Source organism: Cygnus atratus, chromosome 13 (genome assembly GCF_013377495.2).
Source record: "Cygnus atratus isolate AKBS03 ecotype Queensland, Australia chromosome 13, CAtr_DNAZoo_HiC_assembly, whole genome shotgun sequence".
NCBI classification, from domain to species: Eukaryota; Metazoa; Chordata; class Aves; order Anseriformes; family Anatidae; genus Cygnus; species Cygnus atratus.
Window position 1 is genome coordinate 7,830,959 of NC_066374.1, and position 144,179 is coordinate 7,975,137.

Here is a 144,179-nt window from a genome sequence, read left to right on the forward strand (position 1 = left end):
AAATAACTGGTAGCCTTCTTGGCGAAACTGAATTCTCAGATTTTAGCTCTAGGAATCTAAGCTTTTAAAATCTCACAATGCCTAAGCTAATCCAGTCATCACTTTTACAATAATTATAGAGGAAACGTTGTGACTATTAGCACCAATAAAGAGAAAAACTTCAAAAGATCTTCTTTAGCACTGCATCTGAGAGATAAAGTGCTTTGCTTTAATATACAGTTAAAACGTCAAGGAAATCTTAAGTATGGAAGAGTTTAATTAAATACCAGCTCAACGTATTTTGGCAATGTAAAATTCACTGCTGGCATACTATTTAGCAGAATCATTTTTACAGCAAAACATTTTTTGTCTATTTATAAAAAGCCTGAGGTTGATTAAGAGATGCCACATTGCAAATGTCCATAAACTTTGTTCCTGTAGGCCGATATCTATTATAAAGTGTATTTACTGTAACAAAAAGGAGATGTTGACATACCCTGCACTGCTCAGTAAACTTGCAAGAATGGATACAACACATCTGCCTTTCCAGTTGAAGTTGCGAAAGTGCTAAGCAGCTCACTTTACTCATGAACTAAATGCTACGCACATGAATGCAGAGGAACAGAAAAGCGACATCTTATATTAAGAACAAATGTGCAGCCTACTCACATACAGCAGAACCCACAATCGGCATACAGAACCAACTCAGGAACAGGGCGTAATTCCCATCAGCAGAACTTGGAGCACGAGTTAAAAAGCAGAGCTGCAGCATTTAAGCACCTTAAGGAGAAGAGCCAGATTCTCAGGAAACACAGTGAAGAAAAGAAACAAAGGAAAATTTTCAGCGCGCACCATTTCTGGGCCTTCCAAGGAGCCAACTGAAAAATTTTTCAAAGAGTTGGGTGTTATAATAACCATCTCTCTCTAATACTAATATTTTGTGTGAATATAAAAAAGATGGGAATGCACGTTTTATATGATAACACAGATATATTATTCACTTCACAGAAAAAAATGCTAGCGGCAACTTAAAAAACAGAAAGCCAACCGGCTTTATTTCAAGCAAACCAATTAAGCTCTTATTATTTAAAAAACCTTTGTTTGACAAAGTCATTACAAGTTAAGGTCTTTGAAAGAGTTTGGATAGGCAGGATCCATTTTCTGAACGTAGAGCTTAAAAACACGGGAGTGTGCATATGTTTAACATCACATACACATGTTTTTATAAAGGACACTGCTTTGCATTTTGTGTGTACACTTCAAAAGAAAACACTTAACAAAATGTGGAGCTATACAGACTATACAATTTACACAGGTGGGTGTCATTTCAACCCCAAATATTACCATTTGCTAGAAAACACTTTTACTTTGTACAAGACCTTGACATGATTAAGTTTACTCCTCACTCAGGAGGCTGAAACTGAACAATAAACTAAGCTGTCAAAAGACTTTATTTCAACTTGTACAAAAGGCATTAAAAAACCTAAAATACATGCTTTACCAAATATATTACATCATACAAGTCAGCGTGGTGTTTTTGACAAACCTAGCTTCATTTCATCCACTTTTAATGGCATATTTAGTTGAAATGCAAAACTGACTACACTGGAAAACATTACTTAAAACTGGAAAACAGTACTTTAAAATCAATTTCCAAGTGTATCAATTACCTTAACACAATTGCTCTAGCCAAAAACAAAAACAAAACCTGTGTGAAATAAGCAGCTCCCATTCAGAAAAATGTTCTCAGTGTTCTGTGTAAGCATCACGTGTCATTTCATCCGATTCTCCCAGCTAGACATGGTACCCTCGGCAGCATGAGAGGCATTTTTCTGTCTGCTTGGCAGATGGATTCCTTTTTAGGATGGTTAAATTGTTAGTTGCTCAAAACCAAGTTTAATTTCACAATTGGTGATTTAGCTAGAGATGTCAAAACACGTGGGAACTGCCAACAAGAAAATACATCACATCTATTGAAGCTCTTTTTGGCCTCATCTTGATAATATCAGACACAGTAAGGCATGTAGATCATAGCAATTACAAGTCACTCACGATCCTTGTGTGATAGGAAAAACATTTCACCCTCCTCTCTGTATTACCTGACATAAGCTGCGTAACAAAAGCTGTGTGAAGCATCACACAGAAGTGTGTACCGGTGTTGCTGAGTGGGAAGGAGATGAACCTCTATCAGAGGAGGAAGAAATGGATCGCGTAGCAGCTTCCCGCTGCAGATCTTCAACCTTCTTCTGAAGCTCAGACCGGATGGCAAGGAGTTCTTTGAGATTCTGATGGATTGGAACCTGCAGGTGAAGAAAGAAAAGGTTTACTTTGACTCTAATGCATTCTCTTCTCAAGTAATGCTTCCACTGCTTTCTGCAGTAAGACAACGAATCCAACAGCTATGAATTTCAGTGTATCGGTATTTAGTGAGAGTTTCCGTAGTCATTTGAAATGGAGCATTTCAAACTGTCCCTTTCTAACAACACAGCTGGCAGAAGGCCAATTCAAAAGACTGTTTGCAAACCAAGCTGTTGGGATAGCACACACTCCAATAAATGTCCTTCCCTGAGAACTATTTCCTCTGCCTGCTGGGACAGAACTTGTTATGCAAAGAGAGCAGAGTTCACAAAGCTGGCTGCATATGGAACATCTTGTTACTCATCCAGCCAGGCACCTTTCCAAGAATCTGACCCCTTCCAGCACAGCAGTGAGAAAAGTGCACCAGGCAAGTGAGTCAAACTGCATCTCCTGGAGCCACACTGATAAACCTTTTGTAGAAGTGTCTCATACAGGTTTCTGTCTCTGTTGCCGACAGTGGCACGAAAAACACCTGAGACTTTGGCCAAGGGTCTGCATCAGAGTTCTAGGCACACTTCACATTCTCCTGGAACACTCAAATATATCATGGACAAAGGAAGACCCAAGTTATGTTGCTTTTGCAGCTGGGTCTGTTTTCTCAGACAAGCAGAGAGAGACCTCCCCTTCCTCCACATGCCACAGAAAGCCCAGAAAAGTTTGGCTGTCAATTGCTTTTAATTTATTTCATTCTCTATAAACGTTGAATTGCTTACAGCTTTTGGAAAGCACAAGATGGGAAAAGAATTAATATTTGGGCTGTCAAGACAATCACAGGGAAATGCAGCACTGGGAAACCCAGAGATTGCTAGACATAATAAGGAAATTATACCCTAGGCTTCTGGAATGCCAGGCTCCAGGGAACTGTGTTCACCCAGGATCACTTCCTACTGCTCACAAGTATTTGTGGGGCTGGGATGCACACCTGAGCATGAAATTCTCACGTGGTGCTAGGTGAAGATGATCTCAAAAACCAGAAAGGGTTTCTCTTCTTGCTGTCAACACACAACTGAAGCACAATTTAAGATTTTGTCAATCCTGACTTTTAAAAGAAATTTCAAAAAAAAAAACCTCATGCACTTGATTTTGACATTTTCAAAATCTAACACTTGTGTTTCTGAAATAGGAAAAACACATTTCATTTCTAACTGAATTGTAATTTGAGAGGATAAAATAGTACCAAACAGACTGTTTAAAGGCAAGTGAAACATATTTTTCACTGAATTATTTTTTTCTTGTTTTGTGGCTTAGCCCACAAACCAAAACTTCGGCATATTCACAAAGTGCTGCTACCGGTACCTTGGGAGTCATCAATTCATCCAGCATGCCATCTAGAGCAATTTTTAAAGCATAACTTTTGGAGTCTTCAGCAGAGGAAACAGTGCACACCACCAAGCAAGCTCCCAGGCCCTGGAGTCCTGCCTTCGCTGTGGAATGAATCCTTCCTCCTTGCAATCTTCTCCCACATCCATTGCACAGATACTTTAGAAAGCGAGGCCACAAGTCTGAAGAGAGCAGCCTCCTCCACTAACCAATACAAAGCACATCTACAGAAAGCCAATCTCTTTTTCTGAGGTGGTCGTTAAGTGTTTGAAGTTTCTCAAGATACCGGATGACACACTCCGGGAAATTCAAATTTCAGTGGAGCCCAAGACTTTCAGGACTTAGCACTCTCCCCCCTATTTTTTTTTTCTTTCCTTCAAGCGCAAGATCCCTTCTTCCTCCATTCCCACGTCAAGAGTTCTGCTTTATGAAGACGTTTTTCTGAAACACTCGGGTCGGTAACAGAATGATTTACCATTGCTATCATTAGTCACGCCAGCCCTGGGTCACGGCAGATCTGTACACCTGAGTTCTGCACAGCTTAATCATGATTTGGCTTACCAGGCCAATTTCTCCTAGACACCTTTCACACTGGTGTTTGCTGGAGTGTTCCACTGTGCTCTAACTCCCATCTGGTTTTTGGGGAACCCACTACAAATCCTTTCAGGCTACGCAGCACAAACGCCACTGCAGGACTTGGCACGTTGCGTAAAGCACTTAGGGGAGACGGGCTGCACTTCCCCATCCTTCTTCTGCACTCCCCCCAATCCCAATTCATGAATCCACATGTTCAAACTTGGATGTAAATGCTGTTCTCCCCATGCTTCCATCTCGAAGATCAGGAACACCTTAAAATAAATGCTCTAAATAAGAATAATGGCATTTTAAAAGGCAGTGCATATTCAAGTCATGGAAAAAACTCTTTAACACGAAGGCTGAAAAGTTATGCACTCCAAAAATTAGAAAGTGTCAGAATGAAGATTACTTCTCCACACTTAATTCAGCCTTCCTGTACATCTGTATAAAACTGTTGGTTAAATAAACATTAAAACATTAGTTTCTCCCCTGTATTCCTGATTTATTCAGTGCACAGTTTGATGCTACTCAATTAGTGAGCAGTTTTTCAGTATTTAGTTTTCTTTGCAGCATCTGACCCCATCCTTTATTTATCCCTCTGAAATAAAAATGCTCAGTTTTCCTCACGGACTTTTCTGTACTTTCATCTCATGTCGAGAAACCAATTTATTTCTCCAGCACCCCAGTGAGGCAGGGAAGCATTAACACTGCACTTTCACAGCCAAGGATATGGAATGAGCACCTCCTAATCTGGATCCCTTGGATCTCAGGCTGGTTTAACAGAATTCAGGAATTCAGCCATTCAGCCTCCCGGGTATCAAGCAGGACACCCAGTAAATGCCCCCTTCAACTGCTTCCAAACAGTGCACGTGAGGTTTTGATTCCACACACAACAGCATCCTTCACGATCCTGTCTAGATCACCTCAAAGAAAGACATCCAGAAAATGAGCAAGGTGGGCTCTGCACAACATAACGGATCGTTACGACTTCAGAATATATAGCCACTGTATCAAGAGACAAGCTGAGTGCTGTCACTCCCCAGCTTTCAAGTGCTTAACTCTGCAGCTCCAATTAGACTCTTAATACAGGCTGGGTGAGACTTAGTAAATGAACTATTTTCTCAGATTATATTCCAGGAGCAGAACAGAAAGCATCATGCTAAACATTATCCACTCCTCGTTCCTATTCCCTGCTAGTCACAATTCTCATCAGCTGTATCAAATCCATCTCCCCCTTTCTAACTCCATTTCCTCTCAGTGCTTGAGAATTTACTGAGATTGTCCCAACCTCCAAATCGGATTAATTTTTTTCCGGGATATGACCAGGCACGACTCTGAAAGATAATTTCTCTTCCTAAGATCTCACGTTTGCTCTAGAGATACAATATTTACAGAAAAACAGCCCTTCACCCCAACAAAAACCTAAAACACCAGTATTTTCATAGGGGAAAACGTTTTTGTCAGATGTATTCTCCTAAGAAACTAAGCCTTTTTGGATAAAGTTTTACAAAACAATTTGGTCAGACACACATACTTGGTGGCTCAGTACAAACCATTAAAGTCTGGCAAAGCTGTAAGCAAGACAGAGTGTGGTCTGCAAAAAAAAAAGTCATCTTTTACACTTTGGCCATCGTTTAATAAGTGCACCTTAGATGCAAATGCTGCAAAACAGGTCTCCATAAATATCATTGTGCCATTTCAAATGGTAGTGTAAACACACATCGTTTTCTAACATCTTTACCAGGAAAAGATTAGTTGTTGCTTTGCATTTAACACAGCATCACGTGCACGCATACAGTACCGCGTGGATGCACAACAGTATAAAATAACATTTCGTACAGTAAACTTCAGATACATATTTTAATGCCCTGTAATAACGTGTCAAATTCACTCTAGAGAATACTTTCACTCTAGAAAATACTTTCAGAGTATTTTCAAACAGCTGACAATAATGTACTCATTAGCGATAAAGGTCTGTGTTAGAATGACATACACTTTGGGTAAGAAAAAGGCGATACAGGCAGCTGAACGATATAAAGAACATTATAGAAGTTGTTTTTATGAAAGAACTGAAAAGCCACGTGGCATGAGGAGCTGCGTTTTCTCCCAGATATCTTAAATTCTGCTGCTGTAATTTCCTTTCCTTGAGCAAAACAGCAAATTCAAATGTGAAAGAATGAAAACATAGATAATGGTGCTAGAGAGAAAAAAAAGGTGGGGGAACAAAGCCTCAATCTCAAGTCCCATGTATGTTTTTTATAAATGAAACTGTTAGGAGAATCAAACAGAACTGCTATCACGCAGCTTCCTGCTATCTTGGAGGGAGAAAGAAGAGTAAGAAGATGAAGCATCTTCAAATGCATTCCATCACAAGACCCATGAAAATAATAATAAAGTTTACTTCTTTTCCACATTTCCTGAAGACTTACTCCCCGGCAGACCTGGTGCTGCCAGTGTTTCCTCATGCCATCTTTTGCACTGACATTCTGACAGCTAACTATCTACAGTTCTGCCACTTCACACCATTCTATTTCAGTGCGATTCCTCTCTCCAATAAAGCTTTCTTCAGAAGGGAATGGGTCCTGCAATCTTGACAATAATACCTGTAATGGCTTGCTCTGAATGAAGTTCTCCTTTACTTTGCCACTGTGTAGGATAAAAGGAAGTGAAAGGGTGGCAGATTGTGCAAGGAACGAGAAGCCTGGAGAAGATCGTTTATTAGGAGATCTTGTTATCACCTTCAGCCTAGAAATGTACACTTACGCAGCACTAGTTGTGCCTCCACGACAAGCTTTTATTACAGCCTTGTTAGGAAATCGTCTAATTGATTTGACTGAGATGAATTTGTTGGGAGCCTGGCAGCAGATGCACTGCTTCCTCTCTCATCATGCCTCTCAAATTAGGGATGGGAGCTCAAAAGCTGTCTCCGGACCCACCACTCGTTTTTTGCTGCTTTACTCCGTGGCATTGATGCTAGGTTTGAGAAAGGCGTGCATCCCTCCCTTTGTAACAGCAGCTTCCCAGCCCATCACCTTAGTAATGCTGCTAGGCAACACCAGGCCATGAGAGCCAGTTCCCAATCATTTCTCTGCTGTACTCCAGGTGAAAGAAAAGAGCTACTTCTGCCACACGAGAGGAGCCTCCACAGATGAAAGCTAACCCAACAGGGCATTTACATCTTTGGTGGGCTGTAACTGGAAAATCGACCGGGCCACTTCTCATCAGGTCTTCAGGATGTTTTGCCCGTGTTAGTTAAGCTACTACCTCAAAGTGCTGAAAATCGATCCGCCTCCTTTCTGTTATTCATCAAAATATTCTGGTAAAAAGTAAAGCAGAAATCGCAAGATCAATGTAGTAGGTTTTAACAGATTGTGATGCATTAACCTCATCAGGAAAATCTCTCATTTGACTATTTATAAAAGATAAAATCAGCTTTCCCTAATGACATAAAACTTACTAAAAAAAACATAAGTTGATAAAACAAAACCAAAACTGACATTTATATCTGATACAGCTAGAAATACAATCCCAGCAGGGATAACAGAAAGGAGCTGACCAACAGCACTAACTAGTGGGGATAAGGGCCTGGATCCTTGCTCCAGACCTGCAACACCTCAAGAAGACTTTATGGTGTTGATTGTTTTTTAATTTTTTATAATTACTACTGTAATATTGACTCAGGAGCTAAAACAAATATGACTGACTGTATGTTGTTCTCCTCCCCAACTCAGAAGCAACTTAAAGTAAAAAATAAAATCAACTTATCAAGATTTTATTTAGCCGATTTCTGAGATTTCCCTTGCTTTTACACAATTCACATTTTTGCCCATTTCAGCATTCCTAAAGTTTCCAGTCTAACTTTTCTATATCAAGCCCTGATTAAGCACAGAACCTGCTTCTGCTCCTCACGTAAGCTCTTCACTTATACCTAGCTTCTACTCTTGCACTTCTTCCCTTCCCTATATACGCCTATATTGCCAGTTGCCCTCTCTCCCCTCTCTTTGGCATGAGCGCTCTCTTTTCCTGGTGAGATTGGACATGATCCTCCCACTCCTAGTGATACTATATTTGACACCCTCTACCCAAGCCAATAAAAAAGAACAAAACACTGTAAAATTGAGTTAGCCAAGTGGAGTTCTTCACTCAGAAAGAACTGATTGAAGGTTCCCACCAATATATCTTATATTGCAGTATTATCCAGTTAAAATGGGGGGATTTTTATTTTCCTGCTTAGCTAGATTTATACCCTGTTTCATTCAAAAACAGGTACTTACCTCTCCTACATCCTAAAGACAGGGCACCAACTGCCTATAATAAGCTGAAAAGTACTTAGAACACTACTAAACAAACATCCTTTATTGCTTAAAATACCACTGATATGAAACCATTTTTAACTGAATTATGCACATGCACATCAAAAGCAGAACCTGGTGTAGCATAACTCTCAGAAAAAGCCACTTCACAGTTATAATAAATTGTTCCTGCCAGGGGAAGACTTAAGGAAAGAGAAATTATTTCTTGTTTGTTTGTTTTTATAATTATACTTACACAGAAGCTACAATTCCAATATACATACTACAACACATATAAAATCCATCTAGACATAAGACAGCTTCATTTCCAAAAAATTTCAAACCTTCCTTTTCTTAGAATTACTACAGTTCACTTTCAGTATTGATTTTCAGGCTTTCATTCCCAAGTAATCCTTCAGGATCCTGAAGTGCTTGTGGATAGCAAAATTTGTCAACACAAGGATAGTTATAAAAGAAATTATAATAGCTACTCACTTATAGTACCGCCAAGTCTTAATTGGATGGATATCTACTGTGTATTACTGTACTAGCTCAAGGACAGCCATTCACATGAAAATTGTTCAACAGTGAATGCATTTTGTCTTGTTCAGTAAGTATACGTTATCTGTTTTAGCAACAGGGAAGAAAGGCTGCAAAGAAAAATGGTGATTTTAAATTCATCGCTTGACTTAAGACTGTCAGTTTTGCCAAAAACCTACTCTGTGCATTGCAAAAACAACAGTATCTTTCACTCAAGCTTTTTGTTCTTCTTCACGAAGATCTGAAAGTCTGACAGGCTTGCTTTTAAAACCTAGTTAACAGTATACCCATAGAAAAAGTCAATCTCAAATGATGAAAACAGCAGTTCTCTATAATAATCAATACTTTCACACTTATTGTAAAGGTATGCTCCTGGGAAAGCAACCAAAACCTCCAGGCCTTCTGGAAAAGCAATACCTAGCAAAGAGAAATTATGAATCCTACCATGTGGGAACTGGAACACAGATTTTGCAAACAACTGTATAGATTTACAGGCTCAGGAAACTCTACGTGGTACAGACTAATGCCATTACTTGTTAAAACCTACAGTCCATTTAGCTTTTGACATCTGATAGATTAGAACAATGTTTTGAGGGCTTGCTCTTCCGAATATGATAGAAACAGCCAAAAATTAATATTACTTGTACAGTATTAGTTTCTCCTTTTCTGTGCACGTTCTGACATAGTGCTCATTACAGGGTAACAACCTTTTCTTTTCCCTCAAATAACTACAGATTTGCTCACAACACGGGATAAGTACATAGTCTGCATTTTATTCCGTATCAATCGAATACAGAGCGATTTATCTGCTGATGTATGTTACCAAGGGAAGTTACTTGCCTTGTCTCACAAGAAAGTCTGCAGTGAATGCAGGATGAAATCTAGCTATCCAGGGCAATACTCAAGTACCTAACCCACAAGGTTCCTTCTTCTGACGTCTCCTGCCTCATTCTTTCACACAAAAAGGATGGACTCAAAACCACGGATCGTGGAGCAGCAATGCCAAGCATTTCCAGAGCCATATGACAGCCTTTTCCTGCCACAAAATGATGTTAAATCAAATGTGAAAACCTTAAAAATATTACAACCAATGTCAACATCACAGAAGAAAATGCTGGGCAACTTGACTGAAGGCAGGTATAATGGTTATGGACACCCCACGTGCCAGACAGCAAGTTATACCCAGTATGTGGCAACACAAAGCATCTCAGTAATTATATTTTCCATTTTAATCTCAGCTGTTTTTCCAGTACCATTTAGCATCTTATTTGTCCTTTTAAATGAGCAATTTTTTTTGTTTAATGACACTGAAGTTTAGCTGAGATCTGATCACTTAACTGTTCAATGCATCACATTCTTCTGCAATTTCTACACAGCATAAAAAAAGGCAGCAATCATGGTAACCTATTTATATGCTTTCCAGATAATTTCTGCATGCACTGTACAAACAGCTATTTATGCCTGCTTTTTGTTTTCCTTTTTTTTTAAGCCAGCGATTAACCTGTGAACAGACTATCCCTGGCTGCTCGTGGAATCTCTGAAGACTGCCTGTAGCAGACAACCCTATCCCACTAGGTGAACTGAATTCATTTGTTGTAGACAGTGCTAATCTTAAGTCCTGGATGAAAGTCTTCACACACACAGAAAGAATGAATTTGAAAAGTCCTAAGGATTCCTACAATACTCTCTCCAGCATAGAGGCCGAATTTCCAGAGCAGAGCTTGGAGAAAAAATTGCAGGTATAGGGAAAACAAACAAACAAACAAAAAGTTTAAGCCCTGTACTCCAAGGGTAGCCATAAAAACAACTACACATACCCTAATGGATGATGCAAATTTATCAACTAAAATACATTCTGGTCCTTCCGTCGCACAGAGCAAGCCACAGCTTGAATTGAAAGGACCAGGATTTTTACTCATGCTCTGCATATATGAATTGTAAAGTGTGTACTAGTTTGAAAATACTGCCCCTGCAGAAGCCATTTGGAAACATCATTCGTTGTGTTCCCCCCACCCTCCAGAGCTGCCCAGGCAGAAAACTAACTGACATCTTGCAGCCAGAACTTCTCAGACCACTGCAAAGAAGAGGTCTGAGTGGCTACATAGGAAAGGGAAGACAAATAAATGGCATCATCTGAAAAAAAAATCAAGAGCATCACACTATCTTATCTATTTCAGGCTAGTAGATTCATCTGTAAATACAGCAGCAGCTACCCACAGAGCACACACCTCTGTATAGAAGAATGAAGGAGCTTATCTTCCACATGTCACATATAAATACACTTTTTTTTCCAACCCCAGGAAAGGGCAAATCTGAAAAAAATCCCTGTACCCAGTCAATGAATTTAAATATGATAGGACTAAAATCTGATTTTCTTGGGACAAGACGTCAATAATGATGTAACACCTCCAAACTGAAACCAAGGAACGTTTTATTTCACTTAAGACTTAGAATGACCTTGTTGAAGCACAGTTTAGCAAAAAGGGAATCTGCAAGAGATATCCACATTTAACCTACGGTTTTCCTCACTGTTACTTATCAAGACACTTGCTCTTTGAACCCTCAGGAAGGAGGCTGCATGTCACCTATTTGCACAGGATCCATTGCAATGTGGCTGTAATCCTAACACGGGGCTCTTGATACAAATAAATGCCATCAAAAATCCCGATTCAGCCTTCCATAAAACACACAAATGATGTACCATTGTATGTAATCTTTTCTTTACGGAGCCTCCAACAGAGGCGGAGAGCAAAGCTTGCCACCAAGTATAACTTGGTGGCCAAACAGTTCTTGTATTTTCTCATTATGCCATCTGTTCCCCACCAGTCATTTCGTTTGGACAGGGACTGACTTTCAGGTATGTTTACACCGTCTGCCCACTTTCAGACCTATAGATCCCAATTAAATACAAGCGATAACCTGACATTGCTGCAGGTCAATTATACGAAAGTGTGCATAAACCATACAAATGTTTTCCAGCAAATAGGCTAAGGGAAGATGACGTTCTTAAAAAGCAGTTGACAATTTTACTTCAAAACCATGAAGATTAAATACACCTTATTTCAAGTTTTAACATGTGCTAGAAACAGATACCTAACATTTATAGGACTACAGCAACCAAAACAGAACAAGTGAGGGAAACATTTCAGAGAGAAAGCAAGCAATCGACACTTCTCCTGTATCTTAAAAGGTATTTTTCAGATGCCTGGATTTCTACCAGTGTTCTGTCCTTGAAACTTACTTAGGAACACATCTTTTAAAACAGCCTGTGACTTGTGGGTGTCTAATAAATTTGGAACTCACATCTCATGCTAACTGCCAGAAGATGAAAGCAGCTTTCAAACAGTCACTCAACGCAGGTAATTTATCATAATACGCTTGGGGATACCTTGAAATGTTACCTTAATAAAGAGACAGCATAGCACCCTCAGATATATTATGGTTACGAAACAAGCTGATTGTTCTTTCTTCAGAATTCACAGAGCATACAGAGCATTCGTTTGATGAGATTCAGAGATTTATCTGAATAGCAGACATTACTTATACGAACAAATACGGGATGAATCAAGGAGCATGTATAGGGACCGTTTAATCTTTAGCATGCCAACTTGAAAACAGAAAGGTCAATTGAAAACAAGTACTGTAAGACAGTAAGCACCTACAAATGAGTTGGTGTGTAGTTCAAGTCCTTCACAAACCACTGCTGTATTTTAAATCATTGTTGGTAAATGGCAAAACATGATTAAAGATAAAGTTATACCAAACTCTATGAGAAGGTTAAGGCAATAAAAGTATTAAAAAGTGCTATAAAATATTATAGAAGTGTTATAAAAGTAATCTTCTGATAACAAAGATTGTTAATGTCACCTTTCACAAGTCAGTAAAGTGATACTGTAACACTATTCTACTGGTGTCTTTAATGAACATTAAACATTTTACCAAGTTTTAACATATCCCATACCTTGTTTTAGAAAATTACCCTTTTCCCCATCAGCAACAGACAAAGAGTACTTTGAAATGAAATACTGCATTCGACCTTATGAAAAACAGTAATTTTATTTTTCTCTGTACCTTTCACTACAACATAAAAGTCATGTGAAAGCTCATACCTGAGGCCTCATTCTTGGGTTCCATCTGACATAGTAGTTGACCCACAGTTCCAAATGGTTCAGACTGGCAACAGGATACAGGACATGGTTCTCATAGTTTACGTAGAAAGGATTTGTGAATTCATCTAACTGACTGTTTATATAGGACCACAGCGATACAGTCTTCGTGCTTAGCTCCTGAATTAAAAAAAATAGATTATATAGATTGCAAAAATATAGATAGATTATAAAAATATAGATAGATATGCAAAAAAATATATAGACTGTATAGACTGCAAAATCTTAAAACGTGAGGTTAATATCTATATATCAATAACTTTATGAAAATTACCTTATCTACTGCAAAACGGCACTCTGAAAACACTTCCAGTAGCTGATCATTAAATAGCCTTAAAACTTTGTCAAAACTTTTAATTCTTGTTCTCTTCCAAGGCTAACTTAGAAAGGAGATTCATGCATATTATTTTCAAAGACACCAAGGTCTAGCTGAGCAAAAGAAAGCTACAGTGGTCATAATTTACAGCAATGTATACAGCTCCTTAAACCTATGGTTACACACTGACCAATTCAAAAAGATTTAAAATTAAATTAGCCTTGAAAAGAAAATCTGTGAAGAGAACATGCAGTTTGAAAGATCCAAAACAGCATTTGTGGAAAATAATTATTCTGTTCTCCTACTAGCACTATTTGCTCCTATCTATTGATATTATACTTTAAGATGCCTATTTTAGCTTTACTTGCAGTTCAGAAAGTTGTATTTTCTAAATGTAATCAGCATAAACAGTCAGATCAAAGTTTCTAAATCTGAACTTAAATCAGATTCATCTTGCAATTTTACACTCCTTCAGTGTTGTAAAGCATGTGTTTCTACTACCGCTGTGTCTTAAATTGCATTTCTTTATTGAGAACTGCATATGACTACTCATTTATGAAAAAAAGCTGTTTGGAAACCCTGTATTTGCTGAGAATGTGTTATTCAGCTCCATCTTGTGGTATTTGCATGCAACTTTTTCCCTACAGAAGCAGTGAGACAAACTAGAAAAATAACAAAGCTGAATCTGCCAAGGAATAGTTACTTCATGTTTGTGTTAGAGCAAGTATTATAAACAACAAAGCCCAAAGTAAGCAAAAGTATACTAACAAACTTTTTTGGTTTTTAATCATTTTTTCCAAACTCGAAGTATTTCATGGAGCCCTAGCTTCATTCATTTAGGCGTTTTAAATTTCCCTGGTCTTCAACCACAGGGTCAATCAAATTATGTCCTAAAGTGACCTGCAAAGTCACGCACGGGAGTTGCTCTGGAAATAGCTGAAGAAATGTTAGTATCACTTGATAATGTTTACTTAAAATCGTGTATGTTGGCCAGAATTATCTGAAAGTTAATTTTCTAAAACCCACAAAACCCACAACAGATGATAACTGAAGAAAAATGAGTGGCACCTCAGAGGCAGAGCATTCAGTACGTATTTCTCGTACCATGAAATTTAATGTTCATGTTGTATTTGAAGACTATATGGCAAATTTATCAAAAAATACAGCTTAAGTGTTTTTAGGTCATGTATCTTAAGCATTTTCATGTAAAAATCAACAAATTAAGAATGCGAATTACAGAAGTTATTTACCTCTTTTAATCTCTCTTTTTCACAGTTACATAAGAAAGTCCCAAAGAGACAACTATAAAGATGATCCAGAATGGTGATCAAAAATAACTCATTGAATTCAAAGGCTGCAGGAAACTGAAATTAAAATAAATAGTTAAATTACTTTAAACTACATTTTAAGCAATGTAGTGAGGAAGAAACTCACATGTAAGAAATAACCAAAAGATTCAGAAGAGATTTTTTTTTTCTCATTTAGTGATTATTTTCAGGAAAACTCAGCAATCTCTGTAACTCCCACTGCAATAAAACATTTCACCTACATACTTCTTTATAATACTTCTACATACTTCTATATATATATATATACACTCCTCGGAGACGAACCTTACATTCATTGTGCAAGTACACTAGTATACAAGCGTAAAAATGTTAGCTAATGTGAAACTGGTGACAGAAAGAAATTCGTTATAAGGAGCCCTATCTAACAATATTTGGTTCTAACACACCCCAAACTGTCTTCAACATAAGCTTTATTTCTTTTCTTACAGAACAAGAAATCATTTTGAAAGAAAAAACAAACAAAAAAACAACAGATATTTAAGAGCTTAATTTCCTATTCTAACATGCAGTGAATTGGATAATAAATACAACTGCACATAAAATACACCTAACATATTTAAAACCTTTCTTTCACTTTTCACCCAAATAAGTTATTTTTCTCAATTTCACCCCTTGAGTTTACCATCAGCTATGTACAATAATCCTTTAATCCTTTTTCTTGCTCCATTAGAAAGTAAATCCTGTATATAAGAACTGTTATTTCACTGATCGCTGTTAGCTATTTTATTCACAAATAGAGGTTACCTGACATTCTAGAAAAAAAATGGAAAATTTGAAAACAGAACAAATATTTAAGATGTATCTTAAATCTGTAGTGCTTCAAAAGTCATAAAGGAAGGAATTAATACAAAGAGTATGGGCTGCTACCTATTCAGGTGGAAAAGTCCTTCTTAATCATATTCTATGGTAGGACTACATATGACAACTGCTTTGTGTGGCAAAATAACTTTGTGTTCAGTGTGACAGGGCCTCAAACACAGATATGGGATGATAAAACATTTTTAGAAGACTAAATGAAAATTTTAAAAGTAGCATTTCTGTAATTTACCTGTGTTTTTAGAAGACGTTATTAGGACAAACGACAGTAATTTTTTTCATTCCCACTGAATGAGTAAGTGTTTGCAGGAGTCTAAAAATGCAGTGTTGTAGATTCATAATGAAGAATTTCATTCCATATGCAGAACTCTCCAGTCAATGTTTCAGATGTGAAGCAGAGAACTGGGTTCTGGCTTGTGCCACTGAAGAACACTGAACACCTTGGCACGAGTGATTCAAGAGCTAATTTAAACACAAAAATGACAAAAGAAGACAAGTATACCTAGGAGGAATAACCCAGCAGTTGGGACTGTGGATGAACTAGCTGATCCAGGAATTCCTCCTCAATGTCATCTGTGATTTATGAAGGGCAAATATTCAAGCATGTTGAAAGTAAGTTGAATAACACGCAATGATTGTGCTTGTATTAAAACCAGAAAGATCTAAGTTTTAAGCAATGCTTTTTTAAAAGAAGGCTGATTTAAGTCAAACATTGCAAAAACATTCTCCATCCAAGGCTTCTCAAGCCAACTTTCCAACTATACCAACTTTCAACTGAAAATTTTGCGTAAGGAAACTATTGACATCATGGCTCACAGAAAGAATGGAACCTTCCTGCTGACCCTGCTATGGATTAGGCACCGTTCAATGGGGTGCAGGGCTCACACTGGGGCTTCCCTCACAAATCAACAGTTTGTTTTCAATCACCTAGCCATTTGTTTTCATAAAACACAGAGAAACTTGATATTATCAAATTCTTTTTTTCAGTCATGCCCCAAAGTTATCACTAGCAGCACTCCCTTCTCTTAGGAAATCATGCCAGAACTTAATTACAATACAACTATCTTAACAATGTATCTATGATTAAAACAAACAAACAAACATGAATCTGATAAGCAGGTCTGCCAGAGCTAGTCAGGAGAAAATTCGGTACCTCACAGATCTCAGTCTCCTGCATCCAGTTCAAAGTGGCAATCAGATACATAAAACAAAAATAATTTGCAAAGGATCAAAATGATATTTGGAAATAACTTTGAGGACAAAGCCTCTCGTAAAGGGACTCTCTTTAACTGAAAGCACTTAATGAGCCTTGTCACATTAGGGTTCTGTCTTGTGATGGGTCCATACTAATCAGATGGATGCCGACACGGCTGCTATTCCGATCCAGTGAAGCATATTCAAAATTCCATACATCAGTGGTTGCACTGTAACTAATTTATTAATAAGTGATAGCACTTTATTGAAACTCTGCCTTTGAATACAAGAGTTGTACTGTTGGAACTGATGTATCAAGACTGTAAAGCTTCTATTACTGCTGCTGAAAAATCACTGACCTAAAAATTCTTTGCTCTGTAGTTCCAAGCCCATTAGCGTCTGTTTGAAGATTCAGGTGGAAAAATTCCCCAAATGAAAATTTACTTCTTGTCAAATCCACTAATTGCGAGAGAACACATGGGTCATTAAAAACTCCCACTTGATGCTTCTGGAGTTGCATTTTTTGTTGTTGATGTCGGTTTTTTTCTTTTTCAAGGAGGTACTTAAAAGAAGAATTCTCTTGTTTAAGAAGTCTGATGATGCCAAGTGGCATCTGATTCAGAGGCATGCAAAATAAACTTGCTTTTTCATTTTATAATCAATAAACTCATTGTGTACTATAGTAACATTTAAAGTTGAAACACTCTGCTGAATAGTCCTTATGACTGTGGAATTGGACTGAATTACGTTAACTGAGCAGGATATCATAACAAAGTACATTACAGAAATTAATCCAGAATGCATCTCTGGCAACTGCTGACATCTGGTAATAAACACAATGCAGCTTTTTACCAACATACCTTCCTCCTCTGTGGGTACTGTGCAATAGAGGTAGAAAGATAATGCTTGAACTACAATACTACATTCAAATTTTGCAGTTTTGTATAATTTTAACAGGGCTTTAGTATTTCATCAGATCACATGTGGCCATTCCAATTTGACATCTGCTGCTCAAAATCATCAGAATTTATACACAGAGAAGGGAAATCACTTCATCATGTTTTTTATTAAATCTGATAGCATTGTACTTCTCTCAAGTTCTCTATTACTGTATTTGTTTGTCATCAAGACTGTAAAAAAAATGGGGAAATATAAGGCTGTCAAAGATTAAGTTTCATTGTCTGAAGCTATCCAGATGTCTGCATCTTAGATGGCAGTTAGAAATTCTCTTGCTATATTAAGTTGACTGTTTTAAGAATGTAATTCTCAGAACACAAAAGTAAATTTGCTTGCTTTGAGCCTATGCCCAAGCACGAGCCCTTACACACGCACCCTCCCAGTCATTAACGCTTGTTTGAGCTTTGGAACATTTGTCATATGTTTGCCATGGATCCTAAAGCACGAAACTAGCACTGTTTTATGAGCAAGTGATCTGCACAAGGATAAAATAGAATCCTGGTTTTCCTACATCTATGTCAAAGTAATCACAATCTTCAAATGTAATCTCTAGGTGTTGAAGTCAACTAAAAAATAAAAATAAGTGGTCAAGAACTCTCCAGGAATGATGTTTTCAATTTTTCGTGCTGTAACATTAATGATTTTTCAATGCCACTGCTGTTCATGAATTTCACAATGGTTTCTGGATCCAGGTTTTGAACAGATGTGGTACTGGCTAAATATTCCATAGCTCCCCCCCATTTATTTATTTATTTATTTTAACAAGAGGGAACTAAACTGTTTATAGCAAGAAATTGGAGGCAGCAAGGGAGATCACAAAAATAGAAGAGGCTGCTCTTAATTAAGGATCTCCCCAGAGGACTTTTGTTCCTACCAGGTGTTTAGAACTCTCTCTTTGCTATTGTTATTAGCTTTCCTCGGAGAGAGGGGCAGAATTTTTCATTATTTTTTTTTCCAGCCATAATAAACAGCACATTAATGCTGAAATGCAGATACATGGAAAGAGAAAGTCTTCAAGCAACTCTGGACAAGGGCCCAGTATTACAGCAGGGAGCTTTTGTAACGCACATATGACAACTGTTTTGAATATAAGTTTTGGAAACTGTGATGCAAGGTTTTTAAGAACCGCGCTCAGAACAAGAAGACTGAGGTAAGAGATCTGGGAATGCTAGCTTTACATGGAACCAGACCTTTATCTTCCTCTCCTCAAAACAAATCACGTAATATACAGACTTCAGTACTTCAGATTTTACTGTAACAACCAGCACAGATCAATGTTAGGCTTCAAGGAGAGTGAAGAAGAGAGAGAGAGAGAAAGAAAGAAAGAAGTCCAGCACTTCTAATTTACTTGGAACTCTCCATGTGGACAATAAGTTTCAGCAACACCGTTAAAGAGTCCCAATATAAAAGCACAGAGAAATCTGAAGTTTATATTCATGTAGGTACAAACGCTGTCCAAACATTTCTTGAGCTCCAGCAGCTCGGTGCTGTGACTGCCCCCTGGGGAGCCTGTCCCAGTGCCTGACCACCTCTGGGTGCAGAACCTTTCCCTCACACCCAGGCTGACCCTCCCCTGTCCCAGCTCCACGCCGTTCCCTCGGGTCCTGTCGCTGTCCCCAGAGAGCAGAGCTCAGCGCCTGCCCCTCCGCTCCCCTCGTGAAGGAGCTGCAGGCCGCCATGAGGCCTTCCCTCGGACTGCTCTGCTCTGGGCTGAACAAACCAAGGGATCTCAGCCACTCCTCATACGTCTTCCCCTCTAGGCCCTTCACCATCTTAGCTGCCCTCCTTTGGACACTCTCCAATAGTTTTATGTCCTTCTTACATTGTGGTGCCCAAAACTGCATACAGTGCTTGAGGTGAGGCCGCACCAGCGCAGAGAAGAGCAGGACAATCCTTTCCCTTGACCAGCTAGCAGTGCCATGCCTGATGCACCCCAGGATACGGTTGGCCCTCCTGGCTGCCAGTGCATGCTGTGACTCACGTTCAACTTGCCATCGACCAAAATCCCCAGACCCCTTTCTGCAGGGTGCTCTCCAGCCTCTTGTCCCCCAGTCTGTACATATAGCCACGGTTGCCCCTTCCCAGGTGCAGAATCTGGCACTTGCTCTTGTTAAACTGATCTGAGATTCGGCTCACTTTGAGCAAAAGGTTCCCCCGAAGTATGCGTAGTACACAACCACAGCAAAACCAACTTCAGGAATACATAGTATTGTGCTGTCAAGCAATGTATTCTCCTACAGCAATTACATTTCCAAGATAAAGACCGAGACCTCATAGAAATGTACTAAGCATCTTACCTGCTTTGTCATTTGCCAAACACAGTCAATGAACTGAAGGAAAATGGGAGATCTGTCTGCATCGGCATGATCATCACCTCCATGTCCTACTCTCTGAAAGTCAGAATAAGGTTTTCATTTCAGTCTAGTGTATTTACAGCGTCACCCCAACACTTCAATGCTGATATTTTCCAAAGATGAACAAGACAAGCAAATTTTCCATAAAGCTAACATGTATTTTTCAACTACTAAAAATGCATATTCACTCCTAATATTCACTTATGGACATGCCTTCGCTGTTCAGAAGACCTATAAAGGCACTCAGTCAGCAAACCTCTCCCAGTTGTTTTCCCATCTTCCACTACACAGACGTTTATTTCTATCAGTAGGTCAAACTGGTAGGTATTTACTACGACTGTACTGAAACAATGATTCTTCCATATCCACCTGTCCTAAATACACATCATTTCTCCTAAACCAACCTCAAGTCAGAGCCCACAAAAATTTCATAATAATTTATGCCCTAATTCCCTGCCGGCCCACGTGTTAAATAAATACTGCAATGTTAAGTCACAGCAATGTTTGCAGTGATCTTACCTTCTGGACACCTTAAACGTTTTACCTGTTTTTCCATTCTTAAGATTGTTAAAGATGAAGCAATGTGTTACAATCTCTCTTCCTCATAACAGTCATATGATTTTTTTATTCATTAAGGTAAAGGCATTTCATTATTTATTTTATACTAGACATATCTTTCATACATCACACAAAGATTTCCCATTCAAAAAGAATAGCTCACAATTCTCCTTTACATAGTTTGACACACTCACACCATTAAAGGAAGGATACCAGATATAATAACAAAAAAGTAAACTAATGTGAGAAAACACACTATTCAAAATGAAAGAAGGTGACAAACTACACAAATTATTTCACCTTACCATTGCAAATCGGTGTCCAAAACTTATCCATTCTTTCTCTATAAGGATTTCAAACCCCTTGATAGTTCTGTAATAGCTGTCCAGCATAAGCATAGCTAGTGCAGTAAGCTGTGCAGTTCGATCCCAACCATCGCTGCAATGTACCACCACGGATGTTTTACCAGACTCAATTTTATCTGCAATTCTTACTGCTCCAGCAAGAAGCATCTTAAAAACAAACAAACAAACAAGCATATTAAATACTCTCAAAACTCTGCAAAAAAAAGTTGTCATTTTATACTCTCACAGTTAACATATTTAAAATGTTCAGATTAATTACACAATCATCCGGACAACATTGCTTTAAATCAGAGATTTCCAAATGGTGGTATGCATGTACCTAGAGGTACAAAGCCAGTTCTAAACCACGTGCACGCTGCTGCTACCAGGCCTCAATTATTAGCACAGAGCAAGAGAAGCTGGGAATCCCTTCTCTAAATTAAATCTGAAATTCTGTGTCATGATGAAAATAGATGCAAATACTGGAACGTACTTCAAAGGCTGAAGGTTCAGTGTTTTCAATGTTCGTCATCACAGCAAACACTCTTTCTACCTCAGCTTTCAGTTCTCAACTACTGAGTTTAGAGAAAGGGACAAACCACCCAGCTAATCTAAACCAAAACACAACCCAAACAAAAACAAATTACTGGCTAGGAGCCTGTGCTGATTTGCTGGTGTATGAAGTATACACAGTATTCAACCCGCGAGCAGGCCATTAATAACTTGGGTTCAGAGGCACGCTGGGGAGCAAACGGAGAGATGGCACAGAACTGAGACCACTTGTGTGAACTTGTTATTTGTCTCCCCCACAAAGAACCCTCTCTTAGTTTTCTTTGGTTGCTCTCTAGATTTATTAAAAAATTTGAATAATCTCTCCCCTGTGAAGATCTGTCTCAAACACAACCTATGATAGCACTGTAAAACGTGGGGGGAAAAAACACACAAATTTCTCCTGTGGTCCTGTTCTAGTATCTCTACATTCCAACATTAGAAAACAGTAACTTGCAAAATACTCGCATTCATCCCTTCCCAGGCATGTAAAAACATCTTCTGGGAAGAAGGAATGCCTACATCCACGGGAGAAGTGCACAAGACCAGTCTTTGAAGCCATTCCAAAACCATGCTTTAGAGATAATTTTCACTGATTGTATCTTACAGTACAACTGAAGGATGCCAGGATAGAAATATCAGGAAGCACTACAGAAGCTTGTGTGAGAGAATAAACCTCGTGGTCTTGAATTAGTTAACTGCCAATTACTTCAGTTATGAAGATCTACTGCACTGAAATATTAAAACAGTTTGGTCTTCGATAAAACCAGAAAAATGATCTGTATAATATACAGGTATGAAATAGTTTGCTTTATTGTCCTAAAGAGAATACGGGTGCCTCTGAGGAAGTACAGCTGAAAAAAAAAGGCTAGAACGCATACAGGCAATAAGCAGAGAATGGGAGACGGAAAACAGAGTTACTATTAATATCTGTGGAGCAAACAAAGCATTTTATTCTACTTTGGACAAAAGTCTTAAGAAAAAAAGAACTGCTTCCTCCACAAAAGATCATTATTTTTTATAGATGCTTCAAAATTTAACAGCCATCACAATATTTCAGTTAGGGCTACTAATGAATAATTGGTTTTTAGTTGGGTTAGAAAATGAGAATTGGTTTAAAAATAATTGACAACACAGGTTCTGCCCTAAAAGACAGAAAAAGTATCCTGGAGGACATGAGGAAATAGCCTCGCTGTACAAAACATAGCAAGTGACTTGACCCGTGTTGTTACTACTGTCTTCACACACACAGTGTTCCTCATGCCTCCCCAGATACTCCCAGACCACCACACTCAATGTGTTTTTTTGGGGGCACAGTGCCAGGGAATTGAATTTCTGGTAATGGATCATATCAAACTGGGAGGCGATCCCACTGTTCTGAGCCAGGAAAACAGAAGAGGCATTAGAGTAAAGCTGTGGATTTGTTAATTGCTGTTTTGAGTCAAATGAAATAGGAAAGGAAGGCAAGCAGTTATTGGATAAAAGTACAAGGAGATGCTATCAACGTTGTTAACACGGTAATGCCAGCTTTTAAGAAATCAGGCTGCAGTTTGTGCTGCCCACACTATAACATGAAGGGTTATAAAAGGGAGAGGTTCAGGAAGAATGTTACACGTATTTCAGATCTTCTAAGTAACTTTAATTAAGTTATATATATACATATATATATTATATATATATAATATATATATATATAATATATAATATATATATATAACTGCTATGCTAATGTCACCTGTGAAACAATGGTATTAAGGTCCACTTTTGTAATTGTGTAAAACCAGAAACCCCACTGAAATCAATGTCAATGAAAGGTGAACATTGGCCTAAAAACCTCCACTTTTAAAACTAGACGATTGTATTTAATGTCAGGCTGATTAAAAAAAAAATGAAAAAACGTTTCCAGATACTTGGATTCTCAAAGCTGCTTGAAACAGTTCAACTTCAAGCGAACAAGAAAATTATACTGTTCCCAAAAGATCATTAAATTTGCTTAATTTTTAATTTAAGCATTTGCTCCCTCTACTGGTTCTCCTGCAGCAGTTAGCAAGCTCGAGTTATTAAAAGAGTATAACTAATGAACAATCCAAAACATGTTTTGCATGAGTGACATGTGAGGCAATTGCTAATAAAACAAATTCCACTCCACCCCTATTCATCATAAACAGAGGAGAGAATGTGATAATGAAATAATCTATTCTAAAAGCATTTCAGAGGTTAATCAGACTGTAAAACTACGATAGTGATTTATTTTAATATTATGTTAACTAATAGAGCAGATTATAGCCCAGTGCAGCACAGACTATAAACAGCCCATGAAGGCGGAGGTATTCAACACATGAATACCAACATCGCATTGAAGGAGAGAAGGATGAGAAAAGACTGAAGGATCTACAGTGAAGTCCTTTCGGCAGTTGTTCAAATATAATCTGAAGTTCCCAGGGCAGTTTTCCAACGAGAATGGATAACCCTGGGCTGCTCACAAACATTCTCTCTCAAGAAAATAAAATGTTGTCCAACACCAGTGCTATCAGTGATTAACTCATTACCTACCAACATGTAGAACTGGTAACACAAATTTACAATGGAATGGATATATACTTAACTTAAAATGCCATGTTCTAAGTGATTCTAAGTGACCATTTAAAAACAAAGCATTTTTTACAAGATTAGCCTGATCATAGACACGTGCTTAAATCCAGACATTATTTTAGTAACGTTTTCAAAAAATTGAAAGTAAGTAACATGGTTTAAGAAACAATTGTTAAACATCAAAAGTATTTTACCCTTATATATTCCAGCCAATGCGTTGAGTCCACATTTGATAACCACCGAGTCTCATCGATAGTAGGATAAACTATTTCTTTAAGTTTACGCAAGGATTCTCTCATTACATGTATATTATGAATTTCGAGAAAGACCAGCTCTGCATTTGGGTAGGCACTTTCACTTTCATATCCTCCACCTTTTGCCTGTCATTCAAAAGGCAAAAACAGACAAAGAAAAGAACATGTACAGTACTTCAGTATAAGGTTGGAAGAGTTATCTCAGTCCAGTTTCAGGATTTTTTGAGAAAGGATTATTTTAGCACTCGAAAAAAACAAAACTAAAAATATGCTTTTAGAGAGAAGCACTAGGAGAGGGTTTTTTTTTTCTTAGATTAAAGAAATCCTATTGCAATAGGCTACATTTGATAACACATCCAAACAGTTTCTCCTTTTTACCACCTAGGTCCTACTTAGAAACATTAGGTCTTCTGTGGGTGTTATGGCATTATTTCTCAGGTCTATCTTCATGCTGCCTTCAACTCCTTCCAGCCTTTCCAAAATGCTCCAAGCAACTTACCTTCATTCCCATGCTCTATTTACAGATTTTTTTTTAATAAGAATCATTTTTCACATCAAGTTCTCCTTATCTTCATCTCTTGCTCAGTCTTCAGCCCTGAAATAAAGACAGAACTACCACTGCTACTTAAGATATCAACCTACCTTGTTTGTATCTGCAACACTATTCTGCCTGGCATCAAAGATGATAAGTTTATGTGACTGAGCGTTGGCATCCATTATTGTCTGTAAGTATTTTTCATCTTCTTTACAGTGCTTATCATTTGGGCCAACCAATGGTTGACTGCACCGTGTTATTGTTGCTTGGCTCTCAGGATGAATCCAGGATAACACCTGGAATAAAGCAAAAATGATTTTAGCTTACTATACTAATACAAAAGCAAGAGGCCAGAGAGCAATTAGACAATCACTGCCTACATGGCATCATTTTCTGACAAATCAGCAAACGCAAATCTAAGGACAAGCTGATGCAAAACCATATTGATAGCACACCAGCATCACTCATCCTAAATGTGGAGAAGAAAGGGAGAGGGAGGCATCGGTCTCTTCTCCCTGGTAACCAAGGATGGGACACACAGGAATGGCACAAGGGGAGGTTCAGACTGGACATCAGGAAAATCTTCTTTACCATGAGAGTGGTCAAACACTGGAACAGGCTTCCTAGAGAGGTGGCTGATGTCCCATGTTTGTCAAGTGCTCAAGAGGCATTTGGATAATGTGCTCTAACTTTTGGTTAGCCCTGAAGTGGTCAGGCAGTTGGACTCGATGATCTCTGTCCCTTCCAACTATTCTATTCTATATCTGATCAGCTTGAAATACAAAGGAATTCTAAACAACTTTTACTTCTAATAAAAACTAAGCTTGCCACTGTAACTTATTAATTAGGAAAAAAAATAACAACAGAGGAAGAAAAACTGTTTCCATCTAGAAATTTATGGACCTGTATGCTACTTTGGCTAAGCAGATCTACAGCATGAACGCTGTCACCATTTAACACATTATAGGGGTTCTTACGCTACCTGCAAAATTTATCTATTCTCAAAAAACCCACTATGGCTGTAACAGATTCCACACCAAATCAGAACGCAAGTTAATATGCGAATTAGCATCAGACATCACTGTGTTAATTTCAAACAAAAATTTATTACACAGCACAATAACCAAGCATTTAGACTCACATTTGAGTTGGTTTCTTCAGTTCTAAACCCATCAAGCCTAATTCTTCTTTCTTTGCCTCCTTGTCAGGAAGGAAGTGGGCCCATTGTTGTTAAACAAAAAAAGCCCAGAAGAACTCTGATCATTTCTTATAAGCTAAAAATACATAGAGAACTTTTACCTCCTTGTAAAAGTTTCACTTACTGGAACTCTGCCTTTGGCTCTAAACGCTGCCACTTTTGAGAGGTCATCATCCTTTACACTGGTTGGCACAACAAGAACAGCAGGATATGTATCACAAAGCTCATAGGTGCTGTTAATTTTGGATATTTTCCAACTCTCGTTGGGCAAGCCCTGTAAGAAAGCAAATAATTCTTGTATTTTTCAGGTTAGACTCTACACACCTGGGTTTGGTGATGAAAATTTTGGTATGATACATATATATATATATATTTTTTTTTTTAATTAAGTGTGCCCACATTTTTGTCTTCAACAAGTTACAAACTTTAGGTCTTCAGATTGTACTGTAAACCAAAACACCAAAAGACTTTCCTATTATCTTAAAAACCTCTTCAAATGGTTATTTTGCATACACAGACTGTACACTCAGGTAAAAATAGATCATAAAATAATAATTTTGCAACTGGGATACTAGATTTACAATGACAAACTAATGTTACTCTTCTGTTTAATGATGTGTATTCAAGAACAAATTTTTATAGAGCCTACGTTTTCCAAAAACAGCACTTAGAAAAGGTGGATTTAGGAAACTACATTAACATAGACCAATTTGCTGAAGTATTTGGCACATGTTGTGTCCATCAATTTCAGCAGGTACTCAACACTCTCCCAGTCAGGCCACTTGCGCTGTATTACCTAAACATGAGATCTAGACAGTGTCTGCATGTAGCCAGAGATTAAAACTTTTGAGTTTTTTGTTGCTGTTGTTGAAATGACTTTGGGGAAGGTGAAGAAACAAACAAGTAACAAAACAAGATATATAACTTACCTGCCTCTTATATTCTGCCATTGGATCATATACTTTCCATCCATTAACAGCAAACTTTTCTTTATAGTTGAATGCAAAAAGAGGCTAAAGACAACAAAGCAAAGGCTTACATTACTATCTGATGGGCTGTAAGCACGATAAGCTCCAAAACACAGACCCCCTGTAATATTTCAGATGTAACATTTCTAAAACTCTTTAACAGCAGACATACAACTTTGAGTCAAGAATGGACAACACCATGCTAAAAAGTAAATAAAAGACAATTTTTTCTTTCAAGTAGATGCTATGTAATTAACAAAATCAAGAAAAGAAACAGTTAAAGTTACTTGCCTGTGATCATAGAACAGATCAAAGGCAAGGCCAGGATGAGAAAACTGGTATCCTACCTTCCAACCAGTTCCTTATCCACACAAGCACACAAAACAGCATTTCGCAGATAATTAACAATATGACTAGTTGTACCTATGTTTCATACAGAACTTCTAGACTGAATTATCTGCTGCAGAAAATTAGAGTGTCTATACATATATTTATTCTTAATCAACAACATTAGGCAAATCTGCATCTCAAGGGTTACGTACAAATTCACTAATTTCACTGATAGCAGGACTCAGCATAATGTTTTGTGATGCAAAAAAGGAAACAGGATCAGAGCAGCTTGCCTGCTCTGTAACAGATTTTATTTATCAATATTTTAATGTTTGTTATACCGCACTTGTATTTCCCCACCTACAGTTTCAAAGAATAGGACAGACCCAGACAGCCTTCTCTACGTCTTAAGACCTACCAGTCCATTAGACACAGGAAATGCACGTGTTACAAGGTTTTCAAAAATCTCCAATCTGTTCTGCTCTTCCTGTTTATAGGCAAGCCGCAAATTTCTCATATCCTGTCAAAAATAAGTCACACTATTTTACCCCAGGGTAAATTTAAAAAAGTAATAGCAGTTATAAGAAATGTGACTGATGGAAAGCATATACGTAACACTAAGTCACTAACATCACTGGACCCATGTCAGAACAAAGTTCTGTATCTGTTCGTATCAGATGACTGCAGTTGTCTTTAGTGTTGCTGGATACCACAACAGTAACCATTTTTTCTTTGAATTCACTCTTGGGACAAAAGGCAGAAGCGTTGAAGATTACACAGTATCACAAGAGGAATTGAAATGTATTCTCTAAATGAAGCAAGGTTCAAATACAGGGAAGCGAGCAGACAGAGAAACAGCACATGTGCATGCAGATTCCTCTTACAGAAAAGTGAAATGAAAATCCTTAATATGAATAAATCTGTACCATGTCATACCTTGCAAACTATTTCTATACCACATGAGTTGTCTCCATGGCTCTGTACTCCAATTTTTTCAACTCTACTTATCACTCCAAGAGGAACATCAACTAGAAAAGGTGGATCCTGAAATTTGTGAATAAAACAAATGAATTTTGTTACATCCAGAGGAACACAACCTCTTATTATTCATGTGTGTTTCATTAGGGTCAACTACAATTCCTGTTTAATAGACTGCTGTGGAACATCATGCTTCACTTACAGCAAATTTGTCACTTTCTGAAATCTACTTCAGCAATATTTCTACCCGAAAAAAATAATGCAGATAGATAGTGAAGGCTTACCCTTTCGACACTTTTGATATACATTCTGAAGTCCGTCACTGTCAGTGTACCACTGACTGCTCCCATAAATGGACAGATATACATAACATCTTTAGCTGGAAAACAGAACAATTAAAGCTTTATTTTACCATTACAGACATTTGTTCATAAAAATCTACTTCCATTAAAAATAGTAAGATTTTTTACGTTCCATAACACATTACGATTCTGATACTTGAATTGGAGGAAAGAGGAAAATCTGCTCTACAAATGCTGTCAGGACCGAAAGAGTTGGCTTTATCTCAATAATGAAAATAATCTGATTCTGGGATGCTGTTCAGCACCTACTGAGCAGCTAGGGCTGTGCTGAGAGAGCATGCCCTGCTCTTAGGGCAGACAGGTAACAAGAAGTCTGGCACCCTGCTGGTATTCTTAGCTGCAGGCAGCTCTGGTCGCTGCTCAGAGGTTTAAAGCACCCACACTCACCTCAGAAACAGAGCATGCAAATGGTAATTACTGAAGAGTATGCAACTGACCTCAGAGTCAGTCAGTGACATGCTCATAACTTCATCCATGCTTTTATTTGAAAGAACACACATTCTTTTCTAGGCAAGAACTGTACTGCTAAAACAGAGCTTGCCATCATGGGCCAAAGTGAAATAAATCAACCTAAGAACTGGAAATGAAGTTTTATATAACTTCATGTTCTTTGTTATCACAATTTAGAGCTTTTGAATCTATGAGGCGTCCTCAGCAGCCCCAAGCAGAAATACAACCCATCCATCCACATGGAGCAAACTAACTCCTGACATAAAATGATTTATCTATACGGAGCAATCATCCTCTTGAACTGATTACTCTTTCAGGTCTACATTTGGATGTACAAGACAAAGAAAAGAAACCCCCATCAAATCTGCATATCCAAAATAGCATTACATTAAAACAACAGAACTCAAAAGGAAGTAATTGCCTATTTTTAAATAAACATACTAGTGAATTAATAGTATTCAATGTAGTACTCAGTAGAACGCTTACCAATAACTTTGATGGATTCTCCAGGAAAAAGCGGAGCCTCTTCCATCTGCGCTAGTTTGTTTCCATCCCGCAGTGCCTGGCAGAAACCCAAACCCATGAGTAAATCTCACTTTCCCTCTGTACTACATTGATACATTTCGATGCAAAGTGCTTTTACTACAAGATTACTGGAATGCAAGAAGTGTATCTTTTTTATAAGGCACGACTGTATTAAAAACACAGAACGTGGTATTATAAATATTGGACATACGTATTAGTAATGTATTAGTAACAAAGCTTTTATGCAACAGTTTCACATGCTAGCTACAGATAGCGTACAAAAACACGAACAATACCAGCCCAAATTTGTAATTAATAATTTGTTAGTCGTTTGCTAAAAGCAGGTATTATTTTGCCTTTTTTTTTTAATGTGCTTGAGAACATTTTAAAGCTGATATTAAACTGTTTTCTATTCTTAATGGTGAACATTTAGTATTTGAATATTTTCATCTGAGAGATTTTTATGGCAGAAGCTTTATTTGTTTAGCAATTCCACTTCTGCTTTTTAGTAGCAGGCAGAAACACCCCACCAGGTTCTATTTGAATCAATACCCTACTGAGAGTGCCACAGTTATGGAAGAGGTCCACTGTAGGAATTTTGAATCCAGAAGGTCAGATTAAGAACAAAGTAATAATGAAATACAGAAGAAAAAAAGCAGTGATTTTAAAACAAGGGCTACTTTCTTAAGTTTTCATTTAGGTAAGGGGCTTGATTCTTGAATGAGACAAGATTAATCCTTTGTGTCCTTTGTTGGCAACTGAGATTTACTAAAGATTTTAATTAAGAATACAAAGGTTTGTGGGACTTTTAAGGACCACATGAGAAAAATACCTCAACGTGTCAACGTGATGAGACATTAAGGTTTCAATTTTGTACATCCTGAAGAGAGAATTAATATAATGGTCTGCTTTATAGTAAACAAATAGCCTTCCCTTGTGTTACAGCTCTGATCAACACACAAATAATTGGTAGGATCTGCCTGCCTCAAAAATAAAATGCAAGCCCTCATTAGGTAACTTCTAAAAACATTTAAATTGGTCTTTGGTTTTGTATTTTCTTGGCTAGTACCAGACCTTTATATCAGCACCCGATGACAAAAGATGACGACATGCAGAGAATCAGCCAACGCTTACAGACTCAGATGGGTGGGTCTGCTCTGCCCCATGGGGCCTGAAGTGCAGCATTACAGCTGTGCTACACGACATCAGATGGAAACCCTACCTAGCACAGACCCAGTTAACACACTAAATGCTTTCTATGGGCTCTCTGAAATGAGAAATATGAGGTTTCTATGGACTGTACTAGCATACAGTACTGTGCTACACAGTTAAGGAAGGGAAGAGGAGTAAAACTTGCCACCTGGTCAGCTTCTGCTTCAGAATGATAGCCATTGTGTCCATCCTGAATCTCCTGCATAGCATGAGGCAGCAGAAGGGTAAGAGAGAAGTAACGAGAAAAAACATGCAGACAACAGGTGAAAGGACAGAATCTTTTCTTTTTTGCTTTCCCCCTTTTTTTATTTCTTTCCTTAAAGAGACAGCATATACTTTAACTCCACCTTTGCCCTCCAAAGGCTGGCAAACTCCTGGCACAAACTACTTTCCACAAAAAGATGCCAAGCTCTTGGGGCTACCCATTTAATGTTACTTTCACAACATAAAATTAAAAATTACTCCCTTTTGCACAAAGAGTCCATGCTGGTACACAGGAACAAAAAGTATGTACTGCCTTTTTAAGACAAGCAACTCCATAGCGAAGAAGATGAATTCAAGGTATGCCACATGCTTATAAATAGAAGAAATCGAGTACAGCTTGCAATGGTAGCATTAGAGGAAAAGTCATGCAATCTTTCAAGGAAAAAATAGCTCAATGTCAAATAGAAGTATTTAGACAATTTGAACAATGCCATACTCGGTAAACCATGTTTGAATTGAACTTTCAGTTTTATGGTTTCACACATTTTTCCAGCAACTTCTTTGTTGCTGCTTGTCAGTAACTTTAGAGAACTTAAAATTATTCCTCGTGGCAAAATATGAATATTACTCACATTTTTACATTTCTTTTTGCAATAACATTGGCAGCAAATCCTGAATATTTATTAAATCTTTTTAATAAACATTATGTCCCTATGCACTCCAAGTAGAAGCAAAAATGTCGTTGGGTCAAATGAAGTAATTGTTTTAATACATTCAGACAAAATTATTCTTTCATCTTCTTTCTGTATCAACTAGAGAGAAGTTGTATTCATGACATCCCAGTAGTCCCCATCCCCATACAAAGAACTTCTCACTTGATAGGCTGTAAAGCCAGACTCAAGTCAAATTTCCAATTGTTTGCTAAAGTCAATTTTTCTTTTTACAGTATTTTTACAGAACCCCCCCCAAAAGAAAGACGGATTTCAGATAGCTTCAGATAATTTGGACTCTACATGTGCTTAAAAAGTTTTAATTAATAAAAGTATATTTCAAATTATAAAGGACTACTAATATTTAGGTCTTGATAAAATTCTGTTAAAATGAAATTGCTTAAGTTCCAAACATAAAAATGTTGTTTCTGAAATTACAGTAGATATCATGATCCCTGAGAGAAAACAAGAAGGACCAGCAAAAACACCAAAATATTTTAAATAAATGAAAGAAAGAGAAGCACAGAAGATCATTTAAAGATCAAAGCCTTTACAAAGAGCTATGAAAAACTGAAGGAAAACAATCAATTTCTGTTACTCATCCCATGCCAAATATTTCAAGAGCCTTATATTCCAAACAAAAAAAAAGATCAACTTGGATGTGTATGACTGGCCTAAACACATCATTTTCAAATATGTAAACAACAGATGAGAAAAAGAAATCATTCAGACTTCATCTCTTGCTGTGCGACTGAACAAGAGCTCTTTGTGTGAATAAAAGCGTTAGACACATTTCATGAACAATCTCAGAACACTGTCCAGATCGTTTCTCACTCCATAAATGTTTCTAAGAGAGAGGGACAAGAAAACAAGGCATGCCTTTTTTTTTTTTTTTTTTTTCTCATCTCCAATAAGGAATGGGCAAGACCTGGTCTCAAAATTATCATTAAGAAGCTAAAAAGATGTAGGTCATTGCACTAGCGTCCGACTTCAAACCTAACTTCCAGTTCTTCTATGGGGCTGTAGCAATTAAGGTAAAACATGTACAAAGGCAAGCATGAATCTGAACCTTATTTAAAGAGGATAGAGAAAGACATAACGCTTTTAACCATTAATATTCTTCAGCACAGATAACACATTAGAGTTGCTAATACAGTGCTCTGTAGTCCGAAGCATGTAAGCCTCAGTTGCAAGCATCCATTTTGTCAAAATTAATGTGATAAAACGGAAGTTAGTATTGCACATTCGTAACATCATTTAAATATACTGCTCTCTTACACATTGGCTTTTATTGCTCACAAAAACATAGTAACATATATAAAGCATTTCTATGGCAAAGAAGCTGTTGCATTGCGTAGCAAAACGGTCTGACTGGTTCATAAAAAACATTAATGAAGTAAAGAAGAACGCTTGACACACCAAGATCTCACACAGCACAAAAGACAAACAGGTAGGAGGCCGTCTTACTGCTAGCCAAGGGGAATCTTACCCGTATGTCAGGCCTCCTGAACACCTGTTAGTTAAAATACAAAATGTTATCCAACAAAACAGAGTTTTGATTGTCAAAGATACTGTATTTTACTTCATCAGATTTCCAGAAGAACTCTACTTCCAAGCATATTAATTACAGGTGGATTTTGAAAAAACAAAAACCCAAAAAACCCTATGTGGATCTAGTAGCTACCATTTGCAAAACTGCTTTGCTCTGAAAACAATCTAGCCACTGCATTTTAGTGATGAAACAAACGCCAAACTCCTTTGAAAAATGTATTCCTAATCACCCTTTTATCCAGTTACAACGTGCTGTTGTGAGAAGAAAAGAGCCTGGTAAACCTTTTGGGTGGAAGACGATAAGCCTGCAATAATGGCTATGAAACATACCGTCCAAATTTAATTTTAGATTAAAATGGCAAAACAAAGACACCCAGCTCTTCTCAACTTATTTCTGAGCGTATTTACACTCAGCTACTGCAATCGAGGTGATTCTCGTTTATATGAACCCCTCCCTCAGGGCCTCTCTCCAGGCAGAGCATGCATACACAGCACCCTCTGGTTTTGACGGTTCCTTTACAGCCCCTCCTTTGGTTCTGTCTGATTTGTCTGCTCCTCCCACCCCAAATTACATTTTGGTAAACTGATTTTCTGGAATGAGTAACACAGAAGCCACCAGTAGATACAAGAATCTGTATATTTACTCCTGTGCAAACATATCAATTGAAACGTTTAAAAAATGAAAGAAAAAATAAACCCAAGAGTTCCCGATAAATCCAGCAGAAAGCGGGAGAACAGCCTGACCAGTTCCAGCAGCAGATGAACCATCCAGCCCTATCTGAAGTTTCTAAGTTGTAAGATACTCTAAATGCAGGATGTGAGGCAGTCAAAGGTAACAGAGACTCAAGGAATGGAGCAGTGTGCAGCAAAAGGGAAAGATGCCTGAAAGGAAACTGAGTTATAAACAGGCATCATCTTTTTACATTGGAACTCCATGGCAATAATGAAGTTTGACTTCTATACCAGGAACTTGCATATATATGAAACAAAATACAGATTAATTTTAAAGAATTTGAATCACCACTATAAATTCGTTGGAACACTTGATAATGCCAATAAGCTGGACACTAATGTTTTTGGTGTAATAATGATGAAAATAAAAATCCTTCCATTGTTGTAAGACACCACAAAAACCGAACGCTTTGGTTTGGCACATGAAAAACGTGCTAGAAGGTGCTACATACATCTGGACAGATTACTCAAATCACAGGCAAAATCAAGCAGAGTCTCAATGTTATATAAAGTCATATGCAAATCAGAACTGTTCAGCATAATTAACTATCCTTACTCAGGAAGAAAATAAGTGTTCAATAAGTGAAACCCCTGAAGGTCTAATATCTGGGCAGTAAAGTTTCTAAATAAACTTTTTATATTTTCCTTAGTTTTAGCCGGTGCATGTTTTTCTTCACTTACACACAAACCAACTTCAACCATGTCTTTCCAAAATATTAAGCTTGTGTTCGTTTCTGAACGCTGCACGTGCAGCACTGAATTGTCATTCTGGAACTACGCAAACCCAGCGTGTTTGTGGTCTTGACTAAGCAACTGGCAGCACCGCTCTACTTGTGCAGAAGCTAAGTGCAAAGGAAACCCTTTCCTAGACAGCACTCCACAGGACACTACTGGTCCTGAATTTAAATAAAGAAATTCTAGGTTAAAAAAGATTACATGATGTTATTCACAAATATGGGAGTTCAAATCACAATCATGTGATGGCAAATACAATTTTTACACAACAGTTGTGAATACTACAAGGCTTATTTTTTTTTTTTCTAAGAAACAGAGAACGAAGCAGAGTTAAACACTTTTAATTAGGCCTCGAAAGACTTATTCCTCTTAAGTAATATCCAAGATGACTTTGGAATAGAGAACAAGGTTACTAAGAATAAAATAGCTCTCTTTACTCCAGAGAATTGTCATCCAACTCAGAGACAAACTGAGCAGCAAGCTTACACACTTGGATTTTACTAAAATGAAGTCCTTGATCTACAGGGCAAATACAACATCGACAGCTGTAATGCAAGGTTTCCCACAACGTTTTATCAAAGATGTTAGCCTTGACCTCAAGTAAGCATTTGCAATTCAGCTGCCATAGTAGGGAAGAGCTGCCCTTTTTTATGAGGATAAGCTGCTGACTGTGCCAACGATGTGAAACTCTGTGAGGTGAATTTTTAAACAGACTATGATCAAAAACATTTTGTGGATTCATCTTCAGGCTTGGGGTGAATCTGACCTGCAGTCACAGAAGCTAAAATACGCTGTTTCTGGACAACAGACTTTAATCACAGAGCTTATTAGTAAATAATTTAAAATCTAGTTAAGTACAAGAAAGGTAAAATATTCATTTGGCCATTTTGCATAAAGAATGTAAAATTCTTTCAAATCCAGGAAGAAAAAGGATCTGAGAGGACTCTGAGATCTAGACAGCAACAGCCTGGCTTTCTTAAGGGGACTTGACACATGGGTGACTTGTAAATTTATCAGACGATGAAAACTGCATATGCTCTACTCTTGATGGTTCGCTCAACTCTTGATAGTTCACTTGGCTGTCGGCGTACTGCAAACAGCAAATGAGCACAAAATAGGGGATGAAAAGCATAATGAAACCTAGGTAAAGCACACCGTGCAATCGCTACTTTAATGACAAAAATGTTGCTGGGAGCGAACAAAACAAGTGATTTTGCTTTGTTTGACATTAATTTCTGTCTGGTGAAACCCCATGAAAAATGATAATCATTTATGTTCTTTGCACAGTAACAATGACATATGCTTTTATTTTTTTGGTGAAATCTGAAGAGCTCAATTTTGTACTACAAATGACACTAGAAGCAATTTCAACCTGTAATTATTAATCTACTTTACCAGGGTTTTTTTGATGTAGTAATCAAAAGGAAAGACAACTCACTTTTGGCTTTTTATTTAAAACATTGACTTTTGATTTTCCTATAGACTTCAATGGCACTACTCACAGAACAGACTCAAAAGATGCCAGTGCATAATGAGGTGTCTCTAGTTCTGACACATTCGGTGACCACTTAAGTACTTACCACCTGATAATCAAGGTAGTAAGGACCTTCCTGATCATTCACTTTTATCTCAACCAAACCAATGCATCCCTCAAGTCACTTACCCTGTAGTCTCTGGACACGCCTTCTGGAGGGACAGACCCAGAAATCTGACTAGAAATCGTTGCAGCTATCAGCTGTTTGCACCATTCAACATGTGATCCAGTAGGGCTACAAGAACAGAAGATTTGAAATTATTCAGCAATAATTCAAAATGTATACTGAAGACAGCATAGCCACTGAGCACATATACAAAAGAAGGCCATAAATTATCATTAAAATTACAAAAATCTTTTTTTGTTGTTGTTGAGAACAGAACGCAATTATTTCATTAAGCTAATCAGGGAAAAGAATTTCACTGGATCTTATCAGAGATGTAGCGCTGTCAATAGCTCAAAAGTGTGCTTAGGGACACGGGTGCTTACAAAAACGTTGGTTTCATTATCCAGTGTAATTTTTTCAACATTCACACATATTTTTCTTAACACCATCCATGCAACGGATTTAATCAATTGACAGGAAACACCTTATACTTACCGTATTGTTATTTCCTGATTATTCAGTAAATCCTCCTTAAAATTACGTTCCTCTACGCTAGTATTTAAAAACATGTACTACTGACATTTTGTACTGACTATTGTATTCTATATTGTATTCTATACTAATATTAAAAATAGAAAATACACGTTTTCTAAAGAGTAGCTTCTATTTAGCTACTTATTTTTTTTTTCTAATCATAAAATAATCTCTGAATAAAGTTCACGACTGGCCTTCCCATGCCACAGCAATGAATTCTGCAGCATGGGCTGTTTAGAAGAACCCTGAAGACAACGAATCTGAACAGCAGAACTGCACTACATCAGAGATAATGCATTTTGAGAGCCGTTGCCTGAGCTAGCATAGCTTACAAGTTACACAGCATTGACAGTGAAGAGCAATTACGAGTTTGTCGCCAGCCCCTGTGAAGTGCACCAGATCTGCTTCAAAACGTGCCATTATCTGATGAGAAGCTGGGAACGCCAGCGGCACGCAGGCTCAGCTCATGCACTAGATAATTGCTGTTCCTTCAAACAGTTTAGCTAGGCGCTTGTACAGATTTAACGCTTATTCGGAAGCCAAACGTAAACAGAACATTTCAATTCATTTTTAAAATTCATTCACAAATTAGCTTGGGATTTTGTGAGTATCCCGTGACAAAGAAGTGAATAACTACATACACATAGCCAGCACAGAACAGGTACAATCAGGACGTTAAGAGGGTGGGATAACGGCAGATGATGACAAATTACTACTTAACTAGAGGTCTTTCTTCATGTTAACTGTGCTACTACAGGTAGGGGCATGCAGCCAACACAGAGGTTTCTCAGGCATGAAGTTAAGAACTTTGCTGACAAACTTTGGCAGCTTTCGCCCCACCCGCAGAACTCTACACAGTACCAGGCCACAAAACGCTACTTCGCAAGTAAGACATCTATGATATTCCCGCTTGAACATGGAATATACTCTAACCCTTGTGTTAGGGCACTTAGAGAAACTTTCACTTAAGTTTTGCAAAACAGGGGATGAGCTAGAAATCTACAGTAATTCTTTCCTGAGCTCATTTATTTCACCTACCCTCACGTCTCTTGATTTCCAGTATATCTCTTTAGGGTTAGCCTAAGTTTGTTTCCAAATAGCTAATTAAGAAAAGGATTTATTTCCCTTCGGCTTATCTTCCCGGGAATCACTAGATCAACAAACTTAATGCCAGGAGGAAAACAAACGTGCGTGCACGCACACCTCCGAGGCCCAGCACACCAGGACATATCGGTGTATATCGCAGGACGCAGATCACAGGCAGCAGTGTCTGACCACTGCCTGTGAAACGGGAAGCACACCAGTGTGTCTTGTTCCATCTGAGGTCACGCACACCAGCTTAGACTGCTGCAACCGCACCGACAAATAAATTATGTGATATAGCATCAGTATAACTTTCTCAGGGTCCAACAAGATCAGGAGAAGAAAAAAAAAAAAAGATGAAAACTGAGGTATGAAAGCACAATAGGAAGGAATAGAAAGACGTGAATTTAGCGATAGATAATGGGCCTCTGATTTCCACCTTTGCTAAAAAGATGTAAAACTCCAGGTTTCTCCTAACAGGAAAGCGAGTAAACGTGGAGCCTGGCACCAATTCCTAAGTCCAGTGTTGTTTCTCTTTCCTTCACGTAGGTGAAATTTCAGCTTGTTTAAGGATTTTAGGTTAGTAAGCCTGTCTCCAAGTGCAAACCTGTAAAGCAGGGAACTCCTCTGCCAGCCGCCACAGAGGGGGACTTGGCAAACCCCTGCGTAGGGAGCCCCCCAGCACCCGCCCCCCGCCTCCCAGGGAACCGGGGGCGCCCAAGTACCCGCCTCTTGCACTTAAACACCAACACAGAACGAAAAGCGAGAGCAGCCTCCTCCGCCTCCGCACGGACGAGAAGTTACGTAGTTCCCCCCAAAAACCCCAAATCCTGCAGGCCTGCCGGTAATGGCGAGCAGCTCGCAACCGCAGGCAGGAAACTTCGCCGCCGCCGCCCGGGGAGGGAAATCTGCCGGATTGCAGCGCCGGGCCGGGCCGAGCCTCCCGGCTGCCGAGGCCGAGCCTCGGGGAGCGGCCCCGTCCCCCCCCCGGTCCCCTCTCACCTGTCCAGCGTCTCGGTGCTGGCCTGCCGCGACCCGGCCCCCGCCGCCGCCGCCACCCCCGGCCGCCCGGCGCGGCCCCTCACGACGCCGCCGCCCTCCCCCGGCGGCCCGGCCGCCGCCGCCCGCTCCATGGCGCCCGGCCCGGCCCTGCCGCCTCAGCCCGGCCCCGCTCGGGCCCCGGCGGCGGCCGAGAGCTGTCAGCGGGCGGCGGGGCTTACCCACAGGCCTCCGCGGCGCCGGGAGGGCGGGCAGCGGCCCCGTGCGGCGGGGGAAGGATGGCGGCTGCGGGCCTGAGGGAGAGGGGGAGCCCCGGCTGCCTTCCCCCCCACCCCGGCAATTAAACGTCTGCTTGAGGCGGGTGGTTTCAAAGTGACAGCTTTATTGGTTTTTCCTTCACACGCGTACATGGCTCGCAAGCCCCCTCTGCGCCCCGAAGGGTTATAAAGCAGCGCCCAGCAGCAGGGCGACAGCGCCCAGCTGAGGATGTTAGGCGAGGAGAACACCTCAGAGGCCTGGCTGGGCATAGACACCTGCCTTCTGCTGTGTGACACAATGCTAGACCGAAATGAGACAAAACAGAACAAAAAGAGAGCTGAAGGCAGAGTTTAAACATACATCGAAAGGAGGTAGTATGCAAATCGTTTCTAGGGTATACCCATAACAGTGACACTGGGCGGGATAAGGCAAACAGCAAAGAAAGAAGGCGTTCAACAACAGCTTCCTATGTAATGGGAGCCCGGTACAAAAACTGGGTTAACCTCTCATGTCCATGGAAGAATGGATACAAAAATAAAAATGAAAAAGCCACCACTAAAATACAGCTCTAAGACTGATATTTCACACCGGCTATCAGGTGTTTATAGCTGTTAATTTTACATCTCAGCCCTGCATTTTTCCCTCTCCTGAAAAAGGCACTCAGTGCCTAATTCTTATTCACCACCTCCAAAACTTTCTGTATTTTGTTCCTGGCTACCACAGCTACAGTAACTTGTTAACTTCAGTTATTTCTGAAGCTGCTATGCAAAACCCACACAAGTGCAGCTGAGAAGAGAGGATGGGGACTGACTGGGGAGATATTGTACAGATACAGTGTATTGCCTCGCAGTGCATTGCAGAATGACAGCCCAAATCACTCCTTTAAATGGAAAGACGAAAAGCTTCCTATTAACATTGATCAGTTTGTATGCCTACATTCACAATAACTCTAAAGTAGTATTTTCCAGAAAGCACTGGATTTAAAACATCCCTACATTTGTCTAATTGATATTGCCACCACAAAATAGAATTAAAACCAAGTATCTTACTTGCTGGCCTGAAAAAAATCAAGCCCGCACATAGCTATTATGCTAGAGAGTTCCAAAGAATGGCATTCAACCACAGCAGTAACATGAAGAATGGAATATATGTAATGAGCTAAGTGCAAAAAGATCCTTTCCATTATATTACACTTCCCCAAATGCAATAGGTTAACATGTAGTGTTTACACAGTAAAAACTATTTTCTGAACTCCTCCACACTGCTCAGATGTCACCAATGCATTCAATTCAAACACAAACTTTAAATACTCTAATAAACTTGTATAAGTTTAGAAACTTTAAAACTCCACAACTTATAAACTTTATAAACCGCAAGTAGAAGGCAAATATACCAGAGTATGCATAGTTTTCAAAACATAAGTATATCATGATCGATTGAGTATCCTCCTTCATCTGAAACAATGCATCTTATTTACCTCAACAAGCCACGATTTGAGGATCATGGCATTAAATGTTATTTTGGAAACATACCGAAAAACATTGAAGGGAGAATGAAATTTAGAGGACAAAAGTAAGTCATAGAAATCACTTGTATTTAGAACACACATGCAGTATGCTCTGAGCTTCCCTGAAAAAAATAGTGCAACTCAGTGTATATACTGAATCAAATCAAGATGTGGTATACTTTTATTTCTTTGAAAAAAATACTGTTCCTAAAAATATTCAGATGTCCTCTAAACTTTGACTTACTTTATGGAACTATAGCTTTAAATTTACTTTTCATATGCAAAATATTTACACTTTATAAACTTGCAGAATTTCTAAAACTATATTATGTATACTTACACAACTTAATTTATATATAATACTATTATATCCTGCAGATCAAAACTCACATGTACAATAATTTACAGTGATAGAAGTCTCAAGCATCAAAACAACTCCTTTAAAATAACAGTATCAGTCCTCAACAGATTCTGAATTGCAAAGTTTGCCTGAATATCATTAAACTTCTGAGAATATGCAAAATCCTAATTAAATATCAAGTAGCAAGGTCTGTGCTGTCATAAGAAATGCTTGCAAGTATTAAAAAAATACCTGAAAAAAACAAATTAAAGGTTTAAAAAAAGCCTCTGAAATGAAGACTTCAAACTAGAATTCACTGGAAAGTTCAATATAAGTGCACACGCTATATGCAAATCTCATATACTGAAGTCCCTTAAATATTTAAGAATAAATTCACTAAACAGAAGTTAGATATACATTAAACAATAAACTAGAAATTTACAAGTTTTCAACAGTATTCGTAACTGATTTTTTTTTTTTTTGGCCTACTTTGGTATAAAAGCTCCTCTAAACAGGCACATTTTTTTTTTTTTATAAGACATATTCAAGGTTTAATACAATGGCTATTGCTGGATATTTAAGCAATGTCCCTGTGGGTATGTTTTTAATTATATAAACCTTATTCAGAAGCATTTTATTCTGTATTAATCCAAACAGCCAACAGTGATAATTTGTAATATACTAAAATGTTCAACAGTTAACCAAAACAGGACTTCTCAGAATCCAGTACAATTGTCATTTTTTCAAAAAAGTTACAATAAAAAATAGATTTTTCTTTTGATACCTACTGGGCTATTTGAACAGTTTAGTTAGAAAGAGAAGTTAGAGAAATTCCTTCCAGATTTTCACTTATTTTGGAACAGGAAAATTTGGAATTCTCAGGTAACCAGAAAATTTCAACACTTCTCTGAAATCTTACAATATGATTTATTTTTGCCTCATGAAGTCCACAGTCTTATTCCTAACAGGAATACACACATACCTAATTTTACACAATGTGAATATTCCTATTGACGTTAATGTGTTTTATTCACAGCCGAGACTGAGCATGAATTCCCTTACAGGAACACAACCTACAATGTAATAAATTAAAGCATTCTTAGGAAAACAATCAATCGATTTCAATTCAATTGTACCAGGCTTTCCAAGATAACTCAAAGCATTCCATAACTAGAAGCTGATTATTCATGTTCCCACTCCACAGGTTCTGAAAGGCACATAAATGAAGAGTTGGTTTCGTCCGTTTTGAAGTCCTCCTCAAATGAAGACAGTCTAAAATACTTTGTGTTAGGACAGTCTAACGTAAGGCATTAAAATATTCTTCTTTATACTATAGATCTATATTAAGCACCACTTGCTATTACAATAAAGAAAGAAGCCAACTTTTTCTTCAAAAATGTGTTTGTACTTGGGACATCATTTGTGAGGGAGATGATGATGAAGCTGATGAGTTGGATATCTTAGCATTATTTGTGATCTGTAGCTCTTCAAGTCTCCTCATATAATCATCCCGTAACGCAAGGAGCTCCATGTAACGCTGCTCCACTGGATTTGGCTGCTGAAAAGAGATCTGTATTAGTCCTTTATCACTTCAGTCCAAGTACATGTATACAGGTTGCAGCAGTATCTATAATTTTCCTGGTAGTACCTAGCATTTCTAGTTTCCAACATATGTACCAAGTTGTAGCTAAAGAGAAATATTTCATTCTATAATGCAAGAGCCCTCTGGGTTCAAGTTGTTTTCATCCAAAGCAAAATCTTGCTTTACTCAAAACAATTCTTCCTACCTCAATAAAAATGAGGCAGAATTTCCTGGAGCATATGGATTTTATTTTCTTATTATCTAATATTGTGTGTAAGATAGGTGTGAATACCTTGCCCACAGCTTTTCTCTTCCTTACTTAAGAGGTTTTAGATTCCAGAGTTCAAATGTCTTGTCTTCCCTAGAAAAGTGGTTAGCCAGACTGAAGTTTTTAGCTATGCTCATCAGGTTATGATGAAATCCAAATCTTCACATTAAATAACCACTCTTACTGACTAAAATTACATTTTTTTTTTAAACAGTAACTTTGCAACTATATATAAATGAACAAGTGAAATAAATGCAAAAGTTTATTAGTGAATTCTCGAACAGACTTGAATGTGTTTAAAAATCAACTACCCAAGCTTTCCGATTACTCACAGCAAAAACAACTATACCCGTTTTAAGCTTAGCTTCCTTCATACAGATAGAGTAATGAAACAAATGGAAAAGAAATGTTACGAATGTCAAAAGCAGATACAAAGCTTTAAATTACTTTCAGCTGTTATATACCTGTCAAGAAGTTGCTGCTGTTTCTCAATTCTCTGCCCATAGAGTTATTAACAGAAAATTTGCAGAAGCAAATTTAAATGCCCTACCAGGTCAAAAACAGCTGAACCAGTGACTCTCAGACACACCACTTGCTATGCACCCCAGAGAAGGAGGTGATAAATGTTGAAGCAAATGTGGAAGTTGGATCAACGACTGAACCTAGTTACTAGGATGATGAGAGATGTAAGGTTAACAGTGCTGCTTGCGACAGACCAAACTCTTCATCAGACAGAAGTCCGATGCCCTCATGGTTCTACGTAATGGCACTACGGTAGGTCATCTCAAAAAACTGGTTCATGCCACACATGCGCCACTCAGATGCTTAAGTCAAGATGACACGTAAATTTCACATGCAAACAAATTTGTTACATTTTGAATATAAACATGGTGAAAAGGAGGTACTACTAGCAGAAGCACAGGATGTTATCACAAGGGTTTGCATATCTAATAAGAAACTCCTGCCAAAAACTTTTCCTGAATAATGGCAAATACCACTTTAAAGTAGATTTACTACAGCTAGTTTGCGTACCCTGTAATTCCTCACTTTCTAAGTGATATCTTTGGATTCATCTTTTACGAAATGCCTTCATCTTTCACAGCAAGCAACAGAAGCCTTAAAATGAGAACTTCAAATTAAAACTGGTGACATACTTGCAAGAAGATATAGCATATTGTCTGGCTTCCTTACAGCCTCTAGAGTACTGTAAATAATATAAGAAATCAGCTGCAGAAGAGGAACTGCATTGCTTGAAAACTCCTGATTCATTCCAGAATCTGGATTGTGAACACTGCTTCTGTCAAAGAAATCGCTCCTCTGTTTTCTACTTCTCAAAACTACACAGCTTGTTAAGCAGGACAAATAAGTCTCTGTACACTATCTTTACGTGCCATATTGCCTAGATTTTTAGAACGATTGTAACAAAAATTGAGCATTCAGATATCAAACATTAAAAGCGCAAATAGATTATGTATAGTTTGATAAAAGTGTTCCTGGATTTTCAATCTGATTTGCTGGTATAATCATCAACAGCCTTCCTCCAGTATTTACACAGTGTAAATGATGTTGGGTCAAAGTTTTAGCAAAAAAAAAAAAAGCAACAAACACACAGGAAAAAACTTACCATAAACCGTCAGAGAGAGCAGTTTTAAAAGAGGAACTGAATAGCTCATCTTAATTTGTAAAGGACTTTGTATGCTCTCCCAGAAAAAGGAGAAAGACAATGCAAATACAGTGAAGCGTGCTTGTGATGCCACTGCTCTAACTCCCCAGGGTTCAGTAAGCACTACTTCTAAGCATTGTCATTCACCCTCTGGTAATATCCACAGCCCTTAAAAATGCTCTCTCAACCCTGTCCCCAAGAAAAGAGGCTCAAAAGAGTTTGAGGATGACTTTGCAGTGAAATAAGCTTTGTGCTATGAGAAACGTTGGGTGATGTCAAAAAGAACAAACAAAAAAACAAAACCCTTAATCAGTTTCATCTTTTTTCTTCTATCCTTATAAATATATTTAAAAAATGAGCAGATTGCAGATACTATTCTGCAAATTAGCCGTGACACAAAAACCTATTTCCAACATCTCCAAGCGTTTTATACACTTTAGACAATTTACTTACTTGTTGCCGAATTCTTGGGTTCCATCTAATGTAGTAATTGACCCAGAGCTCAAGGTGACGCATACTGGCTACTGGATAGAGCGCTCGATTTAGCTCTTTACTATAAAAAGGATTGGTGTATTTAGATTTTTCACTATTTATCAAAGACCATAATGACAATGTTTTTTCAGTCACTTTCTGAAACAAAATTGAAATAAGAACTGTAAATATTTGCACAGAATCAGGAAACCCATCACAGAAGCCATGGTTACATTCTAACAATAATACACTTCTGATTTACTTAGAATTGTATAAGTTACTGTATTAGAAATATTCCTAAAACAGTTTTTGACAAGTATTTTAGCAACTGTATAGTCTTTAAGCTACCAAAATCAAGGAATTCACCATGCAACTATTCTACCATGAGAATAAAACCAGTTCAAGAACACTGTCATACAAGGAATGTGGTAAATACAACACAATCAGAACTTTTTGTAATCATCTAGCACCAAGATAGCAATACAATTAAACAATCAGTGGTTTGACTGACCTCTTTTTCTCTAACAGATTCGCTGTTGTACAAGAAAGTACCAAACCGGCAACTGTACAAGTGATCCAGGATTGTAATCAAGAACTGCTCATTGAATTCGAAGGCTGTAGGAAACTAAAACAGAAAAGGCAAATTTGTTCTTTGTATAGCAAAAACAGAGAGAGACGAACATGCCCTGGTTAAGAGACTAAGAAAGGTATTTAGAAGCCTGAAAACCTTTAAAAATAATTTTTAACATAATACTTCCGTATACTTCATAGCAGAATAAGAGTTCAGAAGTCATGAGGTGTTCCATCTCCTCAAACTAGTCATTAAAAAGAACTATGCCCTCAAAATACTCTAAATGATCTTTATTTCCTAAGGAGAATACAATACTAAACGGTTACTGTTACATCTGTAACAGAGAGAAAGATTAAGATATCCAAACTGCCCTCTTTATAGTAGAGCACCGTATAAGAAAATAAGGGTTTAGCTCCTAATTCTTGGCCCTGAACAGACCAAGTTCATTTCATTACTTACTGAAGATATGTTTAAATCACAACACTCAACACCTCCCAATCTTCCTTTTCAAGCTTTGACAAAACAACACTGCCTGGGTATTTCAAGGAACAGCTTCACAAAAAATTATGAAGTGAAACACAGACCCTACTAAGCTAGCTGGTTGCAGTTTCTGTAAAAGCGTTCTGCTGGGTCACATCTCTCAGTGTGTCTCCAACAAGCCCATCTCCAATACACATTATCCTTGCACGTGTGACCAATGCCCTGTATCAAGGAACATAACTACCACTTGGATACAACTTTTAGAAATAGGGAAGAGAGATGGTATGGCTTAAAAGTAAATATACTATTTGTTACTATACTGTCAGAGCACAGAGGTATTCTGTCCTCTTGAAATATATATATTTTTTAAATACCTAGGTTTTGAATTTAGTAACCTCTTAACAGCATTACTTTCTGAAGCATAACATAACATACCTGTTTAGACATCTGCCACACGCAATCAATAAACTGGAGAAAGATGGGCGATCTGTCTGCATCAGCATGGTTTTTATCACCATGGCCTATTCTCTGAAACGAAGCAATACAAACTCCTGTTAACAAAAACAGTCCATTTTATGGCCGATAGACACCATTTCTTATTTTGCATTAGAATATAACCACTTCTGTAACAGAATAACCTGTTCTTACAATTTCAAAATTAGTTATTGTACCATGCAGGAGAGCTATTCCAAAGAAGTCCTTTTATTAAAAGCCCAAGGTCTATGTAATAGAAAAATACAATTGTTAAAGCATCCATTATATTGCAAATAAGACATTTTGAACTATATTTACATAATACATTTGTCAAAAGCCAAGCTACATACTTTATCTTCTTTTGTAACTTACGCCGCTGGAGAACCTGTATCATGAAACTATCTGCACAAATTCTCTTCTCTCCCCACCTGCACGCTTGAACCTGAAGATACACCCTGAGATAGACAGGGAACACGACTGAGCTCAAAGAAATGTTTGTGTTCTCGACAGAAAATTAACGTGCATTTTACAAGTTTGGGTGAGCCACCTTATTCTGAAAAGGAGACCACAGTAACAATCAAAGGAATTCTCCCCACAGATAGAAAAAGTACGTTTGGTAAAAGCTATTTCCTTCCTTTTCACATTTGATAGCTGAAATCAGATAAGAGATTCAAGGAAAACAGATATTATTAAATCCTATAATTCTACTTGAACATATTTGCCTGGAGGAGACAAAGGGTGAGCATGTATGTTCAACCAAGATGTCTATCTGCCTGTGAGATAGCAGGCAGAATGTCTTAAGGACATGACAAATGACGAAGCCATTACACTTCTCTGTAACATATAATGATTTATATAATGATTTGCAAGATAACAAAATAATAGAGCTGAATGGCAGAAAATGGAGGGAAATGAGGGATTGTGGCTAAATTTAGTCAACAGCAGTAAATTACCAGAATAGCACTACAGGCAAAACAAATTGGCCACGCTGCTCACAAGTTTTCAGTTTAAAATAGGTGGTATCTATCAGCAGGTCTTGCATATGTTCATAAAGGAAAGTCCTTCCACTTCCACTGTGGTTAGCAGTTGTAGGATCTTATTAAGGATTTGTATACGCCTGAGTATCTTCCCATTTGTAATTATTTCCCTGTCCCATTTCTTATAATAGAATTCATTATTAGAACAATGACATTGCACATAGCAAGCTATTTTGCCATCTGGATATCGCGGTAAGCTCACTATACATAGAAAAGCTGGGGTAGGGGATTCTTTTTCCACCAAAAAAATACTTAAGTGCCTCATTAAATATAAAACACCGTCAGGAATTATTAAGTAGTCAGGATATACTCTGTAGGTTTGTTTGTTTAAACTTAAACATCCAAATTGCAACTCGGATAACCTGAAAATATGAAGCTTCTATCAGCTACTTTGTTTAAGGCACTGAAGTGCAGAGCACGTACAATCAAAATATTTTCTGGTTGCATTATTTTTATTCTACAGACACTCTAGAGAGCAAGCATATTCACTATAAGCTAAACAACCCATCAAATCAAACTATACAGTCCTCTCAGAAAACAGCACATGTTTAAAGGAGAGTGGCTTCAACCACTTCCAATGAGTATTACTTCAGTGAGCAAGTTGAGAAAATAAGGCAGTATTTTAAGCAAAGGCAAGCAATTAAAATCATCCTTACTGCTGCCACATTGTCAGAGATGACCCAGTGGACTGAGCTAGTCACCTGGAAGGGGTCTAAAAGACCTACTTCACTAGTAGGAGAAAAACATTTCCTGTCAAAAGAAAAAGACTGCTCTGATTACTGAAACTCACATTAATGGTTTACTAAAGAAACCTCCAGATGATTCAAGTTTATTCATAATGAAGGACATACAGATCTCTTTTTTAAGCTCAGTGTTAAATCGTCATTAGGCTACCAGTCTCCAAGTGATACAACCTAACCTTATCTGCATTATGACTAATGTTTTAAAACTAAAAAATAAAATACAACCGGAATAAAAAAGACAAACCAGTGCCTTCCTGTGGCTACACCAACACAGTACGTGAAAGGTTTATGTAACATCAGTACTAGAAGACTACAGGTAGGGATTCAGAAATTTGGACTAAAGCTGATATTCATTACAGTCAAAATGCAAATCTCCTAAGGCTCACAGCACCTTTTGAATGTCAGATCAAAGATAGCAAGCTGAAGTGATTCACGCTGAACAGCAACACATGGGATTTCCAAATGACTGAGACACTCCTACAACCGTAAAACAGGCATGAAATACACCCATAGGCATACTTTTCCATTTTTTCATTTTCCAGATTGCCCGTTTTCCTGATTTTAGCAATACTAAGTAATACCTTTAGAATATTCCACAGGGGACAAAATTGTCTGTTAAGTAACTTCTGTTGAAGGTGCATTACACATGAGTAGGATATTAAAAACTACAGTTTCCCCTTAACCTTCTAAGCATCTAGAAGAAGCCTGAACAGATCTAGAGGTGGCATTTTGAGCCAACTCTTTGACAGCCTTTTGAGACCTATTATGACAAGTTCTAGAACATTTGAGAAGAAGCATTCAAAACATCACTCAAGACGTTGCTCAGACTTGTTCATCTGCCTCCCGTGACATTTACAACAGTACAAATGTGGAGAAAGCAGGAATAGGGGAAGAAAAAAAGCCTCATGTTCCAACCTTATTTGATCTTTTTCTGAAAAGCCTGGGAGGCCATCATTCTTCTGCCTTCTCATTTTCTCTGCTCAATCACCACAGTTATACTAGCAATTCTGCACTTTTAAAAGGCTGTACAGGACATGGATAATTAAAACCAAACAGGCCCAAAACAAAAAATGCTCTGCTCAGGTTTACCTAGAGATGTTTTATGTCAGAATTCCAAAATAACAAGAAGAATTTTCTGACCCTGTCGCAAGGAGTAATTTAACACTGGAAACGTTTTGTAACGTTAACGGTGCATAGCCCTCGCAATTATCTTCCAATTCTCACCGATGCAAATTTGTGTCCAAAGCTTATCCACTCTTTCTGCACCAGAACTTCAAAGCCTTCAATTGTCCTGTAGTAGCTGTCTAGCATCAGCATAGCCAGCGACGTTAGCTGTGCTGTCCGGTCCCAGCCATCACTGCAGTGAACCAGCACAGAGCTCCTCCCTGAGGATACCTTGTCTGCCACTTGAATAGCTCCTGTCAAGACAAGCTAACAGACACCAAACAATAAAGGAGATTAGTGTTACCATTCTAACAAAAATAAATTGATTTCGTTGTATCTACAGAGTATCTAAATTGATACTGTTTCCATTAAAAGACCTACAGAGCATGGCATAGTTAATTGGAAAAGAATCTTGTAGGAGATCAAGTAAATTTCTTGTATAAAAACAGAGGAACAGATTGGTTCCCTAATCCCTTAGTAAGATCTAATTCATCTCAGAGCAAATTCTTAAAAAATGAGGCAGAAAACAGTAACCTTGATAAACTGAAGAACATAAGCTTCTTTTTTTAAAAGAAAAAGAAGATTTACCATAGGAATTACTCTCCAAAATTCTGTCTTTCATTTGGTTCTTTTCTTTGGACTAAATTACTGAAGCATCTCAGTTATTAGAAAAAGGCACTTCTATCCCTCTAATAGGCTTATTTTCCAAATATTAACGTAAAATAAGAATATTAAGTAGGATTCATTGCATATACTCCAATATTTTTGTACAGATGTACTTGATACAAAAGGTTCAAAGGTCAACTAGTAAATTACAATTTTAAATAAGTATTAAAAAATTACCTTTATATGTTCTAACCAATGGGTTGATTCCAGACTCGACAACCAGTGTGATTCTTCCACGTTAGGATAAACAATGTCCTTCAACTTCTTCAGAGACTCCCGCATGACATGAATATTGTGAATGTCCAAGAAGAAAAGTTCTGCATTGGGATATGCATCTTCACTTTCATATCCTCCCCCAGTTGCCTACAAACAAGAGATGTAGAATTAACTTTAGTCCTATATTGTTGTACCAGCATTTAAAAAGAGAGAGAACGGACTGACAATTCATGTCGCCTAAATAGAAAATAAAGTATAATTTCACTTTGTTTGTTGCTCTCGTTTAAAACAGATGAAAGCTTCCGAGGAGCAAATGCTGCAGAAAACAAATACTCAGCAGCTTCTGTTCATCCAAAAAGACAAAGTATATTAAATATAGCAGAGGGCCAGAAAGATGTTCAGGTTGATCCAGCTAGCCTAGTTCCTTTCAATACATCAGGGAGTCACCCTAAAAAGGGAAATGAATTATTTTAAATTTACACTAAAAAGGTTGTTTGCACTTTTGGGCCTGGAAGCCTTTGAGTAGGATTGAACCAGCTAGGTAAGGGACTAACACATATCAGGACAGAAGGACAGGGTTGTTTTGAAAATCAAAAGGACATTTGTACCTTCCTTATTACTTTAGAGATTTAATGGTGGTAAACAGTTTTTCCTTGTTTGACATTACATTGTCAATATTTTTTCTTCATTTCTGTTCACTTTTCCCATCAGGGATTAAACAAGTTTATAATTCTGAACACAAAAGAAATAAACTTTCCAAGCAAATTACAAAGGTTAAATTAAAATGTAAAGTACATCACACAAAACAGCAATTACTTGTAACATACTAGATCAGCACTTTCTGGAAATAAAATTGCTCATTTGTTTGTTTTTATACTAATTAGACAGAAATGCAGTCAAAAGGATGTGTCTATTTCTGTACACCATTAATTTAAACCAGAGTAAATTTCACATTTACCAATGCAAACTAGCTATCAAAAAATCTTTCCTGGGCTTAAACTGCCTAGTTATTTACTACTAAAATTGAACTGATATTTAAATAGATAAAAACAAAATTTTTGGCCAAGTAGAATTACATTTCAGAGTTAAGGTTAAATACAAGCTACACTTAAGAGTTAAGTTCTTAAAGGCCAATGCTAGGATTCTTACACTAGTAAAAATATTTATGTATACTTTATACATACTTTAAAGTAACTTTCCTACCATTAATTTCTGTTGTTGAATACTAAACATTAGATCATTAAGAAATTTAAAACAAGTCTATTGTAATGCTGCTCTCTGAGCATTTCGTCGCTACCCGAGGAGGATAGCAGAGGATGTGCCTGCTCACAAGGGAGGAAAGACAAAAACCACACGTATTTTAGGACAATACCACTGATGAGGTTTTCTGAAGATAGCTGCAAAATCACAGCATTTCCTACAGACAGGAAAAACATGCCATGCCATGAGTTGTGATAAATAATTCCTGTCTCTCTAAGACATTACAGCCACCACCTACACATCAGAAGACAACCTGAAGTACGGTATAGCCTTTTCCCGTTGGTACCACTTACGTTTTTATACAGTAGCACCACATCTCTATTCTACGCTCTCCACCTCTTTCCTCACAAGTGGGGATATTCTCAGAGCTGCCAGGCTCTCTGCTAAAGGCAGTAATGACTGTATTTTTCTCTTTCCTTTGAGTATTCTGAAGCCCTGGTAGGGAACGATTGCAATTTTAGCATTAGGGCTGCAGCAGCTCCTCCTGATTGAGTGGTCTTGACCAAAGCCCTGAGAACACTGAAATGTACAAGTAGTGCAGCCCCATTTTGCTCATGCTAACCTTCACAGCTATTCAAGAAATAACTTTTTTTTTTCCAGATCACGATTGCCTTGTACTTTAAGTCGCTGTTTCTCAGATTCAGAAATGTACCTTACAGATTTTAAGTCTGAGTATGAAACATTCAATCATGTCAGGAGTTAATTAAAACACATTGGTGAAATACAAACCTTCTAAAAAGCTGAAAAATGTGCACACATCTTCAGTAAGATGTGTGCATGTAGAAAGTTTGGCCGTAATGCACCTTTGAAATATCTACGGTAAATATTTGAGTTTGTCTAAGAACTGGGGAAAAAATTAAGTTAATTGTAAGAACTGACATTCCTTCCACAAGGCAAACAGATGGATTACACATCTGTAACAAAAATGGGGTCTTTTGTTCACCCATAAAAATTCACTGTATAGAGGACATGATGTAATTTGTAGAGTAAAACACAAGCAACGGAGGTATATCCTCAAAATACAACCCATCGGATTAAGACCTAGCTAAACAACCCCTGGGACACAGCATACCATACGTTCTTTCAGAGACTAAACGAGCCTTATTACTTATTCAATAAACTGTATTCTCTATTACAGAGAGGACATTGTAAAGGTATAGACGTGTGTTTAAGTTACAGAGAGCAAAACCCTAACATCACAGGTGCACTTGAATTCTGAAGCAACTTACTGTTTATGTTGCATATGACCCTCCTAGAGGCAAACAAGCTTTATCATTTCCTATTTCTTTCAGCACAAATATTGGAGAGGATTCATTCCACTAAATTAGTATTTTATGCCAAAAAAATATTCAGAAGCTAAATTCCATTTTCCCCAGGTAAGCATGCTCATCATTTTGCTAAGATCTCAAGCCCTCGAGTTAATCTCTCTAGTGCTCTTTGCTGCACAGACTCACAACTTCACTAAGTACCAAAGAGCTTGTTCACTTCACTTGTGCCACAAGTTCAGTGGGCAAGGGACTATCCCAGACACAGGGAGAGAAGCTGGTACATGGCTGTGTACCATACTCTCATATCCATGGCTATGCCCATAGTCTTTAGAATGCAAGCCCAAAAGTTAAATTAATTGTCATTTTGTCATTAATTGTCATCTTCTCTTTATTTACTGGATGTCTGCATATGACTGAAGTGGTTCACGTCATAGTTAAGGAGAACCAAACACAGGATGCTTATCAGTGAACTTGGCTTTATGCACAGCTTTTCCAGGAAAAGAGACGTGGCTTGCACCCAGGTGCCCCATCACTCCTATGAGAGGACACACTCTACAGCTTTGCCCACGTCTACCTCAATTGGACAAAAACACTCTACAGAATAATCGTACCTGATTTCAGCCCCACACTAAGATCTGTGCTGGACTGATAAGAGACAGGGTAGAGAGCGTCTCCAAATCCACATATGATCCTAAAACCCTGCTTTTGACCTACACTAAGTGTGCATGTTCTTTCATGGCCTTGATACTTATTATTTGATCAGGTAAATATACATATTTGATTAAGTAAGTTTACCTATAGCAAGGTTTTTACTGTTCTGAGAAACCTCCTCAAAGAAAACTTCAAAATTTAAGTCCTCACCACACCCCCCTTCACAAATAACAATTAAGTATCCATTTACCTTGTTTGCAACTGCATTGACATTGGGCCTAGCATCATAGATGGTCAGTTTTGAGATTTGTCCATTAGCCTCCCTGATGATATCAAGATATCTTTCATCGTCTTTATTCCTCTTCCCACTCATTCCAACCAGAGGCTGACTGCAGCGCATAATAACAGCTTGATTCTCTGGATGAATCCATGACAGGACCTAGTCACATGCCAAAAACACAATGGAAGAAATACATTTTATTAAAAGCCGCAACTTAAAAGTTACATTCTTTAAAATAGATAATAGGAAAATTAACACTTGAATTTTATTTCTTAAAAAATTAGTTCCCAAACATCTCAAATTCTTATTCATTTTCATAAAATTTAATAATAATCCCTAAAGGTTCATTCTGTTACATACTCAACTCTTACTGAAATTATATGTGCTTGAAGAATCCAGTGCATTTCATTTTTCCTGCAAGTCTCAAGTTGCACAAATAATTCTGAAAAGCAAACTGGAAAAAAACACAGCAATGCCTGCTGAAACGAAGAAACAATTCAGAAGAATGAACTCATTGTAGCTACTACAAGTTCCAATGCTACAGGAAACCCTACACACTTTTTTTTTTGCATAAGGAAGAAAAGTTGAACCTTTCTGCAGTAGCCTGAATGCTTCCCTTTCTCCTTGAAGTGGATTTTGTTCCTCGGCCCTTTACAATTAGGAGGTACTGGGGCAAAGCGTCTGCTGCATTTATTGTTTTTCTGAGCTAGAGCTGCCCTGGGGACAGATTGTCATGCAAGAAATTAAAGATTTGCACCCTAAGAAGCAGGTAATAGTTTATCCTGGTTAACTCTGAAGGTAGAATATTCTCACACAGTTTGACAAAGTTGTGAGTTACGTGGAGAAAGAACATCAGAAGTCAAAAAAATCTTCCAAAAGTATTCACTCCTGAAATACGAACCTTAGTTGTACGTCTAGAAACAGAATTTGTCTGTGTGAGGGTGAATAGGATTGGTTATTTCCCGTCATATTACCAAGGAAATTACTATTACTTTACAGGCTGTATAAAAGACTTGCCATGTATTTTGAGACTATACAGAAGATACAGCTAGGTTATAAGAACCATCCAAACACACACATTCTATATATATAAACAATGAAGAGCAGTTTAACATATATATTAAACCTATATGCGTATTACATACTACACATATGCATGTGTCTATATACAGTAAATATATGACTATAATCCTAGGCTGTCAGTGAATACCATCTAATAAATATTTATCATTTTGAATTTCCCATCTGTTTGATATCAAGTGAGATTCAAGGCAGCTTTCCAATACTGGCTAAGAATCTAACACCTTTTGCAAGTTTGCCAAGGTGAAACATTAGATAATAGATTGTGTTGTACTGCAAAATAATATTTTCTACAGTGTTGTAAAGAGCTGCTACATAAAAATTCTCTTACCTCAAAGAATTGTAGTTACAGAAACATACCCAGAGAGTCAAATGGGTTTATCTTAAACTCCATAGCCTGATTTAAAATAGCACAGAACTAAAAATCCCAAAAATTCACTATGGCGGCTATGCACAAAATTTTGTTTTAGGAGAGACCATTGGAATTATGTTTAAATGCCATGAAGTTTGCTTACACATGAGAAGGATAACGCTTGCTATCACTTTTTACGTGCATGCAACAATAGTCAATAAACTAGTACAGATGGCAGTCCTAGGCTCATACTTCATTAAGAAAAGGGAATCTGCAATGCTGGCAGTTGTTACTAGAAAAGTCAAGTTAAAACCAACAAAGTCGGAATGCATAATTGTTGTAGGAAATGAGGCTTGGCCATCACACTAGTTTCAAATAGACAAAAAAAATCAGCCAGTCAAAACAACTTTGCTGTAACCATTTCCATAAAAAAGGCATCCTCTGTGTCATGTTCAGCAAAAAGTTATTTGGAAACAAAACTAGCTACGCTCTAAGACAACTTTCATCACGCAGTACTCACCGGAATTCTATTTCGGGACCTAAAGGCAGCAACTTTCTTGAGATCTTCATCTGTCGCATTATATGGCACTACTAAGAGTGATGGATATGTGTCACACAGTCCGTAATGCTCATTAATAAAAGTTACTCGCCACCGTTCATTAGGCAGTCCCTAAAAGGCAACACAAAGTTTTTCAACATATTTTTGCCTGTACAACTAGTAATTCTGCTCTCAAATTTTACATGATATTATGGCCACATGGTGGCAACAAGCTACCAACTTAACCTAACTACAGTAGTATTTCAAAACAATAGAAGAAAAAAATTACAAGACCACAGAAAACAGCCCACTGCTGATGGATTTGGTCTTAGATACATATCTTTCACGTGTACTCTTTACATGCACAATTCTGTCCTCACAAGTTTCAAAACAATATCTAAACTAGTAGAGGAGTTTCTTCAACCACAGAACTAGGGAAAGAAAATTTCTCTCTCTCCTCCCTCAAAGCACTGCCTTTCCATTTCGCCTGCTGAAAAGAGATTACGGCCCTGAAAAGAGGGGGAAGAAGTCTGATCTCAGCCTTTCTTCCTTGTAGTCCGATGCTGCCTTCAATTAAAAAAAAAAAAAAAAAAAGAGAATCAGGACAGCCTTTCCACTAACAAACTTCTGGTTACAGTCTGCTAAGTAAAGTATTTCAAAAACAGCAGTCAGGAAATTGAGCAAGACTGATAAGCTCTCCACACACAATGGGGTTTGTGCGGGTGTTTGTATTTTACTTTTTGGGGGGTTTGGGGCCTCTACCTTGAACCAAACGGATCATGTGGAAGTTGGGATACACTTTAGTCCATTAAAAATTATAAAGGGAAAAAAAGCAAGGACATTCTAACTGTAGTATTTAAAGCAATAAACAAATTGTCTAATAGTAAGAAATGTTAAAATTAAATAATGTTATCCTCTTTCATTAACATTTTTCCACGATCATCTAAAGAGAAAACTGATTAACATATAAATAACTTCTGTAAAGTAATTCTATTTCTGAAATAAGCCTTTATTATTATTATTAAACTTCTTGAAGAATCAGACTAAATCAAATCTATATTTAGGACACTGTTGTTGCATATTTGTCACATTCTCCACCACCACCACCCACTTCACAGTGGCACACTGTAACTGGTATCAAAAACTTCCTTCAAAGAGCAGGGACTACCTTCCTGTGATTTTTTTTTTGTTGTTGTTAAAACACAAAACTCTTCCAGCACTTTGTTTCCTTACCTACTTTAACTTGCATTTCTATCTTCTCCAGTCCTCAGCTCCCCTCCACCCCCGCAAAACACCTGACAAGTGATATGTACAAAAAATAACTCCATGAAAGCACCACACAAGTGCAGCTTTAATAGCTTACCTGCCTCCTGTATTCGGACATTGGATTGTACACCATCCAGCCATTCTCTGAAAACTTTTCTTCATTTGCAAATGCAAAAAAAAGCTGTAGGATGTAAGAGAAGCTTATTACAGCAAACTGACCGAAGGTGGCAAATATGAAGGCTCATTACTCATCATCAGTTACACCCTAATGCCTACCACAAAGTGGGACCGACTTTCATACCAAACCCACTCCATCCCATTTAAATCTGATACGGCAGATGGTAAAGCAAAAGGTAAGAATTAATACACAATACACATGCATTAATGAAATAATGGAAGTGTGGCAATGCTTAGAACAAGAAATGACAAAAAGTGAATAAAATTTTCGAAGCTTAAACTGTGGCATTTTTTAGTTTACAGTCAGGAGGGTGAAATGTTTTAAATAATTTATATCGGTTCCTGTATTTAATCCTCACTAAACAAACCGTTGTCTTCTCACTAAAATTTCTCCAATAGGTACAGCTGCAAATACTGCTCAAAATGATAGATGCTAGATTGGAAGTGTAAATATGTTTTAAACGCTGTTCACTGCCATTAGGAAGCAGCCTTCTTTCTGCATGCCGTCTTCAATTGCTCCTTACTAACAGAAGTCTGCTTTACTGTAAAACTCCATGAAGATCGAAAAGAGGCCAGTGAAAACGAAACAAAGCATGTTGCTGGTGGGTTATAGCATTTACTTTTGTCTTGCTTTATTACCCACTCTTGAGACTTATTTATAACACACAGCATCCTCGCAGAGGACTCTAACAACTTCCTCATACCTTCCAGCTTGTTTTTCCTTCTCCTTCCAACCCATTCCAAGTGAGCTGTACTGCCCAGCTAACCTTTTCTTGCTTGGTTTGTTTTTACAGTTTATCATGAAAGCCAAAACAATGTTTATTTTAAGAATCTGCCTCATTGAGAAAATTGATTTTGGTGGCTTATGAATTCTTTGGATGCCAACTGGAGCATGAAACTAAGTTGTTTCAAAACACAGCAGAAGGGAATTTGCTGCGCTGAGCTAACAGAGGAGCAGCAGTCAGAACAGAAAGCATTCAAGAGCTTTCATGGCTCACTTGCGTCAACAAAGCTGAAGGTCTCCTAGCTACTCAGAGACATTAACAGAAGAAACTGAACGTTAAACAGAATATCCCAAAACTATTGTTTTCACAGGAGTGGACCTGAACAAATCAGAAATGCAGGAAACTTGGCAAAAAGAGGGAAAAAACATGGTTTTAGGGCGCCATGATTACATCTAGAGATGTGAAGCAATGCTTCGTGAATGCACCGTAAGCACAGATGGAGGTTTCTTTACATCTTATGAAGGCAGTAGCAATGGTTTAAGGCAATTCTGGTTAGCCTAGTAAGTTACAATGGTTTAAACAGTAAGCAGCAGCAATCAAAATACAAAACTGAATCCCTCTGAAAGGAAGGCTTTTCCTCACATATCTCAAACCAGCAAGCATTTCAAAAGGAAGTTACTGCACACACAAGATATTTTTTCCCACTAGTTTTAGAATTTTAAATTAAATCAGTATTTTATAGCAAGTACATTCACTGGCAAGTTTGTAAAAGTAAACAAAGCATTCCCAAGCTGTATATTCTGGATGTCTTCCCCTTTTTTAAAGGGTTAAGCCTTCAGCGTTAGTGAATATTACAGATTCTTTTGGTTAAGGAGATTGCTATCAGGTGGGCTGGAAGCAGAGACAAAGAAAGGAAATATGAAAGAGGCAGATATCAAATGCATCACAAAAAAACATTCCACTAGAAGTATATGCAATTATCGGAAAGTAAGCAGAAAAAAATGCCCTTTTTTTTTTTTTTTACTGCAAACCAGGAATCTCACTATCTACAACTGTAGATGAAACTGATTTGCTCAGCTATTAATAAACAGCTACATGCAAGAAAATTCCTCTCCTCCCCAAAGGAATTTGCTATATCCCAGATAGCAAACTATGCTAAGAATTCACCAAGAAACCAAAGAGACAAAGTAGAATCTTAGGATTCAGAAACACTGGAATAATAACACAACACTTTAAGCATGTCTCAAAGCCATGAGTATGTTATTTAAGTTGCTACTCACCGCAAGCTTCCTAGTGATGATTTATAAATTGCCCAGCTTAATAAGTGACAAATAAAATACATAAATGCATACCTTCTTACATAGATTTTACAGAAAAATCAAGAAGGTGCTGCTCCAAACTAGAAATAAACCTTCTAGGGAATGGACAGAATCCCTTCCAAGAGGACGCAGTCCTACTATGTACGGCTTGTTTCATTTTAAACACTTAGCTACAGCAACTTTAGCACATCTACTACAAAACCTTTCAGAGCCACAAAATCCACAACTATTAAATTTGACAATTAAGCTTTGTAAGTTCTCCTGACATTCCAGGTAGTACAAATTCTTCCTCTGTTGCTCAAGAAAAAGATAAAAATAAATAAATCAGTAGCGTGCATCATATCAAAAATCTGAAGTCTGACAAATAAAAGAACACTACAATGGATGTGAAAGTGGAACAAAGCTTGGACTCAGATTTTTACAGGAGCAATTCTGAGAGAAAACTCTTGAATAAGTAAATCCAACAAAAACAGCACTTAAAAACAGAACAGTATCTAAAAATAGAATAAAATTATTTCTTCTGCAAGAGTTGACTATTACAAAAACTGTATACAGTATGTATACATTGTGTACACGTGTGTACATTGTGTTCTATACACTTAACCTGGTTACTACTCTAAGTCTTAACTCATTGCACAAAAGAGATCAGTTTCAATTTTTTTTCAGCTACCATGGGAAACAGAAAGAAGAAATTAAAGAAAGAATTAAAGACGTAAGAAATAAAAGAGCATATTAAATAACTGCTCAGAAATCTGTGGGATGTAAGGCTTATGACATATCAATACCTGTAGCTAGTAAGAACAAGTAAAACATGATACATTAGTTAAAATTTTGCAAAAGCAGATTAAAATCTCTTTGCATATAATGAAATTAGGGATTTTGTTGCAGATCCATGGTCTAAAAGCACAAAATACTTCACTTTAAAAAAAAGGCTTCCAATCTTGTAACTTTCTTGGTAAACTACTTTTTATGCTTCACTGTGCAAGTAATTCTGTTTACTTCCTTGCAGGTGCTAAGCTTCAGTTTCAAAACACACAGCCTCTTTTTCAGTCCTCCTACAGACCAAGTACTTGCCTTCAACATTCAACTTCATCGTTATCATTTTGCACACAAAAAAATAACATGATATACTGGTTACTCACAACACAACATAGTTCTGTGAGATAAAGGAAAGAGCAGCTACCACCTGACAAGACAGTTTGGCAGGCAGTCTACAAATAGTTACATATTTATTTATAGAATTTTAGTACATAAATATATAACAATTTATTAAAATGTTCTTTTTTCACTTTATACATTACAAGAGAAGAAAGGAACAAAGCTAGAATAAGAGTTAAACATGAAAAGAGTATTTTTTTTTCCCCCTATTTCTAACTTCCTGGTTTATACTTTTTATACATTATAAATCACGACACTTTTACTCAGTGAAAAGTTTGACATTTCTCAGTGTGTCTGAAAATAAAGATACTATCCTTGACTTTAACATTCTATTACTACAACTCAGCCAGCTACATCTTACCTATTCATCTGAAAACTAAAATCAGATGATGTAGTATTTACATAATTAACATCTAATAATTTCTGAAAACGCTAAGTTTACCATTATTGCACCGAGACTGGCAGAAGTTATTCAGAATGAAGCCTTGGGTCAAGGTATTTTTTGCTTGTGCTCCATCAGATAGGCCCCTATACCAGGTCTCACTGCTATCTAAAGTCATCCTTGCAGATCCAACAGCAACAGCGGCATAATCTGACTCCCAGACACTTTAAATCACCAGGAAAACCAGCTATAGCTGGAGTGAGAGAGGGGGAAGTCAGACAGCATGACTACCACTGTCTCTCCCACACAGCTATCGTGGTTAGAAATAAATACGTATCATGCAAGTATTATGACAGTGAATAATCTTATAAGAAAGATGACGTAGTATCAGGCTAAGAGGAAGTGGAGCAGCTGCTGTTCAGAAACTAAACTGCAGGCTAAATATCTCATCTTTTGTGGGGTACTACAAATACATAAGGTTGGCTTGTGTTTGTTTTTTTTTTTTTTTTTAATGTTTAAAAACACTTTCAGCATAGGCTTCCAATTAGCAGCATACTATAAATGCAAGAGAAGATTATAAACAGCATGTTTGTTCCATAGCAGCTGAACTGTCAGCCGGATGAGCTACTAGATTTTGTATTATGTTAGTGACTCCAGGAGATCAGAACCTGACCTATGCTAAAACTGGAGAGAGCGAAGAACAAGCTTCTACAAGTAAGCACAAAAGACAACGTTGAGACTGATGAATGGTTGAGAACAGGCTTGTTACTTATTCTAGGTTCTCAAACACTGGTGGTCTGATGATTCTGGAGAAAAATCTTGAAATTAATAAGCACACTCCATTCAGAAATAACGTTTCAGGCTGTATTTACCTACCGTTTGTCTAAGAATGGGATACCACAAAGAAAACAGAAGCAATATTAATCTTTACTGTCCTGATGACACCTTCTTTCCACTGCAGAGCATGAGTGCTGCTGTACCACTCAAAGACCCAGGGTGCAGTTCCACGTGGTCTGAGCAAAATTACCAGCTAAACTGCTAAATTGCCAGCTAACACTGCTAAAAAAAACAGGATGTCTTCTCTTTTTTTCTCCTGCCTGCACCCTGTATCACTTGTGCCCCTCTCTTGCACTGGTTCTGACACATACTAATTACAAATCCAGGTCTCGTCAAATTATTAAAAATGGCACAAAGCTAACTCAGAAAACAGAACATTTTGTTCTGGGTAAGTGAGCTACACTGGCTTACTTTGTGATTATACAACTGTCAGTTTGGCATGCGAGGAAGAACCAACCACATGGCTAGAAGGCAGAACGAAGACGACCAGAGAACAGCAAGACTCCAGTGTTTCAGTAGCAGAGAGCTGCCATCTTCACCCAGCTGTCATCTGAATCATAGAATTATTTAGGTTGGAAAAGACCTCTAGGATCATCTGGTCCAAGCCACAGCACTATCTTTTTAAAAGATCTCCCTGCCGGCTGCTGGCCACTAAGTGTTAGTGTCATGCACAGCCCAGACATACTCATACTCAGCCAGCAAAACCTTGTTTTAAAACAGCCACAGTAAGAGGCAGAACATTTTCATGTTCATTCACATCCATCTGCAAGGAGCATCCACAGATGTCCTCGCCCTCCACCCCCATACTCAGGCTAAGATAACCAGACTAAGGAAATGACTCAGGGTAAAGCTTTTTTTTTTTTTTTTTTTCTCCTTGCTTAGCTTTCATCCATTTCAGTTCCCTAGCTGGTTCACCCTGCAGCCTCAGAAACTTACAACCATGCAGAAACACTCACTTTTGGCAGGATCAGTTTAAACTACTGGCTGAAATATACTGAAAGCACACCAAAAATATCATGCAGTTGCTTAGCTCAATTCCTTCCATAGGATGTGTTTGGTTTTGTTTTAATTTTACCCTCAATAAATCTGTGCAAACTTATTACTCCATTAACTGTCCGATATTATTCATCAATAACTACAGATAAAGCAGGTGTTGTCTTACCATGTCTTCTTGTCCTGAAGTAAAGCTCTGTGATTCACATTTATCATTGCCTTGGAGACTGCCCAAGAGTTCAGTGTTTTCAGGAAGTCAAGCAAGGCATGTACTATTATATTTCCTAACGAAGAAGGATAACTTGCAGCCTCTAAAGCAATGATATCTGTACGGACCAGAGGTGCTCAATAGTTTACCTGAAGCATAACGTAAAGCATCCATAATTTTACAAATACATAGATACAAGTGTTCTAAGGGCACAAAATAAAAGCACTAATTCTCTACAGTTTATACTGACACAAGAAATCTGTTGTTATTCTTTTTAAGCAGCTATGATGTCCATTAGTAGGTCAAACACTTAAAGCTAATTGGCAAGAATTCTGCATTAAAATGATTCAGTAAGATAAATGACATAACTTACCAGGTTATGTGACTGGGGAAAAGCATGTTTTGTGAGGACTTCAAATATATCTCTTCTACTGTGCCCTTCTTGCTTTAATGCAAACCGTAAATTTCTCATATCCTAAAACAAAGGCATTGTGCTTTAAGTGAACCAAAGCTGTACTTTTTTCTGATGTACAAATGCTATATTATGCACTAAATACGATTTATAATCTGCTTGCCACACACCTCAAACAGTTGTGAATGTTCAGTTTTCTTTCTTATATCACAAAATAGAAGAGAGCTTAAGAATTCTACCAGTAATGCTGCATTACATTTCTGTGGGGTGCAAACACTCCTTTGGCATAAAGCCATCAGAGGTGACTGTATCCGATTCACTAGGAAGTCTCATAGGCTACTGAATGTTTACAGGATGGGATTTACCTTATGCTTTCCAAGTGAAAATTTGCCACTGATCTGTAGCACCACACTACATTGTCCCTAGCTGTTTTCTCATCACTAACTTCAAAAATAAGCAATCTGCACATGAACTAGTGAGAACAAAGTGTGCATACATATTCTATTAATGAGTCAAACAGAGGATCCTAGATTATCCACTGGGAATTCCCCCATGACCATATTTATTCATGGTAACACAATTTTTTGTGAGACTAAGGAAAGACAGATGTTACGTTAGAGTTTCACTGCCTTTCCAGCTTGCAAAACCCATTTGAGTTGTTCTTCAAAGATTTTAGGTTTGTAAAAAAAAATTACTTTTAGAACTAATGAAATAATGAAGAGATGAAGGAACAATGCCTTAAAACAATACTGCCATGCAAAATCTCTTGTCAATCAGCAATTAGGAAGAGGTAACCAATCGTTCTCCTCACACAGAGAGGACAGTAAGTAGCCCTTCATATAACAGTAATTCTCTGACCACTTCCAAAAATCTTTTAAAATTCAGCTATGAGGAGTATATGGTTTTTATTCCTGTAAGTAGGCAAGCAGCGAGAAAGGGAACCTGTAGATTTCATTTCCTAATGAATTATTGAAAAGTCTTACTTTACACGTTATATCTAATCCATAGGAATTCTCTCCTCTGCTTGAAGCTCCTCCCATTTTTTCAATCCTTGAAATTACACCCAGTGGAACATCCAATACCACAACAGGATCCTGCAATGAAATTTAGGGAAAGGAGAGGATTAACCTGAGAAGATGACTCAGGGAAAATGTTCTTATGCACACCACAATAGAATGAAATACGTGGAGGAAGCAAAAATCAGGTTTCTGGTTTTGATCGAGTGTCCCCTCCTAGCACATCATAAAGTCTGTACATTCCCTGAAAATCATCCAATTGTACAAGTAATGGAAATATTTCATGCCCTAAGACCGAGTATGCAGGAAAAAAGATGGCAACACCCTAAACGATGCTGTCTGTTGCATACTTCTGATTCCCTCTGCTAGCTATGACCACTTTATTGACATACAGAATAAAACAGAACAAAATGAAAAATATCACTAAAAAGTTAGTTACAACCAGAACGACCTCACTTCAATAACGCTAAAACCTTATTAAAAAAAATATGCAAACATAAGTACTTTTTATTTTCTTTTATATTGCTACTTATTGAACACACTACTACTCCCGCCACCTATGTGATATTCTGTTAATTGAAGTATTTTTCTTCTCCAACAGCAAGGACAATCAAAATCTTGGCTTACTGATAGCCATTTCAAGAACTATTTGCACATCGTTAGTTGCTGCTTTTGTTCTATCACACAATAAGTGTGAAGAGAACAGCTACCAAAAAAGCTCCAACAGACAGAAGGTAAAGGTATCATCAGTCCAGGATAAGCGATTAAACTGTAGCTCTACCAGAGGAAAAAAAACATGCATTTACAACACATTCAACTTCAAGGAGCTTCCATTTTTGCAAGGATTTCTCAGTGGCACAAAGGCAATTACTGTTTAGCCATTAAACTATTAAAATATGGTTATTACAAATGTTACAGATCATTTCAAGTAAAAAGCCTCCTGTGCCATTCCACAAGTATACATGCACAAAAGCTAAAAACAAACGAACTGCCCACAAAATAAAGCAAAGGCAGCAGGGTTGAAGAGGAGAGGGTTTATGGCTCCTGCATCCCTTGGAACTATTTGTGGCATATTACTCACATTTTCCAGACTTCTCAGGTACAGCCTGTAGTTTGTGATGTATACTCTTCCTTTAACAGGGCCATTAAACGGACACATGTAAATAACATCCTTGTCTGTAAGAAATGCAGCATTTCTTAAGCATTGGGAAGAGAAAAATCAAAGCTATGGAAAACATCAATTAAGCAGCAGTAAAATAAAGACAGCTGCACTCACGAGAGCCACTCTGAAGAAAGCTGAATTAAAGTAATAAAACTAAATTCTATCCATTTGAATTATTAAGAAAATGTGAAAGTTTCTTACACTAAACTTGCCTGAATTTCTTCAGCAGATTTCACTAGCCTTCCCCAGTTACATTTGTATTTTTCCTCTTTCTTGGCACAGTGCAGGAGAGGGCAGGACATAGAACAGTGACTAGATTTAAGTCCTCCCTGTGATTACTGAACTAGTCTACTCACTATCCCAGAACAAATACATCCTTTTGTTGATACTCTTACATCTTTTAGTGCTCTGTAACCAATTCTCCTACATTAAAGTATGTAGTTCAGGTTGTAAAGTGTTTAGGGGACTCTCCATCCTGAAGAGAACAATTACGTTTCAATTTGAGGCAATCAATTGTAGCAGCGCCATCAGCACTGTTTCAGCAAGGACAGTAAAAGAATGAGCACTAGCACACAGGCAACTCAAAAAAAAAAATAATTAACTGAAACAGTGCCATTGAAGACTTAAGTGAAGCAATACAAATGACGTATCTCTCCCTGCCCACTTATTTCTTTAACCCACACCATTTATCTGCCTTCCACAGCAAGCACCCTCCCTCCAGCGTGCTCCCCCAAAGCACAGGTAATTGTCATCAGGATCACACCAAACATTCTTCCTAGCCCCACATCCTCTCATGCCTTCCCCACAACTTTCCTCATTGAACACAGGTACTTCCTTTGAAACACCACTTTGTTTCAGCTCAGCCAGTCTTGTTCACAAGTTAATCTAAAATATACTTGTGTGGGGGAGCAAGAAGCAGCTTCATAAATAAAAGGCCTCTTTCAGTTGCATTCTGATACCTCACAGCAGATGTCCATGAGTGCGAGGCTCCAGCCCAGGAAGAGCCTCCACCAAGTAAGGAACCACTGCACACAACACGTTAATCTTTTTCATGCGACATCACAGTATGGAAAGGCTAACAAGTGTGCAAAAGCGAGCTGCATGTCATGTTTTATCAACGAAGCATAAGATTATACCTCGGGTAATCATGGTTTGGGCTAAGGTTGCACACCACTGTACAAGAGACCAACACAATAATAGTATGTGGCATGTATTATCTTTTGATTTCAAAAAGCTTAGAGGGATGCTTGTCACTAAACACACACTACTTAGTTTGTAGGTACAATAATGACATATCTTAGCACTTCTATGCATTACAGAATCTACCACGTATGGAAACCAAGATTTCAAAGACTTAAAAAGTTATTTGTGGTAAGTGATAAAAATTCTCTAAAGTGATTACTTGGAAAAAACTAATTCATGACATTTTAGCATAGCTTACCCCTCAGCCCGAACCATTGCAGACTATGGAAATAACCCAGTAAGACAGACGTGTATGCCAGACTCCTTGGACATACACTGCATTAGATAGCTATATAACCTCTTACCCGTAACTCTAGTCTCTCCTGGCAGACGAGGTATTTCTTCATTTTTTTCCCAGTTAGTTCCATCTTGTAGAGTCTAAAGAAAGAAATATAACAGCCCATCATATTTTATTTACAATTATTTCCAGTTCCAGGTTAAAAACAAACAAATCTTAATTCCTGCATGGGAAAGAACAGGGTTCTCCACAGTAGAAACTGACACGCTGAACCAGAACAGGAACACGCCACTATCCTAAACTATAACTATTAATTATTTAAAGCTTGAGCAGACTAAAATGTGCTTATTTGACAAAGCCTTCTCATTCTAAAGGAACAATTAAATATATTTGCAGTAAATTGGAATTAAATTTCTGTACCATTTTTTCCCCTAAAATTTCGTACATTTAATTTTCCAAATCTGCTTGTCTTGGACAGTCAAGTAAAAGCACTTAAGCAGCATACTCACAACTATCACACAAACTCTACTACTTTGTGCTTTGCACATTCAGTAGCCTCTAAGAACGACTAATAAAAATTTCTGTTTTTGAAGAAATGTTTAAAGATAACTGAAACCTTAGGTTCTGTTTTCTCACGAACTAGTGGCATTTTCTTCAACCACAAGTGAACTTGCTTTAACATGAATATTTCCCACTAAAGACCAACATTTTAAAAGTGAACCAGCCAAACCTAACTAGAAATAACTCAGCAATTGCAGCACAGAATTTCTCTACAGCACAGAATTGCCAAAAATTTGCAAGAATGACAAAATGTTTCAATGTAGAAAGCAAATACAATAGCAAGTATATTAGAATTGACTTCAAGAAGGCTCTCATAACTTGCATTCCAGAGGATATTTCTCCCATCCACTCTGAAAGATATTTAAACCAGCCTAGTTAACAGCATTTAAATTCTAGCAATAAAAATGTGTATATATAATCAAGAAAATCAAGAGAAAAAATCATTCAAATACTGAGCTTTCTATCTAAATATGGAATACAATGATCTCTGGGACCTCTGTCATAGAAAACATGAAAGTTACACTCACCCTTTTAATTGAGGAGCTCTCCAAGGAGTTTGAATTATATTTAGGTGTTGATGATGAGGCCATACTGAGTATCTGAAGAGAAAGCACAAATTGGAGACTTAAACTTCCTCTTAGAATACACACTGCTTACAGAAGAGATTTAGACGTTAGAAGTCTGCAGGTAGACATCAAGAGCTTCCCAGAATGTCTTGCAAGCTAGCATTAATTCTAAAAATGACACGATGTCTTGTAATTCAAGGCCACTATTTAAAAGCAGCCAAATCTAACAAGAAACTCATTAATAGCTCTGGGAACGGTTCTCATATATTCTCAACTCAGGCTGTATGGTATAATTCAGTTGTTTGAACACTATTTTTAGTCAAGTCAACAGACATCAGAGTGCTTATTTTAAGTGACAGGATACACACGCTAGGAAATGCAACTTATGTGGAACATTTGTACTGAGAATTTTGATGTAGGAAAACAAGAACAAGCTACTACAAGATTATTGCACAGTTCTAGAAATCACAGGCGTGTCAACGCACTCAGCTGGTTGATGAAGCTGAAAAAAAGGAAAGAAGGAAAATGGAGTTCTATGGTACTTTTACAGTTAAAAACAATCCCCCGTTTCCGAAACCGAAACTTCAGTTAGCCCACCAGAAGGGGGAGTGTCCAGCCTTCTGATCTGAAGAGCCTTGATTTAAAAGAGAAAGTGTGTGGGTGGTGGTGGTGGTGTTTTTTGTTTTAAATGGCATTGATTAAGGGACAGAATTGCATGACACAGGACTAATCTTTTTAATCATTTTGTAACACCTCACAGGGGATCTCTAGAAAGCACACTGGGAAAATGCTCATTCTTGAAGGCAAACAGCAACTTCACACCAAGTTATGCCTCCCTTTCACTAATCACACACCCTTGTCAAGCTGAGCTGACGGCGTACACCAGTCTTTGAGAGTTATTGTTTTAGGGGATTACAGATGACACCATCTAAACATTCTAGCCGAAAATGAGATCTCCCTACCTACTATTCAATGAAAAAAGTTTGTACAGACACCTGCACCACAACAAATCAGCCTGCACGCTGCTGGGCTCATCGTGACACTGCAGCAGTCCTACAGGAGCAGTAAGGTCAGATTAAACTGCAAGATGAAAAGAAAACCTCTGAGGTTACTCTATCAATACAGGGAAATGTGCAGCAAGAAAGTGAAAACCTGGACATTAACTTCTACAGGTTTGTTATCTCATTATGGTGCCCAAATTTTCCATATTTCATAAGGAATACACAGGAAACCTGACACGGCGTTTAACACTGTAATATTCAGTGACACAGCTTACCGAAAGACATCAAAATCTCACCGCAAGCAAATAAAAAAGAAACCTGAAGTTGAAAAATTAAGAATGCCTTTGAATACTGAACAGCCTGCGTGGCCCTGCTACACTGAGGTTATTACATCCTTCCTGGGCCTCCTCTAATCTCAGCTTTCTCCTTATCCCGCAAGAGAGGGGTCCTGAACTAATTTTAGTGCAACTCCAGCCATTTAAATGAAATGCTATTAGCGACCAACATTAAATCAGTGGTTTTAGACTACCTGTGACTGCAAAGCTACTGCAACATTGGAGACTAATGTTTTGACTATAAAATAGGGTATTTTGGCAGCTTCTCCTTCATTACAACATCTTACATACTATAAAGCTTAAGGCAGATCTGACTTTTTCTGTATTGCTGTCTTAGTTTGTCACTGAACTCCCAGCCTTTGTTCGGATGATTTTCCTTAATTTCTAAAAGTGCGCTTAAGTTTTCTAAAAGCAGTTATTTATAAAGATAAAAGGTGCATTTAACAAGAAGCTCGTTTTAAACTATTTTCCATCTGAAGTGGTTCTGCTCACATTTAAGTGAAAAGCAGCAGGAGAGACGTGCATTCACACAGCTCTTACAGCAGGTATTTGGGTGCACGCTCCTGTGTACGTAAGCTTACTTTGTATGAAATTCTACCAACAGTCCATAAGAGTGATTTTTTTAAACATTAAGTGAGAATGAATTCACTCACTGACTCCCATTTCTATAGAATATTTCATTATAGTATTACAACCAATTACTGCTTCATTGCCGACACTTCAATGATGCAAATTAGACTTATTCAGAGCTAATTAAGTTCAATAAACATGTATTGGAGGTAAGTGTCGTCTGTCAGATGTTGCTTTTAATCCATTCAAAATGTTTTCATTAAAAAAGCTGGTGCAGATCATTCCACCAGTGTAAGTGGAAGAATTTTTAGTGCTACCTAAATGTTGCTTTGAAACCCAGTCACACTTCAAAAGCCCCGAAACTAAGCGGTACGTTTATAACACCCACATTTCCCTGATTTTTACTTTTTTAAGTAAACTAAGTGAGTCAAGTAATTAAGCTTCTCTTTATAGGGCACCTGTCAGACAGCACTTAGAACAGTGCCTGCTTTTGGACCCCAATACCAGCCAGACATTGACTCGAGCAGATGGACACGAGAGGAGCAGGCATAGAGAAGACAGAGCCAGGGTCCATGAAGTGGTAAACGATGAGAGGATGATGCGACAGAAAAACTGGAACCGGTGAGATCCCGTCTCGATAAAAAGCAGAAGAAAAACAAAGAAAAAGCCAACACTTTTACACCACACAGGCAGGCAGTGAAACGTTGCCCAGGGAGGTTGCAGTCTCCTTCCCCTGAGGCCGAAGACCCAGCAGAATACAGCTTTGAGCAGCCGGGTCTCATCTCAAAGCTGAACTTGCTTCGAGCAAGGGGGTGAATGAGACCCCCGGCAGCCCCTTCCAACCCAAATTACTGCAGTTCTGTGATCTTCAGGCAACAGGCAAGCACAAGGTCCCATGCAAAAGCATCCATCCAACAAGAACACAGCTCCAAAGAGGAGGACGACTCCTCTGCATCCAAAGAGCAAACAACTTTGTCAAACACAGTTAAAACAAACATGCAATATTTCCTTTTCTATTATTCCTTTTTTCTGACAAACTGGCAGGTTGCCAGAAACAGTTTCTGCAAAGTAATATTGCCCTGAACAATTCAAAAGCCTGCACCATCACGGTCCTAAAATAGCTACAACTTTCTCATTATCACGGAGCAGCAGCAGTCCTTCCACCCAGGGAAAAAATCTTGCAAGTAGTTTTCCACTGCAAACAGATTTTATTCCCAGTAACATCCCTACGTACTTGTATACTTGCACCAAAGTTGAAAACCATACAAACCTCAGGGTTTGCCAGCAGCTGAACAGAAGTGAAGTAACTCCACAAAATTTAAAACAAATCAGGCAACTCTGTTTACGATATTTGGCAGTTACAAACAGGTGAGCTTTCTTCCTTGGATCTAGCACAGCAAGGAGACAAAGCAATTTTTTCTGGACTTAACTTGAGCTGATAAACAAAGCTTTGCTAAAATTACCCAAACTTACTACAGAAACACTACCAAGAAACGTAGGCTCCGATGATCTTACAATAACTAAATTACTTGGGGTTTGCCTTTCCTTTAAGGACCATATTTACGCTTGTGCTTCCTATCTGCTTTTTATGAGCAAACACTGACACATGCCCTGAAATGAACTTTGGAACATGTAACTAAGCTTCTGGGGTTTAAGAAACTCGAAGTGACCAGGTAGCATTTCTTTAGGTTCTTCACTGCCACCAGATTAGAGGATACGAGGGAGACAAAACACACAGCACACACTTCAGCACACCTTCTCATGCTGCCTGCCACCTGTAGAGACCGCACGAGACATGCGAGGTGAGGGAGAAGGCAAAGGAAATTGGGGGCAGAGGTGTTCAGCACATCTGCCAGTCCCCAAAACTCAGAAGCTCACCAGCACTGTCCTTCTGCCCTCAAGATGCATGCTGGTGCATTTCCCAGTGCGGCTGGGAAAAACTACCAAGGCTCACAAGTCACGTTTAGATTTGCAGCAGCCTGGTGAAACTACTTGGTCTTGTTTACGATCCTGGAACAAATTAAGGCTCATCTGACATTTTACCCGACTTTTTAAGGGTTTGTCTTTATACCAGAATCACACCAAATAATTTGGAACCACTGTACAGCTGAGCCACGCTTATATCAACCTAAAATCTTTACGCGTATAAAGCATCAGGCTTTGCCCAAGCACAAGACAATCCTCATTTGCCATAGGATTAACACCACAAACATCTGAGATCAAGTAAATTGGGATTTAATAAACTCAAGATCAAGCAAACTGGGATTTAATAATTTTGACCCTCCATCACTGCATTAAAACTCTGGAAAAAAAGTGCCTGTCGGTCAGTTGGAGCAACAACAATTTTGACACCACCTAATGTAGAAGGGAGCTTTTAATTTTGTATAGCCCAAGAGGTCCAATACGACAATCTGGAAAGATCGAGGAAACGAAACTGCTAAGTTACCATACATGGAAGAGATTTACAGAATCTGCTGAGTAAGGTAAACACGAGGAAAAGACATTAGTGACACCCATGGCTTTAGGCGCGTGTGTATATATACACACACACACAAAGAAAGCAGAAGAGCAATGGTCCCAGGAGCCGAGGGAACAGCACGGAGGTGGGACAGGAGGGTCAGGCTGGGTCTCAGGGAAAGGTTCTGCACCCAGAGGTGCTCGGGCACTGGGACAGGCTGCCCAGGGAGCAGTCACGGCACCGAGCGGCCCGAGTTCAAGAAGTGTTTGGACAATGCTCTTAGACATCTCTCTCTGGTTTTGAACCAGGAGCTGGACTCAGCGGTCCTTGTGCGTCCCCTCCACCTCGGGATGTTCTGTGGTTCCGTGGCTCTAAGGGGACAAGCACAAGAATTATTTGCTTTGACCAGAATCAGATTTATCATTACGGTGAAAGTGGTAACGAAAGGTTTGACTGAACGTTTTCTAGAAGCACCCTGGTTGCTGTCACACACCAATACCCAGGACACAAGGTAACACCAAAGTTCTCATAGTCCTGCTCGGGATAATGATTTGTATAAAATAAAATCTGTGCATCTCCAAGGCCTCTCTTCGTCACATAGCTACAAAATTTACTCCCTCACTATCAAAGCAATTCAGAAAACAATCTGACCACTTCTAAGAAGAGTGATATTAGCCATTATCATGACACTTGCAAGCAATCAGGCCATTGGGTTATTCATTTAAGATTTGCAACTACTAGTCCAGATAAAACTGAAGTCATTTTCCTACCAAACCAGGAATCATTTCAAAGAGGAGAAAAAATAGATTAATAAACTTCTTTTTTTTCCTGTGTTTGAGGTAAGTGTAAATTACTGTGAGTAGACAGAAAACGCTGCTTGCATCCTCACTTAAACAGGAGATGCAAAAAATGAAGAAGCAGATTTATAACAAGGTATGCTCATATTGCTGTACCAAATAAAACTATAACCTACAGAGCTGGTAAGAATATAGTGTCTTGTGTTTCCCATAATAAAATTAGAAGCATTAAAAAAGGCAATACCCTTAAAACAAAACATCTGTCAGCACCACCACTGCACAGACCACATAATACAGCACATTCATTTTCAGAAATAACACACAGAATAGAGCAGAACTCCAGGAATTTTTAAGACAGTAGCAACGTTATGGTAACCACGAAGGGAAGAAAAAAAACATTTCATCTTAAGCATGTGAGAAGAAAGGAACATAAAAAGAGTGGAAAAGTAACAGGCCTGAAGGGTCATGCTACCAAGAACACCTTAGTTACCATATCAGAGGGTCACTGAAATAAGTATCAGCACCTCCCCCATTAGTAAATAAGCCTTCCCTGAAATGAAGTCAACAGCAGTCTCTCGTATCATTAAAGGTTAATAAAATTTTAGAATTAGATATAGAGGGATACGCAACAACTCACCAGAAAGCTTGACACCAACGAAGGCAGCTGCCAGCCATCAGCTCTCTCTGTCCAAATAGCACCAATCAGCCACAAATCTCAGTGAGATCCAAGCACCAAAACCAACTAATGAAGTCCGCAGAAATAAATACATCTCTTGTGCACTCATTTAACAAGTTACATATAGCACAAAGGAGCTATGCTCAACACTGAAAACAAAAATAGAGCAGCAGAAGTCTACAAAGCTTAACAAAGCTACAAGAGAGTAAGCAACGCAAGGCAGAGCATTCCAGTACCAAAACAGATATTAAAGATAAAAAACAAACAAAAAACCCAGCAGACCCACACCACAGAAATACTTGCTTACATTTTTTTCATGGAAAAAATGCAAACAAGCTTCCTGCAACAGTGGAAGACACCAATGTGGGTTTTATTTAGAAGCAGAACTTTTTTTTAATATAATGACGTCACTCATCATATTTAGGCATAGTTAGAGGTTAAAATCTGTGCTTTTAGTTACAAGTCATACAGCACGGACATCAGAAGCATACCTGGAGGCACGCCAGCGCAGACATCATATCTACACGTACGTACCTGTGGCCAGCAGAACTACCTACCTGCTAGTTGTTAGGTGACTGACAGTGAACAAAGGTCTGTACAGCACAAGGGAAACTGACCCATCTGCGAGAAGTGAGCATCACTTACACAGGAAGAGGAAGAGGCTCTCTTAAACCACTTAAAACCACATTTACAATTTCTTACCAGCAGAGCTCAAGCGCAGATGGTATCTCACATGCACCGACAGCCCCCTTTGCACATCAAGGCACAGCTTCTACCTGCTCTCACTCCCAAGAGGATCGCTGGGGTCCGCGTGGGCTAACGGAGAACATCAAGTCTCCCATTTCTGCTTCACCATCACTGTGACAGGGTGCAAAACCCTTCCGAGTGCAAGCTCTCAGTAACGGAGCCTGCAGCCAGTACCTGTCCTCAGGTGGGACCTCCCGATCCCACTGACCTCAGGCTGGATGGTGCCTCGTGTGGTTCTTCTCCCCTAACGTCTAAACGATCTCCCCCACATACGTATGAAATCTGTGCTGCCCAGGGAAAGCATCTGAGCTTTCAAGTCTCTTTGAAAGCATTCTCAGTTCAAGCCGTAACTAGACCACAAAAAGCACGTCAGCAGTACGAGCCTCGAGGGGGATGCAGCGCATGTGGTACATGCAGGGCATGCAGAACTAGTATTTGCCCTTCTGTAAGGGAGTTTAAGTCAATTAATTAAATTAATCAGTAAGGTATTATATAAAAGGCTGTATTCTACAAAACAAAGTATCACTTAGAAAAAAAACTTGACATCCGGAGCTACCTGTCTGCTAAAAGCAAATTCCCCACCACGCTTTAGGAAAAATGCACTCCAGCATCCCTGAGGTTGCCAGTTCTCTGCTAGACTGTAAATAGCAAGCTGCACAACTCATCGTGGAGCGCTGGGTTTTTGAAGGATCAGAAATGCTTCCTCCCCCCAAAAAAGCATTCTCTAGTTCCCTAACACGCCCCGTATTTAAAAAGGCAAGTCACTGTCCCCAAAGAGCTCGGCAGGAACAGCTGCGTACGAACAAAAGCTGACAACACTCGAGTGACTGCTAATGCAGCACACAAATGGGAAGCGTGGCAGCTGCTTGCACATTCCTGTTCTACAGGCATCACTCCACCATCCACTTCTGAAGACGTCAGGAGGAAGACCCCGCACCACCAAAAAGCAGTATCCTGACAATTAACTTACACAAATCGCAGCACACAGCAAGAAAAGTCTGCCCCGGTATTTTCTCATTGCCACTAGAGTCTATGCACTTGTGCGCGCGTGTTTCATAAAAAACATCCTGTAGCTTGCACGTTCAGGCCAGGTACGAAATATTAGTTGGAGGAAGAAAGAAAACTTTTGTTCTGCCTTGGTATTTCTCCTGTCTCCAAGTGAGGGTTTTCATTAGTGCCTTAACCTCTCATGGAATTTGACTCCCATCCTACTTTCAAAATAAACATGACTTTCAACAAGACCTCACATAAAAGTTCACAACATTGCTTTTTCTAATTATCAACCCAATTGCTTCCTCCTTTCAAAGCATATTGAAAACATAGCTCAGGGTAAAATCCTGGGCTTTTAGCCCGGTTAGGTTTTTTTTCCCCCCAGAGAAACACAAGCTCTCTCACGGAGAGACAGTACAGCAGGACACGTGCCATCAGGAGCACTGAGTAACTTATCCACTGACGGACTTTGATCTGCTAGATTTCTCATGCTGTATATCACAGTAACAAGGCAAAACAGCACCTACTTCAGTTGTAGCAAATATAATTATTTGCTAAAGCCTGTTCCCTAGCATTTGTCAGAGGTCTACTGCTAGCACAAGTTACAAGGAGTTACTTCTGCCCACTCTAACTCGCTCAGTGCTTTTCCTGTATTTGTTCTCTGCGTAACAGCATTCGTTTGCCATGATTATCTTTTTTTCCTGACATTTTCTTAACATTTACTTCGATAACTGAGTTCTGAAGTGAAGGCTCTGTTATGAGCAGATCAGAGAAGGCAGCAGTTTTCCCTCTATGCACGTAGCCTTGTACAGCAAAGTAGCTGTTAAATTTAGCTAGATTCGGTGGCGAGGCAGAAGTGAGTGGGTTTAGGACCCCTTTGTCACATTACTTCTAGAACCAGCATTACATCTGTAGGATACCTATGCCTGAAGGCTGATCCGTGGCTTTCTAAACCCACTCAGACTATTTTCTCTACTTTGCATCCCCTGCAGGGAATGTATACCTCCCACATTGTCAAAAGCTGATGCAGTTGACAGGAATGCCTATGGGATAGCAAATACAGCTTCAAAGTTTTCTATTAAGAAAATCTTCAGCTGCTCTTCGCTCATTCTTCTTGAAAGATATCCCCTTAGGCCACTACAGCTCTGTTGCTAAAGATTTAACTGATGATTCCACGGGAGAGAAGGAAATTGTAACTGTTATACATTGATACACAGTCTAAAAAAATGACACTCATGGTTCAAATGACATCCCCTTTTCAGGCTTTCCTCCAACTTTCCTTTGAGAACAAGCACAACTGATGCATCAGAGTCATTCTCTTTCATCTGCTCTGCTTGGTTCCCTCTTCTGCTACAACACGTATTCCTTCCCTGAATATTACACGCACTGCTACGGAGAAAGTGCTGTTCTGAGTTTGTCCCTGTTCAAACAGAAGCAGACCAAGGACTCTGCTGAAAACACCCACAAACAGTTCTTTGCTTCACTCCCTAAAGACGAGAGACCTGGGAGTAGCCTGCCTAAGTTATTCATCGGGCAGCACTGCGCTTTTGGGCGTGCTCTTTTTCAGGCAGCGGGCTTGAACAACAGGAACTTTGTTGGGCACAGAAAGTTCAATATTTTTGTATTTCTCAGCTGCCTCTGCACGTTAGGCATTAATAGATCCAGCCACTCAACAGCCTCTGGCATGTGGCCCTTCTGCTCGTTTTACGTGACCACCCAGCAAAGAGGCTGGGCTTAGATTTTTTTGAAAAACACACGCCCTACCTTACACAAAAGCGTATATATTTGAAAAAAAACTTACTTTTGTTTTCTCTTGCTCAGAAGCCCCCAGGCTTAGTAAGCTGTAGAAAATAGGTGCCCACATCGGTGATTGATGAAAGGACAACAGCGTGTGCAGTCCTTCAGCCTTCAAACAACACTCTTGTGCTGTAGCGAGACCTTGATGGAAACGCAGCAGGTAGGAAGACACTGCTATCACTGCCAGAGTATTCCCTCTGATATTACTTTTTTAAAAGCTTCAGAAAGGAAGCAAAACCCCAGAACAGTCACTATTAAAAACATTCTGGAGAAAGGAAACAAACAGAACTAGTTTCTAGAACTATCTTGTGTCAGCAGGTTTGGCATCAAGCAGTTGGAACAGAGAAGAACTTTCTCTTCCGAATCTTTAAGACAGTTTTGAAATGCCTCTCACGTGGAAATGCCACGCAGACTCTTATCCATCCTCACGTTCCCCATATGTATTTGGGCATCTCACTGCCCACTGTTAAGCATTTCCTCTGTCACCTGTTCCCAAACAACACTGGCATTTGTTTCTTTTCCCAGATACATTCGGGAATGAATGCCACATGAAAGGTAATGTGTAACATGGGGAAGTCAGAAGGAACAGACTGTGAAACAAAACTTACTGTTACGCAGTCCAAGTTCTTATAAAAATTAATGTTGCCTCCTTTAAAAGAGCGCACACACCGTTAAAGATCTACGGTGAGCTCTCACGAAACTAGTCTTCCATTCCAAATTGACTCTTACTAGTTAACTTTGTACCTCCACATAGCAGGAATACCTCAGCTCTAGCGTTTGCTCAGCTTCAGCAATGCCACAGCCTGTCTCTTCCAAAGGAAGCCTCTGAGAGGGTGCAGAAAGGGAAGATTCTGCCCTTCATCAAAAGTATCTCTTTATCTCATCTCTTGTGACACGTGCCACACAACACAGCTACACACAGCCCCAAAAGTTCTGCGTATTAAGGTTTGGTGCGCTTGCCAGCTTTGTTATTAACTGTACAGCTTACCTTCTTTTTAACCACATAAACCACAAATTAACATTAAAAACTCTAGCAGGAAAGCAGTTCTGGTTTTGTACAGTGATAAGGTACAATACCGTGAGATATCCACCCATCAAACAACAACACAGCCCCAAAACCAGTATTATGCACTAAAGCCAACATATTTTTAAGCACATATAGGTTCATTTAGTGCCTTTCGTGACGAGCCAACGCTTGGTCTGCAGACCCCTTACCATCCACACAACCGTAATGCTGAACTCCCCTACGTTGCCTTCTACAGCCTCAAGAAAAACGAAGCCAGTACCTCTCCTATCCTCTCAGCTCCACGTGCATCTGAAAAACAGGTAAAGGAACGGGAATTAGGGGGGCACTAAGCTCTTTTACCCCTACAGCACAAAGACCGGCACCAGCCCGCGACCCCCAGAGCCACCCCAGAGGGCTGCCCCGAGCCCAGGGCCCGGCTCCCCTCAGGAGCACCCCGGGCACCCCCAGGCCCCGAACCCGGCCCAGGAGCGAGCCCCGCCGCGGCCCCAAACCCCAAACCCAGCGGGGCGCTCCCTCACCGCAGCCGGGGGCAAGGCCGGGGCCGGCCCCGCTCCCCCGGGGCCGAGCTGAGGGCGGGGAAGGGGGCGAGGGACCGGGGGCTGAGGGGAGGGGGCGCTGACGGGAGGCACCGCCCGGCCCGCACTCACCTCGGCCCCGCCGCCGTCGCCGTCCCGGGCCCGAGCGCGGCCCGCCCCGCCGGAACTGGGCCGGGCCGCCGCGCGTGGGATGCCGGGGGCTGTAGTCTTCGTGGGGCCTGCCGGGAGCTGTAGGCGCGTGGGGCGCTGAGGGAGGAGGCGGGAAGGGGGCGCTGAGGGGAGCTCCCGGGGCGGTTGCGTCGCTGCTGGGAGCGGCACCTTTTCTCTCCAAGCAGGGAGTTCCTAAATAAAACAGCGAGGAGGAGGAAGGAAAAACGCAGGGAATGTGTCTTCTAGAAGGTGGATCAAGTTGATCAGTCAACGGGCGTTAATAATCATATATATATCCCACTAGCCCAAGCCTTCTCGACACACCCTGACAACAAGTAGAAATTTACATAAATTTTATGATGCAGGCATCAAGAACATTCTATATGCAAGACTGAAATAAAGAAATCCTTGCGCCACCTTACAAAATGGCCCATTGTCACCGTACATACCAATGGCTGTGTACAGCCGGAGGGCAAGGTGGTAATTTGGAGATGCTTTGCTGTCTGCTGCTGCTTGCCCTCAGGAAAGGTGCCTTGGGGATGTTACAAAACATTTGTAATGTTTTAGAGCGTATTTGTGAGTTACAGAGAGACCACGTCCAGCTTCTTCAGGAGCTAACTTGCTCCTGTCAGTGGAGAGCCAGTGCTCTCCCTTCTCAGGGCTGGACATGACAGAAGAGCAGAGCAAAGGAAAAAAAATAAAAAAAACAATATAAAACAAAAGAACCACCTTGGGCCCCTTCATGATTCCATACAATTACAAGCTTGTTATTCAGGTTAGCCAAGCCTGGCGGCTCCAGCAGCACCCACCTCACACCAGCATGGTGGCAGCGCTGGCCCCGTCCTCCACTGGAAGGCAGACCAGCACCTGCCCATACCATGCCGACAACCAGAGTCTTTGCTTTTCCATATCTTCCTCAAAAACTCTTTCTTCAGTTTCATTTTGCCAGTCCTTTGTTGTCCATGAACAGTTACACCATCTGAAGATCCAACTTTGAGCTACACACGCTTTGAGGTGAGCCGTGTTGGTACCAGAGCAGATGTACTTTCAGAAGGAGCCACAAGACGATCACTTTAAAATTAATTTTATTCATTACTTCTAGGCATCTCCTTTGCTATCAACAATTTCTATCTTGAATTCCAAAAACTGTAGAGAATCAAAGCAAAACACGCAAGGGATGGATCCTCTTCTCATGAAGAAATTGTTTTCTACAGCGAGCATGGAACTGTGAGTTTAAAATTAATAATCGGCAGAAATAAGCAGTGAGCAAAAGGAGATGAAATATTAGTTCACCTCTGTCATTCAGATCGTCGTTTGTTGTCTTCTCCTATGATGCACCCTTGCTTCTGACCTCATCCCTTCAGTAAAGACTAGCTAGAAAATTCACTGACACAATTTTGAAGCCTTGCTTTGATCAACTCCAGTACGGTATTTCCAACAGGAAATCATGAATCAATGTATTGGATTATATTTATATACATATGTATAAGTATATATCTATTTGTCTATGTGTGTGCATACACACAGAGGATCCTTCTTATTTGAAGAGTCTTTCAAACTTTCATTCAGATCACATTTTAAAGCTTCTCTCTGACATTATGAAGACTTAAAAGATATTTTTTTGCCTCACTCATTTAATGATCTTAGATTTGAAGAGTCAGAAAAGTGCTCTCCACAATTACTCTCTGAAATTTCGCTCAAACAAAAATTTCCACTCAGATTTTTAACAATGATGCCTCTTTACTGCACAGTGGTATGCTTTCCTAACTAAACTCTTTGCTTGTGTCTCTATTACCTTCTTATGAATGCTGAGTGGGATTTCACCTTCTGAATGCAGTCATGGGTGCCCCATGAGCCCCACACCTGCATGGTCAGATACCTGTAAGATGTGAACTTGACAAAAACCACTTTGAGGCACCTGACCGCTGATTCACCTGATGGCTATTTGGTTCCGCAAGAACATACATTATTTAACTTTGGGGATGTTTAGGTTGTCTCTGTATTTCTGAGCCTGTTCTTTCTTCTTTTGAATTGTAGCATATGGTGGCTGGGTCATAATCAGCCCAGACGGCACACAAATACTCCAGCCTCCATCCAATCTCTGGACCATCTGGATAAGAACTGGTTAATTGAGAACCCTAATGCCATTTTGAGCTCAGCATAGTTAAAATAGCATTGTGCCTTCTCCCACAAGTGCTCTCTACTTTATCTATTACACTATTATCTGCCTGTACATAATCATCTCGGACTCAGACCTTTCCATAGTCCTTTATGTTCAGACTGTGTCCAAGTCTGTCCATATAACTAAAACTCCCATCTTCTCAAATCTCAATTACCTCAACATCCTTTCCTTTGCCCTTGGAAAATATAACCTTGTCTTGCTCATACCTATTGAGAATGCTGCTACAAAGCCCATTTTTCTTAGTCTGTCATTTTCACCACATTATTTCTCTCTTTTCATCCCTCTACTGGCTCAGCCCACTCTATCATGTTGATCCTTACCAAGTTGTCTTTACTTTGAAAGGCCTGATAGCTGGTCTTCACCTTACTTGCCATTTCCATTCACTGCTGAGGCCTAACTGCAGCTCCCATCAGCTCGTGATGTCAGTTTTCACAGCCCACTTGTAACACGTTTAAACAACTTATTTTGTGCTTTCTTTTACCTGCCTTTTATTTCCAGGGATGCTCTAAACAGCCCCAAAGTTGCTGATCATTTGTCTTCAAAACATGGCTTAAAATTTCTCTTTCCTGTAACGTCTACAGTAGCATCACATTTCATTGTGCTGCCTCTCCTGTCTGTTTTCCTCACTTATCCCATTTCTTATTTTGACTGTAAAGCTCTTCAGGGTGGGAATGTCGTTTGTGTTGATTCTGATCCATAACAAGGCTTTGTAGCACTAAGGTAATGCAAATAATAAACACACATACAGAACTGAGATGCCAGGGAAAGCCTAGGTACTTAATAGTAATATTAACTTGTTTTCCTACTATTTTAGGGAGAAGAGGAACAAAAATAATTGGAAGTAGGAATTCTCTGTCTTTAAATCAAGCCCACAGGCCAAGGTAAAGATGATTTATATCCACCTACCTAGCAAAAAATTTCATTTGGTAATAATTGTCACATAAAACAGAAAACACAGCGTAGTGTCATATTTTTATATGTATGCCCATATGTTCACGTGTACATTTCCCCCCCACACACACACTTTTACAAGTTAGATATTAGAAATGATATGGTACATCACTGATTCTTTTGCTTTCCTTACACTGCACCATTTACACCCTTTGTTTCCTGTTATTGTCTTTTGTTTGCTAACTTGATGTTTATTTTTGTCCCTGCTTAATAAAGACTGCCAGATTTAATTATTATAAGCTGTACTTTAAGACCTCTTTAACCTATTTCTATCTAGCTTTTCCCTTCAATTAGCCTAATGATTTCTTTATCAAGTAGCATGTTACCAAATGAAACACCTATAGCACCCTAAAAATAAAATAAAAAAAATCTGCCCCTTGCTGCTTGACTCACAGTAGCAATAAGGTGAGTTATGTAAGACGCCCGTTGTATTTCTGGATCCTGCAAGTCCCAAGGCTGGAAATAGCAATTGTATTTTGGGAACCATTTTCAGAAACACTGACTGAATGTACATACTTGTTATTGTGAAATCAGGCAGATGCAGGCTTTCAGATACCTAGGTTTTGCAAGCACAGTACTGCTGATGCCAAAAGTTGACACATACCAACTAAGGGATATATATATATACATATAATGTATGTGTACACACACACACACACCTGCTGTGACTAGTAGACGGACATCTCCTATTAGATGCCAATTCTTTGTCTTCAAAGACAGAAAATTAATATTAGGCACTTGCTGTTCCCATATTCAGGTTAAAAAACACACACTGTTTTCCTCATGCAGATATTAGAAGCTGTTAGTATGTTTTATTTGAGATGTAGCTGCATTTCAGAGGAAGGCAAACTCATTCTCACATATTTCATAACTAATTTGCATAGTAAGTAAAAGGTTTTAAAAGCACTGGAATGAATTTGGATGAAAGGAACCAAACAAATGGAAGTTAGTAATATCCACTGAATTACCTGAACTATTAGTGGAATTAATTTTAGTACCATCAGAACAATGCCCCAAATTAAGAGAAATAGAAGAAAATCCTCTTAAATTAAATAGCACACAAAGGAATAAGCTTCCAGTGCACTTAAATGTAAATTGAAATAGAAAGTGACCTGTTAAATGTGTAAATATAGCTCATAAAACAGAAGTACCTTTTAGACTAATACCCATTAAGTGCTTTGCTTTTGGTCTGTGCAGAACTGAATTCCTCTGAAGGACTGAGGTTTTACTCAAATCCCCAAAGAATTTTAGTGATGCCGGGCAGCTGAGACTGCAGCAGCAAAGTGGTTAAAGTTAAAATACCTTGTAAAAGTCTCTCACGGATCCATCAAACAGTTTTATCAGTGTAAAAAGTCTCTGTAATGTGGGACTCCCACATCCCCTTCTATTTTTGTCAAGGTCTACACACGTACAACTTAAACTACAGTAGCATCTGTCTGAATCACTTAAAATTCAGCATGTAAAAGTTATTTTAAGCATTATTTTAAGTATGCCAATGGACACAACATGGGCTGACGGAACAGAGTTCATACGTACTCTAAACAGAAATATTACTTGTTTTATAGTACAAGAGTCACATCAGCTGGTGGGACAGGAAGGGGAACATTTCCACCACCATTTACTCACAGTGATATATTTGTGCATTTTGGAAACACAGCACAGCCCCTCTCAGCTGCCATCCCCCATAGAAGAGGGGTTTGCTTTGAAATTCAGTCAGGCTCCAGGCAGCAGGCTGCAGTGGCTGAACAGTGAAGAGTCCAGAGATCCCAGGGCTCAGCCAGAGAGCCTGTAGAAAGATTAGTACTGGGAAAGCCCTTCCTCTTTAGAAATGTGCTTCTATTTAGATCAGAATATACCAAACACTATCACAAAAATCAAGCAAAAAGATCACATCAGCAGCAGAAATAGCTACTTATGCAGGACAGGAAATCAATGAGCTGGCCAGCTGTTCTGAGCACCACTACCCACCAGAGCATTACTGATTTCTCTCTCCAAAAACCAGGTGGTCCATTACTCTCTGCACTCTCAGATGCTGGTGACAACCTTTAGGTTGGATTCAAGCCTGTGTCAGCAGAGACTCCCAGTGCACAGTCTGGGGAATTAAGAACATGGTTTCTTTTGGCTTCTCCAAAAACTCATGCTGGATTCATTTTGGTTTAATTCACATTTTCCCAAATAAGTTTTGTAGGGAAAATAGATCTAATCTCATTAGACTAAGGTGTTATTCTATATAACAAAAAAAAGAAAACCCTCCACCGTAGTCAGTTTGCCTAAATATATCACAGTGGGTGAGGAGAAACCGGGTTTCAGATGTAATTTTCTTTCCCATTGTTAGAGGAAATTGCCATCTATTGGCAGGGTTAAAAACAATCTGGCACTCATGGTATTATCAGGCATCTTCTTGGGAGCAGTGGCTCTAGCCCACCAGACCGAGCAGCTCTATTTACATGGACGTGCTTATTCGCAGCTATATGAGAAGGAGATGAAATTTAAATGAAACAACTAAGAAATCGGTGTACTTTACTTAACCTCAACTGAGTAAGTGATCAAAGTCTTCTTCAAGACGTTCTGCCTGGGCAAACACCACCCCTCCCCAGGAATATTCAGCATAACTAGGTATGGCTGGAGTGCTGAACAGCAGAATGGGGAGCACAGGGAAACTTTGATACTGTGAGTAACAGGAAGGGCCCCAGGTTCGGTGCTTACCTTTTCAGATGGTGCTTTAAGACCTCAGGTAATCCGTTCAGACTGCTGCGGTGTGCGATGGAGGTTTTTCTATTAACTCCCACGGGACCAAGAGTCATTCTGGTGGTACTGAGAGAGCCAAGCTGCTGTGAATCAGCTTGCCTGCCTCATCTGGGCACTCCAGTGAGTAGGAGAAAATCATTTTATTGCAAAGCAGATCTTTGGTTGATCTAATGAGTAAAACAAAACCCCTCTCAGCTCTGCAAAATCACTGGGACAAGCGGGAGCTTGGGAAACCCTGAATACCGCATCAGATGCTGATATAGGTTTCTGCAGGCAATTAGCAAAGCTTCAAGCAGCCACCTGAAAGAAATAATGGCTTTTATTGGAGTTAACGCAGTAATTTCTTCCACGAAGCTTCTTGTGAATAATTCTTGCTGGAAAAATTGTACATGATTTCTTTTCATTTATATTTTAATGCAATTTATTATACAACAGCGACCTCCATTCAGGGTTCAGAAGATCAGAGTACTTACAGTAATCTTCACAGCACTTTGTATCTCCAGCTACAGCTTACATTCACAGCATGAAAAGAATAAGAAGTTAATGTACCAAATCAGAAAGTCTCTCTGTGGCAGTGTTAATCTCTGTGTTGAGTTATTATTTATTAGTAGTACTGTGGTAGCGTCTGGAGACCAGGGCCTCATTGTGTTGGGCGCTGCATAAAACACACAAAGAATATATTTGCTTTCTAGAACAGCTTACAGTTTATGTTTGAGGATACGGACAAGAGGTACTACAGCTATCATTATTGCCACAGCCAGAGGCAAAACTCTCTTCATGCTTATTGTGGATGCTGACACCAGGAATAAAATTACCTACTGACAGACAATTAAAATGAAAACATTATTCTGGGATCAGAGCTCAAGGTGCAAGAAGATGAAAAGAGCCTCCCTGTCTGATTTCATGCAAGGCCAAGCACAGCTGCAGCTAGTATCTCGCTACACTCCTGGGTACATTAGCCATCCATAAGAAGCTCAAGAGGTATTGGGCATTTGAGCTTCTAAACCAGTCAATCAGAGAGATGTCTGCAAGCTGAAGTGCTGGGTAAATGGGGACACATTTGCGTATCCCCTTGAGCTAGAGAGTGCTGGGAAAGGAGGCACCTATGATGGCAGAGCTACACGGGGCTTGGTGTGTCAACTTTTGGCGTAGCAGCTGGAAACATAGGCATGGTTTTTTTGGCTTCCATACTGGCAACTGTTCCAGGATGCAATGACCTCTTTTTGCTCCCTCTAGTAAATAATGTTTAGTTCTCTGTTGAATACTGTATTTTCATCACAACTAACTTGTAGCCAGTTTCTGAGCCTGATGCAATCACTTTTGAGTGTCTTACCCATGACTCCCCCCTCCAATTTTGAACTGCTGGCTAATTGTACCAAATTCAAAAGACAGTCAGACAGTAGAGGTCTCAAGATAATTAAGTTTCACTGAGTAGACAGGCAGGGAGAAGAGGGCACCTTCCAAATACAACTTCACCTCTTACAGCCCTGGATTCCCATCAGCCTTCTTTACAGTCAGACGTGTCAGTCCACGAGTTACTGTCTTGCGTGTGAAAGACTTTGTAGAGAAAACAAAGGAAATGTAAAGGTGTGTGAGGAGATTTAAAACAAACAAACCCTAAGCATACCTTAGTTAAAAAGTCAGAAGAGCTGAAGGACAGATCTGTCAGAAATCACTTCCAATGTTCAGAGAAAAACTGGTCAAGGTAAATGTTAAAGCAGAACAGGGACACCAAGAGCAGATGCCCCCTGATTTAAAGCGAAGAGCACACCTCTGGGCTGTAAAGCCTCCCCAGACAAAGGAGTGGGTTCTGCAGAGTCTTATGGCAAATCGTAAGCCAAAAACCTTAGCAAAGAGCTGTAGGTTTGAAGCAGAAATCAGACACCTGCTCTTCAAGATGCACAGGTGGCAGTTTGTTGGCAGGAATACCGGTGGAGAGGAGCAAAACGCCCAGGTTTCTGCTGTGAGCCCACGGCCCTCTGGAAAGGCGAGGTGTGCTGCATCCCAGGTTGCTGGAAGTCAGGTGGCAAGGGAAGAGCAGAGCTTGTGCGGAAGATGAGTGGAATCGATGGCTCATCCTCCACTGCCTACCTGTCAGGCTGCACGCTCTCCCTGGCCAGGATGAGCCGACTGGCTCTTGAGGTTGGAAAATGAAGACACCAAGGGGCCTGACTCATGGTCACATTTTGGCTGCAGCAGGCCGTGCTGAAACAACCAGCTTCTCCTCCCAGGTCTGTAAAACAAAGCCCAAACGTGTGTACAGCCACCGAGGGTGATGCAAACCACTGGCTGCAGGACGTGGCTACTGGTTCTGCTTAACTACGCTTAAAAAAATCCCGCCGGTGTCTGCCTGCCTCATTAGGTACTTAAACGTCTTTGGGATTCGAGTCCAGAGTCTTTTGTGCTTCGCAGTCCCCCACTGCTAAGTGGACATCATAATCTCCCTGAAAGGGCACAGGAAAAAATATATATTTATAAAAAGATTGTGAGGTGTAAAGAGGGGGTTAATGGGAGCCTCCCAGACAAACCGCACAGCCAGCTAATAGGTGAAAGAGAATAAGAATTTATGGGCTGAGAAGAGGAAAGGAGCACAGGTCCTGGTCTGCAAGTTAATTCTGTTTCCCCCGCTGCCATACAAAGCAGGCAGGGCTGACAAGGAGCAGTGTGTAAACTGGAAACAAAGCATGTTTCTGCAGCTGCACGGAGTCAAGCACAGCACTATATTAGCAAAGAAAAAAGGGATTTCACAACTTTATAGCTTAGGGCTGATTTCCCCTCAGGGAGTGAAAATAGGCTGTCTCACCACCTCCTGCTGCTGCCCCGGTCTTGTCTGTCCCAGCCATCCATCAAAGGCAGCATGGCTCAGGACGTGAAACCAAGCAGGGGCAGAACCGGGTCCCTTTGCTCCTTGAAAATGGATGAAGGCAACATCAGAACAACTGAAACATAGCATCCTTCTTTGATACAAATCCAACTTTGAACATAAAATGACATTTTCTTTTTTTCCTCCTACCAAATTACTTAAATCGCAGACATTAAATTGCAGCATCGTAAACCTTTGTAAGGGTAAAAGACATATGATACACAAAACCCAGGAGCTCCCCCTCTGCTTTCTGGCTCTGACACATGGGAAGCTGGCAGCGGAGTTCAGCCGCACGGCGAAGGGCCCTGTGGGCTGGGGGGACACATCTCTGCTGTAGCTGTGGGTTATTTTAATTGACACGGAGCCATGATGCAAGCCAGACCACTGCCATGCCAACCTCCAGGAAAAAATAAATAAATTAAAAAAAAAAATACAAATCCAATCCAATCTCTACTTCCTGAGCACAGAAAAGCAAAGAAATTGGGCTCCATGTCCCCACCGCGTGCACGGTCATGTGTTCTTGGCTGCGCAGCGGGCGTGCAGCACGGCGCAAACTGCACGACCCGAAGTGCACCACGCAGGCGGTGCGAGCCCTCCGTAGGCACATGGCTGCCGCGGGCAGAGTGGGGACGAAAGCCAAGTCCCAGACCTGCCGCAGAACGGGAAATGGATTAAGACGTGCATAAAACAGCGTATTTGTTCTGAGCAGTGCTACGAAAACCAGCCAGCGAGCTGGGAGGGAGCAAACAAACCGGCTGTGATTAACGGCAGCTCTCCTGGCTTGAGCAGGGCATCTTTAATCAGGCGCCTTTCCCCAGGTCCGTGTGGGATTGTACACAGGAGGCCTCCTGACCAGACGGAGCCTTAAGTTCTCCATAGCTCCTGCAGCTGCCAACCTCTACTTGGCTTTTACCTTGCCCAGGAGAGACCCTTAGTGGTATTTAAAACATTCCGTCCTCTTCCAGACTCTTCTCTTTTTTTTTCAGATTTGATATACACATAGCAGGGAACAGAAGTTGAAACAGGCATCCAATTGCTGCTAAACACCACAACCCGAGCTCAGCCTGCATCGCTGGACCGGGCAGACGTGGCAGGGACAAGTGTCCCCCCAGGGCCATGAGCCACCTGCCCCCAGCACACACATGGCAGGAGGGGCAGCAGAGCTCTCCCTCGCCCTTGCCTGCCCTGCGGCCAGGCACTGCTCCAGGCCCTCTCCCTGGGGCACGGGCACATCTGCAGCGCCGTCAGCAGGTGCCAGCCCCCTCGCCAGGTGCTCGCTCCTGCTCCCGGGCTCGTATAAATCAGGGTTTACCCTGCCGCAGGCAGTGGAATAGATCCTGATTTACAACATCCTACACAAGAGGAGAACTTGACCTTACACTTCAGCATCAGTGCGGCTTCCTTTGTTGAAAGCTTCTTAAGCAAGATGTGTAATCAATCCTGGAGAGCCTCCGAGCAGCACGGCTCAGGTTCTGCATAAGTCAGGGCTAGGCTGCCTGGGGAAATTGCCTGATATGGGCTCCCATGACACCTATTCCTAGGAGCTTTCTGGATGCTTTTTTATAGGAATGAGCATGTTTTTTTCTGTTTTGCCTTTGTCAAAAACGGTCTGGTTTAGATTAATACAATCCACAAAGAGAATTTTTCCATGGTAAGCATAGAGTTTTAAAGTCTGACTTACCTATGCCACTAACCTTTAAGACAGACAAGCTCTTAGTGAGCTTGTCTTTGGAAATTCTGGCCTTTATAGGGACTTGATGTTATTTTAGAATCCAAGAGGAAAAATCTTACTGCCTTGCCTGTTTTCATGGCCATAATTATGAGGGCAGTCTGGTGACGTAACTTGTTTGGGAAATAAATGATAGCTTTCAATAGTGAGCGCTGTCAGACACTTCGTTCCTTGTAGCTATTTTAGCCATCTAGATTCATTTTGCGCTTCCACAGCACCAAATGCTGCTCTTATTTATGCCTGTGTAAATCCCGTGCTAGACCACTGACTTCAGTCGACCGAGTCCATGTTTACACCAGCCCGCAAGGCAGCAAAATTTGGCTTGTAGCATAAGTCTATGTACGCCTTGTGGTGTGATCCTCCTGCTCCAGTAAGCGTGGTGGGTAAGTCGTGTGAGGTATTTAGCCTTATTCCATCACTAGTCGCAACTATTTGCCTTAGCGATACGGACTATAAAAGCAGGATCAGGCTTCGGGCATTTTCACACTTGAAACAGAGAGAAGAAAAGGGGAGGGCAAAGTACAGAGAAAGGTATTTCTTGCAGAATAAACCAGACAATTTGCTAGGATAGAGGCACTGCTTGTTACAGCCTGATACTGACCATAACTGCAGTACTAATGCCGCAGCTGCTGAGATGTGCCGCGTGCTTTCACCCTGCACTTTGTGCCCTGGTCGGAGCCACAAGCCTCCCTGTGCGCCTGCCCCGAGGAGAAAAAGCAGCCCAGCTCTTCGACTGCAACCCAGGCAGGGCACTTGCCATCGAGATTATGTGCCAAAGTCCCGAGAGGTCAGCAGCAGGAGATTCAGCAGCTACAAGTATCACCAGAGACACCAAGAAAACAATAATAATTTTCCGTCTTCAAAGCATGACACAGCTGTGACTCCTCACAATGCCCCTGTGAGGTAAGGCAGCACAACCACTCCCAACTGAGACACGAGGAACGAGAGATGGAGAGGTGAAGAGCTCTACCAGTTCAAGCACTAGACAAAAAAATAAGAGTGAAAACAAGTGGGTACACAACTTGGGTACAAGACAAACAGTTTTTCATAAATTCAGTGGCAAACAGCTGGCTTTTGAAGACATCCCCACCCAGTGTTGGTAACCCAAACCCCACAGACCTGAGAAGCTGAAAGGTTCATTGCCAAAGACAAAACGAAGAATGAAAATGGGGTATTTTTGTTATATTTATTAATATCCTAAAGAAATGTGTGTGGCAGCAGTCACCCCTTCCACCTGTGACTGCCGGGCGGCTAACCCGGAGGGGGCCAGGTGCTGGCAGTGCCCAGACCTGCGGTCGGAGCTGCTGCCCCGGAGAGGACCCAGCTCGTGGCAGAAAAGCTGCTGAAAGGCTGCCAAGTTTAATAGCCACACAAACTCACCTTTGTCCCCACCACAGACGTATTAAGAGGCATTTATCGCCTCTCTGCTGTCTGGAGGCGGGTAGGCATTTCTGTCTCATTCGGAGACTTGCAGGGTTTTACAGCCTGTTTTGGGTGGTTGTTTGGTGAGGCCGGTTTCTTTGGCCTGAAAAACTGGCTTCTTTCTTCCTCGCCCTGGTTTCATGCTCATACGTATCATTCTTGGGATCAAGCCTGTTAGGAGTTTACTTAGATTAAGCTCCTACCTTCACCGTCATGAAGCCTCAAGGATCTTCAAGAGGTGCAGGGTGGTGGTGGCTGGGAGAGGCCTGCTGTCTGCAGAGCTGCTACCCACCTGCTTTATACACTGACTGCCTCCTCATATTTTTTCACTTCAGAAGCTCTTTTCTGCCATCCAGCTCTGTAGAAAAAGGTTCCAGAAAGGAAGGGCCCACACCAGGGTGGGGACGACCTCACCCAGCCCCTCCCTCCAGCATGGACCAATTTGAGGAAAATCCTCCCCAGGAGATTTCCTCAAGCTCATCATGCCCACGGCGTCTCTGGGATGAAGGGCAGCACTACATCTCCGCCAGCCCTAGAAAGCTGGGGTGGTGTCTGCTTGTGTTTAAACAAGGCAGTTCTACCTATAGACTCTGTTTGTGCATTTATTTAAGGCGAAAAACGTCCTCGTTCATCCTGCTGTTCCTCGTGCCCAGCTCACTGCCCCAGAGCAGGCACGGGCTCTCCCCTCAGACCTGTGTTCAAGCAGTGAATGCCACCGCAGGCACTGCTGAAGGAGCAGTACAACAAGAGCCCCAAAATCTAGATTCAGTTCTATTTCTGAATAATAAGCACTGAAACCTAAAAAAATGGAGCTATGTAAAAAAACAGAGACTAATTTGTTCATATTTGCCCACAATTGTACTGGAAACAGAGAGTGGGCCTAGGAAAGCCCATCTTAAAATAAAATTGAGGCCCACTTCAATTCTTTGTCTAGCTCATTTCGTCTATTAACAGCACATACACATTTGTACATGTTATTAGATTGACGTTGTAGCATCCTGGACAAATCAAATTAATTCAAATATCTGCAGGTACAAAATGCTGGAGCTAAGAAACGAGCACATAAAATATATGCAATTTTCCCCTGGCAGTTTATTATGGTATGAAGAAAAAAACATTCTGTGCTTGAAGCTGACGTTATATTACAAATGTATTGCGAAGTATGACGTGACTATTAAAATATGATTACACAAAGTATGAACATTTTAAGAAGTTTACAGTACAGTGAATCTTTTATAAACAGACTCTTAAATATACATAGGACAATAGTAGCTGACAGAAAAACATCAAAAATTAACTATTAATGTTTATAGACTTTTCCCCTGAAAAAAAGTCTCACATTAAAACAGAAATTATGAAAAGCCTTAAAACCAGGAACGCATCACCTGTACACTACAAATATACATGGCAGAGGTGTGCAAACCAGAACCACCTTTTCGCTGTGGGATGCAGTGGCCAGGAAGCCTTCGCGATGTCGGACCAGCGCCTCTTCTTCAGCCTAACTCACGTCACACCGCGTGTTCCTCAGCTGGCTGCGACGCACGGACACACACACACACCGCAGTGTCACAGCACATCCTCACTGCAGGACACTGGGCGACGCGCTGCCAGCGTCGCATCAGCGTACTGGAGTGTATCAGGTCGAGAATTTCCCCCTGATCCTGCAAAAGGATCCCTGCTGGCGGGTCCCTGACGGCGCTGGGAGCCCTGAGGGGACCTACACGCCACCATCGGGCTGCAGGATTGAGCTGTGAGTCAACCAGCAGTTGCTTTTATGGATTTTTTTTTTTTAATGCAACTTTTCAACCTTTCCTCTTGATATGGGAGAATAGATTTCTGCCTAGTCTGGCTGCAATGACACCCCTAGTTCATGTGTTAAGTTATGTCAAAAACATAAGTATTTTATGCTGTAATACACAGTATTACTGAAACTAACAATATTATTTGCATATTTATAACAAGGTATAATGAAATCCCTATAATAAAACCAAAAGTTATGCTATAGATTTATTTACAAACAGTCCAGCAAAGAAGTATAAATACTTCTACATTTAAGGTTTAGGAAAACATAATTTACAAAATATTCAAATATATACAGTCATCTGAAAAACTGCCAATATTAAACTTTGATGCAGGCAAAGAATTGGCTGAGTCTAGTCTTTCTGTACGGAAAGAGGTGGCGGTTTTCATGGGCCACCTGTTGGTTTTAAAAGTCACACACACGTTATTTACAACGCGACCGCTTCTCTCCGAGCTAAACGTGTCCGGAGCTTTGAGCGTGCTGTCCCAAAATGTCATCTATCATTGTCAGATTGTTCAACCACTCTTCGTCGTTGCTGCTGCTGCTGCTCTTCATGAGAGAGTCAAGGAAGTCAGTGTCGCTGCAGTTTGCGGGCAGGATGGAGCCGCTGTGCTGGGCCACGAAGTCGTACTGCGGCAGCTCGGAAGCCGCGCTCATCCTGCTGAATGCGTCGGGCGGCTGGCCGGTGGCCGGGTAGCTCGGCGGGCCGAGGCCCGAGGCAGGACTGAGCTGGTTAAAACCAGACACTCCCTGTGGCATTGATTTCATAACATTCATAGCTGGCAACGGTCCCCTGGTTAAATTGTGTCTCAAGTTCTGAGTACTCATCGAGCTCAAGCCCTGGCCAGCCTGTCCCATGCTCAGTTTTTGCATCTGTCTGACCTGCACTCCGGGAGCGATCTGATTTGGCGGCACTACAGCCTGCTGGGAGAACTGCTGACCCGACGCGTTTGGCCTCGCGTTCTGTTTGGAGAAAAGAGTGTTACTGGAGAACTGCTGCATGCTGGTATCCATTTGGCTTTGATTTGGCATTCTTGGCACAGCAGTCGGCGTCCACATCTGGGCAGATGAGTTGGGATAGACGTTGGGGATTCTTGGCACGCTCGGCTGTCTTAAGTGCTGCTGAGTCGCGGAGTGATTCGCCAAGGAGCCAGAGCTAAAGCCGGCCATCGGCATTCCCGGCCGCACAGCCGCGTGGCTGTGCACAGTTTGGCACCCTGAGTTCATGCCCAGCGAGTTCTGGCTCGGCCGCAGGGGGATGTTGAAGTCAGAATTAGGCGGAAAAACCCCCTGCTGCTTGCCAGGGTTGTGTGGAATCATCACCATGGTCCCGCTGCTCTGGCTGGCAGTGGCTGGGGCGATGCCCGCGCCCAAGGTGCTCTGGAGCATGGCTGGGTTAGACGGCAGCATGCGGTGGTTGGGCGGAGGGGCCGGCATCGGCTGGCTGCACTCGGTGGGAAGGGGCTGCTGCACAGCTGCACACAGAGAGACATGTTAGCTGGGAGCACCTTCACCCTGCCAACACGGCAGATCCTTAAGAGGCTGCCTTGCCGTACTTATCTTTCTCTACACGGGCCTCTGCTCCGTAGGCTGTGTAACAGCGTTGTTACCGGAGCAATAAGGAAACAGGTGAATCTCATGATACGTAATAAAATGGGAAATGCTTTTATTTCAGGGCAGAGAATCATTAAGTGCCCTGTATTTAATCAGACCCTAGGCCCTGGCTCCTCGAGGCTTTTGATAGCATGCCACTTCCCTCCTTACCTTGAAACTGACTCATCTGCTGAGCCGCAAACAAACTCCTCTGCTCAGACGTTACTCCCAGCATGTTTTGTCTCTGCTTTTCCTGGAAAACAAGGGGAATAATAGTCAAGTTGCAATCTCCTGACAAACAAGACTAGCACTTGAATTGCAGCCACTGTCATCATTAACAACCTCTTCAGTGCATGCACACACACATACACACACACAAACCCCTCTGACGAGATTCAGCCCAGACAGTTCATTTCAGAGTGAATCTTAATTGCTCACATGCCCTTTCCTGCAAAGGTGTCCTTACAACAGCCCCGCATTAGGAAGTGCAGCCTTCAGCGGACACTGTGCAGGCAGCCGAAGGCCAAAGGGGGAGCTGGACAAACATGCAGCCTCTCGTGTTCACCAGCTTACGAGTGAAGCGCAGTGCAGCCAGAGGCTGCAGGAATCCTGGCGTCTCCCCAGCGCCTCTTGTGCTGACTCTTTGGACGTTCTCTGAAGTACCAGATCCGGGGACAAAAGGTGCCCGAGAGTCCGTTAGTGAACAGAATCTGTGGCAGCATTTCAGGGACACGGTGACAAGCAAGGGACTGCTGGTGGCCATTACCCTGCCCGGCTCTGCTCATGTGCATCACCTATGGTGCTGGTTGCCACTTCTCATCAGAACACAGCAACAAACCACAGGAAGCCCTGGATCCTGGATCCTGCTGGCTTTCTCCAAGTGACCCGATTCATATCTCCAGCCATTTGACCCTGGAACCTGCCACCGCACTTGCATCCCTGCCGCAGACAGCAGCTGTGACCTGGGGAACCTTCCACACGTGGTGCAAGCTGAGGCCTGGCTGAATTCCTGCTGTGCTAGAGCAGCACAGATAAGCTTAAGGCTAACGGATGACAAAGAGGTACAATTGTTTTTGGAAGGGAACTTGATCAATGAACAGGATAGTATTTGGTTAAGGGTTTTACTGAACTACTTCTCACACCATCTCCTATCCAAGGAAACGAGCCTGCTTGCCCCAAACCCAGCAGCATGCTTAGAAAGTCCGAGGCACAGGCTCGGTGATGCCTCACCCAGCTTGCCTGTGGGATTCCCCCACCCTTGCTCCTTCACACAGCATGTTTCAAGCCTCACACAGGGACTTCTGTCCCTCAAGAGACCTGCCAAGTCCAGGACAAACTGGAGTTTATCATCTGCTCTGGGATATCCCTGGGGAACCAGGGAGAAAGGCAAGCATGGAGAATCTCTCTCCTGGGGCTGACTCACTCTTCAAGCCTCCCTTCTCAGCGTCTTCCCTCCCAGCTCTGAGGCTGACCACGGATGACGGCAATGATACGGAGGTGACTGAATTCTTCCCTTGCACATGAGTGGGCAGAGCTGCACTCGGACTTGCTGAGCAGCACTTGATCGTGGCCTCTCTTAGGCAGGACAGCCCTGCTCTGACTCAACCCAGCAGCTCCTGGGTCACTCCTTAGTGTTTGCTGACTGTTCATTTCCCCATTCCAGTTAGTCCTGTCCCTCCTGGTGAGGTGGACAGCACAGGAACCCACAGAGGCTCTCGGCATCATACCTGCATCAGCTGTCGTTTCATAATTTGCTGCTTCAGTAAATGGTTCCTCATCGTGTACCCATTCACCGTGGCTGGTGCCGGCACAGAGCCTCCACTTGGGATGGAGCCCGGCTCCTGAAGTCTGGCAACAATTCCAGGATTTTGATCCTGCCAAGAAAGATGAAAAAAGAAAATTAATCTCATCAGGGAGATAACAACAGAAGCCTTTATCCTCTCTGCTGATGCCCTCTCTCCAGTCTTTGGCTGTCCCATGCCAAAAACACCTTGTGGATCCACATGGACCCACATGTCATGGTGGGGGTGGTGAGGGGCAAGGGGACTGCTCCGATTTCTGAGGGTCAGCACAAGAAGAAATGAGAGAAGCAAAAGGTTAATCCAAAATTCTTTGTGACTAGCCCAAGGCTACGGGACTGATTCACTAAGATTACTGGCGTCACATGGCTGCCTAGCTGGCAGGAGGGATGTGAGTAAAGCGTCACATTTCCCACCAGTTCCCCAACTGTTACACTGAGAGACATAAGGAAAGAAAAGTTGCATCAGGGTAGGACTTGGCAATTGGATATGATGGAGAAGCCACAGTAAAAGGAAGCAGCAGACCAAAGGCAAAAGGAGAGAAAAAGAGGAATCAGGCCAGGGACCCAGAAAGATGGGGAAGATGCGGGCCTGGATTGAAATGCTTCTCAGGGGTTCCCCAACGGTAACACGGTAACATGCGGTAACACGGGATCAGATCATGGCCAGGCACAAATCAGAAATGCAACCAGCTTGATTCACGGCCAGTGAAAACTGGCCTTGCTGTAAGCACCCAAAGAAAGATCCGTGTTGACTTTCACCAGCTGAGGACTTGCCTCCACAGAAAGAGCATTGTGGGGAGAAGAAGAAAAAAATAAATCACAAAACCACCATGAAGACACAACCCAAAAGAGAAAAAGAATTAGAAAAAGTCAAAAACATCTGAAGAGCTGGCAGGCAGTCAGGGAAATCTGAGAGAAAAAACAAGGGAAGAAGTCAAGGCCTCGAGGAGGCCAAGAAGGCAAGCAGTCCTCCAAGTGCCATGCTCAGGCACAGCAGTACCAGCGCATTCCCCTTTCTCCATTTTCACATCCAGCCTCTACATTATTTATGATGTTTTGTTATTATTGGCAGGGAGAAGTGTGTGTATTATAACCAGCAATCTTAGCCGGGCCGTGCTTCCTTTGTTTTCAGAATGGAAGCCCACATCCTTTGTTTGAGAATCAATGTTATCAGGAGATAAGCACGAAGAAAATGGTTGTTGCCTTTTGACATCTGACAATTAGAAGCATGCTCAGATGGAGAAAACAGGATACAAGCCATGCTTCAGAAAGCGTTGGGAGGCGTTTGTCACCAGGCGGGCTCCTCACGCCTGGGGCGCCTTTCCCCAGCAGCTCGCCACGAGGCTCGACCCACCACCTTCCCATATACTGCTCGTGCGAGCCATTACCAAGAAGGTCACCGAAATTACTCATTTTTATGGTGCCTCCTTTTGTTGTAGCACTTTGGCCTATTATGCAAAAGCCCAATTGATGAAATGTAAATGCCTGCTAGATAATTTACTAAAAGACACAAACCTGCAGCTCATCACTGCTCATTATCATTCCCATTCATGGGCAGACTCATAAGGCTAGGCTTTATTAGTGGTGCTTTGCTTACAATTCTGCCGGACATCTCTCCTCCCTCTCCCCTCCTACCCATTCTATTCCCTCTCTCCCACAGAAAAAAAAAAAGAAAAAAAAAAGAAAAAAAAAAGGAGGGGAGGCAAAAAGTAAATATGATTTACTACAGATGTAAATATGAAAGTTCATGTAAAGCTAGCGTTCTGCTTTCATGTCAGACAGTATTCTGCAGCCACAGTTAAGCTCTGAATAATGCAGATTGCCTCTAGGGGAATATTTGAAAGTGCAGGGATTCAGTTTGTGTACTCTACACATGAAAGACACTGAAATGTTCATACCACCAAAATCCCTGCCATCTATCCAATTTCCTCCCAACTTGTCTTGTTGCGTGCAGAGGGTCTGTGCTTACTGAAGCAAATGAGTTTAGTGCAAGGACGATCATTCTGATGTCTAGCTCAGGGCTATTGCATTAACAAGTCATAACATTAAAGGCTCTTTTCCTAATCATGTCCACCTCGTTCCAATTGTTCCTAAACATCATCAAGAAAATAATGTTGATTTTTCCATATTATTAATGCTAAAGAAGTGTAAATCACACTACTAATTGTGGCTCTTGTGCTGTGGCAATACAACAGCTTAATTGTATGGGATTTTCTGCAGGCATCCTACAGCAATAATGACAATCAGCGAAGTTCATTTACCAATACAGAGAATGGGCTCCTGAGTTTTTCAGACCAAAGTTGTATAACACTTCATTAGCCGGTAAAGAAACAATCTATAGATATAAATTTTGCCTTTGGGGAAATTAGGACAAAATAGCCCAGATGGGAAGACAAGGAATGAATTCAAAATCCTTCTGTCTGCAGTTCACATGTAGGTTAATCCAAACAAAAAAAAAAAGGAAAAAGTTCTCTTTTCCTCTTTTCACCGCTAGTGGGAACTACTGTACTCCCTTACAATGAGAAACACCCGTGTCAACGTCACGACTAAGAATAGCTCTGGTGTAGTCTAAAGGACGCTGCTATCTGTACCAAAGGTTAATGAACTTTAAGCATTTTTCCTTTTCATCACTCCCCTAGAAAAGTCACTTTTCCCATAGTAAGGCCAAGCCAAACATGCCAGAGTCTTAACTTGTCTATAGTTTGGACTATCCCGTTTCAAACCCCGAAGAGAGCGAAGAGAGGAGGGTTCTGGTGTCAAAGCTGGGAAGGATGGAAGAGGGTGTGCACACTGAGGGGTCGTAAGGCTGAGCCAGCTGCAAGCTGCACGGGGGCATGCAGGTGTCTGTAGGGGATTCTTAATCTTTGACATCTAAAATAAATGCGTTTGCATGTTTGGATTTTTTTTTTTTTGGTCATTTTCCCCTCGAAAACCTCCTAACAAAACCTGAAATCGGCAGAACCCCCAGCCCAGCAGCAGGCTACCCGGCGTGGGATTTGGGGCCGTGCGTCTGGGAGCACGTGCTCGTGTTGCGGGGTGAATTGCCGCACAGCGGTTCGGAGCCCCTGCCCTATCCGGGGGCTTCCCAGCTTGGCAGCTCTGCTCGGGAAGGCAGTGGGGCTACTATCCCAGGCACCAGTTTCATGAGCAAGGAGAAGAGAACTAGGTGCAGGGTTTGCAGGAGCGTACACTGTCTGTGTCAGTATTCAGGCACCGACTGGTTGCAAAGCACACACCAGTGAGACCCGTCCTTCCCGACAGCCTCGGGGGCACACTGTTGGGACAGCACAAAACGCATCTGCAAATTACTGTGTCTGACTGTAGCCAGCATGGGGCCGGGCCAAAAAAGACATTCAGGCACACACTTAATGCAAAGTGTGCAAACAGTCCCGCTGGGACCTACCGCGTGTATTTATGCATCTACATCCTTCTAAAATCCTTCGCTGCTGAGCTCGACCTACCCAGCCTCAACATCTTATCACACACGAGATGCACAACTGCAGTAAATAAGCACGGAGATGAATTGTTCTGTGTGAATACAGCTGATAAACTCCAGTCCTTACCACTTAGTTATACATCCAGTAATCACTTCTGTGGCTTCACTTAAGTGAGAATGAAGAAATTTATGGCCCCTAATTCCTCTGAATCCTCATTAACAACCAGTCCAAAAAGGATTTAAAAGCAAGACTTTCTGAGGATCTGAGTTAGAGCTTTAATCTCCCTTTGGCAAATATGTAAAAATCCCTCTAATCTTTAATAAAGAGCATTCATTGTTTTTTAGGACTGTGTGAAAACAGTAAACTCATTTATCATTATCAAACTTTCCCATCTGCTCTTACAGTGCGACTCTAAAGAATATAACAAAGAAACGTACATGTTAAATTGTATTGACTTAAGCCCAGAGCTATTGGAGATGTACAATTTATTTCAGCGAGGGCATGAAGGGGACTGCAGGCTGCTAGACAGAGTCATTTGTCCAATGTTGAAAAGACAGTTATCTGCACCAAAATGGCTCTTGGAAAAGCACATTTGCTTTATAAGAAATAAGCTGCCAGGTGAGACCATTCAGCATTATGTTACAGACCCAGACAATAAAACTAAGCCATGAATTTCAATAGTTAACAGATGGACTAATTAGAGACTGAATTCTTTGTGGTTCTAACAGATAACCAGGTCACAGCAAGGTTACTGAGAGAGAGACATTCAGCTTTGCAAATTTCAGTAGATATTTGCAGAGTAGGTGAAGAACTGTACTTCCTAAATGAAAGCGTTAGCAGCAGTGGAAGAACAGAAATGCATCTAATTAAAAATGCATATCGTAGCTGCATTCAAAAAGTTTCTGCCATTTCAGAAAGCACTACTGATCTGAGAAATATTCCCTCCGCTTTAAATGGGGAACCCAGCTGACTCCAGTAATTATATATCTGAAAACAGAAGGATCATTGAAACGAGCCGCAGCACCGCAGAATAAAAGGAAAAGACAAGGCATGGGCAGGTCAGGGTAGATGTTTGCTGTCAATAACAGGAAGGGACAAACTGCTTCTTGCCACTGGATTTTTTGCAATCAGAGATAACTTAGCTTGAAATATTTACCGGGATATCACACAGAAAAATAATAAACTAAATAGAGAAATAAAATTAAATTAAATTAAAACAAAGAAAAAAAGGAAAAACATGTCTACAAGACTTAGGGGTAGCTTGTGCTGCTGATCCACTCAGAGGCCGTGGCTGCACAGCCGGCCGGGGACTTTCGGTGGATCCGTACTCACTGCAGGGACAGATACTCTCTAGGGGTGGGGTGAAGTTTCATTAACCAAGTTTTGTTCTATATTTTAAGAACATCTGTTGTGTTATGTATGGGGAGTTCTGTACTCTGCTGAGGAAATGCAAATATTAGTTTCAAACTCCTGCTTCGCTGTTTCCCTGTGCTTCCGCCTGCCTGCCCTATGTTGTGATGTTCTGGCGGGGCTTTCATGGCAGGGTCGCCTTTCTCTCTGAAGTCCGTGACTACAACTCCTAGTACAACCACTCTACAAATACTACAGACTAACCAAATAAAACACTAACACAATTAGAGTTGGCTTACCCATAGAATTACATGGCTGTAGGAGTTTTGTGTCTTGATTCACAGAGAAGCCACGTGTAGGCTTCTGGTGCCTAATAATCCCGGTGGCTCCAGAGCAAACCGTGATGCCACCCTCACTAAGGAGAACCACTGCCTCCGCAGCTGTTAATACAGCTTGCTAATTCAAACTGTGAATCTGTTTGGCAAAGGCAAACAAAATTCATGTTCATGGTTTAGCAGGACAACCGTGTCGCTCCATTCAACAGCACAACGTCTGTAAAGTGCCACGATCATTTGCTTCACCCTGAAGTCACGGGTTATGTATGCTTCTGGCCTCTGCTTCGTGCCTTTACAAAACTCTCCGTTTGCTCTTTGGAAGTTTTCTTTCTTTTTCCCTCCTCTATTCTGCTCCCAGTTCAGAGATGCTCTTTAAGATAAAGCTGAGCCTTTCAGTTCAGCAATGCTCCACAGCTTTTTGTTTGCTTGTGCGTTTTAATACAATGTACGAACATTGGTAAAACAAACTGTGCAGTTCAGTGGATCTTTTTTTTACCTGTCTTTCACCCATTTACTTGATACACAAGCGTGTGAAATACTACCAGCCTCAGGTTTCTAAGCTTATCTTGCAGGCTGTCAGTCAGGAATAGGCTTTGTTTGAAGGCTGTAAGCGATCCACGAGTATATGGCTTTGTTTTTAAAAAAGTTCTTTTAAGTTTTTCTTTCTTTTCATATGGCACACACATCTTCCTTCAAAGGTAGTCCTCCTTCGTGGGAGCAGTGACAACATCACCACAGCTGGCTAGCAATTATAGCAGGAACTCCTCTCTTCAAGTGAAGCAGATGAAATGCTCATTTCCCTATAGCTGCTCCTACCCTGCATGCTGTTTGGACTCATCCTCCTTTTATATCTTTATATCAGTCTTTTTAACACTGTTCTTTAACATTAACTGTAGCTGTTGTTTTTATGTGTAAGGAACCAAAGATGTGGAGACAGGTGTTTTGTAAGTGTCTATATAACATATAGCCAAGATCCAGAATTGAATTCTCTGCAAAGAACAAAATATTTATATTTGCTTGTACAGCCCTCATGATTCTCCAACCCTTGACACCCTGCTCTCGTTCCCATGGAGGGCAGCTCGCCTATAAATTCAATGAGATAATCTGAAACTGTATTTATCTCACCCAATTTCGGCTGGTAGTCCTTCTGCCTGTCTCTACAAGGTTGCACTAGCTGCGATGACAAACTACAACGTCTCGTATCTATAAAGTGGTTTGACTCAAGTAATCCTTGTGTTATGTCAAGGCACGCTCTCTAGCAGAGGTGTCGATGAGATTCAAAAGTCGGCTGAGCTCAGCACCCGGCGGGGGCTGCCACAGAGAAATGCAACAACCGAGTGGCGAATTTGAGAGAGAACAGAAAAGATCCAATCATAAAATAACAAAGATTTCACTCTAACAGAGTGAAAACCAGGAAATCTCGAGATCTTTCCTGATTCCTAGTGAGATAAATCAGCTCTCCGCCTGCCCATTTCTGAAAAGCTCTGCGAACTGCAGGGCGGTGGTCTGGAGCACAGAACTTAGCGAACACTTCATTTCTCTAAGCTAATGTTTCCATGAATTTCTTCTTCCCTCTCATGTAAAGGTTCGATTTGCAGAGGCAGGTGCCTGAGTCTCATCCCTTGCAATAGCAGTTGGCTGCCGGACCACTTCTGAGAAGCCCTTTGCATGAAAACCTGCCCACATGCAAAAAACAACAGCACATGCTCCTGGTTTCTCAGGCAAGCCCACAAACACAGCATGCTCTGGCACAAAGTATCACATCACTTTTTCACTATTAAACCTCTCACAAGCTTGCTCTTTCCTGACGGACGAAACCATTCAAGCACCGAAAATGGTTATATCATATCATCTGCCCAATCGGGTGCCAAAATCCTCCCCGCCAACTTACAGAACAAAATCCAGTGACAGCAATGAGCTGACATAATGGATAGAAAGCGAGCTGTGACTAGGTAGTCCTCATCATCAGATTTCTAACACCAAGATATTGACATGTGAAAAAAGAATAATACATTAAGGTGACCTTGAGTGTGGGGAACAAGGAGCTATCCCATTATTTTTTTTTGAATTAAAATTATTATTGAAGCACCCAAAGCTGAACTGCTGTAACCAAGTCAGCTCAATCTCCCCTTAAAAATTCCTTTTCTCCCCTTCAATTCAGATTGTATTTACAAACTGTAGATGTCTCATTTTTTTCTTGTGTCATTTCATTATTACAGAGTTGAGATCACTAGCCATCTGCAGCTTCATTTCATCAAGCTCTGATTTGTCCTTGGAGCAAGGTCATCCGGGACAAGAACATAAAATGCTGCTTTCCTCAACTGACAGTTCTTTATGCCTTCCTGTAAATATTCCCCACTAATTTTAAATAATTTTACCACTTCATACTCCCCCTCACACGCACTGAAAAGGCTGATATACACGCATATTAATAAGGATCTTGTCATTTAACCACTGCATGACATATTAGAGGCAATTAATGGTGTTTATTTGCTGATAACACAGGCATTTCAAACTCCAGCTCAAGAATCCTCGATGGCTTCACGTGACTTGTAGGATATTAGCGATGGGTCAGAAGTTGGGACCCCCCCACTCAGTATTAGCATACGGTTGGAGCGACTGCTTTGCATCAAGCAGAAAGAACCTGCAGTCGGTGCACAAAAATTACCGGCTGTTACGTACCCTGTGGTGGGGGCCTGATAATAAAACATTGCTAGGTGTACGTGGGTTCATTCATCGAAATCAATAGAGCGATAAAGAATGATTTTCAGAAGCATCGCACAAAGTTGCAAGCTAAAACCAAACACAAGCAGAACAAGGAATTTTTGCTCAAATTAGATTTGACACAGCAGAAATTCTGGAGAAACCTTCTCCAAAGCAAAGGCTACTGCTCAAGATCACTGCAAAGCCAAACCACCACCACCACCACCACCCAAAAAAACAAACAAACAAAAAACACAACCAAGGTAAATTAATTTGAGAGTCTTCATTAGTAGAATGAAGCAACAGGGAATAACTGAGCAACTGAGAAGAGCCAGCACTGGCTCGGGGGGTCCTCTTCCCCCTGGTCACTGGCTGCAGATACTGGCAGCAGCAGACAGAAGGGCCAGCCCTGACCCCAGCCCAAGGTGTGTACCTTTTGGCACCTGGGGAACTCTCTGCTGGGCTCACGGAGTGGATATGGAGATACGCTCTGCTGTGTGCAGCCATCTGGCTCACAAGTAACAGCGTGGGAGTCTTTTTTACCTGCGCGCCTTTATTAGCCCCAGCAGTCCCACACGTTAAGATGCGCACATCACAAAGGTCTCTTTGCAGACGCCTCTGCATGTACCATGTGCAGGGGGGCACACGAGCCTCTGATGATTTTACTTGCACAAGCAGACATCCCTTTGGACAGACAGCAGCGGGTTTGGCTCGTGAGACTGTGAGCATGCATTTTGTCAGAGGAGATGCAGAAAATGCGATCATCAAGGGTGAACTCCCAAGCCACCCCTAAAGGAGATGATCTGGAAAGGTGAGCTTGTTTCATGACTTAGTCACAGGATAAAAGCTGGCCCTAGGGACCAGGAGTCACATCACCAGGTTCAGTTTCCAGTTCCACCACACATAGTTTCTTCATGTGACTATGGACAGGTCGCTTCATTTCTGTCTCAGCTTCCCCAAAAAGGAATAAAAACTCCTGCCTGAATACAGGAGGTCGAGGACCAGTTTCTGGAAGAGCTCTTCAGCCTCCTGGGACGGTGCCTCCACCATGCTGCGGGCAGAGCCGCGCTTCGTGCCTCTCCCCAGCGAGAGGCAGAAGGGGCTTTGCCTGGCTCACCGCGCAGACGACGTTTTGTCGTGTCCTCCTCTCTACATCTGTCCTCTGGGTCCGGCCACAGCTGGTTGCATTGCAGAACGGCACTAAACTACACCGACCTGTAATGGTCCCCCGGGGCCTCCAACCTGGCTGTGCGGCTCAGTGGAGCGCGGCGTGTCCCGGCCGCACGCCCCGCCGGCCCTGACTCACCCCTTGCGTGCCGCAGGAGGAGCAGCCGCAGCAGCCACGGACACAGAGAATCCCTCGGTGCCCAGCTGGGAGCTGGCGGAGGGCTGTGTGCTGCGAGAGGGCAGCCCCGTGTGCCGGCTGGTAGGAAAAAGCAGAAGAGGCTGGCTGAGGTAGCTGTGGGTGAGGAGCCTAGGGTTTTACTGGAAGTCCTGCTTGATATTTTATTGTGAGAGCTATCGCCGCAGTGAGGACAGTCCTGCTTCGCTCCGTGTCCTCTCCTGCACCTCTGGCGTCTGCCTGCTTCCACCCCTGTTACATATCCTACTCTATCATTTACAAGGTAGGAGATACCCTCAATTAAAAATTTATCTACGACGAAAAAAACACATTCAAGCACCTCCAAATACCCTCTTCTCACGTCGGCCAACACTTCCCTGACATTTTCTGGGACCTGGAGCCTCTGTCACTTAAGAGAATGGGCCTCCAGAAGCACACTTTGACCGGCTGGCCCACCACACTTCTGTAAGGCGACAGGAAAGCCCACAAAAGAAGCAAGCTGGCTGGAGCTGGCCCGTGCTCCCATTTCTTCCGCGGAGACACCGCATGTCAACAGTTAACTTCCCTTTGTTCCCATCCGAATGATTAAGGTTAGAAGCCTGCCTGGTGACATCACCGGAGTTTAAACATGCTGGATATGGTCCAGGGAGCCAAAGTTATTGCTGACCCCATGGTTACTGATCCGCTCTGCAAGTAGCTGATGTCTGCTCTCACTTTATGAATTATTTAATGGGTTAAAGATTGGTCAGGTCTTCTTTATGCAACATACAGCTACGGAGTGGGCAGGAGGACATAAACATGCACTAACAAGGTTAAAGTCATATACTGTAACTACACTGTCTGTTTTCAGCTTGCAGCTTTATTGACTTAATCATGCCAGCGCTGCAGCCAACAAATCATTAAATCCATTCCATTCTTCTGCTGGTTCCCAACCACAAAAACAGAGGCAGGCAAACACGAAGCGAGTCCCGAGAGGGGGTGGGGAGCGGCGGGGTGCGGGGCCAGGAAGAACAGTGGGATCACTATGGAGTGCCGCGCCGGCCCCTCGCTGCCAGCACAAAGACGCCAAATCTGTCTTTACGGACTAAGTGGTTTCATGGTTTAAAGTGACACACTCGTTTGTTCCTGTTTTGTAATGATTAGAGGAAAGAAGAAGGGGGGTGGGGGTGTAAAAAAAGGAATAAAAAGCAAACCGAGCGTCTCCGCGCCGTACCAGCGCGTGTGCGTGCCCCTGTGCCTCGCACAGAGCTCTCCTGGGAGTGAAGGGCAGGGCCAGCCAGGAGGAGATCTGGGCGCCCGCTGCACCCCAGGGGGCTCGAGCCCTGCACCACGCTCGCTGCTAATCCGCAGCCAAATGCTGGCGTAATGAAGAGTTCAGCATAAAGGAGAGAAGACGTGCGGCATTATATCAGTCCTCCCGCTTCCCTCCGGGAGCAACTGCGACCACTGCAAGGGATGGAAGTCCCCGTTGGCAGAGCCAAGTAGCAGCTTCGCTTTCAGACAAAGGCTTTCCTGTCTGACCTGGTACTTACGGCAGCTTTTCACATCCATGTTTAGGTCCCCAAGCAGAAGTGCTCAGATTGTCAGCAGGTGTCCCACTGAAGTCAGCAGACTGCCAAAATGCTGGTTCGAGGTCTGAGTTATCCAGGTTTGAAAATGGAGCTGTCATCTTACCACTTTTGAATGTGTAAGATCTGTATTTGTCACTGCTGTCGTCCTCATTCATTTCTTGCTGGAAATAATCTTGATCGCCATAAAATACAAGCGGATTGCTCTGTGCTAGGAGAACATTGCGTCAGGACACAGTTCCTCTGCGTTACAAGCAGGCTACAGAGGAAGAATTTAGCATGAACTCTTGGAAACCTCCAGACAGCAGCGTGCTTTGCTTCTTTTAGAGATGCTAGACACAGCCTATTTGCAAGCTTCCCTCCACTGAGTGGACGTGCAATAAATTCCCTTTTTCTGGGAAAGACTCAGCTGCGGCAGGAGAGATTCCCGGCCCATTTCTACCTATTCTGAAAAGAAGCAGCAGCCAACGAGCTCCCTTTTCCTCATCTCCTGGGTACAAGATGCTTTGAGTGCCCTGTAAGGATAACTCAGGTTTCAGTATGAGATGCACCACAACAGACCTTTCTGAACGCTGTCATTATTTGGTTTTACAGTTGTTTTCTTTAGCCCCAAACAATCTTTCTTACAGTTTGAGTTCCAACCTCGCCTTCTTTTGTTTACCAGTCTCCAGATCCCTGCCACCTAGAGACATCTCCTGGCTCCACGTATTGCAAATAAACATATCATTACTCGCTGCAGGAGTCAGCCAGAATTCGCTTGGAGGAGCTGCCAGAGAAGAGCCTGTCCCCAGCCGTGCGCTGCTCATGGTGGGGAGGCAGAGGAGCACCGCCAAAGGTCCTGCTTCACAGCCACCGCGCTGGAAAACCAGCACAGGGTTGAACATGTTGTCCGAGGCAGAACTCAGCTGTTTCAGGTACCTGTACGGCTTTCAGCTTCGTGGACTGAGTGCACTGCAGTGCCACAGCTGCTGCTTCCAGCGATGGGAAGTAAAGGCCCACCTAGCTGCAGACGGAGCAGCTCCGCCACATCTCCAGGTGCGCGTTCGGGTGAGGATACCCTCTCAAGAACCTTTTCTCCATCGGGAGGAGTGGGAAGAAGGATGGCTGACAACGGGCAAGGCTAAACCCATGGCTCCCAAGTCCCAAGCCAGTGCAGAACCACACTTTTCCCTTTTGGCTGGAGCTCAGCAGCCTGTGCACGGCACAAAGAGCTCCCCTCCGCCCCGCAGCGCTCCCCACCGCTCTGCCCCCATCTTTCCAACCGTGCACACTCGCAGGCCCTGGATGGTGGAGCGAGGGCCAGGAGGACAGGCACGGCCGCCCAGCGAGCACCTTATCATCATCCTGCACTTATCAACAGGACGTGGAAACGCAGAGGAGGCTCCAGCACCGCAGAAACAGCCGACACGCTGCGTCCGAGGGAAGCGACAGTTGCGGTGGTGTTTTAGGAACGACACACCCAGCCAGGAGTAACACCAGCCAGGCTATTTATAATCCCCAGTTCCAGAGGCTTAAAATAGCTCTGCTTTTGTTTTTACACTTTTAGGCAAATCCACACTTGTATATCCATGCAACTCCACTGGTGGGCTCCACATTGGATGCAGCACAGCCAGCCTGGGCAGCGAGGGAAGGCGCTCCTCGCCTCCCTGCTGAAAGTAGACCTCAACTCCCCTCTGCTCCTTTCCCCTCAGCCAAAATGATCAGAGCTCCCAGGCCTAATTCTGCTTATTTTCACCTACAGACAGGCTCTTCCAAGTCCACAAAGCCAGGGACAGACAGCCCTGCCCACAGCAGAGCAGAGGAGCTGTTTCTCCCAGGAGGCAGCACGCGGCCCCACGTGCACTGCCTTATCAGCAGCCGCCGCCGCGTCTCTGAAGGAGTTACTGGGTCCTCCAATAAAGCAATCCTGACTGCTTGGTTTTGTCTGGTGGTGGTGTTTTGTTTTGTTTTTTTAAACAACAAAGGTCAATTTACAGAAGTAGTCAAACAAACCACAGCTGTGCTTCCGAAATGAGAGCTCTCTGTGGCCTCGGCCCAGGCTTTGCTATTTGTTCTCTGCTCCCCGGTGCCACCGTGTACCCCCCTTGGCATTTCTTAATGACGGGAGCGCCCGTGTGCTCTTTGTAAAACAATTATAAAATATTCAGGGCAGGAGCAAAACTCCTCATCAGCCAAGGCTCCGGCAGACTGCATAGGTGTCAAATGGTAAATCGTCAGGCGTTTGGTTTTAATTGCAGAGTTATTTATACCCTGGAACTTGTTATTAACATAGGACAAAACAGAACCTACTGTTACCCCTAATTAAAGGGGCTATTATGGGACTGCAAGAGCACGGATGGCCCCAGCCAGACCACCCCTCATTTGGCAGCGGTGACTGGTGCAGGGAGGGACGGGAGCCAGCGGCCCCATCTCGAGGTAAAACAGCCAACAGCTCCAAAGGGGTCGGTCCCAGCACATGAACGTGGGGCTGCTCTCACCCCAGCCCTGCACCCCTCTTCCTCCAGCCCCTGAGACCTGGCACAAAGCAGGGGTGCTTCTGGAGGAGGTGTCGCAGGGGCACGATCCCGCCTTTCTTTCCCCATCAGCAACTCCTCTCTGGCAAAGGGGCACACGGATAGGGCACATCCTGGATTTGGCCGGGAGTTGCATAAGCATCCTTGTTAAAATTCAGGATTAACAGGTTATATTTTCATTCGTGAGATCCTTATCGGCACGGAGAGAGGTTTCCGATTTCACCAGCACTAATCAGGACGCCACAATGGATTTCCGGTCCCAGCGACGAGGCTCAGGAGCCTTTGTAGGCTGTGGAGCCGGTTTTAATTCAAATCTAGCTGGCAGAGCTATTGTAGGCTGCATGTTGAACAGATTAAAAAAAAAAAAAAAGTCACTTACATGCTACTGCACCTTATTTCTAAATCCATTTCGTACAGACACAAATCCCGCTGACCACCGAAGCATCTGGTAGCTGCTCTCCCTGTTCAGAACAGCGCCCTCCATCCTGTTCGCGGCTCTGAGTGGCGATGCCCATTAGGGTTTTGTGCCATAAAAGAAACATGCCAAAACCCTGCACCGTTCCCCACCTCAACTGCTGGTTTATACCATTAAGGCTACGCAAACATAAGCAGCAAATGTGTCTCGCATAAAGAGATCAGCGTGCCACGAGGGGCTGTGCTCCTGACTGGCGTGGGGCTGCGCGCAGCGCATCGCGCGGGGCCAGCCCAGCAGAGAGGCAGCTGGCCTGCCAGGACAGTCAAGAGCAAAGCTGCTGATGCCGTAATTATAACTGGGAGGCCAAACAGAGTCCTGAGAGGGAGTATCTTTGTGGACAGAGAGGGGAAAGGCTCATTGACAACTGGCTTTACCAGATGAGTAAATTAGAGCCGGGTTATAGCCTTCTTGTTCTCTCCCTGCCTCCGCCCCCAAGGACTCTGTGAGTCAGTGGAACTGGAGGAAGAATATACACTAAATTCTACAAGTGCAGGAATTAAAGAGACATCTACACAGCTTGCCTCTGGCGCTTGATACCAGCTGCAAAATTGGGTTAGCTTGACATTGCTGCTGGAGGTGACCAGACCCAGAAAGGCTGGCTAAGCAGCAGGCAAGCAAAGCCCTGCTCCGCAGAGCAGGTGAGCTGGAAGCTGACGGGCGTCTCCCTGCCGAGGCACGGGGACGCGTTTTTAATGTTTTAAATCTGGGAGTGAAAGCAATTAAGGAAAAAACTCTGCTTCCTGCACAAACATGAGCTTCAGACAGTTTGGGATTATGAGACAGATGCAAATCTGCAAGAACGGTCTGACCACATGCATGTCTGAGCGCCTGAGACCCTGCAAGCTCCCCGAGGTGCAGGAAAGCCTTGCTGGGGTTTGCCAGCTCAGGCACACTTTGGTGCTGGATCTTTTACAGGTGAGGACACCACCAAATCAAACCCGCTGCCAGCCACCGGTCCGGGAGATGGACGCAAGCGGATATCACAGCTCCGAAGAGGAAATCTCAGATGTCTCGTAAATCCTGCTGCCCGGAGCCCTGCATAGCAGGGGGACTCGCTCAGCGCCTCGCCGGGTTCATCCGCTCAGCAAACGCGCGAAGAAGCCTGCGAGGTGCCACGGCCCGGGGTGAATCGCGGCCAGGATAGCAGCCGGCTGCCCCTCTGAAAGGCCCCAGAAATTGCGGCCTCATCCCCCTGACACCTTAAAGGTCAGGACAGCGCAGAAATTAAACAGCGCTGGGGAGCTGGGAACTCCTCCCAGCTTCGCTGCATGCGGCCCAAGGTGCGACTTGAAGGCCACATTTAATTCGCTGCCAGCCTTTGGCTTCTGACTGCCCGGGCAGGGCTGTGGAGAGGTCACTGCCCTGCCTTCGCTGAAGCTGTCCCTCCCCCCAGATTTCTTTCCTTCCCCTCCCCACTGGCTGCCCTAAAACTGAAATACCCCAGCCACCAGCCACCAGCTGCTGCAGGGGAAGGCGGCGTTCAGAAACACACGTCGGAACTGAGCCAGAAGCAAGCAACACGTCTGCGTTAAGCTGCAGAGTCCTTTTTCCTTAATACTTTCCTTTCTCTCCCCGTTTGCTGTGGGCATGCAGGGAAGGACAGAAAGGCTGACACAGACGAGCCCAGCAAGCTCTGATACTTCTCCCAGCTTGGCGAGGTTCCCTCAGGGCCGGAGCTGCGGTTGCTGCAGGGGTCAGATAGAAGGAGGGAGGACAGGGGAGGGAGAAGGGGAAAAAATGAACAGCTGCAAACCAATTACGGCTGACTCTGCCGTCCTGTCCAATGCAGCCCGTCAATCTAATTCAGCCTGGTGCCTCTCTTCCTTCAGCCGTCTGGTGCCTGCCTGGGATTCAGGAAAGGGGCTGTCTGACTGCCCACTTTGTCTCACAAGCCAAAGGGGCCCTTCCCACCCACAATTTCCAAAGGAAGGAGATCTTGGCTGGCGGTGTCTCTTCTCTTCTGAGAAAACAGGCGCTGAATGTAGCGGCAGCTTTATAACCCTCTCCTGCCCTTCCTCAGCAAACAACCGGAGTGGAGTTTGAGCACGAAAATGACCCTGCCGGCTCCTCCGCTCAGCAGTTGTCTCACAGCACAATGAATCAATTAGCGGCCGATCATTATTGCGGTAACTCTATCTTGCACGAGCAAGATTTTATACACAGATAGAATAGGATGTTTTCTGCTCGTTTCCTTCCTGTCATTCCAATCACGAACTACTGTTAAAAATACATCACATTTAAAGCCTGGGATATTTGCAAGCATGTGCTCCAGCTGCCCAGATGGACGCCTGGGCAGGGCTCTCTGCACGGCAAAGGTACGCAGGGACGGCGATGACGGGGGGCAGAGGCCACAGCTGGGTTAGAAACTCGCACAGGGCATATGCAGAAGGTCATCTTGTTTTCAAGCTCCTAATTTAATGGATTACTTTAATTCCTTATTCTGGCCAACTGTTTCGGTTTATAATCTACAGTGCAGGATTCCTTCCAGCGTGTCTAAGGTGGTACTTGTCTGGGTATTTCTTCAGAAATTGGCAAAACTGTTTGGTCTGGAAGGGGTTAGTGTAGCACTAAAAACCTTTTGGTGCCCAGTCAGAAGAAGCAAATGGGCTCTGTTAGGAGACCAGAGCACAATTCAACCTACTTGTGGTTAAGGTTGGCAGTAATCTAGACAGCAGTTAAGTACCCTCCCTCTAGTTTAATCAAGAGGGAAATAGGCAAAAATGTGTATTTTAAATGCACTTAGGCAGCATTTCATCTTATGAAAAGCCTCAATATTGTTCATTACCATAAGCAGAAAAAAAAAGAATCACAGAGAGAGCAAGATTTTAGCTCATCATACTAAAAAATTCTTTATAGAGTATGAAATCTGAGGAAACTCAAACAGCACCTCTGTAAGCTCAAGCACAGCGGTGCTACCTATGGCTTCAACCTCGAATGGAGGAGCACAACCAAGCCAGGAGTCCCTTTTTAATCTTATCCTACACAGGATCTCTGATGAAGGTCACAGTCCTTTTTAATTTAAAAAAAATAGAGAGAGAGATAGGAAAAAGCTCAGACTCTGAGCTTTTGGACTCTAAGATTGTCCATTTCACCCTCATTGCCAATATTATTTCTTAATAATAAAAAGATCTGATTAAATTGTCAGGTTTTCTTTTAACAGATGAAAAATAGAACATAAATAAATGTTGGGGATTTTAGACAAAGTCTGGAACTATGGGAAAACACCAATACATATAGCAATTTCTTTTTTTTTTTTTTCAGCTAAAGGAAGATTTACTTACATTTCAGGACCATCACACAGGCTATGGTGATGTTATCAGCATTTCTCTGTTCTTGCTGACCTTAAGTACTCTTAAACCATTAAATGCATAATATTTTCTGATAATAGAATGCCATTCACATTTCAGTGACAATAACTCACTTTAATGAGATAAGAACCTACACATCAAATGAGTCCATCTCTGTTTGAGAAATATTAGCCCACTTTTGGGAACCGCGGGATCGCAGCGAGCGACCTCAGGAGTCCACCAGCGTGTTCCTGGAGAAGCCGTAACTCCCACCTACATCCAGAGGAATTTGAGATGCGTACGGATTGCACAAGCAGATGTTAATCTGCGGAGAACAACACGGGTATGGGCAGTCTGCATTTTTGCTTTAAGCAAACAAGAACCAACAAGACTATTAATGACAGCAAACAGCACAGGTTTCTAGCTGCACGTAGAAATAGGCTTTAAAAACAACTGTATTCCTTAAGTGAGTCATTGCATCGTAAAGAGAACTTTTACAAGAAACTTCTCGTTGTTTACAAAATTCCCCCCTACATATTTTTTAATTCATTCCTTCCCCCTCACACCACACGTACTAACCCGGGAAAGAGAGCCGTACGAGACAGAAACCTGACGCTTCCATCAAAAAAAAACACACAATCATCGATATTTACTCCGGGCACCTTCACTTAACAGGCTCTCCGCTTTTTCTGCAGTCGAACAGCAACCGAAATCTGAGCAGAGACTTTCTTATCGAGCTACCAGGAGGTCGCCCAGCCTTCCCCTGGCGCGGGGAGCCGCGGCTCGGCTCGGTGGATGCTGGAAGATGCCCTCGTGCTGCCGCTGTGCCCGCAGCGCTCCCCCGGTGCGGCGCTCAGCGCAGCGCTCTCGCCCAGCCAAGGACGAAAAAATACAGCAGGAATAGCTTAATTCCAGCTCTAAATGAGCTCAGCGGGGAATCTAAACAGTCAAGTCAATTGCCAGAATCTGCACTTTTCAACCTCGTTCTGCTCCTTTGATCAGCCTGAATTTGGAGCTGCAGCGATTAATGGACTAATAGAGGAAGTCACAGGATGCCTCTCGGGAGGAGAGGGAAAGAGAAAAAAGTAGCTCATCCCTGCTCTGCATCTCCTCTGCAAGCACCACGCTTCCGCACAGAAAACTGAAGTACCACTGCAGAAAGTGAGCCGAAAGGAAGGAGAAGAAGGGGGCTGTCTGAAATAAATGATAATAATAAAACCCATAATTCATTAATTGCTTAAACACGCCCTTTGAAGCAAGGGTAAAAGAAAACAGACTATCCAAATACAAGTGCCTTGTAAACTGCACTTCAATCCAGTAGAGTAACAGTTTATACTTAATAATGCCAGAGAGCCCAGGAAATATTAAACACATTCATTAGGCAAAGAGAAGCTTCCAAAAGCCCTGAGTCTTTAAGTACTGGGAGAAATTGATTTGTTTATGACAGGGATGTGTACTACTGGTATCCCAGGATAGCATGTCCTCATCTTTCTGCAAAGGGAAGAAACACATTCACATAGCAGCCCGCAATCACCGAAGAAAAAGAGGGGAAAAAGGTCTTTGGTGAGATTTTTTTTCCCCTTGCTTGCTTTTGTTACGCTGTGCCTGACAGAAGGGGGCACTTGTCCTCCTGCAAGGGGCAAGCTGTGCTTCTGCTCCTTGTGACTTAAAAAGCAAAGCCCAGAGAACTGCAAGCAATCAGTGGACTGATTAAAATATGAACTTCTTCAAAGTTTGGGACATTTACAAAATGCTGGTACGAGCCCCAGAAAAACCAACAACACAGAAAGCCAAAAATCATTCAAACATAGATGTGAACTAAGGTAGGAACACCAAAGCTTCCAGCTCTCTCTTTTTTCTTTTTTTCTTTTTTTGTGGCAGAACTAATATGCCATTGCCAATGATTACGTTTGCCCTTTGCTGCATCTTTTTCCTCCACCTCTGGTCTTGAGCATACAAAGACGTGCATACATGATTCACTCTGCTCTCAGAAATAATCCTGCAGCCGTCCTGGGATGACCTCCCGCTGTGTAAATTTAGGTGTGTGCGCTTGAATCTTTACAAGATCAAGCCGTTGAAGTAAGGTGGCAGTCTGGGATATTATCCGTACTGCTCTGTCTCCGTTACAGGGCTCCCCATCCTTGTGTGGGTCCCTTAACAATTCTGTAAGGGGGAAAAATAGTTCGGCACAGCTTGTCCATAACCTGCGTTCAAATCTGCATCTGTCTGACTCTGATTTAAGGTATCTCATTTTCATTATTGCAATGAAAACTGTTAAAGCATTATGTTGCTCATACAGAGAACACTATTCATGTTACAGCAAGGCATTTCCTATCCTGGTCTTTTAACATCTCCATATGCAAAGGGTTAAATTGTAATACAGGATTACTTTTTGTTAGCAGTCAGCAGAGCTTCTAAGAATTACATACTGATATGATAATTTTTGCCGTTAGACATGTTATAAAAAATTTAACCTAAAAATGTACATGTAATAGAGTGATTAGCCTTCAAAGCCCTAAGAAGAGCTGCTTCGTTCTGATCGTGAATTTCTATCAATTATTAGTGCAGGCTGCTTGAAATAGTCCAAAGTGCTCGAGACAGAAATATTGCAAAGCCAACACGGCAGACTGATATGCTTCCTAAATGGCCAGAGTTTTTGAAGACAGCTCGTAATAGTGTTTGGCTTTCAAACCTTAATGTTAACAGCTTTGATGGGACTGCTTCTAATTTGTATTTAAGACCCATTACCTCTTCCTCTAAGCAATCTTCGTGAGACATCATTTGTTCCAGGGGGATATTTGCCATACAGAGCAGATCTGTAATGGCCGTTAATTCACACCATTTTGCTCGCTCCTATATTAATCAGCAAACTGTGAATCATCCCAGTGTTTCCAGACTCGCAGATGTACGAGGGAACCAACGAAGCCAGTTCAGTTTCTCTCCCCATTCAGACGCGGAGACAATATCAGTTCCTGTTTACAGCCACTGCTTTGTTTTCCCCCACCCACACACTGAAATTTCTCCAAAATGCCCAGAGAAAAAGAAAAAGAGACTGAGTTCACTTTACCAGGAAAGTTATTTCTAGGTATTGCATCTGAAACAAAACATGTTTGTACTTTTATTCGTGTGCAGCCTCGACTGCAGGGAGGCAGAAATGACAGAGGGACAGACCCGAAGGACAAAGTGGGCAGCTCGTGTCACCCCACCCTGCCGAACAGCCATACACGATTTATCGCCAGCTGAAGGACTGTTTCATTTCTCTGCCTGCTTTTTATTCTAATCATTTGAGTAGCCTTTGCTTCTCTAAGTATTTCTGCCTTGCGAAGGGCAGATGCAATTTTGGGCTGCTGCACGGCCATACTGGGTGGAAACAACCCCACAAGACAAGGGCACAACCCACGCAATCACAATATCCTGGCAGAAATTATTAAAAATAACTGTTGATTTGGGCATCGAATTTGAGAGAGTCAGAAGGGCATGGTCTGGGGGAGGTGAGCACGTTTTCTGAAAGCCAGGCTGCTTTTATCTTAAAGTGAGCCCCCCAAGCCATGGTTTAGTAAGACAGAGAGTACCTAGCCAGTGAACAAACAGATCTTCCAAAATGTGGCAAAACTTGGCATTAAGATGTTCTGCTATTGATGGGAATTTACAGCACAGATGAAGCAAGAGTTGGGGGTGCAGTAAGGTCAGGGAAACCTCATTGCTACTCATCAGCTGGCCGCGCTATGAGCATACCTTGTCAGTGTCAGAATTAGGGGTGCCCTGACTTTTAAATGAGGATGCAAGCAGAGGGTCTCAACAACATGAACAGTGCTCAGGGATGGGTATTTTTAAGACTGGGACAGAGAAAGGAGGTGCATTCATTATGAAGCCATCAGTCACAGCAAGAAGGTCCCTGAGTCTTTCCCCTTTCACACTGTGATTTCTAGGATGTTTATAACTTCTTTGCACCTAAGGGCACAGTTGAAAAAAAAATACATGTTCAAACTCTTTTCTCAACTGCTTATAAATTAAAGATTTCTGCATATGGATTTTTTTTTCTCTGTGGTAATAAAAAAAAGAAAAATGGGTTACTTGAAAAAAAAGGAAAGCAAGAAAATCTGTAGCTGGGGCCTGATTCAGCCAATTTTTAGCCCAGAAGCAACCTGGGAATGCTGCTACCAAGTCAACTAGAAAACCAGGGAGAAGATGTCCAGCGCGGCTGGCAGGATCAGGGTGGTTTTGGTACAACCGGGTGTCAGAACACGGTTTCACATCAGATGAATCAGACACTTCAGCACAGTAGCACCACTTTCCCTATACATGCGAGAGAAGAGGTTCTCTCCTACCCCCACTGCAGAGCAAAAGGAAACAACTGTCTGTTGCTTAAAGCTCAAAACCACAAAAGCATTTTTTTTAAGAGTTGATGCAGAAACTGTGTGCGATGGCACACTGCTCTGCTCATCCCACCACTGCACAGCACCGCGAGGACGGGACGCACGGGATACAGCAACCAGAAAGCTCTTTAAAAGCAGCCTGTCCGGCTGAAATTTGGTGACTTGTCCTAAATTTCTCCAGGATAAGTCATGTTTCCATCTGTGTTCACAGCGCATAAGCACCACTACTTCCTCTTTTCTTTCGCCACCAAAAAAACGGACACTGCCAGGTCAGGCCGTACACACGCTGCTCTCTGCTCCTGCAGGGAGCGATGAGAAATGCCCCCAGCGCCCCCACAGGGGTGTCTGCATCCTAAGCACTGAACAGCGGCAGAACGTCCTCCATTTTATTAAAACTTATCAGCTAACAAGGGAAAGACAGGACTGCTCAGGGTGCTGCAGCTTTGCTGCGCTGTACAGCCCCAGCACATTTCGGAACCACGAGGGGTGGGGGGCTCCCAGCACTGTGCTCAGGATTGGGTCTATTTAGAAACTTCTCTGCAGATTACTCCCCCTAGGCTGATGTGCCACGTGAAGTCCAAACTGCTTTCAGCACGACAGATAGCTAAACTGGAAGGAATGATGAGCGCATTAGGCAGAGCTGCTGGAAATAACAATGCCTGTAGACGTCTTAAAACACACACCAAAGAACGGCGAAGGTTAAGACGTGTCTACAAAGACTCAACTACACCAGAGAAATGCTTTGCAATACCTGCAGTCTAATATAAGAGGACACATGCAATTTAAAAAACATGAAAGAGCAATAGGGTAAGAAGATCAGATCTGAACTGATTTATTCTTTTTTTATCTTGACTCCTGCAGTTCTGAGAATACTAGATTACTGTTGGCGTGCTCAAGCCCAACACCCTGTTTCTTTCCACAAGTTTACTCCTTTCTTTCCCAAACTCACCCAACATTACTTACTTGCAGGGGAGGGCAGGGAAGGGGAAGGTGGCAGTGCAATCGTTTCAGCCAAGCTCCTTTGCGGCTCTCTCGAAAGAAGGGAGGAGGTTTGAAAAAAAATACCAACCCCGTTGCAACTGCACAGCTAAATATAAATGCAGAAATGACCATTCAAGAAGATGTTTTTACATCTGCGGAGAGGTCAAACTCCAGGCTCAGCCTTATTGCTCTCTGTAATCCAGATTCATCACCAGCTTCCTTTATTCGCCTAGTCAAAGGCACTTAATTAGCTGAAGGGCTTGTTGCTGTGCCTTCAAAAGCTCTCCACTCCCTCAAAGGCTTTGCTCTGGTATTGTGCTACCATGGCCCTTTGAAATCAAATCTGTTTTTCTTTTCCACAGCATTAGTAAAAGAAAAAAAAAAAGTAATATTTTAAAAACTTTTCTTCAGTGAAAAGAAAAGGAAAAAGTGGAGAAAAAAGAGATGATGAGAAGGAAAGACCACGCAGAACTTCATTCAGAGTGGCTTTTTGACACTTAAAGAAAAAAGGGAAGGGTCAGGGAGGTGGGTAGAGGGAAAAACAGATAAAGCTGATAAAATTTGTTACTTCTAGCCTTAATAATACACAATACTGCAATTTGTTTTATGTGTTAGGAAGACTTCTTGCGACATCTTAGAGATCCCAAATAAAGCATGATTTTTTCCCTGTATTTACAACATGATTGCATGTACTCAGAGGCTGGGGGCTGAGATCTCTGCTTTTCCAAACTCTTAACCAATCTGAGCTGATGAACATAAAATGCTGCTGAATCAGAACAGTCCCACCTACCACTCACAGTGTGGTGACTTTTCGTGGGCAGAAATAACTACATAGCAGAGAACAGCCAGGAATCACTCCGTAGTATTAACATTTCTATTAGTATTATATTAATAAAAGCTGTATTTTGTATTCCATTATATTTATTTAACCTTTAACATCTAAGCTCTGGTTCAGTTTGCTCTTTATAACAGTGCACTTCTGCAGTTTTGTTTCTATATTTAGAGCGCTCATGCTCAGAAACAAGATTTTTTGTTTATTTTTTTTTCATTGCTCCTAGTATGTTTAATCCAGCTCAGGGGTTTTGGTGTATCTCCTCAGCCTATAATTTACTCTGCCAACCCAGATACTGTATTGCTGCTTTTACCACAGTTAAAGAAACACTATCTAGTCCTTTTCAGAGCTTTTTGATCTGCAGCATGTTCTTCACTATCTCATGCAGTCCACATATAGTAAAATATAGCCATTTTTATTGCAAATGATATTATTTCTCTCTGTTTCTTCTGCTATAATTTTTCTTCTTCCATCATTTTTGGCAATGGAGCTGAAACAAGCATACCCTTCAGTGACAGCCCAGTATACAGCTATCTGGATGTCAGCAGGAATGCGGCGAGCTCTAAGAATAGCACATTTGGTTCCTACAGAGCAAGTGCAGCTCAGAAATGCACAGCGTGTCACACCCAAACAATGGCTATTTATTATCCATGGCCCCTCAACAAAACAAGCTTTTAAATTGTGTTTGCTTTTAAGCACGTTACGGAGCAGTGGGCAATGCTGCCCTCCTCCCCAACGCTCTGAAACTTTAACTTGGGCAGACTCGGGCTTGGAAAACTAGCGGTCCCCCAAAAGGTTTCTTTTATTCCAGCCTGTGTAAAATGCAAAGATCAGCAGCTCCCCTTCCTAGCATCAGCAGAACCCTCCTTTCCATTCACAAGAACCTGTTTCTGTTCTTACATTGGCAGAAATAAAAGAGCTCTTCTGAAAGCAGTGGTGTGGTAGCAGCACGGCTGAAGGTAGAATTGGGCCCAGTATTTCTGACATGCCAAAAGGGACGACCTGCAAGTACAAACTGCATTTAGACATGAAAATCAGGGAGATGCCCAACTACTCAACCTGCCTGGGCAGATGCAGCCTTCCACGCACCCAGAAGCAGCCCACAGAAAGCCAAGTGCCTGAGCTGAAGCCCAGAAAGCAGCGTGCGATAGTTTAGGAGACTCCTTGGCTCTCTGGCATTTAATACCGTCTTTATATCGGGGATTTATGAGCCCAGACCTTTGAGTGTAATTTCACTCAGCAAGCATCAGTACTACATGAGTAAAATGAAAACCTGCACATATCCACGGGAGCACTGCGAGCACCACCAGGCTTTGCAATATCACACAATGCAAGCTGTCAGTGCCTAAATCAATATCTGTCAATGCTCAACAATAAAGACATAGTGCTTCAGATGTGAAAAGATTAGACGTTATCAGATTTACCAGTTGTCCTGGCAAGATGGGCTGGGGGATGCGGACTGATTACACTGAAGAGATGTAACATTAAGTACAAAAAGCATGCAGCTGGGAGGCACCGGGAGGAACCCAGCTCGTGCAACGTGGAGTCTTTGCTTTAATACGCATTAAAACAACAGCAAAAAGCTCACTCTGGGTCTACGTCACAGCCGCTGCTCTCTTCCCCATGTTGCTCTGCCTGCTACAAGGATCAAATTTCATGGTTTATTGTTCTCCCTCCAACTGGCCACCATCCACATTCTTCTTCTGCACAAAGCTGCACCTCTCGCTCAAAAGAAGGGAGCACTATGCCTTCGTTTTATAAATTTTAGTCACATTTACAAACACACACACACACCGAGTAAGGAGATGACTTTTAAACACTAAACAACATTCCAGGGAACGCTGCTATTTTTCTTTCAGCATATTTCTGTGAATGAGGCTAAAAAAGGCAATTTTCCACCAGGCAGTTACTGATTTTTGAAGATGGAGAAGTTCTCTCTTGTCTTCTGAGTCTTTAGCTTCTTGCCTTTTAATGAAACAATTGCTCTATGTTTGAGGAGTCCTATTCATCACCAGCCTTAGGAGAGGGTTGGCACTGTGGTTCTGAAAAGCTCAAATTCTGCTCAGACACACTGCTGGAAATCAAAACCGCAGTCACTGAAGCTACTTCGTTAGAGCGAACTAAAACTGTTACACAGCAGGCTGGGTCCCAAATTCCACTACGTTTCAATGTAGATAAGAGATCCATTGCAGACAAATAACAGATCTACATGCTACTTTCAAACAAACAGCAAGTATCCCAGAATTTTAAGGTTTCATACCTCAAATAGTTTTCCATTTTCTGTCATTCTTTCACTCAACAAAAATCATTTTTTGTCATTTGCTTTTAATTCCGCACTCAAGTTCCATTTTCTCCTATGAGATTCGCAGTAAATTATCAAAACCTAGCAAAATGTTCTGCTCCTGAACATCCACTATCCTTCTTAGGCAGCTCAGCAGACTGTAAAACTGAAGCACTGTCATCTGGTCTGTAATTAATGTAATAAGTCTTACTTGTAAAATGAGGGAGGCACCATGAACTTACCTAACTCGTCTGAAAATGTAAGATGCTCATCACCTGTAATCATTGTCTTAACTGTCGTTGATCATTACTGATAGTTGCCAAATTACAGTAACTCTCTTTCTGACACTAAGAACCAGCTAAAAATGCAGCCCAAGCAGAGCAGTAGGAAAGTTGTTGAAGAGGGGCGATTTTGGCCAATTAAAGAGATTCACTGCAGGATTTTTTCTCCCTTTTTTTCCCTGGCTAATCAATGATGTAGGGGTTCAGAGGTGCAAGACAAAAATGCAAAGCAGGGAAAACTAGGGCACAGGAAACCTCAGGAATCCAGCAGGGACGTGGCAATTCCACACACCCAGCGGGGAGCCAGAAAAAAAAAAAATGCTCAAAGGTTATGGACATACGATCAAAAGCGATCATGTTACTGCAATTTAACAACTTACCAGCCATCATCTGAGGTGCAGTAAAACACCGTGAATGTATTCTTCACCCACACTGCCTCCAGAGTAAAACATCTGATCGGCAGTAACTCATGGAGCTGCAGCAACTCTCTCACTTTCAGTTGTATGTCCACGCTCTTGGATCCTAAGCCCGAAAGGCCCTCTGTGTTGTGTGCAATTTGGGTCCTCGCACGCCTAAAGCAACATACCGGCTTCAGGCTTTTGTTGAATTCGGGGCCTCACACTGATAACTCTTTAAAGTGAACGATGTATTCTGTATCATTACATGCCACATATTTGGAAAAGCAAATTCAGCAAGCCACCAGCTCTTCCCACCTGTCTGTTTTCGGCTGTTCCCTCAAAGCAGGGGGCACCGAGTGTGCACAACTTTGGGTCGATCCCACAGCAGCACAGTGGAAACGCACCTCATTAATTTACCACTAAGTGGCTGACATTTAGCAACCATCCCCTTATTTCTCATTGCTATCATCGGAAAAGGTTACACCAAGCCACCCACACTGAAGAAGTCCACCTCTGTAAGAACTGGACACTTGGCAGGTAGAAGAGCAAAGAAACCCAGGGCCTGGACTGCATTCCCCAGCTAAGCACAGCTCTCTGGAGCAGATCCCTGCAGGGTTTTGGCGATAAACCTCTGTTTTGCTGGGGGAGAAGCATTCTGATGCGTCACAAGGAGTCAATGTGAGCCTGTGTACATGGCTGGGCAGCTTTAAGGGTTCTGCTGCCAAAGTGCTGGCTCTGCCTGACAAGGTGGCTGGCTTCGGTGGTGAGGTTCAACTTCTTTCCTCCTATTCTTCATAACAAAAAGACAGATATTTATTGCTCCTACCCGAGCTCTCAGACCGAGTCCCCAAGCCCTTCCTTGCTCTGAAACTTTCACAGTACCTCTCTCTTATCTGGTGCAGTAGCAGAAAGTGCTTCGCACCTCTCTTTGGGTCTCAGGGAGAAAGTTTCTAGAGGGAAACCGAGGCTGCTCTCATTCCCGCCAGCTGCATTTTCATGTTTACCAGCTCAGTTGGTATCGAAGATCAACAAAGGGTGGGGAATGGCCCTCATCCAAAGCAGGGCATTGCTTCTGGCGAATGCTGGTAACAGGTATTTCAAGTCTGCCTCTTTGCTATTCAGGAGCTGTACTGTTTGACCTGCTGTCCATGAAGTAGTCATATTTTAACTTCACTTCTCACCCCACCTTATCTTTTCTAGCCTCAGAAACATAACGCGGAGATTAATTTGGTCAAAGGCATTAGGAAAAAAAGAGACTCCCACAAAAAAAGAAGACAAGAAACAAACTGTGGGAGCACCTCTACAGTTAACAATATAAGCTAAGTAAGAACACAACCTATACATTTAAAAATAACTTATTTCAGTGGTGTGAAATGTGTTTTGCCTAGCAGGACAAAGTTCTCCGCTGGGCTGGAAGTGACAATGGACGGTGGAATTACATTTCAACCGAACAAATAAAAGAAGTTACTTATAACTCTATGATGTTGTTATTGCCTTGCTGATGCAAACACTGTGCACACCCCAGAAGTTTAGTGGCGTCACATTTGAAACACAAAGGAAAGCAAAAATAAGAAAATGCATGACTCAACGTCTGCATGTAGGACCTAGACAACAGCAGAAGTGCTCTTACCTGTCTGTTTTGAGATGGCAGCGTGGCAGGCTGCATGTGTCTCTGCATCCGATGCGGCTGCTGCATCAGCTGTCGAAACTGCTGCTGGAGAAACTGGCTGTTGTTAGCCTGCTGGGACTGCTGGGCGGCTGGAGACTGCTGCTGCTGCTGCTGCTGGAGATAGTGAATGAGCGACTGCTGCCCTTGTCCTGCTGTCAGAGGTGACATCTTTTGAGTGGCTGACTCTGAGGCAAAGTGAGACAGTGGCTTGGTGTTATTGAAAGAAAACTGGTCTTGGCTAACAGGGCTCTCATTCACTAGACCTGGCTGTAAGCTACTGGATGGCTGTTGCATAATTATGTTCATATTTTTGGACTGGTTTGTAGTCATTGATTTAAAAAGCGAGTTCTGCATACTTGTGGGGTTGTTGGTGGGAGTGATATTAGAGATTAATGTACCTTGAGGACTGAACGGCTGCTGATGCAGAGCTGGGCTCGACAGCTTCTCTGGCCTGTACGGTGGAGAGGGTCCAGTATTCGTGGAAGCCATGCTGGCAACCAAGTTGTTCTGTGGACTTTTAATATTGCTGGCTGGCAAGCTGGCTGCCGTCAGGGCAGGCAGCATGGAGCTCTGCGGGCTGAAGGGCTGCTGGTTCAGAGCCGGACTGGAAAGCTTCTCAGACCCGTAAGGAGGAGAGGGGCCGTTGGATGGGGTGCTGCTGGAAGTCATGCTCGAAAGCAGGGTGTTTTGAGGACTCTGAATGTTGTTTCCTGGTAAGTTATTAGCAGGCATACCAGACACCATAACGTTCTGAGGACTGAAAGGCTGATGGTGTGGGGATGATCCTGCCCTATAAGGGGGAGAGAGACCAGGAGGAGACATAGTTGGCCAGCTGGGAGCCTGTACTTGTTGCTTAGTAGTAGACACCTGCTTGCTAGCTGCCAGCTGCTTTAGCTGCTGAGCGTGCCAGTTGGAGCCAGGTATGTTGGGTAAGGGTACTGGAAGCATGGGTGGTGGCTGGTTCTTGCTCTGAGCTGCTGTAGAGATGGGCGATGCAGCGGGTTTGTTTGAGGGAGGAACTTGGAAGTTAGCTCCAGCAGATGACGGTCGCATCTGAGGAGATCCTCCACTGGTTGGGTTGCAGCCTGGAGAAAAGTCTTTGTTAGCAACATGGTTCTCCAAGTGGGAAGTCTGCGGGGAGGACTTTGGAGTGGTACTTATGCTTGGTTGAGAATGACTCAGCCCAAGTGGCTCTTCGGCCTTGCTGCCCAGAATCTTCTCCAGATCCAGGTCATTGGGAGAAGGATCGGGCATCTTTGTCAGCTCTTCCAACAGGTCTTGCAACTCTTGGTCCACAGACTGTAAGCTGTTTCCTTTCTCATCATAGTGGACAATGTTGTTAGCCTGTCCTCCTATCGACCCCTTCTGATTTATTTCCGTGTTGGGCGGCACAGAAAATGGGGAGCCGATGCCACTGCCGTTCATGTGATTGTTTTCGAGGAGCACTGAATGACCCGTGACTCCCATGGAAGAGGTGCTGTGACTAGTGGAGAAGGGAGAACTTTGCATTTCTGGACACGCCACATTGGGATTGGTACCTTGGCCCATGGAAAGGGTTACGTCATCAAGACAAAGTCTTTTGCTGTCATTTGGGAAAATGACATCAGGCACACCACTGGAGGCAGGAGAGCTATCATCTTCCAGTTTTCTTTTAATGGATCCCTGTAACTGGGAAAATAAAAAAAAGAAAAAGAAAGGATCTGTTATTGACCTTACTTGAACACCCTCTGAAGCTCCATGCTGTAACACTGGGTTGTAGATACTGAAAATTAAATCAGACAATTAAAAAACCAATCATGTGAGACAAATTCAATCAGGATTTAAGTGGGTGCAACTTCACTGAAATCAGAAGAGTTATAGTCAGACAAAGGCTGAATCTCACATGCTGGCCTTAAAACAGATGTTAAAACTATAAAATACTGTCTGTCATGTGAACTGTAATAGAAGTTTTTAAAATAGTTTCTGGTACCATTTCAATTAAGACATTATACTCCCTGCATAACAAACATGCCAGCATTTTTATGGTAACATTTTTTAGGTCCAAACAATGGCAGATCTGAATGAAACCCTGGACTGAATTTAGCGACCTTCTGCCAGTGACTCCGATTAAATTCAGACCTGAGACAACTAAATTGTTTTACATTCTTTATAGGCAGAGCATCTGAAATAACTGGCATACTTTCTAAACAAACCAAAACAAAGAAACAAAAAATCTCAACTATCTATCTAAACAGACTTTCAACTCTCAGGCTCCCTAATCACAGATGTTTTAGATTTTACAAGCCAGTAAATAACTGCTAAACTTTTAATTTTTGTTTGTTTTTCTAAGTCTATGGCAGCATGGGATTTGTTATTTTAAAGGATTGCAACTCATTTGTAACAACTGAAATATTTTCAAAATACAATGATATCTTGATCCTCAAGAAATGGTAGAGTTGTAAATCCGCAAATCCCAGGGAAAAAAAAAAAACTTCCTTATAAAGAAAATGAAACCGAAAACAATGTCTCTAGCACTAATTCAGTGAGATATGACAATCTCTTCCAAATATAATCATCTGCGGCTTTCATTTTTAACAACCTTGACCTGTATGTCATAGGATTAATCAAACATTAACATTGCTGCTTCAAGTTAAGGGAAATAAGCCTTCTGTTCTTGTATAACAGTAGAGGGAGGTGGCATTTACAAAAGTATCTTGTCAGCAATGGGGAAACCATAGAGAGTCACTGTTCCTCTAAGCCAGCTCACGATAAAACCTCTCCCTGCCCTGACCGACACTTAAAGCACTGCTAGTCACCTGGTAACAGGAAAAAAAATCACATCTAATATCACCTTGTACCATTACAAGAGAAGTGCCAGCATAACCACATCCACTCCAGTGCTGCAGTGGGTATGAGTAACTTCAAAATTTTACGCTAAATATTAAGCACAAGAGCCTCTACGTCACTGCCAGAGGAAGTTGAAGCATCGGGGACTGGATTATTCCTCTGGACTGGGGAGGCCAAAATTTGCCTAGCTTTAGGAAATGGAACAAGGCCTAAATCTCCCAAGTGTTGGTCTAATGATGGATCGAATTGTTTTCCCTCATTTTCTTTGATAAAACTAAGCCAGAGTTGCATGTTTCAACAGATGTTGCCCCGTGTAGGCTGAAACTTGTTGGTAGAGCATAACTCCATGTATTTAAACCCAGGCACGTATACAGAATCTTTACAGGGGCTTCGCACATCCAAAACAAACACAGCGCGTTCCCAAGTTGCACCCTGGGAACCTCGAGGCAGGCGCTGCTGTGGGATCTCTCACACTTGGCCAGCTGACATGCTGGCATGCACATCCTTGCCAGTGCTGCTTTTTGCCATAGGACATTCCTATGCTCTGAGTTACTGGGGGAAAAATTGGGCTTTCTAAACACTTCAAAGATATTCTTTAACTGTTGCACGGGGGAGTAAATGTGATGGGAAAACAAAAGCCCATTCCTCCAAGACTATTGCTATATGTAAACAGGTAAAATAAGCCCGTGGCGTTCAGAAGGTATGGGCATACCAAAACTGGGACAAGATTTTTAAATAGGATTCTGTTCCTTAGTCCTCATGAGAAGTCTGTCTGGAAGAGGCGCAGTGATGTTAGCTAGATGTTATGTTCTCTTGAAAAGCAAGGCTCCTGTTTCCCATCTGAATATTTGCAAGGTGACCATAAAGACCAGAAGACCAATTTCCCCCAGTGCAGGCAGGTACAGCTCCACAACATTTTGTAGTATTGCACTGGTATAAGATATGTTTGACTACAGCCCCAAATTTGAGAAAGATACTATCCTTAAAGTGAACTAAAGACATCGAAGAGTAACTTTGGTCAGAAGGGGGATCTGGGTATCATCAAGCACATCACAAATGAAGAAAATAGACGACAGCATTTCACCAGGCACTTAAGTGTGAAGTATCAAGTACAAACAGAAATCTCTTCTTGGGCTGGATGGACTAGCTGAAAGCTTTGCTTAAATAGTCCCCACTTGAATGCACATGACTGCTCCTCCCATACCGCATGCTGTGCTGCTGCGGTCTCTGCTAGGAGCCAGCACATCTCCCTAGATCCCCTGTGGATGCTCTCCATTCGTATGCCCCTGTAGCAGCATGGACAAGTGCTGGACAGAAACGCAGTGTCTTAGGGACACGGGCTCACTCACACGCCATCACCACTGAGGCACGATGACTTTTAGGACCAGGATCTCCTGACCTAACTCATTCAAACAGCAACTAGTTGCAGATCATTCCTCTAGCACGCTCAGACATCTCGAGACCATCATGTCTGTAAAGCACCTCTATCCTTTTCTGGACTCTTCCCTTACAAAAGCCATTTTTATTGCACATTTCCCTCGTTTGGCCCTCGATTTCCCTAGGAGGGAGCTAATTTATTTCAACTTTCTCCCCTTCTTTTGAGAGGGTTTATGCTATTTGACAAAATCAGGAGAAAAGAGGAGAGCACCAAAATATGTTCGTTCCCTTTCTCTGCAGAGTAGTATACTGGGCAGCTTCGTTCCAAACTGAATACTGGGAAGTGAATATAAATATTACATAAACATGTAACACACACACACACTTAGGGTGGCTGGGAGCTGTATATGGCTGCATATGGGAAAGCCCCATACGTCCAAACAAGGGCTATGCAGACAAGCAACAAGTGGGCTCTTGTGACCTTGTCAAAATTCACTGCACTAAATTAGCATGCACATGCTAAATTCTACTGGGGAGTAGCTGGGAAATGAAGGCAGGCTCTCTAGTTTGGGGAACATCCGATTATGAGGTGTCCATGTTCTCAGGTTTGCTTTGGAAGCGAGCATGCCACAACCCTGGCACTGCTACCCTCTCAAAACGAACAGGCGCGCTTCTGGGAAGGCCTGAGTTACAAATGTGTTGCGCTGCTAGCTCCTAATGGTAGTATAACAATAAATAATAACTGTTTACACTGCTCCTTCCCAGGCAGCTATACAGCGCGGTTACAAACATCTAATTTGTCACACACTACCTCTGCGCACAGCAGCGAAGCCCTGTGCGTGGGCAGAGTGCCCACAGGCCGAGGGCCGGCGCGCTGGGCCCGGCTGCCCAGGCCTTGCCTTGCTGTGCCCCCACATCATCCTCTGCCCCCTTCTTCCCAAACACAGGCGATAGGGCCAGCCCCCAGTGCCTTGCTGCTTCTCAGCAAAGGCTGGAAGTGGCAATAAATGAAGCAGAGAGATCAAATTGTCTATAGATATACACCGTGGTGGTGCCATCAGATTTTAGTAACATACCGCACGAGCTTCTCCTGGTTGGCTCAGAGCCTCGCCAACACTGCGTTTCATTTCTTACTTTAATCCCAAAACTGTCCTCAGTTACCCTGCCAGCTCTGTGTGACCCAGGTTGCCCCATGGCCCTGCTGCCAGCCCGTGCTAACTCTCTTGTCCCTTCGTGCCTTTGCCTGCAGGGTGGCTGGGAGGAAAGGGCCACCGCGGCCAAGAGCTGGGGAGAGCCTTGCTGCAGCTTTCATCTCCCTTCCACCAGAAAAAAAGAAAAAAAAAAAGCCGAATCTAACAGGAGATTCCTATTTAGGACAGCGTAAAGCAGAAATGAGAAAGGAAAACTGTTAGGTGAGGTATTTCTGTGCCTCTTCCTGGTTTCTGCAGCCTCTGTCAGAGATTCAAACCTTGATTTAGAGCAACCGCAGGGTGCTGATTATTGATCTGCAACCACCCCACCCCACTCGCTGCCACTGAGCGATCCAACCTACAGCAGCGATTCCCACACCTACGCAGCCTCTTCGCACAAGAACCAAGCCCAGTGAGACACTGCCATTTTGAAACCACTTCTGTAGAGCCCTCACGGCGTTCTCCTTCGACGTCTATTCCAGCTCCCTCCATCCCCAGCACAGGCCATCACTGTTGGAGACCCTCTTGACTTAGCATTAAATATATTGATCTGGGATACCCAAAATGGGAGTCAGATAACTTTCTTTCACCAGGAGTCTTAGGACCCTTGTAAGTCTTGGGAAAACCGAGGTGTTGGCTTCTCCAGCATCCCCTTGAGACCCCACAGCAGACTGGGTCTCCAACTCTCCTATTTTTCAAGATATATTGCAGACTGTTTTTTCCCCTCTGCAAAGTATAAAATTGAGATTTGCTCAACTGAACTGACCAGAGAACCTTTCACTCTCTGTCTCTTTCAAACACTAGACACTGCCAAAACTGGAAGCATGTATTTGCCAGAGGCAAACTGTTTGCAGCATTCAGCCATCAAGACTTCAGTCTCTGTGGCTTCAACAAGCTTCAGCGAGAGCTATCTGCCCATCAGCCCAAAATGTTTCTATCTGTTCTGACAAAAACAGTCATGTAATGAGAAAATGAAACTGGCAATTTTCCATATAAAACAAGAAAACTTCACAATTTTTCTCATGTGCCTTAAATATACAAGTTGAAAGGTCTGTGCTCTATATTGCTCATTTCTCCAAAATCTAATTTTAATGACCTGCTAATCTTTGCAGACAGATTGTGAAAAAGGTGAGAATTCTACTGTGCGTTTGGAGGCTGGAAAGTGGATTTGATATAACATTACCTTTTAAATGGCAGCAGTTACTTGTAGCCCTGCTTGAACTATCAGACCTGCTGCTTTCAGTAGCAGGCTGGCTTGCACATGAGCAACAAAACCCAAATGCTCGTGGGCAAAGATCCCATTTAACAACAGCAGAACCTGGCACTGCATTAAGTGCATTTAGCACATCTGCAGATTTGCATTCGTGCATGCTGGTTGCCGTTTGGTAACAGAAACTCACATTATATATCAGAATCCAAGAAGAAATGCTTCCTGCTGAGGCACACAGTGAGTAGCCAAAGCAGTCCATGACTACCACCAAGAAGTATGCTTCCACATCTCAGGCTACAAGGAGAAGTCAAGGGGGCTTAAGCTACTGAAACCACCATTCACTGTCTTCATGCTAAGATTAAGCATAATCTAAAACCTAATTTTTCCTACTGCTTTAGGCTGGTTGACCCTTCTGATTTGAAGTGATTTCAGCATGGGTGGACTTAAAGCTGTCATTTCACATTATCAGGAAAGAGATCAGAATGTGATTCCAAGCTACCAGAGATGTGTGCTAGGCTTAAAAACAATAATAGCCCAACTGCTCAGCTAAGAAGTACGAGAGAAAAGTCTGCTTTGGGGTCTGTTGGGTATTTGCAAGCTGCGAAGGTGGCAGATGCATTCACAATGAGGTGTGGTAGCAAAGAAAAGATTATGAACAGGGAAAATGCACAGGGCTGGATTTCCTTCTATTCATCACGCTCATGGAAATAGGCAATTGGAGGGGAGGATGTAGGAAGAGGAACCGGGGATGTAAGCAGTCATTTCAACCACGAAAGCACATCGGTTATTGGCTAGCTTGCATGTATTATGTGGATAATTTTTACCTGGAACTAGGGCTTCTCCCTGGTGTATAATTTACAGTGGCGATATGAAATCTGCCATCTTTAAAAGAGGCATATTAACATAGATTGGAAATTGCTGCTTAGGCTATTTAGACGTAGAATGACTCCCAAACACTGCTGCTCTGTGTGTGTAACTACATCTCCCGTCAGCACAGCAAACACCAGTTCACTTGACATAAGCTTGCTGTGACCCTTTCCCCATGACTGCCACCACTCACTGTGATCTTCTCACATTATTCCCTCAAGACATCAGTGCATATCTTTGAAGGAACCCCAGACTATGTTGAGAGAGAAAGAACAAAACTTCTCCTATTTAACGTATGTGCGCTTTTAAGTGGTGACTGCTGATCTGTCACTTTCTTTCATCTTTTGCCTCCTTTCCTACGTAACCACGCAGTGTAGGAAGTAATCCTGGCTGCCAATACCTAGAACTGCATGCTTTTGCTGGTAAGCACAAAAATCCAAAACATCATGACAATACAAAAACAGAAAGATGTGATCTTACAATAAGTTTAAACCGCAGAAACTAACAGGAAATTCAACCTGGATTACCAAGGGTGTTACGTATCATTTTTTCTATAAATCTTAACCAAACATTAAAGGGAAGGAAATACTACAAATATGATTTTCTCGTACTGATTTGTGTGAATGCAGTTAGGCTCATATTGACAGAAATACAGCTGATCCACATCCTGCTCTAAGTTGGAAGATCTCATGGGCTACATAGCAGCAAGTTTGCGAACAAGGTTTTTCTGATGACCCTCGTCTAAAATGATGGGCAACATCCCTAATGTGAAAGTAAAGATATCGATGTAGGATCAGTTCCAAGGAGAGAAAAAGTACATAGGCAAAAATATACCTATTTCTCCATCCCAGAGAAACTGGCCACACAGAAGAAACAAAGTAGCATTCATTGTAAAGAAATATATACATATATTTTATATATATATATTAAAAAAAAAAGAAGATCCAGCAGTCAGTTTTGCTACTTTTCAGGGTAGACAGAACTACCAATCTCATTTAAAAGGCACTAAGGGAGATCTGCCTTATCAAAACAAACATTCAGCATCTTCCTATCTTGTCTTTCCTTAGCAATTCATCTGCTTTCAGTATTAATGGCATTGTTAAAAATGGAAATTTTTCCAGGGGAAAAATTGCTGTTGACAAATGGATCTGGAGGAACAGGACTACTGCCTGCTCCTGTGTTGTACTGCTAGCAGGAGATCTCTGTGCAGATGCCTCTTAATTAGTCATCCGAAGACTTGCAGCAATCACGCCATACATATTGTCTGGCTGCAGTTTCCACATTCCATGTAATGACAAGTGCTATTAATGAGACAGCTGAAGACAGAAGTTCTCTGCCTTTCGGGTTTTAAGCTGTAGTACAAGAGCGTTTCTTTCATATCTGGCCGTAAATCAAGATCAATCTGAGGCTCAACGCCTTTCCATCAGTATTACCTCATCTTACCTCTGTTTTAATACCAGCAGTATTGTTTTATATCTTTTTTTATAGTCCATTAATTTCAAAGTCCTATGGAACACTTTGCAGTAATTTTGTAGACTACATTAATTTCTCACGACAATAGCTAAGCTGAAGAATTGCAGATCGTCTCCACTGAGCAAAAAGTGATGGTTTTGCTACTTGGGTCTTTTGGGATTTGAAAGATACTTTTCCTTCTTCTTTTCTAGCCCCGACACTGGCACGATTATGCAATGACCATAGGTTAACAGGAGCTAAGTATAGGGGACTGTATATGTTCATAAATCATGAGGTAGGTTTACCATTTACTAGATAATCAGATAAAATCCAGTTTGTCTTTTTTTTTTTCCTTTTTTTCTGCTAGATATTGCATTATTTGTTCAAATCCCAGAAGATTTACCTCCTGTATTTCTCTCAAGCTACAGGTTCCATTTTGTCAAAAGGTATCGTTGGGGAATTAACAGCCTGGAGGCAAAGCCTTCAATTAGGTCAAACCTGGGGCCAGAAAGCTCTCAGGTTCTCAGAGCAATAAGAAACAATGGGATTTCAGTCTGAAAAAAGGCAGCTCTGTTTCAACAGCTGAAGTACTTACACTTACTCCCCCAAAGAATAATAGCTCCAACCTTACCTGCGAGGCCGTACTTGAATGCTAATGCTGCGTGGCCTTATGTCAGACCGCTAAGTGGCCTGCTTGCTTTCTGTACTGGGAAGTATTGCATTATTGCATCCAGAGCTCTCCACTAGGCTTAGCAGGGGACAAAACATTCAGAAGAGCAGTTTGAATTTTTTCCTAAGTGGCATCAGAAACAGGAGCACAGCTCTTAGGCAAGATGGAACAAATGGGTAAGGTAAGGAAATGCTCTGAATGGCTCCTCCCTGACCCATTCACCCCATGCTAAAAACAAACCTCAGTTAGAGTAAAAAGCTCATGAATCTAGTGAATCTCCCGCTGAAGCTGGGTGTAGAGAGTCTGATACAGCCAGGAGCAGGGATGTTTGGTAAAGCAGAAGAGTCTGGCAGTGAATATTTGTCTCTGACGGCTTCCTTTTGAAGCCTCCGTCCTTCCCTGCAGAGCAGCTCCACCATTCTCAGTGTACCCGCTCTGGAATAGGAACACGGCTCATAGGCAGCCTGTTATTTGCAGCCTTCTTTCCTGCACCAGTGAGATGACTGGACCAGCCTGCGCCTCTGGCTCCTACAGCACACACTCCTCCAACGCTCTCTCTTACTTACCCGGGGACCTTTAAAGGGCTGCTGCAAAACACTGGTGCTAAAAAAACAAAACCAAAGGCACCCCAGCCCCGAAGCCCTCATCCTGTAAAAAAGCCGTTGAAATCCTGGCCTCACTTAAATATTTATTTTAGGACACTGGCTTCTGCAGGGATGCGATTTCACTCTTTGCTCTTTTATTAACTAAAGGAGTGAATTAAAAATACGCAGGATTTGGAGGAATTCTCTCCAGCAGAACGTGCAGTGCTTCAGTTACTCAGATTTTTAACCACAGAACCTCTCAACTTGTTACAGATACCAGCTCCCCTCTGTCCTAGATGCAGTGTTAATCACACATTCATCACTGCAAATTGACAACATAAATGCTGACTTGTGCAAACAATGTTAGAGAAAATGGTGTTCTTGCTGCAGAAGTGAATTACACAGCCTTTCAAGCTCTCCACACTTCTCGTTTTATGTAAACTCTAATTCCTAAGCCTTTGTTCTGCCTTTAAAGGTCACACAGTTGAAGGCTATGAAGCATAGCATGTGTTCCCACTGATATTAAAACAATGTTTACTATATCATGCATATAAACGTAAAGAAGAAACAGTTTGCAACCTGCTGTTAATAAGAGATGATTTATGAGAGAGCATTGTTCTGAGTATCAACATGTGGAATGTACAAATCTGATCTTAATCACGCACGGTGATTTTTTTGGTGTGTGTTTTCAAGTAAAGCCTCCACAATGCCCTGCAATCACACGAACTTCTGGTGACACTGTGTTTGACTGATTAAACTCTTAATCTCGCCAGGGCTTAACTTCAGGAATACAAGCGGTCTCTTCAGATTCAAGCATATGATTGCACATTTGCAAGATCAGGATTTCATTTGCATATTCAAATTGCAGAACTGCATCTTCCCTTTGTCTGCGTAAGGCCAACTACAGCACTCCAAATGCTAAACAACAACCATAGAGTTGGACAGTATTTTTAGCATCTCTGTGGTGCACTTCTATCTTTAGCTGCTGTGTTCAGAAAACAATCCCAGAGGACACTGCATAGCTAACATAGCTCAGGCTCTTCATCATGTTCAATTTTTCTCCTGAAACACGGTGAAAGCAGACTATATGAGAGGCCAATCCATGGCCAGACAAGGTTTCCTACTGTCCTGAGCAGAGCAGAACTGTATCGAAGGATTAAAACATGCAAACATGAGAGCATTCTGCCCTGTGAGTGGATGGAGGTTGCTGTGACTTCCTCGGGGGGAGGAATACAGCTCTACACCCTGACTGTGCTCTGTGCAGATAAATCAAGGAGGACAGTGAAGGATTTCTGCATGTTGTTTCCTAGCAGGATGTGTCCATGGGTTCATGGCAAATTTCTGGTCAAAGTTTAACCCTGCAAGAGAAGTTAATAATTGAACTTGCCAAATCATCACAATTTCTAAATCCAACTGCGTCTTGTTTTTACAAAGAGGCATCTTAAACTAGTGAGCCATTTTATTAGGCTCATGCTCGTGAAACAAAAACATGTGTTAGCTCTTGAGTGCCAAGTATCATCCTGGAGGGTTACCAATCCCTGTTACAGATTTTGTAGCCAGACTGTAGTTATCTGTCACAACAGAAGAGGTAGTTTTGAATACACAGAATGAAGCACGTTGCTCGGTTCGGGAATACTTTACGTGGTCCTGGTCCCTGTGTAGAACTATGAAGGAGATGTATTGTGGGGGTGTAGGGGAGGAAGAGCTTAAACCTGACTGCTGACTGCACTCAGCCTGTCTCAAGGGAGCCTCCTGGAAGGCTTGGGTTGCCCCCAAGCCTGTTCCTTCATTCTCTAGAGGTATTTTTGAAAATGTCTACGGCATCACCAGTTCCAACATGCAACCATAGCAGCTAGGTCAAGTCTGAGTGTGGAGGAAGCATTTTAGAGTCATATGGATGAGGTGTTTCAAAACTACAGGTTTACCACAAAGAGAGAAAGAACTCATCATGGGAATGGCTGTACTAATCAGATGATTGATCTCTGAAACTTCGAATCTGAAATGGTTTCCACACAGAGCTGGAGCAGCATACAGAGACAACAGCCTCTAGTATCTTGACATACAGAGGGAGCACTTCGGGAATCCCAGACATTCTGTTAAGGTGAAGGGAAAGGAACTACATAAAGGAACTATTTTTTTCATGAAGTGCCTTAGCTGAGGTTTGCAGATGAGCCTAGCTGAACTAGACACTTGGCTCCAATTTAATTTTAAGGGGACAAGATAACATGAAACTCCTTAGAAAACCTTAGACCTTGTGAGTGCTTCACAAACAGGCTCTCCATCTCCCCATTTACACTTCCTTTCTCTCCCATTACTACAGGCTTTCAAATGCTGTTATTAAAGTTCTTCACATGATAAGGGGGCTTTCCAAATAAAATTGCTTTCAGTAGTTCCCTCTGCCCTGCCGCGGGTATGGCCGTACTCCTGGGAGGTGTGTGAACAGGGGAAGCAGCCCCAGGGCCAGGAGGGTGGCATCAGAGCAAGGCTGAGATGCGCGGGCAGCAGCGGCTGGGCAGCAGCACTTACTGTGTGTTAGGTCTGCAACACACATCTGCAGATTTCCTCCCCTCTCCTCTCCTCTTTGCAATACAGCACGTGTTCTATCAAGAATATCAGAGCTATTCATTTGAAGTGCTCACATTATGTAACAGCAGCGTTGGCTTAAGAAGAAAAGAAGAAAACACAGGTAGTTTTTTTTTTTTTTTTTTTCTGAGCCCTTTCTTATAAGATTTAATTTTTAAACAAGTGGAGGCTTCCCCACACCCAGATGTGAGGCTGACATCCCATCCCCTCCATCCTGCTGAGGGCTCCTCAACTCGGGACCGTAGTTTGCAAGATTTGGCCTTCCTAAGCAGCAGTGATACCACAGGAAAACTCACTGCATAATTCTGGTCATCAACAGTAAATTACCCTTCCATTTTCTAACATAGACATGCTGTCTAGAGATGAGCAAACAAGTTCTTTAAAGGTCAGAGCATTTGAACTACATGAACCTAGTTTAGGATGAAAAAACTGTTGTTGTCTTTTAGTTATGACATTTCAGTTTACCCACAAGAATTACACTACTTCCCCTTAAAGTTTTCAAGCCCATGAATGTATTTTTTCTTCCAGTGTTGGAAATCGATGAAGGTAAAATGCTAACGCTCTTTTTCTGTGTTAACTTAGCCCAGCTGTCACCAAATCCACCGATTTGTCAAGAAGACAGCTATTTCTCCCCCATGGGCTCGAGCTGCCCACGGATGTGTGCGTGGGGATGCCCTTTGTGCCCCCTTGGGAAGGGGCAGGAGGAACCCGACTTGCCTGGGAAGCAGGCCAGGAGAGCCACACGTGGGCATTTCCAGCAAATTCTGCAAACCTGAAGGAAAATAGAGCTAAAGGGCCAGTAACTTTCTTTTTTTTTCTGAAAGCATGGAAGAAACTTCCTCTTTCAGTTACAGTTAGGCGGCCTGGTGGGGACATAACTGCTGCAACGATCAGGAAACGACGGTCATGTCGGATGGCTGTGCTGAGTGCCGCTGGAGAACTGCACGGGCCTCCAAAACTGGGAGCAAACATCTAGATTTGCTGGAAGTGCTCCGATTTGTCACAAAAGCCATAATAAACAGCGGTGTGTCCACCTTCGAGATGAAGGGCGTTAAGGGAACTGCAAGATCGCCAGTTTAACCGCAGGCCAGGGAGCAGAGGGTCCCTTCGTCTCCAGGGAGCTGCCTGAGGTGATTGTAGCACTTCCGCCTGGAACTGCTGGCAGCGGTGGAGGGTAGGGTAACATCTCATTTCGGTGGCACAGGGGCTGTCACGTACTGCTCTGTAGCAGGGAATGTAGCTCAGGGAAGCTTCTCCAAAAGGACTAACTCGATTACTTCCAAGCGCCTGCCGTGGCTGTAACCCCTCACCTCCATCCCGATCACTATGCGAAGCTCCTGCCAGCTCAGTCTGGGCCCCGACAATATTTCCAGCATGCATCATTAAGCATCAACACGTGTTTCGTAAGTCTCCCGTTCCCAAGATCCCAATGGAGCCAACTTCTCAGTTGCAACACCGAATGTCTGACCCAGCATCAGCTTCAGCAGAGCCACCCCTGGTGTCACCGTCACCAGCCTCTGTCCCGCTGGTGGCACGGCCAGCCCGGCACACCTCAGCCAGCCGTGCGGCTGCTTCGGGGCACAGAGCTCCAGTTCTTCAAAACAAACCTACTTCCCACTGAGGTTGCTTGCGGGGACTGCAGAGAAACTGTACCTGGTTTCCTCTGCTTCAGCCACCAGATTCACCCGACGTGATGTAGGAAATGGGCAGGAAACATCAGCCTCACGTTTCATGGCACTTCTCCCCCTCCACTCCGTGCCATGTCTGAGCAGCACCAGCACCTGGCCTTGCACTGGCACAGCCTTTCTTACACACATTTGAAGCTGATATAAGGCCAAGTACAAATAAAAAGCTGAATACTTTACCTATTTTTTTTTTTATGAAGGAGGCTTGACACCCTGCTTCATACCTATTTGTACTCAACGCTGAAACAAATTGCACATTTTCAACCACTATTTTTTTTTTTAAGAACCACAAAAAATTAAAAACCTCAACCTATTTTGTACTCCTTCTGGTACCTCTGCTAAGAACCGATATTTCTGGAGCTCTGTACAGACATGAGAGGTGCTGATGCCCCAAAAAGGCGTACTATGATTAAACCCAGGAGTTAGGCTTCAGCTATTAAATTTCTCCCTTTCATTCTCATCTTAAATTTGCTTCCATTAAAAAATCCAAGGCAGAAAAACAATGAAGACAGAGTCCTTCACCTTGCTTCTTTGCACAATCATTTGGACAATGGATGTAAAAAAGCACTTTACTAACCTGGCAGTATTTTATAATCACAGGTGAAGATCATAGCATAAGGAGTGAGGAGGTAGAATAAGACACAGCATGCTTTTCTCTAATAAAACTACCCCTCTTTTCTTCTTCAACACCTTAAATTGAAATGCAGTTTTCCTGTTTTGCCTCCCCATTAACTACATAAGAACAAGGAAAGCTAAATGTCAAGTGTATCTTTAAAGGAAAAACGCACCACAATTTATCAGTCCTCAAATGAAAAAAAATAAAATCTCCTGCTTCCTGGATTACTCCTGTCTTTGTACAACAGTTATCTTACCTTTTTGTGTTTTCTATTGATTGCCAAGAAAACAGCCAATATATCATTATATTGATTATATCATTATATCATTAGCGAATTTACAGCTCATAAAAAACCATCTAGCATCTTCACCATGACATTTACGCTGCTGGTCATTTTTGAAGAATCCAGTCCGTGCTACCTTTTGTCACGACCGTCAGAAGTAACTCCCAATACTGAGCCCACGTTAAAGACCTGCATTACTGCTTAACCAGACACCAAGAATAGCAAACACATGGGAGAAACAGGGTTACACGAGGGTGGACTTTGCATTTAAGGAAGTTTCTTTTCCCAGCAGCACACTGTGTGTTCCTCTGCATGGCATTTCCTTATTTTCGCGAGATAAATCTGTTCTGTAGCGAGACAGACACCAACTCAGAAGTGTCAATATGAGCAACTCCCTGAAAACAAACGCTGCTCGTTTATTATACAGCATTTCTAACGTGGAATGTGAGCCCGAACTGCGGGGCAAGAGCTGCAAGCACCGATGGCAAAGCACGCGGCCCGATTCCAGCACAACCTGCAGCAGGAGACAGTGGGAGGACGTTGTGCTCTATTAGTTTTGGGTTTCTGAAAAAAAGAGATTCAACTTTTGTTTCTAAAATCTCCATGAGTTCTTGCCTTGAGCAGGAGGGAGGGAAGGAGAGCTAACTTCTCTGTTTAAGTACCTGCCCTTAACTTGCTAATGGTTTATGCTCAACAATAAGGGCAGCCCAAGAACAAGGAGGAATTTTTGTTGCCTCTTAAAAACGTGTTCGTGCTTTTCTCCACGTGAGAAAGCAACAGCAGCCCTCACCAGCACATAACGCGGTCCTGGTTTCCGAAGCGCACCACTTCCAAGCAGCTGAATACTTTTAATGGAAACCTGCTCCATTACCGAGCTGAACCACCAAACCGTCACGTGAGGACGGCAAACAATCCCAGGAAGAGCTGCTGTCTTTCCATGTTGAACAAAAAGCTATTTACAGTAAGAGAAATAATGCAACCTCTCACGCTGCTTTGCCTCCCTCTCCAAAACACCTGCATACAACTTTCCCCTGGTTCCTGCTATGGATTTAAAGGAGCAAAACTTGCCTACTTCTGTGTGCACTTCTCCTGGTGCCCTGTTGCACAGCTGTACCCTGGAGCCCATTTTGCCACCTGATGATGCCAACTGCAGGTCTCAGGTCCAGGCTCTCCACTGCCTCTTGGATCAAACGCGTTTCTCTCAGGGTATCTCAGTGCTCATCAGTGGTATTTTTTAAATAAAAGCATGACCCGATCTTTCTCTCCCTGAAAATCTCTCTTAGCTACTGTTTTTGCAATATTCCCTATCCAGAGTGATCTCTGCTCTGTTTTACACCTGGACCTGGACTGCAGAAATGGCTGGAAACTTTTCTGCTGATTTCAGCAGGTGTTCCTCTGCCCATCTTCTGGGGCTCTTCTGAGAAAGAATGATCACTGCATCTTTTATAAGCTCCATACCTGTGTACGTAGAGTTTGCTGCTTCTGTATTCACAGTATTTGACCCATTTAAAACCCCCATGCAGCACCACTGACTGCACTACACACAAAGCTGCGTCTAACACCAACATTTGTAATCCAAAGCCTGAGACGACAATCAGCAGCAACTGCGGCGCAAGCTGTGCGGGGAGATTCAGAGGGGGCCCTAAAGCTGCAATTTGCATTTAATGTTTTTGCCGTTAGCTCAAGCTTTAGGTGAAACAACAACAACAAAAAACTCATTAGGTAGAATAAACTGAAGGTAAAGTCTGTGGCAATCCTAACTTGGTGCTCACTCACTTGACTCACTTGTGATGCCACCTCCCGTGCTGAAGATTTAACTTCTGTAATTTTGGTTTTGAAAAAAGAATCAGCACCCCCACTTTCAGTATGTTCATCAAGGAATTCCAAACAACAGGAAATATGCAGGCAATGATTTCCCCAAATGTTTTGCCTTCCACGTACAGGACAGCTGGTTTGCGCCCAAAGCGCTGGGCTGTCGAAGTGGGCTGCTCTGGTTTACAAGCGAGGTGTTTCCAACCAGGCAATCTAATTATCGACCTGATAGTCCACAATGTCTGCAGTCAGCAAAATTTAAAAGATGCAAAATATTGACAAGATCAGACAAATACATAATGAGGGAGTTATTAAAATGCAAATTGCCTGCCTTCTGGTACTGCTGTGGTGCACAGCACAGGACCCCAGAGCCCGCAGCGAGCCACAGCCGCCTCCGAGCCCTGCGCTGGCTATGAGGGGGGAGTGAGATGGAGCTGGGGGTAAGGGGAGGGCAGGGCTCTCATACACAGCCAGATGGGCCCCCACCTCACGGGGACACCCAGAGGGTCACGGCGACAGCAGGGAGCTCTTTGGGGCCAGGTCTTTTTTGGGTGAGCAGCCAGAAGGGCAAACTTTTGACAAATTGGTGAAACTTGACATAAAAATTCACTAAAGGCACCACAGTGAGATTTAGTTAAAAAGAAGTCCAAAGAAAGGAGGTGAAGAAAATCTTCTCCTTCCAAGCTTCTGCGGGATGCTTGGACCAGGCTCTAAGAAGAAAAACCCTGGTCTGGCAAGAGACGTCCTAACTGAGGGTGGACGAGGGTGTCAGTACAAGTCATATAATTCCCTGCTTTCCCTCCTATCCCCCCAAGTTTTTCTTGTCATTTAAATAGGTTTATAATCCCACGTCTAGTATATGCTTATTATTTCACTTTGCAGACACATTCTTCTATGTCTGAGGGCTGCGTATGCGTCTGGAGGTCTATAATAGAAGCAAAACAACACCATTCCCAGCTGTGGGCTGGAAGATCTAAGCCCCCACCAGGAGAAAACATTGATGGATATTATAATTTCAGGCGATGTGTTTCAATCATGTTATAATTGCTGCAACGGTCTCTAAAAACGATGCCAGTGTAGATGGTGACACCCAATTAACAGGCGAATACTAAGGGGGAGGTTAAATGCTAATTTTATGTTGGCGTTTAGCCTGAGAACTTCATTATGCCATCTTCTATTTTAAACTGTAGCGATCCCACCTTGTGCTGTGCTGCCATCCGCGCTCGTTCAGTGCTGCACGCATCACAGTAACTCCTCCTGAGGCAGACACGGTGCTAGGTACCTGCCCCAAACTGGGTAAAATTCACGTTCCTGCCCAAAAAAGCTTGCAGTAACTCTCAAGCTAAGCTTTATCGACCCAAGGAGACCTAGGGCAGCCTGTTAACGTGGTGGTTCAGAGGTTTTCTTACTGCGTTAGAAGGCAGGAGGCTGCTGGAGGCCCTGTCTGGGTGGCACGCAGGAGCCCAGGGCGGAGGGCATGCGTAAGGCATTACGGACGTGCAGCACCGTGAGCAGCATCGATACAAAGCCGGGTCTCTGTCTCGTCTTCCAGATAAAGAAAATCTGAAATAACGGAGCTGAACACATGCAGGTGACAGCAAAGGTACAGAAACAACTCGAAAAATAGTACAGCGTACTTGAAGCTACAGCCACAACTGTGGTAAAGCTGGATTGAATTTGCAGAGAAATTAGCTGCCTCGTTAGCTGTGGATAGATGCACAACTGCCCCAAATTTAAACTTCCTCCTTTCCCCAGCTCGCAACAGTCATTACAAACCATGCAGCCGAATGAAAGCTGAAAAAGCATTTGGAGCTGTGCAATTTTGCTGCGGTGAGTCCAATAATAAAGGAAGGGAAGAAGGGTGGCAGCACTGATAATCTTTATATCAAAAACACATTTTCTGCAAAGCAACGCACCATTGTTCGTATGTAAAGTACATGGTGCTGCTAGCAGGGAACGGACTGGCCTGTGCTTTATAGATAGTCATTATATGGCAGATTCCCTCTGATTGCGACTCAGAACAAACACTTCTTGCATCCCTGCTTTTTAATAAATTCACAAGATACACAACATGGCTGCATTATGCCACTCCAGACAGCAGTTTAAAATGCAGTGTTAGATATTTCTACTGTGTAATATCACACATAAATTATTAACAAAAGTTACGGAGTGGAAGCAGAGCAAAGCTTCATCTGTCCAACTAAAGGCAGCTCCTGAAATGCGCTGAGCATTGTTCCCCGGCTCCCAAAGCAAAGGGGATGGAGGCAGCGCGGTACCCAGGAGCACTGGTCCCCACTGTACCTGTTCTACCCCTTCCTGTCCTCCCCGAAGCAATTAAAGTCCTGAAGGCTTCTTGGCAATGCACACTTTTCTCTTCTCGCCCTCATGCTGGAGCAATAACAGCTAGGTGGGGTTTGCTGTTTTACGTGCGAGGTCTTTTTCCTAAAGCTAAAATGTTTGGATAGATGTGAGCAGCCTTAGTCACATGCAAGGAAGCCTAGCCCGTTACTTATCAGTCAATTTGGCTTCACACCAAGAGTAACACACTGCTATGAAGGGCCAACACGGTGTGAAAAAGGATCTGTTCTATGAGGCTGCACTCGACTCATCTGGCTGAACTGACGTTCTCCT

At 41.8% G+C, this 144,179-nt stretch overlaps 3 protein-coding genes across 15 annotated transcripts in view; all 3 read right to left on the reverse strand.

The window, feature by feature from the left end:
* Nucleotides 1–1,007: 1,007 nt before the first annotated feature.
* Nucleotides 1,008–39,352, reverse strand: MTMR1 (myotubularin related protein 1). 2 transcript variants are annotated; one of them, XM_035541210.2, is made up of 16 exons: nucleotides 39,264–39,352; nucleotides 36,668–36,773; nucleotides 33,476–33,499; nucleotides 29,822–29,897; nucleotides 28,808–28,902; nucleotides 28,482–28,589; nucleotides 27,964–28,065; nucleotides 27,177–27,260; nucleotides 26,372–26,521; nucleotides 25,157–25,345; nucleotides 24,455–24,640; nucleotides 21,081–21,287; nucleotides 20,161–20,253; nucleotides 14,798–14,911; nucleotides 13,175–13,351; nucleotides 1,008–2,279 (listed from the first exon to the last, which is right to left on the reverse strand). In XM_035541210.2, the coding sequence occupies exons 4-16, from the start codon at nucleotides 29,865–29,867 to the stop codon at nucleotides 2,115–2,117; spliced, it is 1,716 nt and encodes a 571-aa protein (XP_035397103.1). In that variant the 5' UTR covers nucleotides 29,868–29,897; nucleotides 33,476–33,499; nucleotides 36,668–36,773; nucleotides 39,264–39,352; the 3' UTR covers nucleotides 1,008–2,114. The 2 variants fall into 2 exon arrangements, with proteins under 2 accessions (XP_035397103.1, XP_035397104.1); XM_035541211.2 differs by lacking the exon at nucleotides 33,476–33,499.
* Nucleotides 39,353–39,622: 270 nt separating this feature from the next.
* On the reverse strand, nucleotides 39,623–79,512 carry MTM1 (myotubularin 1). 11 transcript variants are annotated; one of them, XM_035541208.2, is made up of 18 exons: nucleotides 79,437–79,512; nucleotides 78,978–79,077; nucleotides 74,786–74,849; nucleotides 74,190–74,294; nucleotides 68,353–68,424; nucleotides 67,332–67,404; nucleotides 65,704–65,798; nucleotides 64,590–64,700; nucleotides 63,568–63,669; nucleotides 57,493–57,576; nucleotides 56,112–56,261; nucleotides 54,130–54,318; nucleotides 50,662–50,847; nucleotides 49,879–50,085; nucleotides 46,836–46,928; nucleotides 45,861–45,974; nucleotides 45,332–45,508; nucleotides 39,623–42,920 (listed from the first exon to the last, which is right to left on the reverse strand). In XM_035541208.2, exons 5-18 carry the CDS (start codon nucleotides 68,413–68,415, stop codon nucleotides 42,756–42,758), a joined length of 1,809 nt encoding a protein of 602 aa, XP_035397101.1. In that variant the 5' UTR covers nucleotides 68,416–68,424; nucleotides 74,190–74,294; nucleotides 74,786–74,849; nucleotides 78,978–79,077; nucleotides 79,437–79,512; the 3' UTR covers nucleotides 39,623–42,755. The 11 variants fall into 11 exon arrangements, with proteins under 11 accessions (XP_035397101.1, XP_035397094.1, XP_035397098.1 ...); XM_035541201.2 differs by having other exon boundaries at nucleotides 39,623–42,923; XM_035541205.2 differs by having other exon boundaries at nucleotides 79,308–79,445.
* A 12,930-nt stretch (nucleotides 79,513–92,442) lies between these two features.
* The window catches only part of MAMLD1 (mastermind like domain containing 1), a 78,039-nt gene continuing 26,302 nt past the window's right edge, over nucleotides 92,443–144,179 (reverse strand). The window contains exons 2-6 of one of the 2 annotated variants that reach the window (XM_035541195.1): nucleotides 124,792–126,061; nucleotides 124,355–124,578; nucleotides 96,492–96,638; nucleotides 94,936–95,017; nucleotides 92,443–94,646 (exon numbers count right to left, since the gene is read on the reverse strand). In XM_035541195.1, coding sequence (XP_035397088.1) covers nucleotides 93,625–94,646; nucleotides 94,936–95,017; nucleotides 96,492–96,638; nucleotides 124,355–124,578; nucleotides 124,792–126,061 — 2,745 coding nt within the window. In that variant the 3' untranslated portion in view covers nucleotides 92,443–93,624. Of the gene's footprint in view, nucleotides 94,647–94,935; nucleotides 95,018–96,491; nucleotides 96,639–124,354; nucleotides 126,062–144,179 lie in introns of both variants that reach the window. The other variant, XM_035541194.1, reaches the window with a different exon arrangement.

Excerpts from the sequence above, each read along its gene's own strand:
- MTMR1 (XM_035541211.2), bottom strand. The coding sequence starts at position 29,867 with ATGGAAGAGGCTCCGCTTTTTCCTGGAGAATCCATCAAAGTTATTG. Across the intron at positions 28,903-29,821 it reads AGAATCCATCAAAGTTATTG|CTAAAGATGTTATGTATATC; the intron begins GTAAGCGTTCTA and ends TCTGTTTTCCAG. Across the intron at positions 28,066-28,481 it reads GTATAGAAATAGTTTGCAAG|GATATGAGAAATTTGCGGCT; the intron begins GTATGACATGGT and ends TATTTTTGACAG.
- MTM1 (XM_035541198.2), bottom strand. Across the intron at positions 67,405-68,352 it reads AGAGCTCCTCAATTAAAAGG|ACTCTACAAGATGGAACTAA; the intron begins GTGAGTGTAACT and ends TTCTTTCTTTAG. Across the intron at positions 56,262-57,492 it reads TGTCCGAATACAGGAGGCAG|GGACTGCCTAATGAACGGTG; the intron begins GTAAGCTATTAA and ends GTTGCCTTTTAG.